The following is a 121896-nucleotide window of genomic DNA, read 5'->3' on the forward strand; positions in this document are numbered from 1 at the left end:
AAAGTAAGGATGAATGATAATAACTGACTCAAGATGATTCTGCAAAACTTCCTGGATAACAGATATTTGAACCCAATTTTTCCCAGGCCTAGGCTGACTTTCTGATCGCTATTTCAAATGTTGTGTATTGATATCGATTTGCATTGACTTCACTATGTCTCAGATAGACTTGCTTCTCTACCTGCTGTCTGCTGTAGAAACTACATTACCAGTGGTGCCTGTGAACTGGGGAGAGAGGTCAAAAAAGGCAAGATACAGCTGCAGCCTTTCAATGCAAAACCCACTGCTTTCGTTCATGTGGCAACATCAGATGCAGCTAGAACAGAAGCAGGGCTTGCATTATGATACCCACCTTCTTGCCTTTTCTGACACCTCCTCCCCATTGCCAGTATATATTACAATACTATATTATAGATAATAACATTTTTATGGATAACAATTTATTATTATTTATTTTATTTACTAGTCACATTTATATGGCCATCCATCTCACACAAAGCGACTCTGGGCGGCATACAACAATTAAATAAAACAGCAAATAGATTAAAAAAACAATCATCCTAAAAGGATAAAAAGTAATTATTAAAATAAAAAAATTATTACCAAAAATTTTAAAATATACAAACCCTACAGAGAGAGCAGAATATCAATCATAGTGGAGCCATCTAAGAATGTCTCTGGTTCCCAAAGACCCCCAGGCCTGATGACACAACCAGGTCTTGAGGGACTTCCTAAACAATATCAGGGAAGGATGGAGCCTAACTTCAGAGGGGAGAATGTTCCACAAGGAGGGAGCTGTGGCAGAGAAGGCCTGCCTCCTGGGATGCACCAAATGCAAGTCCCTGGCCCATGGAACCCATAACATACCTTCCCCGCTGTATCTAATGGAACAGGCTGATGTAATTGGGGCCCCATGCCATGAAGGGCTTTAAAGGTTAAAAACAGCAGATGTGATGGAATGTATCTATGAGGAGAAGAGTGATGTGGGAGATCAAGGCGATCAAGGGGGGGGGGTGCGTTACAGAAGTGGAAAGGAGATAAGAGACAATGCAGTCCTCAAGCGGAGCATGGGAAGCAAAAAGGCTCAGAACAGCCACTCCCTAGAATCTCCCAGGGTATATCTACTAGTTGCTGTAGTATATATTTAGTTTGGCAAGATTCTGTCTATAAAGTGTAAGCAGATAAAGGAACTATACTCAATGGGACTGTTTCATCATTGTTCTTGGGCTGGACCTGACAGCACCTCGAACTGGACCTGGAAGCAAACTGGCAGTCAAAGCAGCTTGCGAAGCAGAGGTGTAACATGTGCTCTTCTGGGAGCACACATAACTGCCCGTGCTGCTGCATTCTGCACCACTTGAAGCTTCCAGATACTCTTCAAGGGCAGCCCCACGTAGAGTGTATTACAGTAGTCCAATCTGGAGGTGACTAGGGCATGAGTGACTGTGAGCAGAGCCTCCTGATCCAGGAAGGGGTGCAGCTGGCACACAACATGAAGTGGTGCAAAGGGCCTCCTAGCCACAAACTACCACTTGCTCTTTGGACAGGCGTTGCAAGTCTAGGAGGACCCACAGCTTGCACACCGGGCTTGTCTGGGGCAGTGCCACCCCATCCAGCACCAAAGATGGCATAGTCCTAGAACCGGCAGGACCCAAAACCCAAAGCCACTCACTCTTACCAGGATTCAGTTGAAGCCTGTTGTTCTCTATCCAGATCCTCACAGCTTCCAGGCACCAGGATAAGGCATTCACAGCATCACTTAATTCACCAGGAGCAGATATGTACAGTTGGGTATCATCGGCAATGGATGAGCTCACCCAGTGGCCTCATGTAGATATTAAATAGGGGAGGAAAGAGCACTGAACCTTGCGCACTCCACATAGTAGAGGCCAACGGCGGAACCTCTCCTCCCCCATCATCACCAACTGGAACTGACCCCTGAGAAAGGAGGTGAACCAGCACAACACCATGCCGCCCGCTCCCAATCCTCTGAGTCGATCCAGAAGGATACTATGGTTGATGGCATCAAAAGCTGCAGAGAGGTCAAATAGAGCAACAATGGAAGCATGACCTCCATCCTGCCCACGCCAGAGATCATCCAAAAGTGTGACCAATGCTATTTCTGTCCCATACCTGGGTCTGAATCCTGACTGAACATGATCCAGATAATCTGCTTCATCCAAGGCCAGCAGACCAATGGGAACAACCTCCAGCTCCCTCTGAAACCCAGCCGGGTCCATCAGTCGCTGGGGGATCTAATGGATCCAGCTTCCCCGCAGTGGATAGTGGTGCTGGAGAATCTCATGGAAATCAGGGTGTGATTTTGAAAGAATTCTGAATCTGAAATTTTGTATATATATATTTGGGATCTTCCTGCATACAGGGAGGTACATTTAGAATAGAATATGTACCCATAGAAGTTTTTAATGGTCTTTAGCAAAGTCAGGAAACCTAGTGTTTCTGGATGTGTGGGTATTCAGCTGATAGTGGCTCCAGTTAGCATGGCAATGGCAATTCTGTTTTAAATTATTCTGATTACACTTTGTGATTCAAGGAGATAAAAACATTGGTGGAAATATCGAAGTAATTTTGTATTTTTCAGATTCTTTAATTAAAAAAATTTGAAAGATCATTGCCATATACGAACAGTATTGGACAAATATCTTACCATGAAGTTGGCATTTATGTTATCCTTTGTATGCTCAAATATTTATAACTAGGTTTGGCAGAACTCCGAAAGCAATAACAAATCTTCAGATAAAATAATCTTAGAGTATATCCTAATAACTAGAGATGCTAGTCAGTAAGGTCAAAAGTTTCTTCCACTCGATTTATTTCAAAGAGAATTAGTAGTGAACAGGGAAGACTAACAGGAATTTGTCAGTATAGTGCAACGAGAGGAAGAGATGAGTCTAAACAGAAAAAAGGCTATATATTCTGAGGGACTGAATGCTCAGCTCTGTGGAGTGCAAAGGTTATCTCCTGAATAGCTGTTGATTGTAAGGAGGGCCCTGAGAGTTGCTGATTCCCCATCATTATGTGATTGAGCGATTGCTTCCTGCTATGTAAGTGGAGCCTGTAGCACAGGTTGTAGAAAGAATATAAGGCAGATAGTTTCCAGGGAACAAATTCAAAGAGGTAATAGCAGTTTGCCAAGAGACTTCAAGAAAACAGTTGACAGGGTATATCTGGCTAATTCAACAAGAGAACAAGAAGAAATAAACACTTTTCCATCAATGATGCCAACGTAAGAAACAAAAGTGAAGATAAATGGATAGGAGTCTGCAGCATGACCAGTAATGCTTGTGGCACGCTTGCGTTCCTGCCTGAAAACAATTTGGCATATATCTGCAGCAAGTATCAGTTTTTAAGATGACTAAAGCACAGGTAGCTACATTTCAGTACACAAGAAAGGATGAAAATGATTAGACCAAACAAAGGAAACACTACAATAGAAGCAGATGGGTTCGTTAACTTAAATAAGATAATAATTAAAAAAAGGAACAGGCCAAGTGGATGAAAGTGACACTGAAAAACAGGCAGAGAAGATATTTTGCACTACTGGGATTGAAAAAAAAATTCAGACCTTTGCAGAATAAATAAGTCCTGGAGGCCTTTCCTCAGTGCTGAGTGCTTCCCATCATTCCTGAGTTGGCAGCAAACTATACAAACATGAAACTTGCTGATCCTCATTGCTGATCCCAATTCTGTTTTTACTCTCTCTGTTTCCAGCCTATATCAGTCCCCTAACTTCCCTCCAAGGTAATATATGAGAGAGCCTAACAGATCTGGCATATCTTGAGGCTTCCAGCAGTGGTGGAATAAAAAAGAGAACACTATAACACAGACCAGCTAAGAACAACATAATGCTGTTTCACTTATGGAAACAAGATGAAGGCAACACCATCCGAATAAAAATGTTGCCAGATGCATTTGTGACGTGGTTAGGTACATTTCCAAAGAAGAAATAGGAGACTAGACTGAACATAAGATGAGAGGGTGTTACTTCAAAGAGGAAAAGAGATGCAACTGTTACCTGTAAAAGGACACAGAAGAGAGTTGCAATAGTTTATGATTTCTCTAGAAGAAACAAAAACTAATGCATGTTGGCCAAAAGCGCTGGTGCACAAAAAATAAAAACTCCCAGGACCAGAGTCCAGGAATGTGACAGAGAAACTGCCAAGACTCATCAAGACCACTGATAAGTATCTCTTTCTGCTCATACACCTGGGGACAAGTAATATCACCAATTGCTGCTCAACTGTTTCACCTTGGACTTTGACATTCTTGGAAGGAACCTGAAGAACCTAGGAACACAGGTGGCATTCTGATCCTTACTTATGTCCATGAGAGAGGACTGAAAAAAGAAAGAGAAATGCTGCAAATGAATGACACACCATTTCTGTTGACAAAGAGACCTCATTTCTGAGAACATGGTCTGAATTGTATGCATGATGGATTGTTGGCACAAGATGGATTACACCTAACAAAGACTGGGAAGAATGTATTTGGTCAAGATACATTGAAATTGATCAGGAGAACTTTAAATTAAATTCTTTGAGGACTGGAAATGGAACTCTGGAATTAAGAATTTCAGAAAACTATTTGTACATTGCAGGAATAAGTGGGGAAATAATTAATCTATTAAACCACTCAGTGAAAAATCAGGAAAAACATGGGTTCAACATTTATGACTTTCAGTTTTTTATCTTAATGGTCAGAGTATGGAAAATAAACAAGATGAGCTAGAACTTTAATACAGAAAGGCAAATACAATTTAATAGATCTGAGAACTGGTGACATTATTTTCATGATTAGACTACATTAGTTAAAAGTTTCAAGTTATTCAGAAAGAACAGAAACAATTGAAATCACTTCCATACAAAATATGTATACATTCATGTTCCCATGAATAGAACTCTAATGTTACTATAAACATTCCTTACATTAAACACCCAAGGCGATGCTGAACTTCCTTATCTTAATCCCTGCTCACTTCCATTCATTTTCACACATGCTTAGCTTCCATCATATACTATTCCTATCACATTCAGAAACCAACCTTCAATTCCCTATTCATATAAAAGATTTTATAATTCAAGGTATTTACTTTATGCATGAATATATTCATGTTTAGACAACATATTTGAAATATGCTGACCATTTTCTAAGCAGATATTCATCAAACAATTAGCATTCTAATTCATTCAGGGTTTAGCATAATTATTCTCAACCTCATCCCTGGTTTTTGTGTTAGCATGGTTCACTGCAGCATAACACAGAATATTACTAATCTATGAATTCCTACATTTACACAATACAAATTGTGCAGCATCCTTGAATGGGGAAGTAGAATCCCATCCCAGGTCAAAGTTGGAATATCCCCAGATCTGGGCAGTCCAAACACCCACAGCCACAGGTCTTAGTAGGCTTGAGTTGGAGATGGTTCCTTCCTATCCAAACCTGCACAATGTCCAGGCACAGAACTTTGACAGCCTTACTTGGCCAGACTGGAGGTGAAAGATATAACTGAGTTTCATCAGCGTACTGATGATATCGAACCCCAAACCAGCGGATGACCTCACCCAGTGGTTTCATGTAGATGTTGAAAAGGAGGGGAAAGAGAATAGAACCCCGCGGTACCACACAAATGAGTGGCCTAGGGGATAATCTCTCCCCGCCAACCAACAGCAACTAGGACTGGCCCCAGAGAAAGGAAGAGAACCACTGTAAAATGGTGCCTCCAACCCCCAACCCATGGAGCCAGCTCAAAATTCCTCTTACATTACAAGTTGCAATCTTTTATATGCCCTGGTCATCACCAGGCAGTCAATAGATTTTGACTCCTACTACACATTACAACTTTGATCAGCACACGCTTTCACATATTTTTTAATATGATAAAGAGTAGAGTAGGTTAACAACCTTGGTAATACTCATGCCATATTCAATATTCCTTGCTAATAAGGGCGTCAGTTTTGGCACGTCACTGATACAACTGAAGCTCAATTTTACTTCAAGTAGCTCTACAATATTCTATGCAGGGTAGGATCTCTAATCAAAAGGCAGCCTTGCAAACCTACATGCTGTTAACTTTATCCCACCAATTAAGATTTATATACAAGATTCAGGACAGTGCTGCTTTTTCAAACATAATTCTAAGTCTTCAGGATTGCTGGTATCTTTTGCATTTCTAGGTTCTCTGAAGTACCTATATGCTTTAACAGTCATATGAAGCTAAGAGAATCTCTGCAACTGTCTCAACAGACCTGGGAAATAAGTCTAAATGTTCATTGAAGCCTGAAACTAACAGTAGCAATAGCTCCAGTTTATTAAAATTCCCAGAAATATTCTAAAGGTTTAATTTTCATAAAGAACAGATCTATAAAATGAATTTGGAGTTTATGACTATTTTCCCCCCTCAATTAGTTTTTGAGAAGATTTTTTTTCAAAAATGTATAAAATCCCCTTACATAGACAATCTAAACCACACATGTGTACAAAGAGAAGAAATTAATGCTGTTCAAACAACAGGGTTATTGCAAGCACTTCTGAGATACTAAATTTCAAGAATTTTAGATACTCTAAAACTAAAACCTATCATCCTATCTTTTAACCATGTTTATATATGTTTAACCATGATTTGTTAAATAATGTGTAATTGATGGTTTCACACAAGCTTTAAGACATAAACTAGACTAGGTTCACCCAGCATAGTAAGGTATGAACTCAGCCCTTACATCAGACTTCTCCAACTTACACCCTCCAGCTGTCAAGGCCAATATAGTTGAAGGGTACAAATTTTAATTGAAGAAAATTGCTATAATTCTTGTTTCTGTTAATCTCTGAGAACTACAGTTTCAACAACAGAGACTGAAAGAGAATCTGAAAGAGAATCTCAAAACATGTACAAAATGCCATTGCTTACTACAGTACAGCCACAGGCCCCTCCTATCCATCTGGATTATGAGAAGTATATCCAACCAAGTCAGAACATATGGTTTCCAAAGATCTTTATGAATTGTAATCCATCATGAGATCTTTTTGGCTATAAATATTGCAAATAATTACATTTTATTTAAAAATTGTGTCATTTGATAGCATTCCTATTAATTATATACTTAGACTTATATACACTACTTCATTTAGTAGCATTCTGATAATTAGTAGTAACAATAAAGAAATAAGCATCAAATATGTGAGATGGAAAGAAAAAAATGATATGACATTTCTAACACAAGAACTTGTCCTGAATCTAACAGATTTCCTTTTTGCTCTTTAATCAGCTTTTCTGCACTAAAGCTATGTTCCCACAATAAACTTAACTAAATCAAAGGGGAGGGGTGAGGCCTAGTAAGGTAGGAGAACACTAAGAAGGGATTAACTGATTCTTAATTCCAAGGATGCTAGGTAGGGTGGTGAGCATGGTCTCAAATCCCATTGTTAGGAACAAATCCAGACTGAACAGATTTCCAGACCCCTTGCATATCATCTAGATCTGCCAATGGGGTCTGTTTGGCCTGGAGAGTCAATGAACCAGACCCAAGTGAGTATAGTAAAGATTTATTCTCTTAGAGCAGTGTTTCTTAATCTTGGCAACTTGAAGATGTGTGGACTTCAACTCCCAGAATTCCCCAGCCAGCATGGTTGGCTGGGGAATTCTGAGAGTTGAAGTCCAGACATCTTCAAACCACCAAGGTTGAGAAATGCTGTCTTAGAGGAATGGCATTGTTTTAAGAACAAAAGAACAAAACAAAACAAAATCAAAAGGAAAATACATAATATATATGTAGTACATATGGTAACCAAAACTAACTAATTAAAAGTTAACATATTATATGTGTTGGCTCCAGACTCCTAGCAATCTTTTGGTCAAATATGATGCATTCCTTAAACATTTTTATCACTTCTTTAGCTTTCTCCTGGTGCATCCTTTCCCCACAACTGTTTCCCTGGCCATCTCTGCTTGTAAACAAAACATCTGTTGACTACAAATTCCAGGACAGTAACAGCTATTGTCTTGTTCCCTTCATTCCACTCATCCCTTACACCATGTAAGTTTAACCTCTCAAATTTGTAATAGGAGTTTTGTTTAAGGAACAGGAAGAACAGCAAATGTGGCTCCTTCCTCATTTTCACCATGCTGGTTTAAGGTCTGCAAAGCATTGGGGTTCCTGAGGTATTCTAAAGTTGGAGACGACTGTTGGAGTACTTCATCTTTGATGTTGGAATATTTTGCCTATGTCCTTGGACCAGCCACTATCTCTTGACCTAAAGTGGAAACAAGGAGGAAATGGAGTCAGGGATGGGAAGCTGTGAGCAAGGAGGATTCTGAAATGGAGCGGCAAGGTTATGGGGCGGGAGGGGGGAGAGAGACGTTCCTAGGAAAGCATCTCCTCAGCCCCCAGCTGGACTGAAGGTCAAGAGAATGGGACTGGCCCCTCCCTGAGGGCATAATAGTTATAGTTGCTGTTGTTGGGGGATTAGAGTTAGTCTGGTGAGATTTATTAGCTTAGGTGTAAGCTAATAAAGAAGCTGAGCTGATTTCTGGGCTGTCTTGTGTGATTCTTGGGCTGAACCTGACAGAAGCTTCATTATATAGACAGTCTTAAAGTCTTCAAAGGAAAAGAGAAATATAATAAAAGAAATGAAACAAGCAAAGTCTACTGCAGGCCAAATGGACTTCTATTATGTCTTGTAAAAGGAAAATTTGAGGCATGGCATCCTTATAAAAAATGTCACGTTGCTACTCTTCTGCTATATTTGCAAAATAAATTCATGCTAGCTTCTCTTAAATAAAAGGCGCCTTTGGAATTTCAATTTTTAAAAGACTGCTTGGTTTTCATCTAGACAGAATGTATGAATATCCATGCCTCTTTCATTCTACCTCAAAGCTATCTGAGTTATAGTATCTTCTGGTTGTTGTTTTCTTAAAAAAAATAAAGTATTTTCGTGACAAGCATTAAATTTTAAGTTGTAATCATTTCATAGCACTGCAGCTCAGACTGATAAGATGAAATTCTATTACCCTTTCAAAACATATGTGGCATCTTTCATTTTTTAAAAAAGCCATATATACTATAGAATAAATGCTAGCAATAATACTTTTAAAAATTATTGTATTTCTGAATTCCTAGGCTAACATTATTTTTACCTGCAAGAAACCTTTTTAATATTATGTAATTTTCATATGAAAATGAACATGAAACTGAGAAGATTTTTCATTTTCTTGACCAATTTTTTTTTAAAGAATTAAATAACATTATATTCAAAATGAAAGGGAAAAAAAGCTTTCACCAATGGTAAACAATGGTCCAATTGGAACTAAAGGTTTAGGTGTGCTCATATAGTGCTACAGTGTCAAACTACTAAAGGTGCATATCAGTCGAGAAGGCGGTGAGATCTTTATGAAGTTATTTGCTTCATAAAGGATATATGAAGGAATATTTAGGAATGTCAGGGCAGGACTTTGAGAGCAGAAGTCCAGATGCCTATTCAGCAGAATTAATAGGATAATCCTTGAACAAAGCAGGGGCTGAAGAGGGTGGGTGTATAAGTTCAATGAGTTATATTCAGTGGGGTTAGACTTCCATACAGGACATTATCTGAATTAGGCAACAATTGGTTCCAGTGATAGTTCAGTACATATCTCCTTAGCAGGGAACCATGAGATGCCATGGGATATACTAACAGGAACACATAGTGGGAACCGCAAGCTAAAAGTGGCTGCTTCTCCATCCTCAAGGGCAGAAGGTTCCCAGTTTGTCCTCACTGTGCTGTTCATTTATGGGGAAGCAATAGCCCAACAGGTGAACTGTTTATTAAGATATCAGCTTTGACTGAACTGAAATCTGAAACAAAATGAAATTTGCAAGGGACATATCATTACCTCCAATGACAAAGGTAAGAGTAACTACTAGCAAACACTATTTTCCTCACATCCACTTGATATCTAGACAGCAGGTGTCTCCCTCACTTCTCCTCTCCTCTCTTCTGCATGATGCCTGCAAATCTGACCTGCCGCTTCTTCCTCCCCATAGATACACCTTTCTGATCAACTCCCTAGCTCTCTTCTGGTCATCTCATCAGAAGACCAATTCCAATATAAATCTGTTCTATGGAGCACAGCAACAGAACAAGGGAACAGCAGGTAACCTACACTTGATTCCCATTTCAATGCCACCTCAAGTCCTATCTTCAAGGATTCATGATTACTCTAAGGACCTTAATATCAAGTGCTTTTGAAGGTGCCACACCAATTGAGAACTGGAAGAGTTGGTGTACCTTCAGGCCCATCTTTTCTAACTCCCTTCCCTTTTTTAACAACTGATTTGCAGAATCTGGATCAAACTGGCTAGATCTCACTCTTGCCAGCACAGAACAATCATGATTGGTGAGGAATGAAATCCCACTCTTCCTAAGATCCCCACATGCCATCCAAATCTGTTCTGGGGGTTAAAGGACACTCAGAAGTAGATTTGGGAACACTTGGGAAGAGTACATGGGATACTAGAGAAAAGAGATGAATCATTCAGGAAGTCAGTTCTTCTTTTAGTCCACCATTTAAATAACTGAAATGTTTCAGTAATAGATGCTATGGTGGCTATGTCAGGAATGCTGTTGACATTGTGCCAATTTGGGATTACTTATAGCAACTTGCACAGTACAGGTTCAAAACTGCGACAGCATGTTTCCTCTCTCCATTGTTCTTGATTGATATTTAGCTGGGATGACTATAAGTCTCCTCTTCCCAAGCAAGACACAATAATTATTACATGCTTTATGTTTAGAGTGTGTTCATGACATGCTAAACTAAATTTAATATTTAAATTTAAATATTCCATCCACCTTTGCAGGGAGTGGTCAGATGATGCTTCCTTCTTGGACTTTGTTTTTTATTATCTGTATTTAAAAAAGTAATTAAAAAATGCGGCTGCCAAGTCAGTCCAGGTTCAAATATCATATAGTGCTGTAGTTTAAGTAAGCAAGTAAAACTATGGCAGACTGGTACAGTTTAACTCACGGTCATGTTTAGGGCATCCTACCATGCTTGACCAGAACTTGACTTAGTATGCTATGTGAATGCATGCAGTTTTAGTCTTAAGAGTGTTTCCAGAAATTCAGTTGTAGCCAAAGCAAAATACCCCACTGAGCTAGAAAAGAGATTCAGCAAATATTTGCAACTAATCTCCTTTATGTCTTCAACTCATCTACATGTTGTCTGTTCCTGTAGAACTGTGATGGATCAGGATGGAGTTCAGTGGCATCCATAAAAGGGGGGGGGGAGTCAATATGGCTGTTGTGGCAATGCACTCAAAGCCACACCTCTTTGTATGTGCATGCAATGTTGACACACATACAAAAGGGGAAGAGTTTTGATCACACTACAGCAACCACTGTCTTAACTTTTTTCGGGACTCCCCCCCCCCAAAATGTTTATTGGTTTCAATTATTTGCCCTACAGAAGATACATGGGGTATCTCATTGGCACTAGATGCCTTATGAAAGAAGAGTTGTTAGAGATAAGGCACGGCTATGCCTCTGAAACCCAACTTTGTTTTGCATGAGAACAAGATAGTCAAGCAAGAACCAGCAAGAACAGAATTGCTGTGGCCTATTTATCATGCTTTAGCTGCAGCCAAAACATATTACTGGGATGACCTAACTTGGACATCAAGTAGCACAAGCCCTAAAAAGTCTGCACAGCTGTTCTAAATAGCTTAAGCATTTTCTTCCTTAAGGAAAAGATCTGTAGATATCAAGTTCTTTGTTTAGATTCATTTTCCCATTTGCATAGCATAGAGTAAAAAAAAATCAGAATATTTAGATTAATTTATCAAGAAGCAATTATCTTCATTTTTATATCCTTGCTGTTTTAAAAACTGACTTTTTTTTAATGTAGTTATTCAAATGAACCTATCTGTCCTCAGCAATTGTTTTTCAGAGTGCAAACATATAAAAAATGAAATCTGATTGTGGTCACAAGTTATGGCAATCTAAATAGTTTCAAAAGGTGATTAGACAGATTCCATGAAGGATAAGGGTACTAACGGCTATTAGTAGAAGGTGAATTCTGGCTCCAGGATAAAAGGCACTATTACAAAAGTTGCTGGGGAACAACAATGGAGACAATTAGTCCCCTCCAGACTTGCTTGTGGGTTTCCCCCAGCCATTCAATTGGCCACTACAGAAAGTAGGATTTTCTGTAGAAAGGTGTTTGGTGTTACCCAATATTAGCTCCTATTATGTTCTTATCTTGATCTCCTTATATGTCTCTATGATCCATACTATCTTCCTATGATTTAGAAGACACTCCCAGATTAATACAAAATCTAATTAGATTAAATCTGCCAACTAGATCAAGAACACTGTTGATCTTTACATATCCAAAACCAGTGTGCAAGATCAAGGCTAAAACATCATGGAAGAATTCTGTGGATGTGAGATAAGAATTTCTAAAATCACAGCCCAGAATCCATAAAATACTCCAAAGGAGACTCATTAATCAATAGACAAAAGGACAAGATTTACAGAGTTAAAACAAAGTTCAACAAACATAATGCATGGTGTAGTGAATGTGGGGAAATTCCAGGTCAAGAAGTCCAGACACTACAAAATATAAAGGAAAATTGGTGCCCTGCCTAGCTTCCAGGTAATAGGCAGACCAGAGATGTCCACAGGGTGGTCAAAAAACAACAGTGCAATCAAAGGTCTGACTGTGTTGCACATAAAAAACAGGTAGCACTTCAACCACACCATTGTGGCCACCATCATGACTTTTTTTTTTACCACACCCTGCAAATCCCCTGGGGCAGAGAAGAATGAAGCCCTGGAAAATCAAATGCTAAGGCACCAATCATGAATTTTTTTCTCCTCCAGCCCAACTTTTACAATGGGAAGGTCAGTCTCAATTTTCCTTTGTTTTTAGCAAATGTTTTCTCTTCCCTGAGTTTGTCTGAAAGCCAGGTGAGAGCAAATCCCAGGGCTTGTAGGGAGGGTGCAGCAGGGTTGTGGGAGGAGGCCTTTGGATCCAATAGGAGTCCAAATCACCCCATTCCATATGGGCATGCAGGAAAAGAAACAGGTTGCCACAATCATGCCAATTCAGGAGTTATTAACAAGTAACAGGACAAGAAACAGGTTTAGAATTCACCACCTTTTCCTTCAGGTGCAGCAACTGACTATTCTCAACAGTTTCAATAGCTGCTGAGGGTCAGCACTCACCCTCACTTTCCCTCATTTTATTTTGTTGAAGAACCACTACCCCCAGACAGCTCCTCAAATCCAGCTGCCAAACCTGCTACCCTCTGATTATTTTGCTCCAGTCTTGTTCACTACCTGAGAGCTTCTTAAACTGCAAGAAAAACCCAAGAGATTTCAGCAAAATATTTTAAATACTTGCCCCTGCCCACACTGCCCTTGTACACTGGCATTCCCTCATCTATATTTCAAAGACATATCGCCCATCATGGTGACGTCTTTATGCTGCTTTGTATTCTTTGCGCCGCTCTCCATTTATTGACAAGAAGCTACTGGCAGGTCTTTCTTTTCCAACTTCTGTCTAAGTTCATTCACTTCACCAAAAGGACTGTAAATCAATACCTGTGTAAATGGAGAACAGTGAGAAAAAATGCAATTGTGATCCATCCATGTTCACAAAAGAACAGAAAGCCCTTAGAGTGGCTTCTGTTTACATTGACAAAAGTGCAATTTGCAAGGGATTATCACCTCTGACCTTTGGAATATTGAAAAGAGAAACATCTCTACTGCTATAAATTTAGAAATATAGATTTAGCCACACACACCCCCACCCACCAAGATCATAATGGGGAAGGCAGATTCCCAGTCTCAGAAAGAGACCTTTGGCTTACCTCCACCAAAATCAGCCCTTTTCTCATCAGGATTATATCTTAGAAGACAAGGAAGAATGTTAGGTCTGGTAGAAAGGTAACATATCACAAATTAAGAGTTCTCCATAGCTGGCAGAAAAAGATAGGTAGATGAGTAAATAGGAAAGCTATGCTCCATTATCTGATTCCAGTTTACAGCTGTTCTTGTGTTGTCCTTCGGTCTCAAAATTTACCAACTCACCAACTGCATTCACACATCACACTAAACTAGAAAGCAGAGATTATCTGGGTATATACAATCATGCTAAGCCAGAAAGTAATATTTACATTCATAATGGCTGGATTCACAGGAAAACTAAGCCAGAACTAAAGCATCTATGGCAGTGTTTTTCAAACTTGGCAACTTTAAGATGTGTGGACTTCAACTCCCAGAATTCTTCAACCAGCATTGAGGAAAACACTGATCTATAGTGCACTATGAACCCATAACTGATGAGAAAGAGAGAGGCCAGAACTGAAAAAGTAGCTTGTTCATTGAACCAACCTATCAATTAAGGCTGCGTTTGACGTCCATTGAACTTACACTTCTCAAGTGGTAAGAGTTAGCATATCCTTCCCCTCCAGATGTGTTGGACTAGAACTTCCAGAATTTCCAGCCAAAATAACCACAGTTGAAGGAAAGCTAAACTACTGTTACTAAATTCACTACAAAAGTCTTTTACCTTTATTTCCTCTGCCCCAGAAAGGTTTCTTTTTTACATTGTTTGATATTTCAGCTGATTAAGGCCAATAATACAGAGTAATCTGTATTTAATTATAAAGGCCACTTGTGTCACAGCTAGAAATCAAGGTTGTCCTAGCAACAGTAAAACACACGCACAACTGAAAAATGGAAATGGAGTCTATTATCCTGTACAAGACTAGCTGGCCAGTTGATTTAGAAAACAGTTTTATATAGTGAAAACAATTAACACAATGCAATAATGATGTTTTTCTGGGTTTCTGATGTCAAGTCTGCTGATAACTTACCTCCTATCATAGCATATTCTTGTTTTGTTAGAAGTGCTTTTTTCAGTCCTATTATTACTTTATCAAGAGTTCTGTATGGCCATGACAAATGAGCATTCTAAATAAATTCATAAAAATATGTAAAGCATATACTGAAAAATCTAGGAACAATGCATACAGATCTGAATGATGCCTTAATGCAGAAGACATTGCAAGAGATTGTAAATGATGCCTCTAAGATACTTGGAATATACACTTCAAACCAGATTTGCTCTATAGCTGGGTTGAAACAACTCATTAATCTGGCAACTTCTGAGCTAATAGCTAAAGTTGACCTTTGAGTGCCATGCTGGGAGGGACTCTGAAAAGAATATTACAAGACTGGTTGTCCCAGGGCTAGAATTAATCTTAGCCTGATGTACAAATAAAGATGCAAATACTTTCCTCACTGGCTTCATATGGAAAAAGGAAGTATGACTTGCGTAGACTGTTAGGCAAGGGGTGGGATTAGTGGAAGTAAAACCTTGCCTTACAGCAGGGGCTTAAATGAATGGCAACTAGCATTCTTCCTCATCTTCACGTTATCTGCTGGAAGCTACAGCCTAGCAAAGCTCTTATCAATGGTGCTGAGAGGCAGCATGGTGGCTCAGCACCAACCTACTGGATAGGGAAGTCCTCCGAATAGCATCTTTCAAGTTACAGTATCCCACTGCCCTTTCAGGAAGCATTGTTATTCCTGCTCCCACCAATGGTTTCAAAATAGCTGTTCCTTGACTACAGGATAGGAAGTTTTTTGCTGGGCTGTGAAACAAGTAGGAACCCTCCAATATTGCACAATGAAAACTTGTGGATCTGACACCTGTGGTACTCTCCTCACTCCTCTAACAACCATGTACCTTTGCTCATAAGAACTCCCTGAATGAATTCAGCTAAATGCCACATTAAAGCTTTTGCCATGCTTGGAATGGTGGTTTGATATTTAAAGAAACTGCTTCTTTAACAGTAGTAAGATGTTATTTTTAAATTTGTAATTGTGAAATTGGTTTTTTTTAACACTAACCAGCTAGTAGAGGTTTTAAAACACCATGCCAATAAGGTTATAAAGCCAACTACAGTGATTACCTTTAATTTTTGCAGCTATTTCACAGCCTCATCATAGTGAGCCACTTACAATATTTCAAACTTCAAGTACTCTGATAAGTGCTATTTTTTTCAGCTAAGTGCAAACCTCTTGTAAGTAAGCAACTCCTTTAAAGCAAATGCTGCATCCTAGAGAGGACACACTGGTTCTCATTATGCTATGTTATAGTAGGGCTTCCAGATATTAAGTACGTTTTTAAAGTTGAGACTAACTCAGCAAAAGTTTTTCACGTTGATTGGATATTCCAGAGAATGCCTAAGAAAGGTTGATTATCAACTTCTCTATACTAGAAGTGTAGACAGAGGGAAACTAACATATATAATGTGAGCCTTCCCTACTGTGATCTCATTTTGAGTTAATACCGATACACTTGTTAATATGGTTTGGAACAAAATAATCAGGTTTAAAATGAGTATATACCAAAAATGTGGGATTTATCAATACATAAGGAACCATGGATTTATCAAGCACAGTACAAAGCAAAAAAAGATTCTTTTGTTACTGTACCAACTAAGATCTATAGTCTTGAAGTGATGATGTGTTCATTTTCAACTTCTGGAGTAGCTGTCTGTTGATAATATAGTCTGTGTGATCTCTATTCAATATTGTATTTAAAAATGGTGGTTTTTGTTATAAGTTGCACAGCTTTTTCTGCCTTCCCTTTCCTCTTTTTCTTTTGTTTTTCTTTTTGGGCATGGATTTTTTTTTATTTTTGTATATTAATAAAAAGAAAACAAATTTGGGCTGTAAAAATCCAGACAACTACTAAGTGTCAACCAGGAGCGGTTTTCCATCTCTCTTTGGTGCCATCTAGTACTCATATGGTTTTCTGCAAGACAGCTCTGGTAGCTTTAAACTATTTGCTATGATAAATTTAATTTACTTCAGTTTTATGGGTTTGCAGAGCACATTGAACTAATATAGGTTCATACAACATGCTAGATTGAAATGGGGCTGGCAAATTTGTGCCTCGATGTGTTCTGTAAGCTGAGCCATAACATAGTTTATTTTGGCTTAGTGTGATATGTGAACCCAGGTATATAATCCTCTCAGTCTATGACTTGAGTATTGTGATTACACAGATAAAAAATAGTCCAATATATGAATCTTTGGATTGCATTCATACAAAAACACCCTCAACTGGAAAAAGAAAGGGACAGAGAGAATCATTGAAAGCGGGGGGGAGGTATCTCTATGGGTTTGGAACTTGCTTCATCTATCATTAACGCACAAGCTACAGATTTTAGTGCAATTTGTCATGTGAGGCTCACAAAACTTGTACCTGCCAAAATCCATTTTTATACAAAGGTTACAAGGTATCTGAGATTGATTTCAGACTATCCCCCATTCTTAATTCCGCTGCTTGCTAGTTCTCAAACCTGTAGGTTGTGTTACATCAGATGCTAAATCTAAATGTCCATCTCTTGACCCAGAGTCTTCAGCTTCATGGGATGTCATCAAAGCAGCCACCTGTTTGGGTTTACCAAACCCAGAGTTTAAAATTTAATTTTAAATATAATTTAAATTAATACCATTTAATTTTGTAAAGACGTTCATACTTCTAAACTGCTCCCTGAGCAACCCCCAATTCACCCCAAACTATGGCAGCAAAACTGCTGGCTTTTAAGTCAAAAGATGAGATAATAGGTGCTTGACAATGCATCTCCTCTTTACCCTAGTAGCAAAAGGCGTTGTCCCCTGGTGACACAACACATCACAAGCCAGGCCCCTGGAGGCCAAAAATGGTCATCCACTCCTGCTATAAATCATGGTTTACAAACCACAATCACTGGGTTTGCACAACATGCAAAGGGAAAACCAAACAAAGGGCACGTCTTGGGACAGTCATTCTCATACTTCAATGAATTTGTGCATGAACAAAACAAATAGACACTGGGATTTGTAATACTCAAATGGACAAGCCTGACTACGATGCTTACTTGTGACCATGAGGGTGGGGGCTGACCTGCAGTTTGAAGTCTGGGCTTAGTGTAATACATGAACCCTGTTGAGGGTCAACCTCACACCCCCTAATTGCAGCATGAACATCCATGACTGTTGTTGGGTGTTCTCAGGGTGATACCTCCTTCTCATCACAGGCCACAGCTGAGTCAGCTTAAGATCATCTTCAGCTGTTTCAGTGTTAAACTACAACAGTGTTTTCTCTGCTGTTTGCTATGGACTTGACCTAGAGCACTTCACTGATGTGGTTGATGGGATCTGCCTGGTCTGTATTGGCCACTTTAGGCTACTGCAGGCATGGTCCCTTGCCTCCAGAGTTACCCTCCATGACAGGCAGACCAAACCCTGATGGCTTCCACAAAAATATCTTCCCTGCATTATGCCTGACTGGGACATTTCATAGTGCTTGTCAGGTCTTGTGCCAGCTCCTCATATACATGGGTTTTAGGACTATTTTGAAAGAGTTCTCACCTGTTTTTCAAAAGCATAAACATGCCTTTGAGACATCAGTAGTGGTGTCCTGCATGGAACTCACTTAAATCAGGAAAAGAGCACCAGGTCTGTTGCCCATTTGTTCACCAATAAGTGAACAATGGGCATCATGGGCAAGGGAGCAGTGACTACACCGCCATATTGTCCTGACAATTCACAGACTGGAGGAAAGCACTTTGATGTGGCCATCTGGCTGTGCCTTCAGAGAGAGTTAGGTACTGCCAGAGAAGAAAAGATGCATGGAGGCAGCCAATCAAATGGCCCATATATCCAGTTCTCCAGAGCAGATGGCCAGCATCTTTCTGGTCTTCACCATCCCACCAGTATATGATACAGCTGTGTAGGAAAGGAATGAGACTGATTAGAAGGCAAAACAAAAGTCAATCACTGTTTGAGGTTGTTTTTGTGGCTTGGCATATGGCAAGATGGCAGTTTGATAAGAGTAAATACAGTTCTGGAACCAACATTTCTGAGCGCATAGGCGTGATCCCTGCAAACCATACACATCTTCTGCACAACACACAGCGATTCCACCCCCACCTGCTTTCCAAGCACACGCACAGAGGAAATCAGGAGCTCTGCGCAGCATATGGAGGACACTGAAGAAGGCCAGCATCTTGGTTGTATCTTTGTATACATGCCCAAGACTGCAATACCCCCCCCCTTCTAAAAATTCTAGAGCAGACTTTTTAAGCCTGCTGGGGTAAAGCTCCCACAACTGAAGCCAACTTGATTTATCACGTTGGGTGTTCTAATTTACCACACCTGGAGTCTGCCAGTGCAGCAAAAACAGACTTTGTACTGAAAATTACTGAATGAGCTTTCACTCTGAACAGATTCCAGGGCTAATTCCAATATTACTACGGGAAAAGAAAGACTCGCTCAGTCTCAAACCTTTGTGGGCCACCTACCTGCTCCGAGTTAAAGTAGCGAGCAGGATCACTAACGTCTACGCCCCGTTGGCAGAGATGAAAAAGGGTACTCCCCCCCATCAGCCAATAATAGGCAGCGAAGGTGGGACAGCTTTGGCTGCTAGCCAATTAGAGCGCAGCATCAGGATTGCGCCTCCTCTGTCCCTCCAGCTCCCCTCCCCTCTATTTCAGCAGCTGCAAGCACCAAAAGCTTCGCAGAAGAGAAGGAGGAGTTTTAAGCTGTTGTTTTGGTGAGCGGCTCGCTCGCTCTTCGCGGGGTTGGTGCCGGCGTTCGCCTGCGAAAAGCGAGGAATCGTTTCGGGCGGGCGCGCGGGCGGCTGGGTTCGTCGTTCTGTGATGGAGGCTTTCCACCCCAGCAAGCTGGAGAAGCACCATCATCACCATCAGCCGGTGGAGTTTTTGCAAGGAGCCGGCAGGTACGCGAGTAAGAGCCACAGCGCCTATGGGAACGCGTTTAACTCGTGGAATGATTACCTGGGGCTGGCCACTCTGATTACCAAGGCGGTGAGCCAGGAGAAGGGCTTTAGGACCGGATCCCCCTCCGTGGTGGTGGCGGCGGCCGTGCAGCAGGTCCCGGCGACCGAGGAAGGCGAAGAGGAAGAGGAGGAGGAGGAGGAGGAGGAAGACGACGACGACGACGACGAAGTGGGAGCCCCTTATTTCGAGAGCTCCCTGGATTTGCACGATTTTGACTTGTGCAGCCATCACCACCTTAACCCTAGCGAAAGCCTGCTGGAGGAGCGTTTCGCCGATTTTAGCCCCTTCTCTGGCAGATCCAGCCCGGCCTCGGTTGTGTTCAACTGCTCCCCTGACCATCTGGAAAGAGATCGCTCGCCTCACGCTTGGGGCGGCCGCCTGGTGGTCGATGGTCGGCTCCAGGCTCCCCAGAAAAGCGCCTCCAGGCTGCTCAAGCCGGAATTGCAAGTCTGTGTTTTCTGCCGGAATAATAAGGAAGCCGTGGCCCTCTACACCACGCACATCCTTAAGGGACCCGACGGCAGAGTCCTATGCCCGGTGCTGAGGCGGTACACATGCCCTCTCTGCGGAGCCAGTGGGGACAACGCGCACACGATCAAGTATTGCCCCTTGTCCAAAATGCACGGCAGCGCCCCCAAACAACCGCTCAAAAACGCCCGGCACATTCTGGGCAAGAAGCTCCGCTAGGGGGCGCTTCTCAAGCCTCGGGCGCGTCGGTGTTTGTCGAGACGGGACTGCGGATCAAAAGCATCGGATCGAGGGGAAAAACCCGCTACGATTCGTTCTTCTCTTTCTGTTCTCTTGCGCGCGTGTGCCCTCTACAGGGATATAAAAAGGCATTCCCTTTGGTTTTTTTAAAACAATGATTGTACTCAAATGTTTCTTAATATATTTAAATATGAAGACGTAGAATGTACAGAGAGAGATGTTCTTGATTTATGTATCAAATAATTGAGTATAGTTTCTAGTTTGTATATGTAGTAGCCAGGGAGTCTGGCCTCTGAATTAACTCTAAGAATGATAACATACCGTTTAGAGGTACTGTATTTGTTTATTGTGAAACTTACCTAATTTTTAAATGGGACTAAGGATCTCTCGTAGGCATATGCTCTATTTGCTGTAGCTTTGTTAAATATTCTTGGCTGGAAAGGGAGCACTCTTGAATAAAGAAAAGACTATCTTTAAACATGTCTGAAAAAGGCAGCATAACACAACTTTCAGTGATAACATGTACCATTCAAATAATTTTTAAGGAGCTGTTTGGCTGGTCCTACAATGGTTACAAGGCAAGGTTGGAAAGGTCACTTATTAAATGTGTTGAATCGGCATTTGCTTCCTTTGCTGTCTTCATTGTCTTCAAGCAATGTTTTGATTATAAAAAGGGGCTCCACTGTTTGTATGCTTATAAGTTTTATAGTTTAGAAGTCACCTCTTAACCTCTGTTTCAAGCACCTGCATGCTTTGAGGTTTCATCCATTGCCTCATTCTTTTGTATTTTTTTTTCCAAATACCAGTTATCTCCAGTTGGCCCAATTGAGACAACCTGATTGATCTTTGTGACACCTTTACTTCTATTCTTTGTTCCTGACTTTTCTCCACCATCACTTCCACAGTACAGTTTTGCTCCCCCAAGACGGGCCTTGCTCTCATTCTCCACCCTCCCCCCACCCCCAGTGTGTTAGACTACAAATATGTGTACCTGGCCTGGGAGTTGTAAGCTGGATGGCAAAAAAATCAGTCTGGTAGTTTATGCCTTTTAATGATAGATTATGATAGTGCCTTTTCTAACAAATTTTATTAAAAGGTATAAGCTTTTATGAGCTGCATGCCACATAGACAGAGTTCTTATCCTACAGTGTAAGCTGGATAGTATCAGAATGGCAGCTTAAGTCAAAAAATTCATTCCATAAAAGCAAGGAATCAGCAAAAACATCCCTGTATAATTGGGGGGAAAGGGCAGATTAGTTGTCTCCCTAATCAATGCCTTTGCAACTAATTACCAAAAAAAATGTATTATTTGTAACTTGAGAAATGTGTAAATCAGATATAAATCCACAAATGGTACTTGTAGTGGTAAAGACGGTTACAACTGTTTCAAACTTTATACTCTTTTTCATTCCCCCCCTCAATGTAGTTTGATACTGGTTTCCACCATGAAAGCCAAAATGTTTCAAACCTTCCAAAGTTTTTTCCACAACAGGTATAGTTAATGCCTACTAATTATGCTATTTTATGTTTTAGTTTTTCACATACAGTAAGAGTAGCATACCATATTTTTAACAAGTTACATGTTGGTAATAAGGTTGAAACTAGTGCTGAAAAACTAACAGCAGCACTTGTTAGTTATTCAAACAAATTGTTTATTGCTTACTTTACATATATATAATCACACAGCACAGGAGGAGATTGGTACACTTCAAAAATATTTTAGCAGGTTTATATTAAGTGCTACCTGAAATCTCTGTAGGAGTTCCAAACTACAGAGAATTCCACTGAAGAGTACCAAGTAAAGGCTGATCTGTTTTCTGTGCTAACCATTCTATTTTTTTCCAAGTAATTAAAGATTGTATTAGTTTTTACGATTGTAATTATAAACTAAAAGAAAGATAGGAAAAATAGGAGTAAAAGGTGCAAAGGGGAAAAAATAGGAAAAGGCATATGGAATAAAAAGAATAGAAAAAGAATTTTAAAAAAAGCAATACATAAAGAACTCCCAACCCTCATCACAAGTAAAAACAATTTTAGTAACTTTTCATCTCCTAATTTACAACAAATGATCTCTTCTTCCCATATCTCATCTCTTATCTATAAACAAATCCTTAAAGCATCCTTGTTTAAGTTCTGGTGTCCACAAAAGTCCATTAAGGGTTACCAAAAATAACAAATTTATTTTAACCTTGATCAAATAAACCAACTTTATATTCCTTCCTTTTACTTCTAACAATCTTAAACTTTAGTCCATTCAAATACTGTTGTAGAACTTGAGTTGTTTTCATTTTTTCTTTCCCTTCTCACAAAATTCTTCAAAGCTGTAACATGTTTCTTTTGTAAATCCAATATAGAAAAATTATCCAGGTCACTCTTTTGGTTGTTTGTATGTCCCTTTTAATTATTAAACCATCAGCCAGTTTCTTTTGTATGTCCAGTGTAACATCTTTTTCCATGTCATGCTTGTAGCCTGTCATTTGTAAATCCGGTTTCAATTCAGTCTGTCTTGTCAGGTAAAGCTTGTTCCTCTTCCATAACATCTTTAGACAGTCTATACATAGAGGCAGACACTATTACTAATTTTTTAGTCCATTTTTTGAAAATATCCTTCAATATTTCTAGTGGTAAGAGTATTTTGCACCATTCTGTACTGTTGTAAAGTTTATATGTTGTTCTCCTTTAATTGAAATCTTTAGTTCCCTCTAGTGTCTAATTTTTAAAATCTTATTTAAAAAAAAATCAAAACAAAAGCATTTTCCCACAGGAAGGCTTCTTTATTATTAATTCCGAAATCTCACTTCAAATTTATCTGGACCCTTAGTCCATTTGTAGCTTTCTAAAATCATCAAGCTTTTGATGTTTATTTTTTTTTAAAAAAAATTTTTAGTTCTTAAGTTTTTAGTTACATTTTTCTTTCATAAAGGAATGATAACAGACTCACCTGTAATTTTCAGATTTGTCGCTCCAAAGGTTTCTAATAGCTGAAAAATAGTTAATAAGCAATTTCTCTCCCAGTCCTCAAAACCCACCAGAGACTGCTGTCTTGCAGTCTCCTCACGAGAAGCAACTGTCTGGAGCACTTGTGGGCAATCTCTAGTCCTCTCCTTTATCCAGAGAGGTTCAAAGAGCTAGTCTGCTCACCGGCTCTTCGCTGCAGTCGTCGGCTCCGCGAACTTCAGTCCGCCATTCTTCCTCTGGAAGTCCTGTGCTAACCATTTCAGAGTAGAGAGTTAGCTCATACAGGATAACGCTTTCTTGAAGATGAATGCTCTTTATAATCCTATGCAGCAACTGTTAGAACAATTTTGCAAGTTTCCCCCAACTATGTGTCCTACAATTCTCATTATCTTCAATTATTTTAAAGCAACTAAAAAATTACAGTCTGGTGCCCTCTAGATGTGTAGACATTGTCAAGAATTCTGGGCATTAAAGACCACACATGAAAGCACCAGCAGGGGAAGGCTAGTTTATTGATAGAATGTTTCTTTAAAATAAGAAAGCAGACTGGGGATAGGCTCTCAGAAAAACCTATGGCTAAATACTGCTTGCGAGTTAGCATGTTGTGTGAATCCAACCAGTTTTGGTCATTTAATAAGCAAAGTATATGCAAATAATGGCCTGGCAATTCTATGAATACAGCTGCATGTTTCTAAAACTGGGAATTTTTGAGTGAATGAGCATCTTTATGTTGAATTCAGTTGCATTATTTACAGAGATGGATTATTGTTGCTTTTCATTGTTTTTGTTTTCATGGAGACTTAGAAGATGGCATACAACCAAACTACAAGGGTGGTGAAGGCTTTGTATATTTCCTTGCAAAAGGAAGAGGGACCATATAACCTTTGTTTTAAATAGATGTTTCAAACTTTTCCTGCCTTACTTCCCTCCCCATGTATAATTTTAAGTTTTTAAGGTTTTTTTTAGAATGAATTCTCAGTCTATGTGTATGAAGGCACCTGCAGGCTCTTCAGTGGTATTCCTATTGCAAGCCTGCTTTGCATATTTGCCCTTCAATAATAAAACACTGAAAGATGTGCAGTACTTTTAAGAAGATAAGGTTTGTAAATATGAGTTTAGAACACTGGGAATAAAAACTTTGTTTAGGAACTTATTATCAGGTCCTTAAAATAAGACCTACTATATTTAATAGGCTTGATTCCCCTAATAGTGTTACAGAATTAGTAAAAGAGAAATCATTGGGAGTCTGCAGTCCTGACTTGTACAAATGAAATAATTAAACTGTCTTAAAACAATTTACAGCCAGGAGGAATCTGACAAAAAAGTGCATTCGATCTTCATACTTGGTTTTGTTGGAAGAGGCACTGATAGAATGCAAGCCAAGTTTGGGGACATGGTTAATAGGCCTTGGAAGCTGTTTTCTGGTTTAGGGGAAGATTGCTTTTATTTGTTTCAAAAATTTGACTTTAAATGAAACAAAGATATTAAGCCTTCCACAACAGTTAAGTTGTACTGACTTCTAGGTAGACATGTATGTAGAGCACATGTTTTTAAGGTTTGTGCAATATATTAAAGTTATAAAAGTTGATTGAGATGCATCTATTTCTGTAATGTAGCAAAACACATATTTCTATCCTACATCTGTAAAAATAAGCAATTTTTATCAAGTTGCAACTGACAATGTTTTTTTTTTTCTCAACTACTGAAATCTGTACATCAACTTAGTAATTGAAACATTACCCCAGAATGGAGATTTAGCATCTTATATTCTTAGCATAATTCCTTGAAAGTAATTTTTACTCAAATAAATGGGACTGTGCATTTAATATTTTAAGATTAAGGTTAAATTAGTTGAGAGAGAAATATCCATGTTAGTTTGTTCATGTGTTTGTCCCATTCATCTACTGAGCAAGTGGTATGGAAGCTCATTTTTGTAACACAAAGAATTTATCGATGAATAAAAGAGTTTAATTATGTTATACAACCCAAAGCCCAGTTCAAAATGCTTGAGTTTGCCAGGTGCACAATAAAATGCATATGAAAGTGGACTTGGGTGTGTGGGCATAAAATATGTTCCCTTAGAGTTTCCTATATAAGTCTCAGAAAAATGCTATTTGGATACTACATATTAACATGTATATCAGCTTTTTTGGATAACTTAAAAGCACACTCTTGGTGTCCTGTTATAAATTTGAGTGTAACAGAAACCATTAGAAATGGTCCTAAAATTGTCAGGACAAACCATTTTGTTTTCAGACCAGAGGCTTATAGGAATCATTTCTGAAAATAATTTTGCTCTCAGATACAAGAAGAATAGAAACAGACACCTCAAACTAAAATTGTTTACACAGTCTGAACAATAAAGTATGTGAACATTTGGTGAATCTAATTTTTGCATACTTGGGAGAATTCATAATCACCAATAAAGTTTATCATTGTGTTACAAGTAAGAAACAGTGTCATAGGGACAAATAAAGGCATTTTTCTGGAAGAAAGTGTCTTAAAATTCTTTGACCCACCTGAAGGAAGTTTGATGGTTGCTTGCCTAAGGATACAAAGAAACATCATTCCAGGTATATATTACACTCTGATAAGAAAACAGGCGGAATGTTTGATTGGCTTCATTTTGTATTTGCTCTATCATAATTGTTTTGCTACTGCAGGATTTTTATAACGTACTCCTGTACAGTCAGTAATTTTTTCAAAAACTAGGATGAAACGTCGCTAATTATGTTTTCAATAGTGAAGGGATTCCTTGTTATATGGAGGTGAGATGGGAGCTTTATAGCACTTCATGTTGTTAACCTATTTTTCTACCCATGGTAGGGAAGCTCAAAGAGCAGAAACAAGTAATGGGAGAGACTAAATACATTTATATCACTACACAGCACTAGAGTTATGTATGAAACATTTCAACAAGTAGATATAAAAAAAACTACTTGCTTACTCTAGACAAGTGTAAGTGACTGCCTTCTCAAAACATCATCAGCAATCATGGCAGCTTGTCAACATCTCCAAATATTCAAATAACTTTGCATCTGATTTGGTGCAGCAAAGACATAAAGGGTACAAGAACTATATTTAGAGTCTGTAAAATTCCCAAAAGCAAAACATAACATTTTGTTTTGCTCTCATCCTGTTTTGCTTCAGTATTACCAAAATGTTGGCAGCTTCATTTCATATCTACAGTTGTGGAATGAAAACTCTTCTATCTTGATGAAATAACATTTCACTTGCCAGGTGACAGCATTTGGCTAAACTTCTCTGGACTTAAAAGCTAAGCAGGATCAGGCTTCTCCAGTACTTGGATAAGAGCCCATCAGAGAAATCTAGGAAGAAAGCAGTAGTAAACTGCTTTTTACAGTTGCCAAGAAAACTCCATGGATGTACCCATGTGGTCACTGGAGTTAAGCTCAAGTAGGCAGGTTTTTATCTTTTTTTAAAGCTATTGTCAATGAATAAGGACATTAGATACCAAACAAATTGCTAAAACATCCATCATACATATATAGCAGTTTCATATTTCACTCTAATAATTCATTGTGTGGATTTATACACAGGTTGTCACTCAGTTACATATCTTTTGGTCACTTGAGCTAATTATCTCTTTACCAAGACTTCTGCATTCTGAATGCTTTAACTTTACTTTCACAAGGGAAGAGACAGCACTAATCACTTCTATGCCTGAAAACAAAATAACCACTAATATTTATAATCTAGGTAGGTACTGTTATTTCAGAGCAGGAACATTTTTCCAAGGTACTAGAATGTATGCCATCCCAGTTTATAGAGTATGATATATTACTTAAAAAGGATTGTTTTGAGTCATTATCAATTATTAAAATTCGGAAATAGTGGGTGAGCTTATTACCAAATCACCTCCAGTGTTTTTGTGATTCTTCCTATAGTGTTTTTATGTAAGCCATCCAGAATCTTATGATTAGGTGGCACAGAAATTCTGCTAAATAAATATAATATTGCTCATTAGCAGAAGACAACATCAGGATAACTTACTTATGACCTTTCTGTGACAGTTAGGTGCTAAACTCGACTGACAGATGAGAATTTGTCAGCAGTACTGCTTTTAGGAGAAAAAAACACAGCATTTCATTTATTGTTTCTAATGAGATTCAACATTTTGAGATTGCATGTAATAACTGACTTTTCTAATTGATTCAGTAGTTTTTAGCTCAATCAGGTCATGTTCAGTCAAAATTACATTTCACTGTATTTTGTTGTTTTATACCACTATTGTAATTGTTTCATATTTGTGCAAAACCATTTTTTTGTCCAAATGAACTCTTGTTTATCTTAAAAATCCAATATTCATCCAGATTGTTTCCGAATTCCCCAGAAAAGTGAGACATGCTCAAAAGGTAGCCATTTAACAAGATAGCATTTTTACAGGTTTTGTGCAATGAAGTGTAATATCTAACCAAGCATTTAACTGTTCTCTGTGATCCTCACTTGAGGATCTATTCTGGCTCTTTCTTCAGGCTTTTTTTCCCCGAGCTGGTTCACATTGGAGCTACAGTAGAATCCAAGCAGAAAAAATAACTCTAAAGATAGTAACTATCTTTATTAACTTGATTAAATTAAATTAATTTAGATTTTGTCCTGATTCTTGGAGTGTAATTCCAAATGTATCACTCAAACTCCTGGGATAAAACATAATGCTATTAGCAAACTGGACAAATGTTAACATTGCCAGTGGTCTATTTTTCAGGTAACAGTTTTCATTACTGAATCTTTCATCCAATCACCATGTTTACATAAAAGCCTACTATGTTTGTATTGACATAAGTGCAATGCAATTTACTGGCATTTAATTTACAAACACAAATTTATTCCTCCCAAAGGAAATTTGGAGTTTTTTTTTTACAAATGCAGGAGACATTGGGAACAAAAAGGAAAAAAGTTTCTTGATGTCTATCATAGCTATATAAGGTCCCTAAACTTATATCTAACAATGCAAAATGGCATTCCTGTCTCAAAACATAATACTTCAGTGATATAAATTAAGAGAAGGACAACCAAGAAGTCTACACTTATTTCAATTAAAATGAAATTGAGAATATGAAAAAGACACTTGCATTAATTTTTACTGAATTCTCAAGTTTTTGGTGTTTGAATTTATTTGCACTCTCTATCCAACAACCACTCAACTATTTAAAAAGGATATTTATTCACTGGGTAAAAGGCAGCTAGAAGAATAGATATATAACTTTCTACATCAGACTAGTTCCTCAAATATGTTAGAGGAAAGATTATGCAAATATGCAACATCAATTAAGAAGCCACAACAAAATACCAGGTTAGTTTTTTAAGTTTATTTATCATTGAAGTTAACACATAGCAGCAAGTCCTGTGTTGGCTTCAATTAAAAACAATCACTAACATTGCTACTTCAGCCCCAAATTGAAGTCAACCCACTCTTACTACAAAGCACTTGGTTTAAAGGTAAAGCACTTACCCTGAAGACAAGAAATTCAGAAGAAAAGGAGGAGTGAGTGGTTCCTCCAGATCATGTATATGAAATGACACTATATAAATGTTTCAAAAGGCAGAGATTACCAATACCAGAAAGAGCAGTGTCTATACACAGCAAGGAACAAAAATGCTCAGCAATAAGATTACTCAAATGCTTTCAATTTTAAAAGCCTGTTGTTTCGATACTACTGTGGCACTCATTGTGAAAGTAAAGACTGCAAAATGGCTTGATAAGACTGTGCATTCAAGTAGAATCTACCAAAAAAAAAAAAATCCCAGCATAGCTAAAAGACCCATGACATTTATTCTATATAAATCAAATTAAAACATACTGAATCCAATAATACCACCAGCAATAGCCTCTGCCATCAAAATACCAATTTTAGACTGTACAGCCTTACAAAGTCACTTGTTTATGGATCCAGAAACATTGTTTTAAACATATGCTTTGCAGGCCATATCCATTTTAAGGTGTAAGGTTAGTTAACATAAAAATCAGATTTGTTTTTGACTGAGATGTACATGCCACTCAAAGATACCTATAGAATTTGTGTTTTTTATTCTTACCACCAAGTGATCTGTGACATACAATTGAAATTTTAGATAACCAGTATTTAATTTCCAACTATTAGTTGTAAGTTCTGTGCATGATCAGTTTGCATACAAGTAAGAGTTTCATGCTTTCATATTCCTAGAAAACTTTGTTAAAGAATTCAAATTCAGACTCTTAAAGCACCAATATTATAATCTGTTATCAAATCAATGCAAAACACCAATTAAAACCATGTTTTGGTTTTGAACTTAGCGTCGTACAGTGGTCCAACCATCTTCATCAGTTTCATTTTTAGTGCGACGAAGGGATTCTCGGTCTTTTTCTGTTCTCCAAGGCCCCTTCTCTTTCTCACCATCTTTTTCTCGCTCTTTGGAAACAGAAGGACCAGGAGTAGGAGCAGCAGTAGGTGGCCTTCGAACTGTTTCACGTTCTTCACGTTCTTCCTTTCTGTCATCACCACGTCTCCATGAGCTCACTGAAAAATAAAAAGCAGTATTTCAGCTGTATTTCGTTCACTGGGCTATATAATGATCAAAATTCAAAACAAATAGTTTAATCTGATTAGAATTAACATCTTGGAGGAACTTATGGTGTAATGTTTCTATTACAGGAAGAAAGAGTAATGAAGCATGAACCACAGAACAAAATTAAGGAATACGAAGTAATCACTTTCAATTGTTAAGAGTAACTAATATACTCTACAATTTAAGACTATAAAATATTGTTTTACCAACAATGTTTCAGAATATACTGCAAATTCAAAATGTGGGTTATACATATTACAAAAACTGGAAATATTAATGTACTAACTGGAAGAAAATAATCATGGTGTGACAATTGAGATCATAAAGTTCAACCCATTATATATAGATTCTGTGCATGAATCCACATTTAAGTATTCCTGATGAACGTCTAAATTTGCCATTTTCAGCCTATTTCAATAACCCATCAAGATCATTTTGAATTTTTTGTCTTCTAACATGTTAATTATCCCACCCCATTTTGCATCATCTGAGTAGTTGTAAGTGTTCTTTCCATCTCTCCATCCAAAAATTAATAAAAATACTGAAGCAGGCCAGTTCTGAACATCATGTCATCCAACTGAATATTTCATTCCATTACAGTTTCATGAGGACCCACTTATGAGCACTCTATAATTTTGAATCAGCTATGTATCCACTTAAGTGTGATGGCATTCCTTCCAGACTTAAGTAACCTGTCAATCATAATGACAATGGATAATCTGTCAAATGCAATGTTGAAATCAAGGTATGTTTACTACAGCATTTAAATTCTGGAGTATACACACACACACACAGGGTTTTATATGTAGTACAGTACACAGATCTTCTGTGTACACATGGCTTTATTCTAGTCTACAATAAAGTAATTAAACTAGCTGATTGTGTCTGAAGGTTTGTGGTCAAGAAGCCAATTCCTGAATAAAGGTTGAGTATCTGGAGGACTGAGATTTCTAGCTGTGCCTGGGATAAGCCTGACCCAGACAATTCCTGAAACTACTGGCAAAACGTAGGTCTCCTCTTTGACTTACTCAATGAACTTATCCCCCTTGGCCTTATATTCTTCCTAACCATGGCTTACTCAGTAGAAAGGAATCAGCACTACCTCACAGGGTTGCTCTTGTGAGGAAAAATAGGAACAGGGAGTGTTATGCAGCCACCTTCAGCTCCTGAATGAAAGGCTACATCCTCAACAGTCAAACAGCAGCTCTTGGATCACCCCTAACCCTAACCCTTGCATTCAGCAGCTAGGCAAATGACCTTTTTAACCCCAACAACTGGGCACATAATTCCTCAGAATACAGAGATTCTCTGGTCTCTTCCCTTCTTCCTTATCTCCTTCTGTTGAACTGTACTAGCAAACTCCTGGGTTTTTTTCCTGGTCACTTATACAATATGGAATACTCAGTATTTGCAAAACAGCCAGCACTAGATTTTCTACTCCATAATGAAAGGGATTCCTGATGAAGTAATATCTTAATATATTTGTTTTACTTTTAAAAAGCATAAAGTGTAGTTTTAAACAGTGTCAATATCTCCAGTAATGATACCTGACAGATAAAATTGATTGGATTTGCACTATATAGACCTTATAGCAGGTCCTGTGGAGATGACTGGGGCACGGTCTGGCTTGGGAGGAGTTTCATCGTGTTGGGCCTGAGGAAGTAGACAGAGTTCTGTCAGCTGTTAGCTCAGACACCTCTGTATTAAATCCATGTCCCTCCTGATGGCCTCCCTGGAGGTGACATGTGGTTGCATCTTGGCAGTGATTAATTCCTCTTTGAGAGAGGGTGGTTCTACCATCTCTTAAGGAGGTGGCGGTTTGCCCCCTTCTTGAGAGGCTATCGCTGGATCTAATGGTACTGGACAATTTTCATCCAGTTTCCAACCTTCCCTTTCTGGAGAAGGTGCTTATGCAGCAGCTTCAAAGATCTAGAAGAAGTGGATCATCTGGACCCCTTTCAGGATTCAGGCCCAGGTATGGGACCAAGATGGCATTGATCGCACTTCTAGATAACCTCTGGGAAGAGTGGGATGGGGGTGGTGCATCCATCCTTGTTCTTCTTGACCTCTGAGCAGTTTTTGATACTGTTGATCATAGTATCCTTCAGGAATGGCTTTGGGTGTTGGGAGTGGATGGCACAGTGTTGTGCTGGTTCTCCTCCTTCCTCCAGGCCAGTTCCAGTTGGTGTTGATAGGGAAGGAGATGTTCAGCCCACAGCCCATTATGTGGAGTTCCACAGGTTTTGGTGATTTCTCCTCTCCTGTTTAACATCTACATAAAGTTACTGGTGAGGTCATCTGTCAGTTTGAGGTGAGGTATGATCTGTACACTCTGTTCACAGTCATTCATGCCATAGTCACCTCCTGTTTATTTTACTGCAGTTCTACATGGGGCTGCCCTTGAACAGTATTTGGAAGCTTCAGCTGGTGCAAAATGTGTTGGTATGGGCAGTTATGTGATACCTCTGCTCCATGAGCCACACTGGCTACCACTATGCTTCCTGGTATAATTCAAGGTGCTGGTAGTTACCTTTAAAGCCCTTCATGGCTTGGGGCCACCTTCAGGACCATCTCTCCCCATTGGTGTCTACCCATCCTGGGAGATCCAGGACAGGTATGCTCTGGGTCCCATCTATGAGAGAGTGCCATCTGGCAGAGCCCAGGAAGAAAGCCTTTTCTGCCATGACGCCTGCCCTCTGAAACATCATTCCCCCAGAGATTAGACTTGCCCTGACCCTGCTGGCCTTTTGCAAGGCATTGAAAACTTGGCTTTGTCATCAAGCCTGGTGCTCTGATAGTTATGGGTGAACCTATTTCTTGGTCTTGGCTAAGTTAGCTGAGTTTCTCAGCTGCTACGTTGTTTTATGTTACTTCTATTGTTTTTACACTTGCTGTTTTTTATTACATTTTTATTGCATTATTACATTTTAACTTGTTAGCCACCCGGAGTCATCCATGAGATGGGTGGCGATATAATTATTTTTTTGAAAATAAATAAATATATACCACCTGCATTTTTAATAATGGGAATGCCCTCCCTTACTATTTCTCTGATAGAATTTATATAAGAATAACAGAATTGGGGAGAATTAGTCTACCTTCATCCCGATCTGTTCTCGGTGGGGGTCCTCTTCTTTCTCTCTCTTCACCACGTCGATCTCGAAGATCACGACCACCTCGGTCATCTCTAGAGTCACGACCACCTCTGTCCCATTCATCACGACGTCCTGAATCCCTCCAGCTAGAGGGTTCCTCAGATGGTCCTCTTCTCCAGCCAGTGTCATCCCTTTAATTATAAAAAGTTATTTCAGTCCTAAAGAAAGGACCTTCAATTAATATTATCTGCAAGAGAATGACTTATATCATCAGTATTTTCATGTACATTGCAAATTATCACTGGGAAAAAAACAAGTTTTAAAAAAAGATAATGGGCATTTAAAATGCCTTTGAAAAAATAAAATATAGGTTGTCCTTGGTTAATAACCACTTGTTCAGCAATCCTTCAAAGTTACAATGGCACTGAACGAATGGTACTTAACAACTAATCCTTAAAGTTCCAGCCATCCCAGCACCCCAGCAATCATGTGATCGTGACCTGGGCACTTGGCAACCAGCTCTCACTTATGATGGTTGCAGCTTCCCACGGTCACATGATCAAAGTAGGTATGGTGGGAGAAGCCAGCAAAAGACTGACTGACTTTGAAATGGGCCAAATAAGGCCAGGGGACTGCAGGAGAAAATCCAAAAAGGCAGTAGGGCAGTCACGTAGGATATTGGTGACCGCTCTATTCTAAGCCCCCTTCCTTCTTGGTCACAATTCAAAGTAGAGTGCATGAAGCTTATTTCATGCTTCACAATGCACGTGCATATATACAAAAATATACGGATGCAACACAAAAAGGAAAACAGAACTACACGTACTTATATACATGCAGAGACAACACATACACACCACCCTGATTAGACTGTCACAGTACACACAAAGGCAAAACGTGCATACATCCTAATCAGTTCCTAGGGAGTAAGTGCAAACACATAGAGAGACATACCAAAGCAACATATTATTCTGTTACGTAGAACATATGGACACCTCCTACTGCTTATAAAGGGAGTGGAAAGAATTTAAGAAACCATGCTCTGCATGCTTTTCCTATATTGTTTAAAACTTACAGTATAACAAAATAATTTTTTTTAAAACGTGGCCATTTTTTATGGCCACCAAGCACACATTGCTCACATACTCTAATATATATTTCCTATATCCCAATATTTCTTGTCATAGAATACCAGACACAACACTAATCTATCAAAACTACCTCCTGGTTCATAAAGAAAAAAATAAATCAACGAACACTGTTAAAATGTAGTAAAGCCTAACCTAGGACGCCTAAAACCTTCCCGATCAAAGTCACGGTCTTTGTCAAATTCTCTTTCCTTTTCATTTTCATCATGGTCTTTATCTCTATCCCATTCACGATCTTCTGAAGGTCTGGAATCCCGTGGAGGTCCCCAGCTGTCTTCTCGAGCCTTTTCTCGTTCTCGCCATCCACCTAACAGCAGCAAAACATCAACTTTTTAAGGCTAATTTCAACAACACAGGAACATGGAATTTCCATTTGTGCAAGGTGTCTCTAGCTGAGTTCCCCATTTTCCCATCATCCCTGCAATGTCTTTTGCCACATCCCACAATCTTCCAAAAGAACTTGATTGACAGGATTAATTTTTGGGAGCTCACAAATCTGTAATAAGGAAAAACTAGAAAAAATTTATTCCAGAAGTATGTTCTAAGCCATTTTTTCCTACTCAGTGGTAAAGCAATGAATATAAGAAAGCAATGGAAGAGAGCTGAATTTAGGTAGTTATCTACAAGTTTAACAAGTAAGAAACCTTTCAAACAGATTAAAAACAAAAACCACATTTGTTTTCCACTTAACTACACTGGATAAAGTCTGTCTATAATAAGTAGCTGCCAGACACTGCCATCTGGTCTTAACCATAAAGATTTGAGAAAATCTCATTCCCAAGTTGCCCAGAACATTATGTTGACAGATGCAAATAGGACCTTTTCATAAAAAGCAGCAATTATTAAAGTGTTAATCGCAAAATCAATTTTAAAAATTTAAATACTCAAATGTTCAGATATGTCAGTATTCTTATACAGGTTTTATAAGATCCAGGATGGGTTCACCAAAGTTTTTTATGATTTTAAATATCTACAACAGAGACTCCTGAGTCAAACTCAAATCCTGCTGATTAATAGGCAAGTTCACTTACTTTTCTTTTTCATTTTCTTCACAACAATACAGAAGTGATTTGCCACTGGTATCTTGAAAAACTTTTTTTTTTTTCAATTTCTCAATGTAGCGCACAGATCTGGAATTTCTTACTGGTTTTTTCTCCTCATATCAATCTGGTTCAACCCCACTTAGCTTTTTAAAAGTCAGCCAAGATAAGGTAGGTGCTGCCACCTAATAGGGCAGATATCTATAGCAATATTTTATAATGGTCAGCACTGACTATCTGCCATTATATTTGTGCTCAATAATCAGATTACATATTAGAACTTCGACTGCCTCCATTTAATCATTCATTCACTCATTTACTAGTCAAAAAATAAAACTGCACAAAGGCAAAGGTTTTTAGCCTTTCATATCTTAAGTCCCACCAATCTATCAAAGAACTTTATTTTCACTATAATAGATGCAAAAAGCCTACTTTTTCCAAGAAAGATATTTATATAATTTACAATAATAAATGGTAATATGATTGTGGTAAGTTTTTACAATTTCATTAAAATTCAGTGACTTACCCTGTGCCCCACCTAGACTATTTCTTAGTCCCTCCTGTGAGAGGAATACCACCAGCTGAGAACTAGTGTATTATGGTAAATCTACTGGTTAGTAAAGGAATCAAGTTATTACAGTTAGGTGCCAAAATGTAAGGAGTGTAAAAAAAAAAAAAAAAGATGGACACACCTTACTCCACTTTTCAATATTTAGTATCTGTATCTCTCATTTTTATATTGCTAATACATTTCTGGAAATGGATGATTAATCCATATCTGACAGAAAAACTTTTAGAACAAAATGTTTATATTCTTCAGGCATTTATAATAAAAAGTTAACAATTTGCATGAATTCATTTACCTGGTTTACCAAACGGTCTCCAAGGTCCAGGCCTGGAATCATCTCCACGTCTAGGACCTCTGTCATCATCCAACCGTCTGGGTCCTCGATCATCATCTGTGTTACGCCAAGGTCCCCTATCCTCATCACGCCTTGAAATTCTATCATCATCCAGCCCGCGCCTGGGCCCCCGGTCATCATCCAGCCCGCGCCTGGGCCCTCGATCATCATCCAGCCCACGCCTGGGCCCTCGGTCGTCATCCAGCCCGCGCCTGGGCCCTCGATCATCATCTAGCCCACGCCTTGGCCCTCGGTCATCATCTGTGTTGCGCCAACTAGGTCGGTCATCATCCAACCCACGCCTGGGCCCTCGGTCATCATCCAGCCCGCGCCTGGGCCCTCTGTCATCATCCAGCCCACGCCTGGGCCCTCTGTCTTCATCCAGCCCACGCCTGGGCCCTCTGTCTTCATCCATGTTACGCCAACTTGGTCTGTCATCGTCCAAGCCACGCCTAGGTCCCCTGTCGTCGTCCAAGCCACGCCTGGGGCCCCTGTCGTCGTCCAAGCCACGCCTGGGGCCCCTGTCGTCGTCCAAGCCACGCCTGGGGCCCCTGTCGTCGTCCAAGCCACGCCTGGGGCCCCTGTCGTCGTCCAAGCCACGCCTGGGGCCCCTGTCGTCGTCCAAGCCACGCCTGGGGCCCCTGTCGTCGTCCAAGCCACGCCTGGGGCCCCTGTCGTCGTCCAAGCCACGCCTGGGGCCCCTGTCGTCGTCCAAGCCACGCCTGGGGCCCCTGTCGTCGTCCAAGCCACGCCTGGGGCCCCTGTCATCTCCAGTTGAACGCCAACTTGTTCTGTCATCATCTAGGACTTTCTTAGGACCCTTGTCTTCCTCATCAAGTTTCAATACGTTATCTTCTGGTGCTTCATTGGGAGTCTCTCCTGCCTCTTGTGGTGTAGTATGTTTAACCACATCGTCTTTTTGTAAAGTTTTTTCATCATCACGTACTTCCCCACGACGCCACTCTCTAATCAAACAAAACCAGAAATTTTGTTTTCAGATGTCCAAAACCCAATAACTACAAATTACACATGATTTCTCATCTCAAAGATACTCCTGTGAGCAACTAGCTCTTAACACATGCGTTCATATATTAGGAAGCCACAAATTCCTGTGGATGGGTATAAATAGCAAAATGCATCTTAAAAAATCATACTAGTCTTCTGAGACAATAAAAGTTATGGCTCACATGTTTTGCTGGTTTGTCAACAGAAACAATGCAAGTTATTTGTTCAATTTCATTATTGTGAAATGGGGTATTAACAAACCTACCCTCTGCAGTTTACAGGAACTTCTAAAACTAGGTACCATGAGACACTTACTATAGGCAAGCAACCACAAACAGACATCAATATCTATATGCAGGTTAAACAAAATTTCTTAGATAAAAGTGCCTTCTGTATAAAAAAAAAGTATATTACATGTAGTGTGAACTTAACAAAATAGCAAATATGACAATGAGCCACTCAATTTTAATTCCAACCGTGTGTATAAACTAGTTGATAGAAGAAAAAGGAATCACCCAGTGCATTCTAAATCAAGTATTCTAGAATATTCAAAGATGGGAACAGAAATTCTGTTATGCACATTGATTTGTTATGTATTTACCAGATGTGCACGGAACTACAGACTTGTAACTATATTTGTCTCAGATTCCAAGTAATCAGGTAATTTTGCCTTGGGTTTTATTCTACTCTGAAAATGCGTAACAGTTAGAAGCAAACATTCTACTATTTAAATTCCTGCCTAGCTCCCACTAAAGCCTGCTTTCGCTCTAAAAGACAGCAATAGATGAATACTAAAATGAGCTATAAAAAGGGAAATCATTCATATTAGGAGAATAACATACAGATACTAAAGTAAGACATACAACACTGCCAAAGCTGTAGTAGATTAGTGTTTCTCAAACAAAATTGCTGAGTTTGAGAAACACTGCTGTAGATGAAGGAAGAAAGTGGTCTATTTTTTCAATGAAATGAAGAGAAAGATAATGTGGAATGATTAGGGAAAAAGAAGAAAAAATATATGGCACTCAAAACAGAGGGATATGAAGTTAAATGCAGGACAATTGCTCTGGGGGCAGAGCAATATTCTTATAAGTACTACAATCTTCTGCTAATTGAATAGTTTTGTTTAATAATTTAAAAAATTGTAGGCTGCATACTTCAGTTTATCTTGTTCTTTTGTGCCCTCCTACTCTCTGGTTATTATTTCCTGCTGAGCAAACTAAACATTTCTCACAGATTACTTTCTTAGAATTTTAAGGATTTAGCTAGATGTGTCATTTAAGGAGATATGAAGTTTACAGAAAATGTGCATACCAGTTAATTTCAAGAACTGAACATCCAGTATTGCAAGTGTCATAAATCAGTGAGCTTGGCCTACTGATATACTTTATTCTGAATGTAGGATGAGGAGGATCCAAGACTAAATTTGCAACTCCAAAGGCAAAGAAGTACAAAAAGACAAAGCATGCAAATATGTGTGGTGATGGTGAGCACATAACCAACCAAATTAACTCATTTTATCCACAGACCTCATGGAAAGCGCTGCCCACCCACCCTCCTACCTGGCAGCAACATGTCTTTATTTTGGCTGCCTTGAACAGAAAAGAGGAAGGATATGTGATCAAAACTGGAACAAGCTTGTTTTGGGAATTCTTATCTGAAATGTATAAAATGACAAGGCTGCTCTGAGTACCCAATGCTGTTCTCAAGGAGCAAGACACAGGATGGTGAAAACTAGGGATGCCAGAGCACTTTTCTACTTTAAAACAAAGAAGGATAGCAGCTGGTGAACAGGTGAGGCATTCTTAGGTGGCTAGCATATACCAAAACAATGTCAAATGAATAGTCTGCCAGCACCTTATAGAAATCAGAGCAGTAAGAAAAACAAAGATAACCAACAGAGGCTGGAATGCAACTTCATTTGGAGAGGTTTTCTCAAATTGTTTTGTTACACAAAGGAAGGAAATAGGAATAACTGGCAAACAATCCTCGCAACTGTGCTACCCCAGAGGCAAAAGAAATTTTAATCAGGATAAATACAAACAAAAAGGAAAAAAAAATTACACAGCACTCATACACTGCCTACCCTGGGCAGGAACAAAAAAAAAAAAAAAAAAAAGGACCATGTCCAGCATCTTCAGTATGGGTCCCAATTCTTTTCCTTCTGGGTTCCAGGAAGGCCTTTCAGACTTATATTGACCCTACTGTCTACAGGCAATCTATCTCCAACCCCATTTCCTCTGGGGTCCTACTTACCTTCCCCACACAATTCTCTCTGAAATCGACTACAACAGAAAAATTGATGTGGGGGAGGAGATTTTAACTGGAAAGTCAACTGAAACCAACCCCATGTTGGAGAAAGTGAGTGCCATAAATCTCAACTCACTGATGCAAAATTCATGTTCAGTCCCATCTGGCTCGCCAAAATCCAAAACCCAATAAAGGCAATCAGAGAGAATCATAGCTGCAGCAAAATATTTTACTTAACTCATTACGGGTCAGAACAGGTTCCTACAATCACCCAGAGAGTTAAGACAAAGAGATTAAAAATGGCTTTCCTATTTATAGGCTATGGAATACCATATTTGTCCATCAATAAGACGCCCCCATGTACAAAACGACCCCCACTTTTCCAACCCAAAATTAAGAAATCAATATTTTAAAGATAGTGCAGAACACATTTTTATTTAGTAATTAGGTAACATTTACCTGATACACTTGGTGGGAGGAGGTCCAAACCGTCTCTCTGCAGCTCTATTTCCATGCTCTTTTGCATAACTGATTACATTCAATCACGAGTGAAATTGCCGATAGCTTGTCTCTGCAAACAGACTTCCTCCAATTGGTTTGTTCAGCATGAGCTGACATCAGTTACATAAGGCCCGTGATTGGAGGAAGTCTGTTTGCAGAGACAAGCTATTTCACTTGTGATTGGAGGCTAGCAATAGGAGGAAGCTTGTTTGCAGGCACGGTTCTCTCCTCGGCTTACTTCCTTGAATAAGACACCCTTCAATTTTTAGCGTAAGGATTTTAGAAAAAAGTATTGTCTTATAGTCGGAAAAATATGGTATATGCAGAAACCTAATACACAATATTTAGGGGATGGCTTTCATTAGGATAGGATAGGATAGGATAGGATAGGATAGGATAGGATAGGATAGGATAGGATAGGATAGGATAGGATAGGATAGGATAGGATAGGATAGGATACTTTATTGTCATTTCACCATACAGTACACACCAAGTGCATAATAAAATGAAATTCCGTCACAACCGACTCCCAATTTAACCTGACTAAATACAATTTAAAATACCATGGTAACTATACAATGTATATTTTACCATCTGGCAGCAGAATACATTTTGCATTCTATAAAAACAAAAAAACATTTAATGAGCATTCAAAAGTCTAATAGCCTGGGAAACAAAACTGTTACTCAATCTGGCTGTCCTACATCGAATACAGCGGAACATTACATTAAAGTGGGGAAACCATGTATTCCAGGTAGAGCAAAACTTAATATTCTTACTCATGCATAAATCACTCAAGGTCTATTCTAACAAATTGCACTCGTAAGTGCAATCGTCTATGTTCATTTATCTATTACTGACCTGAGGAAAAAAAATGGAAGTAGCTGTTCTGCTTATTTGTACAGACAGCTGTTTTCTTCAGACAAGAGAACTAGCTAAAACAGGCACATAAACTTTGGACTAGTAAAAGCAAGAATATTAAAGTTTTTATGAGGAAAAATATTTTCCCTCTACAATGGGAATTCAATTACCTATTCCTGAAAGAGCAGGGATTTCTTTTAATGAAACACTGAAATGAATGAATACATAAACGCATAAATAGAACATGAAAGAGAAAGGGGAAAATTAGGATTATAAAATGACAAGAAAGTAACTATTTTTTTAGGATCTTGAGAATTAAACACATTAAACTACATAAACAAAATATAAGGAACAGAGAGAAACTATAGAGGAAGGGGTGCAAATATAGCAATACATTTAGCAAAAATGATTCCAACCTACAACTAGGATAGAACAAGCCTATGTCAGATACGCCAATTTGTTTGAAATACTTATACAAAACTCAGTTTGGTTACTGAATATATTAATAGTTCCATGGTCTTATTTAGGTCACCAATTAACTATATAGAAAGTGAATCTTCACTAAGATGATCAGATTTCCAAGAATCTTTTGGAATCTTTAATGAATCATTGTAACATGGCATTAACTGCTATTGAAATTATTCCATATCCAGGCAATTGTCTTTGGATGACAATGTTCATTCTTGCACAGGACATCAGAATCAGAAAGGAAACGTTAACCTATTATAGATTGTTTAAACATTACTCTACGAGCTACCTTTCTGGTGGACGTCTCCATTCTGATTCCTGATCAGTACCTCTTCTCCAGGTATTTTCAGTTTCTCTATCACCCCAACGAGATTCCTATATTTAAACATAATGAAAAGCAACCTTAGGGTACAACCCAAAAAGATCAGGAATACTTCATATTTTAATTTCAATTATTACAAACAATTTTTAAAAAAACACAACCTATAAATTATTTTATCAGCACAATCTGCTTTTAACTAGTTTGCAAGTTTAAAGGACATGCTATGGCTGGAGTGGACAATCAATTTTCTATCAAGGCCTTCATCCCCCAGCCTTATCTGAAGAAGCCCACATAAAGAAGCAAAGAGTGGGTGCATCTAGAGTCAAAAGTGGAGGGAGGCATTTTCTATTATCTCCTCTTTTCAGCAATCTTTTTTCTCTTTCCTAAGCAGCAGTGTCCCCAGAGGGATCCATAACCTATTCCAGAGAGCTGAACTGATATATTATAGCAGCTGAGTACTGCAAATTGTTCTATGGTGTTACAGGTATCTTGAAAGAGCATGGGATAAATATATAATATTCAACATGGATAACCGCAAAGTGTTTCATATCTGGAAACTAGGTCTAAAAATTTAGTAACTTAATATGGGATCTTAATTATTAGTTATGACTTAACAATGAGGGGACACAGAGAACAGCAGTTCCGCATGGTAGCACATGCTTATCCCTCAGTAATGCGTACAATATTTGAAATTCATTTCTGAAAAGATATAAAATGTGCGTATAAGAGAACCCATCACTTCTGTAACAGGGCATTTCAAATGCAAAAGAAGTTCAGATTAGAAAATGCAGGAAGAACAAGGAAGAAATGATGGGATTCATTATGAATAAATGAATTTTTAGGTTCAAAATCTTTATCTTGGTTTCAGGATACAGAAGCTATTTTGTGAATGGGTTCCATGTGATGCTCAGTATATTTTCTCAAAAATCTAAATCAGCCCACTTACTCAGAACTTGCTTTAAAAAGATTGGTGCACCTTTTCCAACATTTCAATGCAATACTTTTTATTTAGCTTGTACCCATCTGACTCTCCAAACTATTATTTCCAATGTTTAAAATAATGTTACAAATCTACCAATTCTTACACCTGAAATATTTTATTACAATGTCAATTACATGCTGAAAAAAGTGACTTACAACTGGTCATCACACTTAGAACCATCACAGTGTCCTGCACTCATAAGATCGCCATTTGCGACCTTCCCAGCTGGCTTCCGACAAGCAAAGTCAATGTATCAATGTATAACATCTTTGTTTACATCAAGAACAGAAGACGCTAATGCAATATATATTATTTTTAATAATCTTTGCTTAAATTTAAATTGTAGCAATACATTTTTAAAATAAACTAATATTAAAATGGCACATAGAAACTGTATCTTAAGATGATTTCTAGCAGAATATTTGAACTGGCAATATTCCTTCATTATAAGATTTGTACGGTTGATGTCATGCTTTCCAGAAAAATCCACTTCATTAGAAATATTTACCTTCCTTGAAAGTGAATCTTCAAGATTCCGCCTCTCCTCTTCACGACGACGCTCCCGCTCTTCAATTTCCAATTCCCTTTGGCGTTTCTTTCTTTCTACCTCTTCTAATTTTTTAACACGTTCCTGATATTCACGCATTTCTTGTTCACGTTTTTCACGTTCAATACGTTCTTTTTCTTCTTGTTCTGTCCAAACAAATCAGAAAGATAATAAAACACCTTCCCATCTTGGCTTAAAAATGGGTATTTCATCTTCAAATGTATTGATTTGACCAGCATTTCACACTTACACAATTTGAGACTTAGCTTTAATAAATTCAATTTTATAAGTAACAGTTAAGGATGTGTGGATCAATCTAAATGTAGTTCATTTTAAATCATTTTTTATTTGTAGTTTTAAAAAAAAGGAAAAATGGAAGAAAATCTTTGTTGTCATATGCCACTTCCCCTAATATATTTTAATGGAACTTTTCTTGTTATAACAATTTTATATACATATTTCCCAAATATAAATAATTCTGTAGGAACATTTGAGCAAAATATGGTGCGCACTAGTATACATTTATGGTAATATATATGTGTTGTAATTCAGTAAATGTTACAGGTGGTCCTCACTTAATGACCCTAATTGGGACTGGCAACTCCTTCGCTAAATGAAGCAGTTGTTAAGGAGAACTTCACATGACTGCACCAACTTACAACAGCAGTTCCAGGAGTCCTGGTTGCAGTCATTAAGCGAATCACTCATGGTCATTAAGTGACACTTCATGTGACTGCAAATTGTGACCTCCTGCTGACTTCTCCATTGACTTTGCTTGTTGAAAACTGGCTGGGAAGGTCAGAAATGTACAATGGTTGCCAAATGCCTAAATTGCAATCACGTGACCATGGGGACACTGCAACAGTTGTTAAGTGTGAGGACTGGTTATAAGTCACTTTTTTCAGCACGATCATAACTTTGAACAGTCACTAAATGAATGTTTATTAAGTGAGGACTACCTGTATTTTGATTTGCAAGAGACGCAGAACAAATGTCTTTATTTCTAGTAGCAGCCATGACACACAACTATCCAGACATGCAAAATTACTATTAAGAAATAAGGCTATATAAATAAAAGATCAAGGCAGGGTGTTATTTTAGGAAGACCCTTTCAGCATTTACCTTTAAGCATCTTTTCCTCTTGCAATCTTTGTTCCTCCTCCTCTTTCTCACGGTAGTAAGTAATGCGTCTTTCCTCTTTGCGCTGTCTCTTACGTTCTTCTAACCGATTACATCTTTCCTCTGCTAATCTTTCTTGGAATTGCTTAAGTTTTTCCTGAAATAACAATACTTAACCTTGAACTACAGAAATGATAGAAGCAACATAGAGAAGGTCAAATATGGACGTATGCCAAATTACTTTTTAGCTTGGCAGATGGTGATAAAAACACACTAGGGCTCTATCCACTTGGAGAGCTAGTTACACAAAGCCATGTAGAAAGACAAATGCTGTTTATATTCTTGCCACAATATGAAGATATGGAGTAACAGATAGCAAAATGTAGCCAGACACACTGTGAACAACTGTCTATACAAAGCAAACATATGCTGATTTTATAAATAGTATGCCTCTTATTGTTACATGGCAGTGTATAAGATAGATTTTAAGTTAAGAGAGGCAGTACATAAGTGATATTAAGTTAAAAGGAACCTTTTACCAGGGCTAAATTGAAATTTTACAGACTAATAATTAACTCATAGGTGGTACAACCCAAGAGTTGAGTGTAGCTACCCAAGCCACCTCCCTACCCCGAGGAGCAGAGTCACAACTACAGGGTGGGAAAGTGGACTGAGGAACCATTCTATTAACCTTTCAAGGTAGACAAGGTCAAGAAAAGAATTCTTGGAATGTAGAGTATTGTTACAGAATTTTGAAAGTCTGTCAAAACCATACAATTTAACTCATACCTAACCTAATCAAGGCAGAGTTGTTTTGACTTTCTTTTTCACATTTTCTACTATTCTATTTTCCTGGGACTGAGATATCTTTTTTGTAACAACTCCACATTCTCCTGAATTCCATCCGACATACAGATAAACACTCAAATAAAAAATACAGGCAAGCAATGTTGGAGGCAACCCTAGCCAATTTTGGCTAAGCTAATACCCTTAATGTCAAGTGTCAGGGGCCCTGAGTTTTTTAGACACTGCCTGCCCATTCTAGAACATTCTAATTTACGACTGAACTAAAAGATCCCATACATAAGATTATAGATAGCAAAAAAATGAAATGTACCTCATAAACTGATCTCCTTGCAGCCTTGAGCCTAGTTATAAACAATTCACTGTCTTCTATCATCCGTGACAATCTATTCTTATGCTCAAGAGCCTTTTCACGTTCCTGTTGCATGGTTGTGATCTGTAACATATTCAAAATCAAATCAAAGTACTGTTGTATATGATGTTTGGATGCCAATGTCTAAAATTTAGCAGACAAGTTGCACACTGAAGAAAATATCAAATAGTCTGTTAAATAACATTATAGTAATTAATTACAGTAAAAACACTGCAGTCATGGTTTTGCAGTAAGTACAAAATTCTAGTGATTACACAACTGGAAAAACTTTTAGAGTAATGAAATGAATTTACTTATAGCTTGTATAATTTATTCTGGTGGAAGATATGCATTCTGTAGTGACAAAATTTGAAAGTCCAGAAGAGACTGGAATTCTCTAATACTTAATGTCTTAGGGCAATAATGACTTTGGCCATTAAATGTTGCTAGTGGGCAAGTAAATTAACCTGAATTTAAAATTTACTAGAAACATGTTACTACAAAAAATTGCTTGTCAAACCAGCAAGCTCTCCAGAACCTTACTCTTTCTTCTTCTTGTTGCTCCCAAAGGTCCATATCTCTGATTCTTTGTTCTTCATAGGCAGTCTTAATCAGTGGAATTTCTTCTAAACGTTTTGCTCTTTCAAAATAGTCAATCTAGATTTTAAAAAAAGCTGATTTATACTCTTAAAGTTAAAGAAAGAAAAATGTTTTTAGTTCAGCTATAAGTGCTGTTGTTTCTACCTACTCTTTAACTATTATCCATATTGGCTTTTTTTCTTTTACCTTTTTCTCCTGATTCTTCAGACGCTCTTGCAATTCCTTCTTTTCTTTTTCAAGCTGTTCAACCTGTTTTGCCATAATGAAGTCTGGATCCAATTCTTCAAGATCCTACAAATAATAAACATTAAAGCATAAAAAACAGATTTTTGAACTTGATGAAAACATTTTTGTAGTTCCCACAGTACATTATGTACTATGTTTTTCTTAGACATTTAGTGTATTTATCAATTATTTTAATATCATAGAAAGTAATACTTCATATATGTCAAATTGGGGAAAATGCATTAAAGTTAGGAAACCTAAGCCAGACAAGATGGAGGACAAGCCTGTGGGTGGTTTAACTGGGAATACACTCTTCAGGAAGAATCAGAACATGACTGCTGGAATAGCACAACTCTAGAATTCCAAACTGAAGTTGCTAGATCATCAACTTTACATTAGCATAGTGGGAACAGAAAACTTGCTTTGCTCTGAGTCATAATTCTTGCATCCCTAACTGAAAGGATTTCAGGCAGCATGACATAGACAGGGCTCTTGGACAATTTGCTATTAGTCCTTTAGGACAATGAGTCATTATTTTCATGTGTTCTGCCTTTAACAGGAAGCCAGGCCATAAATTAAAAATTAACACATTACCACACAAAAAAACACTCACTTCAATATCGATATCTTTGAAGGCCTTAGCTCCCAGCTCAGTCTTCTTAATCTGCTCCAAACGTTCACGAACAGTTTTCTTTTTAATTTGTTCATGTTCCTGCAGAATACGCTCTTTTTCACGCTCTTTTGCCTCCTGGCGCAGTCTCTCTTCTTCAGCTTTGCGAACTTTTTGGAGCTCAGCTTCACGCTGCTCCAGCTCTTCTTTTTCACGCTGAATGTTCAAACTCTCAAGACGTTCCTTCCTTTCTTCAATAGTTTGCCGGCGAGCAAGGATACGCTGATGTTCCTTCCTTGAATTTTTTAAGTAAGCTGTAACTGCCTGTTGATGTTGTTCTTCCTTTTCTAGCTGAATAAAAGTTAACATAACAAGATTATTTTTTGAGATTCAAATGCTATTAAGAGACCAGAACGTTACCAAAATTCCGCCTTACTTAGATCAGCAGAAGAGGCTGTTTTGAAGATATTCCTGTTATTACGATCTCAGCTTTCTGATACATGGGAAAGGGCAGTTTCCTATGCGGCTGCTAAGCTATGGAAAGCTCTCTCTAGAAAGGTATGTGTGGCTCCCACTTGCCCAGTATTTAGGAAAATAGCAAAAATGTATCTCTTTCACCAAGCGTTAGCTATTCACTGATTTTAATTGGATTAATTTAAATGTCATGTTTTATATTTATGTTTTCATTTTCATTGTTGTAAGCCATATGATATTTTTGCTACTGGGACGTAATTTATAGCAAGTGTTCAAATAGCTTTCAACAAAAAGAAAAAGAACTCTGGATGTTAAACAATAACCATTACTACCTGCTTGAAACTAAGAACAGCTGAAGTAGCATCCAAAGATCTTAAAACAATCCATTCCATCTCCTTTTTATTTCCCATGTGTGTGTTTTTATCCACTGGGAGTAGAATCATGGGAAGTACCCCAATTTACCAGAGGAACAAGAAATGTGTATTAGACAGAAAAGAAGAAACACTCCAATCATAATTGAGCATACCAAAGTTTTCCCAAAGAATACAATGTTTTTAAAAAGCAAACCAAAAAGTTATGATTTACCAATAGATGAGGTGGCTTAATTAATTCAAGAGCCTTTGCAAGAGCAGATGACATGGCTGTCAGCTGGTTCCTAATCTGCTCAGAGGGCATGCTTTGCAGCTGAGGTCCAAGAGGAGCATCTTCCCGGGTGCAATAGTTTAAATCTGACCCAAAACTTAATGTTCGGGTGGTATGATCAATGCGAACCTTTTAAAAAGTAAAATCAGTAAAAATCAGAAACTCAGTAGTACTGTAAGAGTTTAAGAGTTACTGCTCTTAAACACTTAGAACACTAACAGTTCATTTCAGAAACAGTAATAAACTGACATATTATTTAAACAAGCTAAGGTCTGTTCTAATTTTTAGTCACCCAAACCTGCATGTGAAAAACCAATTTTAAAATAAAATTGTATTTTGCTTTTAAATGATACATACTTTATCTCAACAGACATCTAAGATGATACATTCTACCTTCTCCAACAAACACATTTTGTAGGCAAAATTAATGTCTCTCTTTGCTTGATCAACTCACAGAATGTTATGCATGTTTATTCAGAAATAAGTTACCCTGAGTTCCATTGAATGAGAAGTACACCCACAAAAACATATATAGAATTATAGCCTAAACACTGCAACCCCACTGCTGCCAGAAATACGGACTTAAAAATAAAGAAATCAAAGTTTGTTCAGTTTATACTGTGATTATGTACATTTATACTTCTAAATATCAGTAGTTGGGAACAGAGCCTTTTGGATGATCCAGCAGAGTTTTTCACTACGTTAGTAGACAGAAAGTAATTCAGAGTGGTAACTTCTACTTTATACCTTCTTCCACTTAAGCGAAATGTACTGGAATTGCTTGTTTGGACTCCATAAGAAATATACCTGCTAGATCAGTTTTTAATATGAAAATTCAAATTTACAAAAAGACATAAATATACACAAATATTTGATACTTGTCATTACCACTTACTTGCAAATCACAGTGTCTGGCTGCATCAACAATGGCACGTTCTAACTGGAAAGCATCCACAAAAGGAACCAAAGTAGTCAGGCGAGAAAATTCAATACTTTGATAAATTTGAGCCACCTGCAAAAATATAGAAATATTCCAGTAAATCATACCAGTTTCCTAGCACTCAATATTTTTAAAGAAATCAATCAATCAATCAATCAGCAATATTATTCAAATTTAAATAACCCTTGATATTAGCAACTACCATTTATTAAAACCTCACTATTTTGAGCAGCAACAATGTATGAAGGAGACTGGCAGCAGTTACAAAATGAAGCAAAGCTGCTAATTAGCCTTCATAATCTCCCTTTAGCACACCAGAAATAACACTGCTTACCAGTGCAAAGGAAGCAGGTCAATGATATGTGCATTAGAATCAAAACATCTTTAAATAAAAATGCCTAACATAAAGATGCATGAATTAACAATCCAGATACGTTAAAAATGTGTAGTGAGAAAAAGTTTATAATTTCCTGTAATCCTGCAATATACTATGACCTACAATGTGATCTGAACTTCATCTAAATCTAATTAATAACAGATTGGGGTTAAAAAACAACAACATAGTGGTTAAAATGTTGGACTGGCACTGGAGAAATCAAAGTTCGAGTCCCCCCCAGCTATAGCAGCTCAGTGGATTCTGACTTTAGGCCCCTTATTCTTTCTCATCAAACCTATCTCCAGATTGTTGCTGGAACCTATTCCAGATGGTTACTGGAAGGAAAAATGGGACAAAGGAATACTATGTACACTGTCTTGAGCTCCTAAACAAAAAACAAGATATAAAAGAAATAAACAAGACAGCAGGCTTGCCATTCATGGAACATACTGAACTGTCTTTGTTGGAAGGTTTGACCTAGTAACTGGTATCACATCTTTTAACAGTAATTACTTCTAATATTTCCTTTGCTGTTTGAGCAATCCCGCTCATAAACCTGGAGGCATTTTGGCCCATTTCTCTTTATAGAACAGCTTTAACTCCCTGATAATTTTGGCCTTTTGTCTTGCATGAACTGCTTCCTTCAAGTCCTGCCACAACATTTCAATTGGGTTAAAGTTTTGGCCTTGACTTAGGCATTCTAAAATGTTGAATTTCTTCTATTTCAGCCATTCTGGTATAGATTTAATCATGTATCTAGAATCACTGCCACATGGAATGAATTACCCAAGTGCCTGGCAAATCTGAGATGGGTGGCAATGTACTTTCTGGACAGCAGTGGTTTTCTTCCTGGTACTGCCCATGCATATCGCTCTTGTTTAGTATTTTCCTTATGGTAGACTCATAAAAATGGACATCGGACAATGCAAGAGTGGCTTGTGCAACCTTTGCTGTTACCCTGTGCTTCTTTGCAACCTCCCAGAATATTGTATGTCTTGCTCTTGGGGTGAATTTTTGTAGATGACCAATCCTGAGAATAGGAGCACTTTCCTCCAAGTGCTCAATAAAGACATGGCATGATACACTATTTGGGATATTTAACCAGAATCTCTTTACCTATTAATATGACTTAGGTAAAACGGATCAAACTCCAGGTCACAATATCACAGGATTATAGATAGTTTTAACCCACTACTTACCCCTAAACTAGAAAATGCCTGAACATAATGCAATGAAAACAGCTACACGTAATTGTATTTTATATTAGACCAGCATAGAATGTATGCATTCTAGCACCTATGAGCATAACAAAAATGTGACTGATTCAGAAAGATTCTCCCCAACACTACTTCAATATTTTGAAGTGTTGTTTTGCAAGCATACCTGCTGAAGTAGTCTAAGGATCGTGTTGTTTTGCAGATGAGGGATATATAATTGCAATTCTGGTTCTTTCTCAGATTGATCTCTTACCCAGTTTAAAACCTGCACAGAATAATTTGAAAGTAAATGGTAGTACGATTTAGACAGTAAGTTTTTCTCACTAGATTGCTCAAACCATGATTTTTTTCCAATAATGCACTCATATTGTAACAAAGAAACCTGTAAATCCTGGCCAGCGTATCATTCATGTGTATCATTCTCTCTCTCTCTCTCACACACACACACACAAAATGCTTCTCACTTGACATGCTACAACTGCTCTCTCAGTAATACATAAGAACGCTCCCAGAAATGAAAATTAATGCAAATTAAGACAACCACTGAAATTGTACAACATATTTGCTAGGTAAATAAGCACTTAAGGCCACAAACATTAATTAGTTCAGTGCTAATATTCATTTCACTATTTCAACAAGTATGTATGTATCAAGTTAAAATGTTTTTGACTATGACTGGCAATGACTATATATGATACATTAATTTACTATCATCTATTATTTAATAAATCTTAAGAAAAAACACAAATATACTTTATTCTGTACATAGTGAACAAATTCTGGATATCAGAAGTGCACTACTGAATTAATAAACACTTCTAGTACTATGTATAATTTTAAAAAGATAATTCATTAGAATGAAAACTTATTGAAGAATTGGCAACAATAAAAACTCTTTCATTTACAGATTTTTTTTTTAAATCTATCAAGCAAGATAAATATAGAGGATCAATATGGCACTCAGCCCAGATTCACTGTTGTGAGATGGGAAGCTATATAAATTATTTAAGCAATTAGAGGAAAGTTTCACAGAATAGTCAAGGTCTAATAACCTTCTTTTTTCCAATCACAGTTCAACTTTTAAAAAAAAATTTTTTTTCTTAAAATAATAGAAAAAGAAAAAAAAAGAACAAAACAAACATAAACATGATAGAAATGTATACATTGGCAAGGAAGGGGAAAAAAGCACATAACAAGCACTTTAAAAAAAGTGAAAAAAACTAACAGGAAAAAGAAACAAAATACAGTGGAACCTCGGTTTACGAACTTAATCCGTTCCGTGACTCTGGTCGCACCCCGAATTGGTTGCAACCTGAAGGAAATTTCCCCATAAGGTTCAATGTAATTACCATTAATCCGTTCTGGCGTGGAGGACAGGGAGGCGGCTATTGCTTGGAGGGAGAGTCCCCCTCCCTACCACCACGTGTCAGGGGCGGAAAATGGCCGCGGAGCACGTGTCAGGGGTGGAAAAATGGCCACGGAGCACGTGTCGGGGCGGAAAAATGGCCGCGGACCATGTGTCAGGGGCGGAAAAATGGCCGCGGACGAGTCAGGGGCGGAAAAATGGCCACGGACCACGAGTCAGGGGCGGAAAATGGCCGCGGACCTCGTGTCGGGGCGGAAAAATGGCCGCAGACCACGTGTCAGGGGCAGAAAATGGCTGCGGACCACATGTCAGGGGCAGAAAAATGGCCGCGGACTGTGTCACGGGAGAGAAAATGGCCGCGTATCCTGTTTGTACCCCGAGGCGGAGTTCACAAACTGAGGTAAATTTTTGCGGCCGGAGCTGGTCGTAACCCGAAAGGTTCGTTAACAGAGGCGTTTGTAACGCGAGGTACCACTGTATATTGTAACAGTAAATAGTTTCAATTCTATATATGCTTACCTAATACAAATATTATGCAAGTATGAATATATTTATTTCTAATACACTTAAATAACTATTATGCTTTTTTTTAATCTATTGTATTTTGTATAAATGAGTCCCATATTTCATTATGCTTGTCCATCATGCTACATCTATAGGGAATCCGCTCACAGGTGGCAAGTATAATCAGGTCTTCGATCCATTGAGTGAATGGGGCCACAGTTCAACTTAACAGAATATCATTTGCTATAAACAATTTGTGCTGGCACCTGTTTCAAAATCAACATTTCTAATCTGAATAATTCAGCACTTACCTTGCATACACGACCACATAACTTCAGTGGATGAAAATCTACCTCAAGCCAGTTATAAAGTTCTTTTACTTCTGGGACAACATATTGCACTACATTAAATCTCACCTATGAGACATGAATTAAAAAAAAATAGTAATTTGTAAACTTATCTCAGATATGGTTTTATACACATGCAGGCACATTTTAAAACTTAAGATTACAATATACAGGTATCTATATTAAGCATATTCTAATTTACAAGTAATTTAACATCTTTATATGCCAGAAGGACGACAGTGTCACTTGGTGCAACTTCTCTTGACATTTTGATCTGAGACTGCAAAACAATTAAAGTCTGTATAATATAAACTAGCAATATAAACACGTTTATGGAAAGTAGTTTACCATGTCATTAATAAGAGAAATTCGAGTAGGTGGAGCCTGAAGTCCTAACAGTGTTGCCAATCGGCGTTGTTTTTCAATAATTATGCCATCCATGTCCAAAAGCCGAGCAATGTCAGTTCGTTCAGGGGTTATTGGAATTGACAGAGTAGCCAAAAGAACTCTTGTTGACATCCTACAGACAAAAAGATGCAAATAAGAAGATTTCGGACAGGCTATTGTTCATATTTAAACAGTTAAAACACCATCTTCCCACTCTCCCACCTCTAAATTCCAGCAACTAAAACAATGTACTCATTATGCTAATGGAATGGCACCTACCAGCACAATTATTTATCTCCTCCTGCCATACACCCTTTATCTGTTCTGACCTTGCAGAGCAAATTCAAGGTGTATGCAAGGAACAAAGTAGGAACATCCCATTGTTGTTTTATAAAGTCTACTGAAATAATATTAAACACAGCTAAATGGTAGTTCAAAACTGCTATTAATGTGATTCCAAAAAGAAAATTGCTCCAAGCCATAGATTTTCCCACCTCTGCATCTCCTCCTGTGTGAGATTCTTTCGCATTTCTCTTGAAAGATGATAAAGACGATGAAGTGTAGATGCATGAAAGAGTGCATTTCCTGATTTCCAGAATACAGTAGAAACTTTGTGGTAATAATTTGCCATCAGCTGGGGCTTTGGTGGCTTTTTGGATAAGGAGAATAGTCCATGTATATCTTCCACAGCTTTAAAAGCTTCCTGAAAAAAAAAATAACTGCATGTTAAATTACCACGAAAGAAGAATTTAAGGAATGCCACATGCTGAAATATAGTAGACCTATTTAATATACATGTGTTCATTATTCCTAGCTGTGAACCTAAGCACATTTACTTGGAAAACCTCCATTACAAATAAATTATACATCCAGTTACTTTTAGCACTGTGCTACCAAATCTGTTTTGCATCTATGGAAATTAATAGAATCCTTATTACTGCCTTATCCATTGATAAAGGCAAAACAAATTTCACTCAATATTGGTTAGGAAAGAATCACCAACCTCAAATTGGGAAATATACACTCTCTCACAGTATACAACTAAATGCAATTAGAGTTCAGAATATCTCCAGGCCCTGAGGTAAAAGTCCTGGAAGGAAGATGGCTGGAACACTATGACAGAATTGGAAATGTTTATTTTCATTTAGCTTTTCTTTGGCTTGTAAGTGTAAGCTAAGCAGGATCTAAGTATGTTCTGAAACATCAAACGCTCTTTAGTTTTGAGAGGGTAAGAACTGGTTTTAAAAATCCCAATGCTTCTAAACTCTGTATTTCAGCCTTTCAGATAATTTGGAAGGATCCTCTCCTGCCCACTGTCTAGGTTTTTTTCTTTCCTTACAGAAGTAACTCTGTCCCCACTCTGGAGTTTTCTGGTCAGTTATTTATTTTTTTAATAAACAAACTTATATGGTCACCCAACTCACACATGGTGACTCCGGGTGGCTTACAGAATTAAAACCCAAATACAAAACAAAACAAAACCACCACCCCCATCTCCCTGGTGGCAACAAAGATATTCAAATTAACCATGTGATTGGCTACCCTGGGGTCTTCAGGAATGCTGACAAAAACACCTCTTAAGGGCCTTCCAGTATATTATCAAGGTGGGAGCCAGTCTTATCTTCAGGGGAACGATATTCCACAGGGAGGGAGCCACTAGATGTACCTCCCTCCCACAACATGCCCTGCCTCCCCACTCTTGTGGCCCAGATAGATGTAACTGGGGAAAGGTGATCCTTCAAATAACTTGACCCCAAGCCATGTAGGGCTTTAAAGGCGATAACCAGTCCTTTGAATTGAACCTGAAAGCAAATTGGCAACCGATGCAGCTCCTGCAAAAGAGGCAGCATGTGCACAAATCTAGGTTTGCACAAAACAATGCAGGCCACCGCATTTTGAACCAACTGAAGCTTCCAGATACTCAAGGGCAGTCCCATGTAGAGCACATTACAATAGCCCAAATAGGACATGAGTAGGGCATGGCTGACTGTAGAATGGGCATAACTGGCACACAACTCACAGTTGCACAAAGGCTCTCCTGGCCACAACTGCCACCTGCTCCTTGAACAGGAGTTGCGAGTCCAGGAGAACCCCCAGATTACACACCGGGTGCATCTGGAGGAGTGCAACCCCATCCAAGAGCAAAGATGGTAATTCTCCAGAAACCAAAGAGTCCCTAATCTTGCCAGGGTTCCTTCCTAACTTCTGCAATGATTTTGCATCAATGACTGGGAGCCTGCGTACTGCTTTCCTTGTATTTTAGTTTCCATCACTGTGGTCTCTCCCCCAGTATCTTCCAGGTCCTCCTTCCCCTTCCTCTGAAATTTGTCTCTATCATCCTTTCTCTTCCCATTCCTTCCATAGCTGACTCTTTCCTTTCCTTTGCCCCAGAAGCCAGCTCTTTTTTATTTGCATCCTGGACAATTTAAACAATCCTTGTACTGAGAATGGCTCTGTTCCATTCCCATGATTTACTGATGGAGACAGGTGCACATGCTAAATCTGGATATCTATCTAAATCAGGCAGTTGAGCTTGTCTTAGATCAATCCTAATCATTAAGTAGAACAGAATTAAAGTGACTTCAATTGGTAACTAAAATGTCTTAAAGCATAAAATGGAATTTAAAGTTAAATGAAGATGGAAAGTAAAAACTGAAATATTACAATGCTTCAATGTTGTATTAAGTACATACCTGCCACAGTTCCATGCTGATAGCACTGTCTAGTTGTACGAGCCTAGTTTCCAAATGCATTGACTGACTTTCTGGATTATTGAGGTTGATTGCTGTACTTTGATTGTGATGACGCTGAATTTGACCCAAATGCATTCTTAAGTTGTCACAGAGTTTACGAAATTCAGCCTTACGAGTATATTGCAAACAGAACTTGAAAGCTGCAAGATTAAATTATTCCAAATGTATATTTTATCAGTTATGATCATGCTAAAAATATTACTGACATCAATCACCTGGAGGAGAGTTATTTCTTTCATGTATTTTCTTAATGAAAAGCCAGATTTTTCTTGAATTGTTAAAATGTTTATCAGAAAAAGTTTCTAATTCACTGTTTAAAAGGAGGAAATGGTGTTTCCATCAGAAGTTGACAATCACATTTATTTTAAAAAATTAACTACATTTTAGACAGAGACAGTGAAAAGTTTAAATGTTACCTTGTTGGGCAATATCATGATAGAGTCTCTCCACTCTGGAATTGTTTCTGAGAAGATCCAAACACTGCCTATATGATTCCCACAGAAACTTAACCCAAGGAGTCAAAAGTAACCGATCAGTACGATCTTGGGTATCTTCCCCACTTACAGCACTTAAGAGAACACTAAAAAACAAGGACACAGAGAGAACTTTAAATTGTATAATATTTTCTCACGTTACTCTTGCTTGTCACAACAGAACAATCAAGTGATAATCAAAAAAATTACAGTGCAGTTTAATACATCTTTCAAGAACTCATAATGCAATTTTTTGGGAGGACTGATGTAAAAATGCCATAACTTCAAACTAAAATACAATCTGACACACAGACTAATCCAGAAAAGATTCAGTTTGGTAAAGGCTTTCATGTGGGGGAACCAGATCTCTCTCTCTCTCTCAGATTTATATACCACCCATCTATCTATCTATTAGATTTATATGCCACCCATCTCCCCCAGAGGGTGACTCTGGGCAGCTCACAATTAAAATCAAACCTCAAAAACAGTTAAAAATATAAATATCCATATTAATGTAGTTAAAAAATCAAACTATATATAAAACACTATATACATAAAAAAACTAAAACATTCAAGATGACGGGGGGGTAGAATCAATTACCCTACAAACCACTTCCAATGGTGTGAGCCCCCATCAGGCCCCCAGGCCATTTGGCATAGCCAAGATTTCACACTCTTCCTGAAGGCCATGAGAGTGGGGCGCACCACACCTCAGGTGGTAAGTTGTTCCACAGAGCAGGGGCCATGGCAGAAAAGGCCCTCTTCCTAGACTTTGCCAGTCGAAATTCCTTGACTGGTGGGCTCCGCAACATGCCCCTTCTGCCGGACTGAGTGGGGCGGGATGATATAACAGGGATGAGACAGCTCCTCAGATAACCTGGTCCTGTGCCATGAAGGGCTTTAAAGGTAATAACCAACACCTTGAATTGGACTCAGAAGCAAACCATCAACCAATGCAGCTCACGTAACAGAGGTGTTATATGAGCCCCCCTGGGGGCATTCAGAACTGTCCGTGCTGCTGCATTTTGTGCCAGCTGTAGCTTCCAGATACTCTTCAAGGGTAGCCCCATGTAAAGCACATTGCAGTAATCCAACCAGGAGGTGACCAGGGCATGAGTGCCCATGCGGAGAGCCTCCCAATCCAGGAAGGGGAGTAACTGACACACAACACGAATTTGTGCAAAGGTCCTCCTAGCCTGCTCTTTGAACAGGAGTCGTGAGTCTAGGAGGACCCCCAGATTATTCACCGGGTCTGTCTGGGGTAGTGCAACTCCGTCAAGAACCAAAGATGATAAATTCCTAGATCTTGAGGCTCTCCATACCCGTAAATTAGTTGGATCATTTAAAAATAAATATATTTAACATGATCAAAATTAAATATAATCAAAAACAAGCATCACTTCTACCTTTCTGGAGTCTGAATATTATCCAGATCTTCTATATCTAGGACCATCTGTTGAGATTCTTCTTTAGCAGCTTCAGTTTTTTCTTCTGCTAGTTTTAAATAAGCTCGAACTACATCCTCCAAGGACTTGATATTCACCTGTATCAAAATCAAAAGAGCTAAAGGTGTTTTTCTTAATCAGGAGCAGACAAAATCTATGTAGGAAATTCAAATTTGAATAAAATATATTTTCATATAGTAATAAATGTGACAATCAAAGCTTGTTCTATTGTTCAGGTTTCAGAGGAACTTATAACTACCGGAATCCAATTATATAATATGAAGTGTATCTAACTAGATGAATCCTAACAAATTATTCTTCAAATAATTCTTACATGTAATAAGATACCAAGAAATATATGTTCCAGAACATCTATATACATTTGTTATTAAAATGCTGATACTTAAAACAATTAGTATGATTAAACTTCAAACTACCTGCTGGCATATATTCTTGTATTGATATAATCCTTCCTTTGCCAGGTGGCTCTTGCGGAGGTCCACGCAGAGTTCTAAGTATTTTAGCATAATTGGTTCGTGGATCTTTTGCCATGTTCGGTGTTTTTTACTTTTCATAACATCATAGAGAACATCAAGAGCAGGTTGCTTCTTCCCAACCTCAAGAAATTCTAGAACAATAAATAGTGGTTAATGCCCAATTCCATTAAAGGTTACTTTTGCATTAAAAAAAAAAAATTAAGCCACAAAGGAATGAACTGCTATGCATGATTGAGTTCTCTCTTATAAACAGCACCAGGCTGCTTGTAAAAAAATAAGAATCAGTTCTAAGTAATCAGGATAATTCTACTACATAATTATCCTGGTTATTTAGGATAATATATATATAAGGTATATATTATTTTTTCTTTAAGTTTAAAGATTGTTAATTGTGTTAATTACATACAATTAAAGATTGTAATTAATTGTATATAATTTTTATTTTACATTCTTAACGTACACTTGAAAGAAAGAAAAATGGAAAAAAGTAACCAGGATAAACAATTTTTAAAATTCAAGATCAAAATTATCCCAACATTTTCAGAAAAATTTAGAAGCTCCCAACTATTTATAGATATCTAAAGGCAGACAAGTGAAATAATGTTCATGACTGGATAAACAGGTTTGAGCTTAACTACAAATTCCAAGTTTCAAAGGGATTTCAAGAAGCTGATTCTGTAAACAGACATTTTTTTCAATGCTTTGGTTACATTAATTCTTCCCTCATTTAGTGCAGACCCCATTTTGAAACAGGGAGTCTGAATGCAAGCAAGTTGAATCTCTCTGCTATATTGGACGCAATACAATGAGTCCTGAATTTTCTTTTCAAAAATGTTTTATTAAAAATGTTTCGATTATTTTAAATATTGTATATCTAGTAACATGATAAATGGCCCTTTGTTTTTGTTTTGAAACTCATGACATATAATTTTAGGGAAGTTATAGAAGAAAGAATACAGTGGTACCTTGGCTCACGAACTTAATTCGTTCTGTGACTCCGGTCGCGACCCGAATTGGTCACGATCCGAATCAAATTTTCCCATAAGGTTCAATGTAATTACGGTTAATCCATTCTGAACCATGTTTTTTTTTTAAAACCACAAAAATATGACACAAAGTACAGTACGAAGAGAGAGAACGCTAACCTTGCTCGACGGGACTTCTGGCGTGGAGGACAGGAAGGCGGGTGGGGAGGCGGTTATTGCTTGGAGGGAGAGTCCCCCTCCCTACAGGAAGCCTTGACCACGTGTCACGGCAGGGAAAATGGCCGCGGGTCCTGTTTGTCACCCAATCCGGCGTTCACGAACAGAAGCAAAATTTTGCGAACGGTGCTGTTCGTGACCCAAGGTACCACTGTATCTTGCTAAGCATTACTCTTAATAATCTTTCTCTCTTGTTTTTGTCACACAATAAACCCTTCTAATCACTCTGGATTATTACTTCTGGGGACTGAGGGGAACGTACCTCTATTGTTCCTATTGGAGCTCTTATTGATGTTTGATACCAAAGTGTTTCTTAAAGTATGGTCCGAGGACACCTGGGATTCCCAAGACCCTCTCAGGAGTCCGCAAAATCAAAATTATTTGCCAGATATTAAATACATTTGCAAAAATTTTAAACGTCATTCTTCTCATTATTTTTTTGTTAAAAAATACAGGGTTTTTTTCATGAAAAATATTTTGCTATTATCTAATGGGTTTAATAGTTATTTTTACATTATTCAATAAATATTCTATGAATGCATCAATTTTAATTTTTAATATGGTAAATATTGATAAATATAGTCCATACAAATAAAAGTTCTTTTGGAGTCCTCCATAAATTTTAAAAGTGGGAAGGGATCCTGAGAGCAAAAAAGTTTAAGAAACACTGCCACAGACTGTTATATTCTTCTGGACTGCTGTGAGGTTTGGGGATGGGAGGCATCATATTATGGTACTTCCTTTTTTTCCTGACTGAATAAAACAGTTGGCATACATGAGGGAACAGTAATCAAGCCCCAGACTCCTCCAGTGTGTGGTACCCTAGAGCTTGTCTATCTTCTCTATGCTATTCATCATCTACATCAGTTTTTTTCAAACTTGGCAACTTTAAGATGTGTGGACTGGCTGGGGAATTCTGGGAGTTGAAGTTCACACTTCTTAAAGTTGCCATGTTTAAAAAGCACTGATCTACATGAAACCGTTGGGAGAAGTCTCCTTTTGGTTTGGGTAAGATAAAATCAGCATGCTGATATACTCATTATATAAGTGATGTATATGATGCACACATGTGTATGATCACATACATCAGATGTATATGATGATATACATCATCACATGGCCTACAGATACTATGGAGGTATTGTGCCTAAAGGCTGTGAGGGGCTGGATAGGTCAAAACAAACTCAAAGTAAATCCTTGCCAGGTAAGAAGTGTTGTTTATAGGCAATCAATCAGGCTTGATTTTGATCCAAAGCTGGCTCTAGACAGGTCATTGTCTCCTTGAAAGGGCTGGTAAGCGACTTGGGGTTCTCTTGGATTTGCAGCTATGGATCAAGTAGCAGGCAGATGTTATGATTTTGAGGGCCTTTGCCCAGCTTGGGCTAGAATCCCAGATGCTGCCCTTTCTGGATCAGGATGCTCACACAACGACTCATGCCCTCCTCACAAGGGAGCAGACTACTACAATGTGCTTTATACATGGCTGCCTTTGACAACAATCACAGTGGGAGTTGGCTGAGTAATATTTCACCTATGCTGACATTGCTGCACTGGTTACCAGTAAGTTTCTAGGCCTAATTCAAACTGGTTTTAGCCTTTAATGGGTTGGTAGTTGTGTACTTTAGGGTTATGTCTCCTGACCAGAATCAGATACCTACCTCTTGTGAGGTAAAAGGACTAGAGGTTTGAAGACATGCCACTTCAGTGACAGCCGCCACATTATGAGATACAAGGAGTTCCCATCTTACTTGTATCCTGCAAACCTGTTAAGATCGTCCTATCCTGATGACTTTTGATGTGGATACTGGAAGGGGCTGAATTTGTAATATAACTGCATTATATTGTTATGTTTTGAGTTTTATTTTTCTTCTATGTAAATCACCTTGAATTATCTTAAGTACAAATGCATAGCAGTGTTTTTATAAACAAATATAAATACATTTAAAACTCTTTCTTGCTCAGTAATTTACACAGCCAAATAATCATTGCAATTTAAGTTCAAGAATTTAAAAAATTAACCATTATTTCTAGGTGTCTTGCTTCTTTCTTTTTAGAAGAAAAAGCAAATGTTGGAGAATTAACTAAAGAACCTTTGACAAGCATTTTATGTATTTAAACATATTGTATTTGGGAGTTTTTATTTAACAAAATTCTGCAAATATTCTATTTTTTTTCAACTCTTGAACTCCATCAAAACCCATGAGATTTATTTTCCATATCTAGTTGAAGCATTGTTTTATGTATAACTATTCTCATTTCCCAAAATATTACAATGTCTATATTAAAGCATGATCCTATGAACGTTAACAAAACCATTAGTGAGGTTTCTGGCTTTTAAAATTGACTTGTCTGCTAAAAGCCGCCCAGAGTCACCCATTGGGGGAGATGGGCGGCATACAAATTTGAAAAAATAAATAAATAAATAAATAAAATGTCTTAAGTAGTAAGTGCCATGTTTATTTTTTATTGATATATTTTAATTTATTTTAACTATTTTACTTTGTATATTACTATCATAAGCAAATTAAAGCAGCTTAAAGTAATATTTATGATTCTATGTTCACATCTAACTGAAACTGGGAGAAACTAACCAAAGGATATGTAGCAAGCTTTACAGAACCTCTTCATAAGGAGAAATTTTAACCACTATCTCCAAAGTCCTACTCCAACATTCCTAATCACTGTACCATCCTTCTCTCAGTATCTTATACTGAATATATGATCTAGCTTACTAACAAAACAAGGTATCAGCTTCCTCTCTTGGTTAGAGAGGTTTCTGACTTGTTTTCTAAGCTGTGTATTCTTTGAAAAAAGTTAAGATTGTCAATAAAGTAGTAGGGACTGTTTCTATCTACACTGTTATTGGCCACCCTCAAGACAAAGGGAGAGAAGAAGGAGTGATAGGTGAGTTAAAAGCACTAGTTATTTAAGCACATGCTCAGAGACAGATGCTGCTGTTGGGTCATTAACTCACCTAGATCGGACAGTTGCTCCATCTGCATTCAGAAGCTGAACTGCTGAAGTCAAACTTAAAACTGATAAAAAGTTCCTGGTAGGTAATTTGACTGTTTTTTTTTTTAATTCTTTGCAAAGGAATTGTGTACATTCATTATTATGCTGTACTCTCTTTTGAAGTTGGGGCAGCCATTAAGCAAATGCAAAGTTGAGTATTACAGACTTTGCATATTACACTAATATTAACAAACGTTGATAAGGTTTTTGGTATAAAATGTAAATAAGTTGTTTTTATCAGCTTGTTGTGTTTTGGTGTGCATACTCTTATATTGAGCTTTAACATTCTACTAATATAAAATATTAGAAGTTAACATTCTACTAATATAAAATATTAGAAGAAAACAGAACGTTTATATTGCTAATATAAAAACTATGTCAGTTCCTTGCTGAAAAGGATGTAATCTAAAAAATTATTAAAATTTTTATTTTCCAAAACATAATCTTTTTTTATTGGTTAAGTAAAACATGCAAGCAAAAAAGGCAAAAACAAAAAACCAAAGATACATATACATACTTAAAGGATTTTGAAAAAAAAATTAAAAAGCAAAACAAGCAAAAAAGAATAAATAAAAAACATTATAAAAAGGCATCTTGCTTGCTCTTTTAGAAATAACCTCACTACATTTATGTTGTTGGAGATGCAGTGAAATTAATGCTTTATTTTTGACCAAAAAAAATGGACTTAAAATCAAAAGGCTTACTGTTCAGCATCAGAAAGACAAACATATGGCTCCAACTATTCAGTGGTTTGCAGAATTAATACAGATCAACTATAGATGACTATAATGAATCATGACATTAATTTATTGATGTATGTCTATAAATATATGTCTTGTATGTGTTTTGTTTGTTCAGCTTCCCCCCTATAACTTTGTGTATTCTTTTTCTTTGCTTTTTGCATTTAGTTAATTAAAAACAAGAAAAAATATGTCAGCTTAGCTTTTTTCAGCTTGAAATTGACTATTGCTGGCAGACTGCCAAATGTAGAAGCAGGTACTGTGCTTATATATTAGAAAACAGAAAAATTTCCAGTCAACTGTCAAAATGTATTTTTTGCTGCTGTTATTATTTGTAGATTGTTTTAACGTGGATAAAATTATATCTTATTTTTATAGGCTTCTCTGGTTGGAGGAAAATGCATTTAAACTGTTATTTTATTTCTTACAAGAATTGAAAAGAAAACTAAAGTCACCCCCTTGGCTTCTTTTTTTATAGACTGGATAAGTAGCAATAAGTGTATTTCCTATGTTTCCTATGTGCAGACATAGCATGAAAAACATGGAAGCAAGCTTTGTTTTGAATTCCTATTTTCCTTAAGCAGAATACCCAAAATGTTTTGACTTTTGTTCCATTCAGAATTTTCAATTATTCTTTTGAGTGTTGCATCAGAGGTTGATAATACAGTGGTACCTCTACTTACGAACGCCCCTACTTACGAATTTTTCTAGATATGACCAGCTCCGGCCCCAAAAATTTACCTCTACTTACGAACTCGCCTCGACTTACGAACTGGATCCACGGCCATTTTTCCACCCATGCCACGTGGTCCACGGCCATTTTCTGCCCGTCCCACGTGGTCCGTGGCCATTTCCCACCCATTCCACGTGGTCCACGGCCATTTTCCCGCCCGTTCGTGATCCGCGGCCATTTTCCGCCCGTTCCACGTGGTCCACGGCCATTTTTCCGCCCGACACGTGGTCCGCGGCCACTTTTCCGCCCTGCCGCGTGGTCAGTGGCCATTTTTCCGCCCCTGACACGTGGTCCGCGGACGCCGGAGCGGATTAACGGTAATTACATTGAACCTTATGGGAAAATTTACTTCGACTTGCGACCAACTCGACTTGCGATCAGAGTCACGGAACGGATTAAGTTCGTAAGTAGAGGTACCACTGTATATAATAATAATTTCACAATGCAGTTCCCTTCAGACAAGTTTGCCGTGCTGGCTGAAGATAATGGGACCTGTAGCCCAACTCATGCTGAGGGTATAAATTGGGAAGACTAGCTTAGATGCATACACAGGCACAGTAATTTTTCTCCATTTCATAAGAATGTAACTTAAGAGGAATAGCGGAACAATGCTATAAAATGCATAAAATAATACTCAGAAAATAAAGATTCTGTATATGCCATATAGACTACTGTTATAGTAAACTTAATATCCATGTATATTTGCTAGCCTTTAGAATTCCAGTGCTGTCTAATTACATGTGGTTACTACAAAAATTGTGTTATCCTTCCTCATATTTCTAAAATTTTATTATTTGCAATTCAACAACCTGACTTTTTGGAAGGGTTGCCATAGCATGCTAAACCATGGTTTACTGAACCATATTTTAACCAGACCACAACTGGGTAGATTCCACAGCATGCTAAATCTTAAATCATGACTTACACACCAGAATGGCTAGATACAGTTAATTCACAATGCCCAATCCAAACAAATTCTATTATAATTTAGAATGTCGTATGAACCAGGCCTCACTTTCTAGTACTGAACGTATTCATAAATTAACTTGTGTAAGGTTCCAATGTCATATTCAGTTACTTGAGAGCAATCTCTACTGAACCAACTAGAGCTGGTTTATCCTTTTGCACATGTACTGGGAATAAATTATACTAAACAGAGTGAATTTCCTTATGAATAAGGCACATTGAATTCTTAATAAAGACAGCCTAAAGAAATATTTAAACAAATAATATTGTTCTATAAATCCCTTGTGTAAGTGTAATTTATATGCTGTTATACCACTGTTACTATATTGAATGAATGTATAGTTCAATTTTCCCAAGCCTATAAAATTTTACATCTCAACAGCTGTTCAGAAATAATGCCAAACTATAGTTAAATGTTTGACAAATAACCTATTGTTCTAGTTACAGTCTCCATAGTTAGTATAATAAACTCTCAATTTAGCTGCCCTTGGTTTAGATGACTTAGATGCAATGGACAAAATCTGTCCATACACTGTATACATCTATACATGTGTAAAATCTTATTTGCCATTATTCACCTATGGCTTGTCATCAACGTATTTCACATTGTGTGGTATGATATGTCAAAGGTAAACAGGAAATATAGAAGTAAAGAACTTTTTAACACTAAACTGTAACATATTACATGTGAATGATGTATATTTACAAATGGAAAAAAATGAAAAAATGTAGATAACAGGACTGAGTAATATGAAATAGAACTACTCAAACATGTTTATGACATGAATTATTTTTACCAATCATTTCAACTGAAATTTCAAAATCTAACTGAATTTTGGTTTGTAAGAGATGCACAATAGATTTTGGCAAGGGACTACATATACTTCTGCCAAATTCAATGGATTCATACTTATTTTATAAACAATTTTTTTAACAAGTGGTTCTTCAATTAGTTTAAAAGTGTGTTTACATCCCTATACGTTAACACCATGAGTTGTTTTACTGGAATTTTCAGGCTGCCATGCGAAACACTCACAAAAGGGGGCTGGGGAAAGATGATGGATTTGAATTCTGTTTTAAGAGACTGTTAAATATATAAACATTTTGAAATAGTGCAATAAAATAAAGATGAGTACACTGAATAATTCTCCCTTTGAACCAGTCTTAAAATTTTCAGGTGGTTGCCCTACAAGTTTTTCTACTGGAAATCAATAATTGTTCTTAAATATCATTGTGTCTGCACCTTAGTTTCTTATAGCAACTATAATGAGAAGTGCTTTAAAAAAAAAACTCTTCCATATTATATCAAGCAGTCATTAATTTTCAGACTTAAAATATGAGAGAGAAGGAAAGGAAGACTTGCACCTTCTGAGTTTGTAACTTTTTACCCCTAACCAGGCAACGACTAAACCTAAACCTGAAAAAAAAAACCGTGCTCAATGTTTTCCAATATAAACCACATTCTAGAAAACAGGAACACGTTTTAGAAGCTATCAGAAACTGTCAAGTGAGCTGTAAATATATATAGGGAAAAAGCACATTTTAATAGATAGATCCGCTGGAACTTGCAGTACGTAACGAACCGTCAAAGGAAAAAAAAATCGACCTGGGCGAAGTGTGATCAGCATTACGCGGCAGTCATCAGAGACAGCCTTAGTTCGTGCTTGCTTTTATTGCGACTTATATGAAAAAAAAGATGTTCCCTGTCCCTATGGCCACACTCCTAAAGCAAACTTTGGCTAAAAGGGCAAGTGGCGCGATGCCAGAAGTACAAAAAGGCCTAATTTATGTTTAAAAAGCTCGTGGATAAATGGCCTCTTTCGCCCCTACTGATGGCTGGCAGGCAGTTCGCACTCCTCAAGCAAGGAAGCGGGGGAGTGGCTACAGTGTAAGTCTGGTGGCAGCCTAGGCCTCAGCCCCCGTCATTAAGCCCAGCCGGAGGCGATGCGAAGACGAAAAAGAAACGGGGGCGGCCTCGGTCCGAATATGAGCGGCCCCCAGAGGTTCACACTCACCATTCGCCCGCTTCAGGGCGTTCTCGGGCCGCTGGAAGTAGACCGGCATGATGGCGACGGCTTCTCCTCACGCGGCAACGAGCCCTAAGGAGCGCCCAGTCAGGCAGCAAGCGAGGACGGAAAGGGAGGGCATCACGTGACTCTCACGCAGGAACGTGCCCGGAAGAGAACCGATTAGGCGGCGCCTGTGGCCCCGAGTTAGGTGTACGCATGTGCAGGAAGTTCAGGCAGTCGGCAGGAGTGGAGACTACCTCGAAAGCACCAAAAAAAAAAAAACCAGGGGAGGGAGGAGGAGGAAAATGCGCGGGAAAGAATGGCGCATCGCTTGAGTTTTACCTTCATCTTCGGAAAGCGTTACTTCCTGTTTGGTGAATTTGGCTTCAGAATAACTGCCCTGGTGATTGTTTACTCGGAATTGTGTCTCTGCATTCCTTGGGCCCAGCCTTCTTAATAAAAGTTGCTTTGTGTTATCCAGAGACGACATGCCCGCCTTGGCCTAGGCCAGCGTCCATCTTCTGGGGCTACCATTTCCAGTTTTCCCCACCAGCATGGTCAGCGGTGAGGGCCGTGGTTCCTATTTAACAGACTGGAGCTTATTAGACCATGAAAAGCTGACTCAGAACTAGGAAGGCCCAAAGTGAAAGCTCTACTTCTCCATGAAAGTCACAAAGGCTGGATTCATACATTAAATCTGGTTTAGCCACTGAGGTGTGATGTATAAACGTAGCAATTATGGTTTGTAAAATAGGGTGATTGTTCAGTTAAACCATGGCTTTGTGTTATTTCTATAATAATTAAAGAAGGGTTGCTATTTTTAATTTACTTTTCTGTGTTAAGAGTTTCCTTTCCAGGACTGCACTCTACTACAAAAAAAGGGTCTTTCATCCATTACCATAATCTAATTTACAAGGTGGTTTAATGTATCTTGCTAAGCTACAATTTAACTACAGTCTATTGGCTAAATCCCAACTATCTGAATTTGCATAATACTAAATCAAAACAATCAGTTCATGGCTTACTGTGCTTGATGAACCCAGCCACAGTGTTATGAAAGGTATGGCTTATTTACCTTTGTGCTTGAATGTAAATAAAACTCTGAATAGGATTATAAATAAATCAGGGCCCTCAAATGTACAGAAAATACTCATATTCAACAAACGTAATCATGCCTCCTTCAAACTTGCCACTGAAAATCACAAATGCTGACGTACTTGGGCATGGGGGGGTGGAGTCAGATTACATGTGTATCATGGTTTTGTCCTACAAAGATAACATTTGTATCAAAAGCCACATCATTTGTGGCAATAGCATGATGGACATGTCATTTTGATTTGAGACCTGTAATGGATGCTTAAGACTAGATGCGAGGTCAATAACTATGTATTTTATGTTATATAAAATTTAAATATTCTGTTTAGCCTGAACACCTAAGCAGGGCTGTGACTATCTGGGTTTCTTGATCATGGATGCAATCCTGATAATGCAAAGGATTTTAAAGATAAATATTGTGAAGAAACAGTATTTTTTATTGGGACTTATGGACAATGAATTAGAAAAGACTCATGGCAGCTGATTTTGTATATGCAGTAAGATTATTGTATGCTCAATAATGGAAGAACAATTAAATTCCCACAATGGAGAAATGGATTGTGAAAATGTTAGATGGCAAAGCTGACCTGTTTGGCCAGAAAAAAAACAAAAACTTTTCTGAAAGACTAGAAACCTTACATGGACTTTTTGCTGAAAGAAGAAAAAATGATTTATGGGTTCAAAGATTAAAAAAGATATGGATTAAGTGAGGAGTTGAAGGGATTGCATAACATCTAGAGGGAGGAAGGATTATAAGATGATCTGTTGAAGAGAAGGTCGGAAGTCATATTTCATAACTTTAGTTTATTTTCTTTTTTTCTTGCACCTTTTTCTTTTTTCTTTTTTTCTTTTTCTTTAGATTTGCTTTTACTTTATGTATAATTCTCAATAAATATAAATATTAAAAAAAAAGATCATGGATGCCATCCTATTCTAAATGCCCCTAGTACACAAAACAGATTTACTGTAAGACATCTTGTGATGACAACAGGAGATAAAACAAGGATTTGTGTTTATAGAAATAAAATTAATGATAATGGAACTTTATCTGAAATACACAGTGTAGAAATGTTTGGGGGTTTTTAACATGTGACACACTAAAAACTTTGTTTTTCACACCTCTGTAATGCACATGAAAAAGCAATTCTGTTTATCTTAAAAACTTCTATACCACAGAGTTAAAACATCTAAAATCAATAAACAATTAAAATAATTGTTTTATTCAACTCAAAGATTCTTGCAACATAAACATCTATCTTTAGAAAGATAACAGGAAAGTAATATAAGCTGTGATTTATCTAGCAAAACAAAATAAGGTCTCTGAAAGTTAGAAACATGACAGAAAAAGGTCTACTTTTAGAAACCAATTTGGCTGCTTATGATGAAATTCAAGTAGGACCTTATTTGCAGAGATTATCCTCCCAAGATACCTAGATCCTAAGACATTAAGGGGTTTAAAATCAAGTTCATCCGACTAGGCTCAGAAATAAGCTGGCTGAAAGCATATGTGAATGCCAATTCAAACCATATAGATAAGTGGCATGGACAGAATTTTTAATGGTGACTGGGGCACTGTCTTACCATGTTATCTGGGACTCTTCCTGGTCTGTGATCTCTGAGGAAAAATATAGGGTGTAGTCTTAGTTGTTGGTTGTCTTCTGCTACTTGCTGATTGGATTCCTGCCCCTTTCAGCTTGTAAAAGAAGCAGGGGTGGTAATCACCACTTCAGTCTGGGAAATTGTCATTGCAGGACAGAATGCTGCTGGGAGACCAAAGGTGGCTGTAGTGTGATCTCTCCTGAAGAACCCATCCCTGGACAGATTGGTCTCCAACCTTCCCTTTTGGGAGAAGGTTGTTGAAATGGTGGTATCGGATCAACTTTACAGCACCCTGTAAACCTTAAACCTTTTCAGTCAGGATTCAGACCCGCTTTAGGGAAGGAGACAGCACTGGTCATTCTCCTGGAGATCCTGAGTAGGGAACTGGATGGGGGAAATGTACCTCTCCTGGTCTTGCTAAATTTCTTGATGGCTTTTGATATGATCAATCATGATATCCTTTTGGACTGCAGGATTGGGAGTCGGAGGTACTCTTTTGCAGTGGTTCTGCTCCTTCCTTAGCGGATGGTTCCAGTCTCTTGGTGGAAGAAATGTTGGCCTGGTGGCCACTGACTTGTGCCATAGGGGTTGGTCTTGTCTCCCCTCCTTTTCAACATTTATATGAAGCTGTTGGGAGGGGTTGACAATTTGGGGTGGTAAAAGTTACACCCCCCCCCCATACACATGTGAGCTGCATTCACTCCCAACCCAATAAGATGCTCCAGACTCATGGTTCCTGCTGGATCACTAGGTGGAAGCCATGGCCAGCCACTGGCCAGTGTGCCAATTGCAGCCTTAGCTGAGGCAGGAGGATGTGACAACAGTAACTCGTCCTCATCACTACCTGTATAGACTACTGTAATGCACTCTTCTTGTGACTGCCCTTGAAGAATATTGTAAACTGCAGTTCAAAATGCAGCGGCCCATGTACTTTCAGGCAGCCAATACTGGGAGGAAATAACACCAGGTTTCTGAGCCCTGCTTTGGTGGCCAATTGGTTCCTGGGTCTAATTAAGAGTTCTGCTTTTGACCCAGGAAGACCTTCATGGCTTTGCACTTGGATACCTTCAGGCCTTTCAATTAGATCTAGCAGGGAGAATCTGCTCCAAGTCCCACACTTTCAGGGGACTGAGGCAAGGACTCTGCTTTTCAGTGACAGCACTGATATTGTGGAAAAGCCTCCCTATGGGGATCAGGCTGGCTCCCTCTTTGCTGGTTTTCCACAAAGGTCTAAAAGACAGACCTTTTTGGGACAGCATTCCACTGATTTGAGTTGTTGCCAACTTTTATTCTCTATTTTTGTAGAGGAGTTGTATTTTTTATGTGAGCTGCCAAAATTCATTTTTTATTGTGGCAGCATACAAACATGAATAATAAATATATTAATTACTGCTAAGAAACAGCGTTTGCATAAATTGCAATGGCCAAACTGTTCCTAAAGATACATATTAGGGACATCATTTTGCTGTTAGATTAAATGAAAAAGAAGAAATACGAACTGCATTTGTAAGTATAAACCCCATCCCCCAGATGACTCCACCCAGAAGCTTCACCTAGAAGTTAAAAAATAAGAGAGTTTTGTATTGTGAGGAATCCCTGAGGTCCAATCTCATTACCAAGAACAAAAGATTTTTTAGAATCTCACTCTTGAACCTATTATTGAAATGAAACTAGGACACTCAGTTTTGCTCCAGCCCCTGACCCCCAGCATGGAAATACCAACTATGATCAGTAAAACCAAGGTATGTTGAGATCAAGAGCACTAAACCCATGTATACAATGTAATGCCTCTGTTGGAAGCCAGTATTCAGTCTGTCTGGCAATTCAAATCCCACTGGCAATGGATTTCAGCGTCTTAAGCTTCTTGGCAGAATGACCGATATAAAGGAAAAATAGTGCTTATAGTTACAGCTGTGCAAATACTCCTCAAAGATGGCTGGTGTGGGTCTTCCGGGCTCCTCAAAGAGTTGGGGGGGAAGGCTCCCAACCATTCGGTATGATCGCACGAGGGCGTCCCCAGATCCTGCAGCTAAATAAATAGTCTCTGTTGCTCTGGGGAGCAGAACCGAACCAAGAGACCGACATTTCACGGAAGCAAAATCTGGATAAGCCGGATAGGACAGTAAGCAGTAAGGACTTTTTGGCAACAATCACCAGAAATGTTTAACTGGACTGGATCGTCTAATACGAATTCTCCATTAAGCAGAAAGGTGGACTAGTCGCATTGAATTTTCTTTCTACACGCCCCTCTGCTCCTAGGAGAAACAAACTTCGCTTAACTGCCAGCGGCTTTACAATCAACGTGGAAAAACTCCGCGTAGACACTTCACGCTCCACCACCCCGCACACGGACGCGTCGCGCTGATCTCGGGTAAGCCGAAGACCCAAATCGAGCCGGAAGCCAGGAGGCGTGTTACTCAATTATTCTCCCGCTATGAGGCCCATGATGGGTCTCTCAGGAAACAGAGGAGGGATCCTGGCGCTGGGAGGAGAAAGATGGCAGAGACGGAGGCTCAGCTGCTTATGGGTGTAGGTCTGATTGGTAAGCGCGTTTCCGTTCCTCGCTGCCCGCGGTGGGAATGTCAGGGGTGGGGGGAGAGCGGGTTAGCCCCCCTCGTTTCCCCTCCCCATTTCCATTAGGAAGCGGAAAGATGGATTGTGTGCTGAAGAAGCCGTGGGGGAAGGGAGATGGGGAGAGAGCGTCTTCCTTTTCGCCCCTTCCTATCGGCCTGGATAGATCGCCTTAAGCGCTCTGCCTTTCGCTATGCTGTGCCGTTCGAGCCAACAGGGTCGGATCGTGGCGCTCTTTCGGGTCCGTCTGTGCCCGTGCACAAACAGGAGAGGAGAAGGCTAGGGGGGAAGAAATCCGACTTGGCATGTTCCCTTACCCTACCCAGGAATAAGCGAGCGGAGTATTCACCCATTCTGCTAAGGTAGTTCTTTTTACTATCACTCGTAATACCGCCTGCCTTTTGACAAGCCCAGCTGGCGGACGGCACCGAAGCCACCATGGGGAAACTGAAAAAGCAAAGCCGGGTCAGGTTCAAACCTGGTTGATGCTGACGGAGGAAATCCAGAGAAATCCCGGGACTATGAACTGGAAAAGGAAACACCCTGGAGGAAGGCAGTGGCAAATGGCTTGGGTGTTAATGGCCAGTGTAGCCATCAGAAGTTGAACTTGACTCAAAGGAGGCTTTACAGGCTTGTTTGCTGCATTTCACATAATATACAAAGTTAGAATAAACTCAGCCGCTTTATAGTTTAGTGCAGTGTTTCTCAACCTCAGCCACTTGAAGATGTGTGGACTTCAACTCCCAGAATTCCCCAGGCTGGGGAATTCTGGGAGTTGAAGTCCACACATCTTCAAGTGGCTGAGGTTGAGAAACTCTGCTTTAGTGTGTTCTGTGAATCTAGCTGTAGTTTATTGTAGTATGTTTAATAGTCACTCTGAATGTTGGGTGAACATAGCCGCCACCTCCCATCTCCCACTAATTTACAGAAAGGCCTTAGATAGCCTCTAATTTAGAAAAAGCCCCTATGCAGTCATCTAAAACTGCAACCCTTTTCTGAATGGAGAGTGGAAAAGTAATAGAATGCAATTAATAAATAGCACAGGAAAGATATAAATAAATGTCACTTTACCAATATAATGCTGGTTGTAAATAGCGAAAAAAATGCTCAGGACAGATGTCCAAGCTTGTCAGCAGTGCAAAGTTACCAAGTCTTCCTTAATGTGGAAGCATTTCTGAATCAGGACCCCCACAACTTAGAAAACCTTCTTTGCTACCACCCACCTCACTTCACTTGGCAGAGAGACCCATAGCGGGAGGACTTAAAAAGAAACAAATAGTTGTTATTATTTGGCACATTCAGTGTATGTGGTGTTTTACAAATTCTACTAGAGCAGGTTCTTGCTACAAGAAGAGTACAATGTAAAGTTTAATACAAGGGAAGCAGCAGAAGAAAGGGAGGGAGGTCTATATAAGGAAATACAGTTTATGATAGTTTTAAATGAAATGTGCTTTTAGCTAAAATATAGAATTTGCTGCTCTGGCTGCAGGCCAGAGAGATTTTTTTTAATAATATTGTCCCAGATTAATATCTCATTGCAGATTAGAATATGTGTATATATTGTACTGCCATAAATATGAGTTAATTTCCCTAACTATTAAGGCTTATATAATATATGCAAGCAGAGCCTATAAGAAGGGAAATATGCGAACCTGTGTCATTTTTAAAGGTGCTGAACTGCAGCTTGGGCTACAATGGCATTCCCTTGTCTCCCAGTGCTCTAAACACGCCAGAGACTGCTCTTATGTGGTCTCCGTACGAGGAGCAGCCGTCTGGAGCCCTTGTGAGCGATCCCAGTCCTCTCCTGAGTCCAGAAAGGAATTGCAAAGAGTCAGCTTTTTACTCCAGCTCTTCATTCTGCTGTAGTCGACGGCTCCACTCTCAGCAGAGCCGCCTTCAGTTTCCCATTTCTTCCCCAAAAGTGTCAGAGCCTAGTATTTTTGAAGTGTGTAAAAAGTGGGTGTTAAGTTGACTGCATAACTGGATCTGATTAACTGATCAATTTACTCCCTTGCTGCTGTTGGCATTCTCACAGTGAACATCTTTCCACCATAGAAAAAGATACCAATGGAGATGCTCTGTGGGTTTGGTGTTACCCTTCTACAACGACTGGATTCAGGGACCTCTTATTGAGAAAATGCTGCCTTACAGATGAGAGCAAACAGCTTCACACATTCCTATTTGGCCAGTACAAACTAACATGGTTTTATATTACAACCATGGAAATTCCAGAGGCTTCTGTCTTGAAAAAGGTAAGATTGAAATTTGGATCTTTGATAGAAAGATCTCATCTTGCACATTCTTTATCCTAATAAGAGATGAATCGGATTTCTGAAAGAAGGCTTATTTATATGTCTGCTGATTTCATAAGATAACAGAGACCATATAAATACGCTGTATAATATATGTACCATACATATGATAACAAAAGCTATGTTAAACATTGGTGGGAGAGAAAAAAATAACTTACTATTCCATTTGCGTCAACTGACAGTTAAACTGGATGTTTGAACAAAATTCAAGATGTACTGGACTGTGGTGAAGAACATTAGATTTTCAGTAATGTAATAGACTTAAAGGGGCCGAGAATGCACTCGACTGATTGATTGATTGATTGATTTAAACTTAGAGGCTGCCTAGCTCCTGATGAAACTGGGTGGCTCAAAAACAAAAACAAAAAATCATGAAAAGTCCTGAGGATCCAGAAGGAACACACACAACACCCCCAAAATACCCCAAAGAAAAACTGACGGGCTCAGCAGCCATCCTACCCCTAGGCCTAGAAGCAAAGCCAAGTTTTCAGTGACTTCTGGAACTCAATCAGGGTGGGAGCCATATGGATCCCCAGGAGAATGCTATTGCAGAGGCCGGCGTGACAACAGAGAAGACACACTTCCTAGATCCCAATAGATGATATTGGCCATGCTCCTATATCAATTAAACAATCTGCCTGATCTTACTGGGTGGGCAGGAACTATTGGAGATAGGCAGTCCCTTAACTAAGCAGGTCCTATGGCACAAGAAGTTTTATAAGTGATAACCAGCCCCTTGAATTGTACCCAGAAATCAATTGGCAACCAGTGCAGCTCGTGGAACAATGATCATACATGGACATATCATGGTATACCCATCATTGCCTGTACTGTTGCATTCTGGACCAGCTGTAGTTTCCAAGTGGCCTTCAAGGGCAGTCTCGTGTAGACTGTATTGCAGTTGTTCATTCATGAGGGGGACTAGGGCATGAGTGATTGTTTGAAGGGCCTTTAACTCTAGGAATGGGTAAAAATAGTGCACTAGATGGACCTGGGCAAAGGCCTAAACTCTGACTGAAACAGGTCCAGATAATTTACTTCCTCCAAGATTGTCTGCAGCTGTTGTCTGACCACTTTCTAACAACTTTCTCCACAAGACTCTGCCCCAAGCATCTCAAATGGACCTGCCCAGTCAAAGTCCAACTCTTGAGCATATCTGAGCAACTTTATCTGCCAAATTATCTCTCATTTCCAGTTGTTTACACTATTATTTTATAATGAAGTATTTGGGCATAAACTTTTTTTTTCTATATGTTGCATAGGTGACCCATTTTTCCATTGTTCTGACAACCAAAGACTTTAACCCAGAGAAATATGCAGCCTTCTCTAGGATCCTCTGTAGGTGTGTATTGCTGATACGTTTTCTATAACACCTGCATGGTTTATTAGCTAAGTTAAAACCTTTTGCATAGTGATGTACTCCCAATTAATAGGTGAAAACATTTTTGAAAGGATTATTAATTACCATTATAATTATACATATAATTACTATGTATTTCAAGTTAGTAAAAGGTTTACCAAAACAACAAAAAATGACACATAATAGTATCTCCTACTAGTTCTCACAGAACATCATGGATGAAGGGAACAGATTGAAGTGAATCCCTTTCTTCTAAAATGTGGTTCTGTTGTAAGCACATTAGTCACAATAAATCTAATAAGATTTGTTTTCCTGCATGAGTCAGATCATGTTCCAGTTGCATCTCTACCTGAAGAAAAACCCATTTAACCATAGTCATTCATGCCCTTGTTACATCCATAGCTACATTGCTAATATTGATAATACTACATATGAAAAGCATTTATTTGGCTCAGAATACAGACACTAGACTCTTCTTTGGAAGACCTTGATTATATTTCTCTTATTGTATCAGCTGTACTGACTACTTGTTTTCTTGTTGAATCTGACGTGTCCTTAACATTTTAATGGCCTTTTTGGTTCAGGGACAGGAAATCTTAACGAAGGGTGGGTGACAGGTTGAGATCTACTGATAGATCTCTGAATTATTTGCAGTAGAACAGATGTCTGACTCCCAGTTACTGAACATTAGCAACAACATTTGTTGTTGATACTTTTAACAAGTTATGGCTCAGTTATACTGCTAAAATGAAGAAAAACCTGGCAAGGGAGACGGGAAAGAAAATAATTAGGGATTTTTGTATATAAGTATACATATTTTTATCAGGCTCCAGTCGAATTATTTCAAGGTTCTAGTTTTTTAAACAGTTAAACAACCAAGTACATCCTGGAATCCTGAACTTTATCCACTTTTATCGAAGGCATCTTCTCCACACCCAGTTTGTGCCAGTCTAGAAACACTGCCATGCCTCTTTGTGTTTTGGCTATCCAAACGTATTGGCAACCCTTCTGAAGTTGAGTGGATTAACTTTCACCTGAGCTGCGCTATAAGAGGAAATGTGCAATGATCGTTCTGCTGCTGCCCATTTTTCTCTTTTTTGTTTCCCGGAAATTTCTGGGCCTTTGAGTTTGTAATTTTGAAATCCAAGAATGGATGGAAAACCTTGTGATCTTCAGATATTGCTGGGCCCCAACTCCCAACATGTTAAATGGTGAGAGATGCTTGGAGTCCATGTGTGTGTAAATCTCAAAATGCTTTAATTGTAACACATGTAATCTTACAGCAGATTTATCTCAGGACACTTACTCTAAAGTAATGGCTTGAGTTTGTTTAGATTTGGTTTTTTTGGCAGAGATGTAAATATTGAAGCTCAATTTATTTTTCAGAATATACCTGAAATATGGGAGCCCTGTAAAAATGATGGAGAGTTACATTTCTGTCCTTACAAAGGGGATTTGTCAGAGTGAAGAAAATGGTTCTTTCCTAAGCAAAGATTTTGATGTCAGAAAAGCTTACCTTGCAGGCTCAGTCAAAGGTGAGATTTTTTTAAAAAAATCAGTAATACAGTTCTAGTTGAAACTATGCATTCTTGAAAATAAGCTCCCTTTCTTTCAATGAAATTTATTTCCAAGTAAGCTGACCCTGAGGGGCTCAGCACAACAACCACTGCTTTTGAAATGATGGTTGTGATTAGTTGCATCACCAGCTTTTTCCTCAGGGCTGACGTTGGCATAAGAGAATCTTGGCCATGTAAGAGGATCCCAAGAGTTTTCCAGGGCCTGCTTTGGGTTTCCCTTTCGTGTCCTCCCCTTACAGATGGTGAGAAAAATAACACCCTGGCATGAATTGAAATGGTAGAATGGTTTTTAATAATTTATTTCCTCAACTGGTTTGCAAAACGATGTAAAAGATACAAAGTGTTTGTATTCTTTAAAAAGTAGGATAAATGCCAGGTTCAGATGGTGCATTAAGCTGTCATGTGGTTGGTTTGGTCATTGTGGCTTGTAAATCATGGCTTGGCATGTTAGGTGAATCTAGCCAATGGTGACTTTAACAACAGACAGTGATTAATCAAGCCATGACATAGATGTGACTACCAGACTATAGCCTGATGGATCTAAAAAGTGTTCTGTGAGTAAAAGCTGAGTAAATTTGGTCTCCTTATAAAAGTGAATTCAAGTGAATTACAGTAGTTCATATAGTTATGTCGTTAATTGTGCAGAATTCTGCTATTATATTGTATTAACAATCTGTTTCACTTCTGATTGTTCTAGATATAGTATTTCAATTTGGAATGGAAACAGTCATCCTATATACTGCACTCATGTTAAAGAAAAGAATTGTAGTATATCATCCCAGAATAGAAACTATCCTCGAATTTACAAGGTAAAACACATTGATGAAATAAGAAGTTTTCCTTCACTTAATTTCATTTTCACGTCTCTTGGCCATGGGCCTGAATTCCTTATCTTCTTTATTTCTAACACAAGTTAATATATCTATAACATTCAACTGTAATGTGTTTGAGTCCTTGTGCTTGAACTTTGAGGGTGTGGGTGGCCTGCTTTGCATGTCAACACTTAACAGTGGTTTAAGTTTATATTGTTTTCAAAAGGTCACATGGGTTCTTTCATTCCACCATTCCCTTAACTTCACATTCATGGTAGCCATAGTGTTTACTGCACTGCTAACTCATGGCCTCTGTTAATCATGTAGTCAGTAGACTTGATTCACAATGTCAAACTTTTCGTAACACATTGAAGGGGGTACCTTCGTTGTATAAAAGAGTGCCTGAAGAAACTAGTGTCAGTTGCTCAGGAAATCTGTGAAGGGTTGTACGTATGACTTTGCAGATGAGAAGAGACTTGTAAATGTGCAGCATCCTTTTCCTTGGCACACAAGACATTGACACATTCATTCTGTTTTGCCCATTGGCTGTTTGTGACAATTGCAGTATATTGCAGATCAGAGCAAAAGTTTATCTAGTTTGCAATACTCCTTCAACGATGTCCAGCTAGCTACTTAGGATAAGCCCTCAAGTAGGATATGAATGTAAAAGTGCCATCCCATGTTTATTCTGCAGAAACTACCCTTGAGAGGCATACTGTAATTTACTGTGGTATACGGCCTTTGGAACTAATAACCAAAGGTAGCCTTAGTTGCCATGGTTATCTTTGGTCTGCCTTTAAAGGCATCTGACCCAGCCCCTAGAACCAGTGAACAAGAGAAGCCCCAACAAATGGGTGCCATTGGAACTTAGAGATCATGTCATTGATGTTCGCACACCATGGCTGCCATGTTGGGTGTGGCCAGTCACAAAATACTCATTTAAAAAGAAGCAGATTGGTGAGGATGCCCACTGTTATCCCCTTTATCCTCCCAGAATGTTCCCAAACAATGTCTGATCTATAAAGTATCCAGAAAAGCCTCTAATTAGAAAAGATTCCCTTCTGGCTTGCTAAAGGGCCTGTTGATTTACTCTTCACTTGTACCATATGTAGATTTGGGGTTGCCAGATAGCATGATTTACCCACTTGGTTTCTGAGACAAGTATGATATGATAACCTGCAGTCAAAGCAAACATGAATGTATAAGCCAGCAACAAACTATAGCTTCGTGGTGTGTTGCTAGAATCAGATTTTGACTGATAACTGTAATCATAAACCATCATTATAAATTGGTTAAGTATTAATCGTGAATGCAGCTATTGAATACAAAGTGGAGATTATGATTTATAACAAATCCTAATTTGACAAAACTGATAATCCATTGTTTGAAATGGGCTTGTTTTGATATAGATTAAAGTCTGTTATGGTATCTGGTTCTATCGATTAGTGTCAAAGTAATCTCTTGTTGCTTATCCACTATCCTGTTTAATCATTTTGTAAAATAAGTCATGGTTTATACACAGATGACGGATTCTGTAAAAGCAACACTTAACAGCGTTGAAGTTGTCCTCAAAACATTTCTTAACATTTAACGTATTTGTTTTTGTAAAATTCCAATTTCAAAAGGGGTCAAGAGTATGCCTGCTAGCCATGCATCCATCCATACCTTATATTATACAGTAATATCATTCATCTTTTGGAAGACTTAATCTCTATGGCTGAAATTATGTAGATTGCCCATATGATTTAGGATCCTGATCCTCTTATAGGCCAAATGAAGGGGACAAGACCAGCTAGTGCATCCTTTGAGAAGAGGTTCTTGAAAAGAGCTACTGTATTAAAATAATATAACTTTCTTTTAGGACATTACCAGCCTTAGTGTGGCACCGACAAGATTGGTCAATTCTTCATTCATACGTACATCTGAATGATGATGAATTAGAAGCATTAAAAATGTGTCCAGGTATTACTGATAATGGGTAAAAATCAGCCTCACAAAACAGATTGACTAAATTATATTTTGTGGTAATAGAAAAAATAGTTTGTTTATTATGTATTTATTAAATTGATTTATATGGCCACCCATCTCACAAATGTGACTATGGCCAGCTAACAACATATGCAAACATTAAAACAATATTAGCAAAGGGTAAAAACCTACAATAGTCACTGAGAACGAACCCAGACAAAACAATTGACAACGACTTCTCACCAGGCCATCTAGCCTCCCAATCCCCAGGCCCTGGAGCACATGCAGGTCTTCAGTGCTTTACAAAAGGCCAGCAGAGTTGGGGCCAATGTAATCTCAGGATGGTATGGTGTTCCAGAGGGCAGATGCTGCGACAGAAAAGGCAGGCTTCCAGGGTCCCGTAAGATGACATTCATTAACTGAAGGGACCAGGATTGTGCCTCTCTAGTGCTTATATTATAAAAGTTATTAACATCCTAATCCATAGAAGTGTTCACAGTAGTAGTATATAATTTGAATTTTTGTAAGATTTTGAGCATCAGCTTAATATCACAAGATGATGGTCAAAGCCCAGAAGAGGTACTATTCATTATATGTCTTCATTCAAGGGCACATTAATAATCTTATGATCCATTTGGGGGTCTCAGATGTCTGGAAATTGCAGTACTGGACAGTTTCTATTTATCCGTTGTAAAAAGTAGCTGCTTGGAGTTTCTTGTAGAATAGTGGAATGCTAAATATAGAATTCTATATCTATTTTTTACTAGGTAGATTCCCATGATACTGGTAGATGTCCAACATTAGCATGCATGTTTAAGACTACAGAAAAGAACAAAAATCATTATAAGCTTTTAAATTAATATTAAAGTACTTCTAGTGAGAATGCTTTTATTGAACTGAAATAGCAAAATCTTTCCTTATCAGGATACATTGCTGGATGTATAGATTCAGAGGTGAACAACAGGCTAGACCTTTATGATGTATACGTGAATCTGGCTGAAAGTGAAATCACCATTTCACATCAAGCAAAAGGTTTGTAGGTTATGTCATCTACTTTTCTCATATGTAGACATGTAGATGTATTTGTTTGCATGTTGATGAAGGCAAATTTTAGTTGGGCATAAGCACAACTTTTTTATTTATACTAAAAATCATGTGCTAGTGCAATGTTTCTCAACCTTGTCAACTTTAAGATGTATGGACTTGAACTATTAGAATTCCTCAATTAGCCAGGGAACTGAAGTCCACACATCTTAAAGTTGACAAGGCTGAGAAACACTGCGCTAGCCTCTATGAGGGGTATACAATTCTGGGTGGCTCACTGCATTATAAACATGTGAAAAATGTTGATTAAAATATCTTCCAAAATCATTTAAAATTTATCCAAAATGCTAAAATTAAAACCCAGAGCCCAACAGACAGTAACCCAATACACTGTACCTTAAAAGCTCTATGAAAAATAACCATTTGAACAGCCTTTTTGAATGTTAGCAAGGAGGCAGCTATCTAACTTTGGAGGGTGAACTATTCCAGAGCAAGAGAACTGCCACCAAAAAGGTCTGCTTTTGGACCCCAATTCATTACCATGCCCTCTCAGCTTATGCACAGCAGATGGGCAGAATGAACTTGAAGAAGACAGTCCCATAGGTAACAAACACTCAAGGGTTTTATAAGTCATCAGCAGCCCTTTGAATAGTTTTCAGAAACCAGTTAGCCAATGAAGTACCCACAGGATAGATCTAATCCTGCTATATCCTCTCTCATCAACAGGCAATGACAGACTTCACCAACTGTAGTTTCTGAATAGCCTTTAAAAGCAGCTCCCCACAGAGCTCATTGCAGGAGTTGCCAGGCATCCTGCTCTGAAAAGGGCTGCAATTCATGCAAAACTGGACAAAAGCTCTCCTGGACATGGCCTCCACCTGCTAATCCAGCAGGAGCCATGAATCCAGAAAAACCTCCAGACTGCGGACCTGCTTCTTCAGGGATAATTAAGCCCCATCCGGAACCAGTGCAGGAGTTGCTATGGAGCCAGATTGTTTCTGGACAAACAGCATCTTCATTATCCTGAGACTGTGCCTGAGTCTCTTCTGGCCCATCCAATTGTTCAGTCTTCAGATACCAAATTGGATCTGGCCCATCTGGCCCAGGTTGAAGATTTACAACTGTGTGTCATAATCATATATATAATAACTCACCTCCTTTCATTCAGATGTTGAAAAGAATGGGGAAATGGTTAAGCCGTAAGGCATTCCATACTAGAATCACCAAGGAGTCAGCCTCTCATCCCCATCAATACCAACTAGAGCTGACTACTCAGGAAAGAAAGGAACCAGTGTAGTAAAGTACCCCCAACCCATTCCAAGTGAGTTATCTAGAAGGTTATATTCTTTCTATCTGGGGCCCACTGTGGGTTATCCACAAGAGTGATCAATGCTGTTTCCATGCCAGGTTTGAAACTAGACTTTGAGGGGTCCTGATAATCCATTTTATCCAAGAGTCTCTGCAATTGCTGCCCTAGTACCTTCTCCAAAGCTTTCCCCCCAAATGGGAGGTTGCAGTCAGGGTAGAAGTTGTCAAGTGGGGATGGATCAAAGGATGGTTCCTGAAGGACGGGATGCACTATCATTTCTTTCAAGGCTGCTGGTATCACGTATGTTCTCAAAAAAGCATTTACCATGCCCAAATCCAAACCCTCATCTCCTCTCTGGCTGCCCAAATATATAGGAGAGGCAAGGCTCCAACTCACAGGTAGCATATACTTTAAAGTACCCAATCCTATCCTCAAACTTCATAGAAATAAACATATCACCGGTGGTTTAACAAAATGTTGTCCCAGTCAACTCAAGAGACTCTGTCCAAGTGGTGTCTAATTCCAACCAGATAAAAGAATATTTATCTACAAAATGCTTAGCAAGCAGAATTCCTACTGTGTCACTCAAAATAATGTGATCTCATATCCAGTCATGCAGCAGACATCTGGTCACCACAAAGATCTCTGAAAGGATCATTGCAAATCAGTTTCCAAACTTTGCAGTTATAACTGCTAAGGTATTTGAGGCCTGGAAGAGCAAATGCTTAATAAGGAAACATCTATGTCTTAACCCAACCAGGCTTTAGTTATTCACACCGGGTTCCACCTTGTACCTAAGTCATGGAGGAGTATGTTCTTATTACAGACAGACCTGGCATTAGCAGCCTGAAGCCAATTTGGCATCCAGGACCCCAGGATAAGGCTGAAAGGCTAGAAGAAAGGATTAAAACCCTTCCTGTGTACCGTTCTATAATGTCTTCCTCTGTCCATTGCTGTACTAATTCTCCTCCTACCCTCAAGCCCCCAGTCACCTTCCAAACTTGGAGTGGGGTGTGGAAAATGTCAAAATCCAAGGATCAAAGGATGGTGGAGTGCATTCCTCTATTCCAATATTCAGAAAACTCTGTTACCGTAAGATGAAACTAAGAACTAAGAGGTTCTTAGTGCCAATGCTAATTTCCTGGTGCTTAGGAAAGGATACAAAAAATGATTATGAAAAGGAATGGGTTGGAAGAATTAAACTAAAAGTTATTCTGCTAATAGTAGGATTTTCACTTAGTTGTCTAATTGGATCAAAGTGATGCCACCACAGAGTGTCCTTTTCTGATTGGGAGAAATTGTGCTAATGTACAGAAACTGAAATATGGACCCTGAAAGATAGCAGCATGGGGAGTTCTATCAGTTCAGTTCTATTGTTAAACAAACTACAAAGGAGCAAAATTGTAGCATTATACAAAGAATAAGGAATGATAGTTGAATGCTGGTATGAAGAAATCCTGATCTGGAAATGTGTACCTTTTCTATGGCAATGTGGTCTTTTGACCCAAATTCTGATGATGTGATTACAGTTCTGTTTTGGGGCTATATATTTATTTTCATTGATTTGTACAAAGGAAATGAGTGGTGTTGTATTTCTCTTTCTCCTCAGAGGCAATGACAATGGGAAAATTGCATAAAGAAATTGGTCAACTAATTGTTCAATCTGCAGAAGATCCAGAGAAATCTAACAGTCAAGTTATAAAGGTTAAGCTTCTGGATTATTTCAGTCTTTAACCCACTTTTGTTAACTAAAATACCATGCTTCTAGTTTAGAATAGTTATTAGTGGTTAAGACAGGGATCCACAGTGGTTTAGATGACTGACAGTAAGCTCTGGAAAAACTTTGGTCTCCATGTCTTCTATGGAAGGTAGAGAAGAAACCAAGCTTTCATTTTGAGATAAGCTAAACAATTCCGTCTAAACAAAGCTGGATAACAAATCTGAAACTGAAATTAATTTGATTTAAAGCAAGCCATTGTTCTTGAATCCATATATAATGTAAAACTGTAAGTCATTCTAAAATTAAATTGGAAATATTCACCATCTTAATTTATTTTAATAAATACGTGAGTCAAAGGTTGACCAGAGCTCGTTACCACTCAATAGTTTGAGACAGGAATGGGTCATCTGTGGCCTCAAAGTTATTGTTTTTCCAGTCATTGAAATCTCCTTTGACCACTTTTGAGTCCCCCTTTTTTTTGAGACAAGAAGCACAAAATATGTAACATAAACCTTAAATAATCTTATAATTGGTTTTAGAAAAAGACAAAGAAAACTCAAACCCCAGGAAAAAAGCAAATCCTAGTCCTGCCATGTGTATCATACAGCCTCACTCCCTTTGCATTATTTTCCTGCTTACCATGGCCCTTGACTTCCCAGCTTCTTTGATCACACACACACACACGTGTATTTGAAAATCTAAATTTTCTTTCTGTACAGATAGTCCTTGGCTTATAATGGCAATTGGGACCGGAATTGCTGTCACTAAGCAACACAGTCAAAGTACATTTGTGTTGCTTAGCGATGGCAATTCTGGCAGTCCTGATTGCCATTGTTAAGTGAGGACCGTGTGGGTCATTAAGCAAAGACCTCACATGGCCATGACTTCCAACTTCCTGCTGGCTTCCCCATTGACTTTGCTTGTGGGAAACATTGAAAATTATGATCACGTGACCGTGGGGATGCTGCGACAGCCGGAACTCCAAACACCTGGCATAAGTACCATTCGTTCAGTGCCGTTGGAACTTTGAGCAGTTGCTAAACAAATGGTCATAACCCAAGGACTACCTGTATACATTACTTGAGGCATCTTACCCCATTTCATGATAAAACAATGAAATACACTGCAAAACAAAAAAAGGCTTAGCAGAATAGGTTTTAAAGTTTTAATAAGCATATATATTTGTAGTAGTTCAGTCCATGGCATCTCCAAATAGCACTGGAAAAGATCCTTGTCAGAAAGCTGCTTCCAATCCGTATTTTGTTTCCTTGCCTACTTTAATTATTTGTATGTTGTATTTTAGGGGAAAGCTCTCAAGGAAGCACGTGTAGAATATCAGGAAGGAATATATAGATAATCTGGATTCATACCTCACTCTCAGCTATGATTTGTTTAAACATGTTTATTTTGATAAGCCACAATTGGCAGGGTACATGCAGCATTCTAAAACTAATTTAAAAATCATAGTGGTTGAGTTTGTGCAACATACCATCTAATCACATTTCAAATGATATGCATAAGCCTAGTCATTATGTGTGTGTGAATCCACTAGATTCAGATACTGACAATATTCAGAACAGTAGCAGTAATCTGAGATGGCAGATATCGGAAATCACATAAACCTAGCTCATTCCATCTCAGAAAATAATTTCTATAGCAGTTTTGCTTATCAAACTTTTACAATGAATTAACATAAGCTAGTGCAAGAGGAGCTTTTCTTTTTACCAACTTTTTTGATGTTTGCTCTCTTTGTTTTAAAAATGTGTCTGCAGGATGTTTCATTGAAGACAAAGGAAATCTTGACAAATCTGGCTTCATTCACAGAGGTCATTCATGATGGTGAGAAGCCATCACTTAACTTAGAAGCACTGAAACAAAAGCGATTTCCACCAGCAACAGAAAATTTCTTTTATCATTTGGCAGCTGCTGAACAAATGCTTAAGATCTGATGTTGTATATAAATCTCAGTGGAGTACTTAATAAATTCTTCTTTACTATAATGCTTATGTAAAGAATTCTGTGGAAGAAAGAGTAGGGTTTTTTTTAATATATATATTTCTGGAGAGGATAAGCAATGATACAGGCTTGAAAATCCATCAGTGTGTCATAAAACGTTCTTGACTACAGTATAGAACTGTACTTCCTACAAAGGACCCGAAGACATGATGGTTTGAGCTGTGCATTAAGGTGAAATAGTAATTGTCAACCCCAATCAGCACCTTAGTGGAAATCAATAATCGAATTGTTAATGCCATGAACACTGTTAAAATACACAAATTAAATAAGCCTTCCTCAATTTGGCACACTCCAAGTATGTTGGGACTGCAACTCCCATGATTCCTAACATACTGCCTCTACTGCAGTCTCAGTACATCCATAACTTGCAAGAGAGGCTGAAAGTTAGATGTTCACAGTAAGTCAGCTGATACTTTGAACCCAAGAGCTGCATACACAATTTGACTTCCCTCAAGCAATCTGTGAATGTTTGACAGATTACATCGATTGGCTACACTGCCAAATACTCAATGTGCCTGCTAACTACACCTCTCAGAGATGCACTTTGGGTTTTTAGAGCAAAAATATATACAACTTTTTGTGATGATGAATCCTACTAGAGCTTGGAGCTGTTTTACTTAAAAACAATCCTACTGAATAGGGCAAATATGTGCATTAATATATCCAGTAGCAGCTGCTGTTAGAGAAAACAGCTGTAAGATTTTTTTCCCCTCTCTTGAGGCATCAGGAGGTTTAATTCCTTCCTCCTCCTGCTTTTCTGAAGCTACTGTCCTCATGGAATGCAAGATGTCAGCATGTATCTGGAATTCTGCAGAATGAATATAGGGCTGGGCCTTTTATTTGCTTGACTTTGCCCTTCCCTTGAATAGCCATTGAAGTTTGGCTGCACACGTTTTTGTGAGAAAGTTTAGCTTGTTAATTCAAAACTGTAGCAATTATAAAACTAAGAGGTTTGTAAAAAAATAAAATAAAACTAAAAAATCTGTTAACAGTTGAGCCTATGCAGTAGCACTTTGCTTTTTAAAAATGCCATTTATGATTCTTGCCTTCACAAATATATACCTTTGCATGTAATAATTATATACTTTTTAAAATTAATCACACTTATTTCTACCAATATTTTATGAAATGCTGTTTAACAATGATCAATGATGTATACTAGCAATATTGAGAATCTTGTTTTTGACTTATGAGTTGCATATTGTAATACAAGAGATAAAAAAGGAAATGGGAGACTATTGTAAAAGAAATCTAAATTAGTATATGAATATGACTAGAGCACCCCGTATTTTCAGGGGTGTGTCATTCACTTTTGTACAGAAATATATGTTGATTTAAACTTTAAAAGCCAACTTAATACATTTAATTTTATATGACTGATTTTTCCTTGACAGTATATCTTTGTCAATTGTTAATATGGATGAAATACGGAATATTTCCCCCATCAATCGGTATTTAAAATCAATTTATCCTTGTATTTATTTTTTCCTGTTAACTATAAGAAACACAACATTCATTCTGGCAACCAGGTAGCTCTCAGAAAGATGGAGAAGGCTGCTGTAATAGAAACCGTAATCCCTATTCTATCCCCTCAAACAGGAGAAGAGCTAACCAATTCAATTTTTTAAAATGCTGATTTATGCATTTAAAAGTTGGTTCCAATTTAAAAGCAGTTCTGGGTATGCAAGAAAAAGATTTCTTTGTAAGAAATTATGGTTCTATGCCATAGAGAGTAGCGCCTAGCTAACATTTGCTGACCTCAAGCAGGGTTACACCTGGTTGGTCCTTGCATGGGTAACTCCCAAGAATGACAGGGTTATGGTTAGGGTTAACAGCAATCCTGTCAAACAGGTTACAGACTGTAAGAAGGACTACATCATCAGTTAAATTAAGGGTTACACATTAGAAGGGCAAGAATATAATAGAGCAGAGGAAGCTTTGTTCTACGTGATTTCTTAGATTCATTTCCTGCCTTTTCTCCAGAAGTCCTAAGCACTATACTGAGCATTTCTTTCTCCAAAAGGAATATGTTGGGCTGAAAGAGAGTAGGGCAAAGCCACAGAGTGATCTTCCATGGCTGAGGAGGGGCTTGAGGATCTCCAGCCCTAATCCAACATCTCACTATAGCACATAGGCTCTCACTTCCTCCATTAAAAAAAAGCTGTAGAAGGCAGATCACAATGCAAGGGTTTTTGCATTTATAGGTAAGAAATCTATTTCTTGCATAATGGCCTTTTTATTGTTGGACATAGGTAGATCATAAAATCCAATACTTTCTGTACAGAGAGCTATCAATAAGAGCATGCTTATTCTTCCCCCAATTAGCTTCAGTTTTCATACACAATTGACTCAAAATACTGGCAACTATTCAGACCAACTTCCACCTCACTACCAGAGATCCTCTTTTATGCATAAAAGCAAGCTTCATGATAACAAGAATGGCATTCCTGGAAAATCATCAAGGTCTCCCATTATTAAACTCCCCTATAATAAAAAAATGTTTCTTTAGTGGAAGAGACCAGATCAGGCTCAAGTTCATGTCGCTTTATCTGAAAAATAAGAGAGAGACAGCAGTTTAAATTTCTTACTGGATTATTTTAATCACTTGGATCCACTTCTGTACAAAGAGATGGCTTACAAAAATATAGGATACTGAAGCATTACCATTTACACAAAAAGATCAGTATCGCTGAAGGAATGACACAAAAACCAAGAAGACAATTGAGTAGGCAATAAATAATAACAATCTTGTTATTATTTATTGCCTACTCAATACCTCTCAAATCCTCAAATCAACAAACGTTTAGGAAAATATAATATGCTGCACGCTGCAGTTATATTCTAAGGCTGTCTAAGGATTTTCCCCCTTTTTGAAGGAATCGTATTGTGTCAACCCTTGGCACCCCCTGTGTAAAATTTCCATATCTAGGGGTGTTAAAATTTGGAAGTTGTGAACTTCTCTATATTCCAACTCCAATTCTGGAAGACAACAGTTGCTGGGAGCTGCCTGCTTGCATCGCAAGTAAACCCACGGCTCTCTTTCACTTGGAAACCCAGCTCAGCTATATTTAATCCTCCTGATGTTTACCTGTCTGTCTGTTGTTTTTTTTATTTTGGTTATTGTTTGCACTGCCATTTACCCTTACAGCGATCATCAAAAGTTGAAAAGAAAATGAAACATGACGATTACCTCTCTCAGTTGTGGAATCCAACTCAGGGAAACAGGTAGTATTAACCAGCAGAAAAAATACGTCAGTATCACTCTCAGTAACACTGACCTTTGTGGGAAGACTCTTCTGCTGCAAGAAGTTGCAAGGGCAAGTTATTACATAGCATGGCACTGATAAACCCGCAAGCTGTTCGGAAATACCGACTTAGCAGCATGGAAAGAGATTTTGGAGCTGCTACCCCAAGACCAGAGAGCAATGGTTACCTGGCCTCTTGGATGGACATAAGGAAGCTTTCTGCAACTAGGGGCTACGCTTGCTTCTTTTACAATAATATTTTATTGAAATTTTAAAATTACAAGGTTAAAAGTCAGAAATGAAAAAGAAAATGAAAAATACAAATTATAAGAAAAAGGAAGCGAAAACATGAGATAAAATAAAGGAAAAGAAGAAAGGCATGAAAAATAGATAGCTTCCAATCTATCTCTGGTCTTGAGAATAGTAAGAGTGTCATAGGTGCTAGTTTTTAATGCATTAAATAGGAATGATTCTTTGTCAAAACATATCCCATTACATTTATAATCTAATCTTCAAATCCCCATGTAAGCTTCGCCCCGCCTGCATTTTGCAAATAGTCCATCAATGGTTTCCATTCCTTAAGGTAATAATTATTTGATTTTTCTTTTAATAAACAAGTCAGTTTATCATTTTCTGCCATTTCCATCAGTTTTAGCAACCATTCTTGTATTGTTGGTAGTGTCTGGGTTTTCCAAAATTGTGCATACAAAAGTCTTGCTGCGGTAATCATGTATTGGGGGCTACGCTTGCTTGTTATTTTGGCTGCCAAGGAGCCTAGGGGAGGATGGTGATAATAAGTTCTAATTGGAAGGAAAGGCATGGAATTTTCAACTCCTTGGGATTGGGGTATTTTTCAAAAAATAATAAATTGTAGCCTAACATTACATTTGATGGTTTGCTGCCAAATGTTGGCAATTTGATTTTGGGGATTGCAAAAAACTCTTCTGGATTCAGAGTCCAATATGACATCCTAAAGGCATGAAATACAGAAACCATTCTAGGAGAGCAAAGATTTTTGTCTCCTCTGAATTTACCATAAAGAATCTCTCATTTTAGGCTGTAATCATTCCAATTATAGCCCCAAGATACTTGCACAGAGTGAGAAAATCCCCTTTATTTTTTTTTATCCCTCTTGGAGGAGCCTACAGCAAATCACACTAACAATTAAAAAAACACCATAATAAAACCAACAACCCTTGAAAATAAGTACAGGAATTAAAATAATTAAAATACAGTAACAAAATTAAGAGGGAGTTTGACCCCGAAATATATTGTGACCCTCCAAATGGCTAGGTGATCAGACTTGTCTTCAGTTGTCTAGTGAAGGCAGCGTGAATCTAGTTGTACTTTCCTTGGGAGAGAATTTCATAAAGGCCAATGTTGCCTATTAGAAGGCTTACTCCAGACCATTCTAGGATGTGCTGAAGGGCCTTTTCTGTTGATTTTACTGCTCTGGATGGAACATTGACAGAAGTGATATTTCAAATGCTTCTTAAATGGTTTAGGGCCACATATAAGAATGCTGGCACAGAAATTACACCCAGTAGCTGGGAAATCAGAGTTCTCAGGAGTGATAATGTTAACAACGCTTCTCATCACATCAATCCAAAAGGAGATCACAATCTTAATAGAATTAAAAGCCACGGCTCCTGAAAAGTCTCCCAGAACATTCAGGGATACTTCAGATTCTGTAAGCTTCAAAGGGTAGGCTACCTTAATTCTTCTAAGCAAGATGAACCAGCAGCCAGCTCAAATCTCACTAAGAAGTAACTGGCCCATGTTCAACACATGGATATAGTTCCCCTGTGACATTATTTCATTATTGATAATAGATAACATCTTCTATTTGTTTTTTTCGTGCTTGTTTGATTGAGGAAATCTATATATCTTACCGATTTATGAGATACACAGTAGTTTCAGAAATAATCATTGGCACGCCAAAGAGCATACCTCTGGATAATGCTGTTTCTCTTAAAGCCTGTGCAGAAGGGAAAGACACACATATGCATACAATAGGAAAGTTAGCATCACAATATATTCAAGACTCTCTTATGAGCTTGGATTTTCATGAATCTGGGTGCCACATTTTTAAAGTTTTTGGCTCCAGAAGCCACAACAAGCATGTCCAATGAATGTGATATAAGAGGATGGACAGGGTTGAGTATTTTGGGCCATTTCTTGGAGCTGCTAGGTGGCTGGTGGAATTGAAAGTCAAAATAGATGTATCACAAAAACTTAACACATCGATTTGTTCAGCAAAAAAAAAGTTAAAAATTACACCAATTGGTCATTTGCTGATGGATTTTGGCAACACAATCAGAGGGTAGTCCAAGAGTTGTAAAAGAGAGCTGGGAGCTTCATGTCAACTAAGAGCTGCCCACCTCAATCTTAATTAAGCAGCTTTATCCTAAGTACAAATCTACTAAAATGCTGTTGAGGCCGTCTTTGTCATAATGAGAGCTACCAGAATGGATTCCATCTGTGTTTCCATTATATGAGCTCTATATCATGTAGTATAAGGAAAAGATGAATTTTCCTTATTATTTATTTAGTCCTTATTCCTTATTATGTTATTTTTAAATTAACAGTACAGTACGGTCAATTACAAACAAAGCAATTATACTTCCATATTATAATTATGAAGCCTGGGAAATCCCACAAGACAAAGGGCCAAACCAAAAATTTCCCCTTTTTTGGGCAAAGGCACCAAATGCATGTTCATAAGGAAATGCTGGTAAATAAGTAATGGGGAGAGTGCTACTAAATGTGACTGATGATCAAACTATAGAAATTGAGAACAAAAAAAATTAACCTTGCTGGATCAGATCAAAATAATTGATCTGTCTAATCCAATAGCAATCAAGATCCACAAACAGGACACAAGCATAATCACATCCTTTCACTTCTGTTTCCAGTAACTCAACTCATCTATTGCCTCCATTAATTGAAGTAATGCATAGCTGTCATGGTTAGTAGTTTTTGATAGGCTTTCCTTCTAAATTTTCAAGTGACTAATATCACTCTAATTAGGGATGCTTTAATTTAATTGGTATGGGAGCCTGTTTCAAACAGAATAGGATGGGGGAATTCAAGCTAGTAGAAACATATTCCTTTGCTTACTTTTTTTCCCGCCACACGAGACATTCCAATGACTTCACCTGTGCTATCCATGACCTTAATCCCTTTCTCACGTTCAAAGTTTCTCATTGCGAACACATTAAATGCACAGAGAGTAGCTACAAAGAACAGGGGAAGAGATCAGGCTTGGTGAGAAACATAAATAAGCATTATTAGCCTTAAATGAAATCCTTCACGCTTAAGTACATGTTGTGTCAGTTATTCAATAATTTATTTTGCTGCCAACTCCCAATTCTTGTGATAACATTTATATTAGTAAAGCAGAAGAGTGACTTGACTTGAGAACTTCTAGCAGAGGTTGTAGAAGTGGAAAAACAAAAAGGAATGCATTGTCGGGCTTAAATTCTGCTGCAACTGCTGGGGGCTCTACCAGAGATTCTGATTATGATAATCAGCTGGCTTATGCAGAAACTGCTGAAGGCTTAGTTTCCAGTGTTTACTTGGCTCATACTGAAACTTCAGCCAAATTGGCAGAATTTTCCAGTATTCTTTATTGTTCTTTATAATTTTCTGCATAAGTTTTAGAAGAAATCCATGGATATACACACTGAGACCTGGAGGAAGCATGTGCTCAGCCACAATCATGTATGAATGAAGAGATACTGACTATTGGAAATGCTGTTATGCTTGCAAGTTGACCTCCTGAATTAAATGAAAGGCCCCCTTCTTTATGAGTAAAAAACTGGGAATTCAAACAATTGTGGGTCTCAGGCTTGCAGATGTGTGATCAATCTGTAACTTCAGAGTACATTTCAAGGGGAATGGGTTAAATTTATTCCAAGGATTTGGGGTAACTATGGGAATGGGAAATTGGAGGCAGTGTCTATAAAATTATGTTGCCAATTCCACATAAAATTTCTTGTCCCTGAACCTCAAGAAGAGGTCAGAGAAGTTTGGATAGAAGAAGGCAATCTTTGGGTAGGGTGGTCAAATGAGCGCTCTCCCATGAAATGTGTTAACCCCCTGTCTAAACATGCTTGGCTCACTATTAATGATAAAAGAATTTGGACTGAGAGTACTATCTTACATTTTACCAACCAACAGGATTTTATACCTCAAAGGCTGCAAAAATTGATAAAAAACTGATAAAGACCACATGGAACCCTTTTATCAGCAAGAATCAAGATTCAGAGGTAAACCCAAGAATCTCAGGAGTCAGAACATTAACTCATGTGGTTTGGTCTTAACCTACTATTGTTGCATTTAGGGATGACAGCAACAAAATTGTTAATATGACTCTGGATTTATTGCTGTGTGTTAAAAGAACATATGTTCCTCTTGGAAATATGCCCAGTATTTAGAATCTATTAAAAATAAAAAATTGTGATTTTTTTTTCTAGCATGGGGCTTGTTAAATAATAATAATAAAACATTAGAATGAGAGCTCCATTCTTGATTTCCAGCAATAAATTATTCATATGCAATGTTTGTGAACATTTGAATTAGGGTTTTTTCAATAAGGACAATTTTTAAACAACATGGTTAGGTTTCAGAGTTGTTAACTCTGATACCCTGTTGGAACAAAGCAAAAGTTACATAAGACAAGCCTGTTGAGAGCTGGATGCATAGAACCTGTAAATAAATGTTTTAAGGAGCCTTAACACTTTTCATTTACTCACCCATAAGACCACTTGCCATGACCTTGCTGAAGAAATGCGCTGGAGTATTCAGTGATTTCTTACGTTCTATAATGTAGTTAGGGAGAGCCTAGAAACAACAAGTTGTCTTAGTGTGTGTGTTTGTGTGTGTGTGTGTGTTAACAGATTGTCCATGACATTAAGTTATTTTGTACTCAGCTTTATTTCATGAAAGAAAAAGTTGTTGACTATAAGCTTTCTTCCCCTAAATGTTAGTAAGTCTATCCTCAACAAGCTCACATTTTATGCCTGGATGCAGCCCACATCATTTTTTGTGGCTCCCATGTCACCAAATAGCTCACCACTGAGCTTCAATGTCAAATCACTAATTTTCAGCTATCCAAGTGTTTACTTTTCCCCCCTCAAAAATAAGATCTAAAATAGTATATTAGCCTTATATTAAGTTTAGTGTGCCTCTTTTGCCCTTCAATCTCCAGCCCTCCAAAACAGAAAACACAACAGAGTCAAAATAGCATTGCCTTTTTTAGTGACATCATGCCTCCTATGACCCCCAAAACAGGGGTCGGCAACCTTCTTCCACACAGGGGCCACAGATCACATCTGTGAGCAGATGGCAGTTCACCCACTCCCTCTCTCTTGGGCAAATATACTGGCACTGGGAGGACTCTTCATGGTGAACCTTAAAGACATATTTCTTAGAAGAAAGGGAAGTGTGGCCAAAGGGGAATATGAAAGCACCTTCAGCAGTTTTGGGGCACATCTTGTGACTGGGGAAAGAAATGTTTATGGAGGGAGGAGGAAGAGAACTCAGTAACCCATAAACACACGTGTATATTTATACATGGGCTCGTAGTGCAATTCTACATCAGGTCTGAGATAGAATTACAAACTTTTTTAGAACTGTGGGCCAAGTGGATATGATATTTCTTTTTGGGACAATGGGCTGGTTGATTTCTGTTGGTGGTCCATATCCAGCCTGTGGGCCATATATTGCTGACCCCTACCGTAGAGGCTGGGGGGAAAAGTGCAATCTCAGTCCACAAACAGGTTGCCTGTGCTAGTAATCTAAGAAAATCAAATCAAAATCTAGAGGGATTCTAATCAGGTAAGACTCTTGGTGTATGTGTGCATGTGTATCCTTAATATTTTAATTATAAATCCTGAACCCCCACAAAAACAGTAAACCCTGCAGATTGTCTTTCTCCTTCATAGTACATGCTCTCTGTTGTGTTTTGCTGCTTATCAATCTAGACATGGTAGAAACAAACAGCTGCACAAGAAATCTGGCAACAAGAGATTGGGAATATCAACCTCTGAAGAACAGGGACACCTACAGGTAGTACTACAAAACCTATGGAAAGCCACAAAGACAGCAAGCATACACATAAGCAGCACTAAGTTTAGCTCACATCCCACTGAATAGGCATGATTTAAGTTAAATTTAGGCAATAAATTTAGGCATTTAGAATTGGAACATATGGTTGGAGGCAGTTTTAAGCAAGGATGGCTGAAAACAAATTTCCTTCTCATTTTAAAAAAAATGCTGGAAACCATTAGGCTATCACACTGCCAAGCCCTTCTATAAATTAACAAAGAGTTCACAGCATGAATCCATGCCTCTCCATATACAACCTTCCCTTGAAACAAAGGCATAATCAGAAAACAAAAAACAGACAGAAATTGGCAATACATACTCCTATTAAGGCCAAACCTGGGATGCTCCCAACAGGAAGAAGTGCCTGCTTCCATGAAAACTCCTGAAAACAAAAAATGTTAAACATATGAAAGCACGTCTATTCACCACACTGCATAAAAAGATTGTTGCAGTCTGCCACATACACTTACCTTTCCCTCACCATTCTCCAATTGTCTTTTTACAGAGTTCCTGTTTACCAAACTGAATCCACCAACATACGCATGGAAAACAAACTGCAAAATTTGAGATTACAAATGCACAATATCAACATGAGTTAATAAATTAACCTAAACACATTAATACAAAATGAATGGCTTGGCCAGTACCTGCCGGGAAAATGATGACCAAAACCTTTTGTACGGTAATGAAGCAACTGCAACCTGTGAATCAAAGTTTATATGAGAAACACATCTGGACAATATTGCAAAGATACATATCTTCACTATCAATTCAGACTGTGGAAGTGATCATTTTATATTTTGCTACAGCGCTATCCTATAGTTCCAGAAGTAAACGTCCATTTTTTCTCAGGCCCAAATCCAGAGTTGCCACTAGCATCACGGGCACCACTATGAGGTGGCTGTTCCCAAGTCACTTCAGCAGCATCTGAAGAAGCATCTGGATTCAATGAATAGCTTGAACATACCATAACTTCTGTTGCTAGCACCACTTTACTCTGCCACCCGTATTACTTACCCACTGCCTTTAAAAACATTCAAAGAGTACTTTGGCCTCCGTACTTTTTCGGATAACTTAAATTGGGCCATAGTTATGGCACCTCACACATCACAATAATTTTCATAACATTTTGTTCATGCACCTCTTCTTTCATCCTCCTTGTCTATTTGATCTTCCCTCCCACCGAATGTTATTCCTTGTCTGTCTATTTCGTGAGCTTCTCCCAAGCAGTCATGTTTTCTCCTCCTCTTTCCACCTATCAACATTTTGTGCCATTTGGTTATCACTGGGCTGCTTAGGAGGAAATAGAATCTTTTCTTAAGTTCTGTGTTCTGTGAATCCAAGGTGATTCAGAGTTTGATGGTTCCTCCCTCTTGGATGTGGCCAATTTGGGCTATACTGGTGCAAAGACAGGAAAGACACATACCAGTTTGCTCTCCGGAAATTGTCAGCAGTATGTTTTATCTCTACATATGATGGAGCATTGCAGCTGCAGATTAAACTGAGTAACTTATTGAGTTCAATTAAGGAATAGAACAATTAGTACAATGGTATCAAGATTTATATATTTATTCATTTTAAAACTGCAATACAGACATTCTGAAAACTTCCATTATTACTCACCAGTGAGGCAGCAATACACACAAAAGCTTTGAAAAAGAGAGAGAAAGAAAACTATCCAGTTACTTAGCAATTGTTGCCCAGTCCATCCTGGGGGAGTGATAGAAAAATAAACAAATAACATAAAATAAAATTATGTCAACATATACAGTAATGTTAAATTAAGAGGCACTATGTGGAATAAAATCATGAATTATGGAACCGTATGGACTCTTTGTAGTTTTATACCTCATTACATTAGGAAATTACTGGTGCTAAATAAGCAATGTTTGTTTTACAGGTTGTCAGTTATTTAAAATAAGGTAAAATTGTGCTCATCTAGGAATTAATCACTTCAATAATGCAACAGATGTTCAATTAATGTTCTCCATGCTCCTACATGCTGGAAGCAAGTCCTAACAAGACAAATATTGCTAAGTCCAAAGATTTAAAAAGTGATGATGAAGCCTTAAAAGTCTTGGGATGGGCTATGTTTTTAATTATGATATTGTCTTATGCACAATAATAACCATTATGGCATTTAAGAAGGCATATTTGCTTGCTTACTTTAGATATTCTGTTAAGCCATGCTTTGTTCAACCAAGGTTTACTAAATAAACCACAACCATCAGAGTCCACACAACAAGCTAAGCCACAACCTACTGTATGTTTATCAACTACAGTGGCTGGGTGCATATAACACACTAAGCCAAAACCAAATAAACTACATTATGACTTAGTGTGATGTGTAAGGCCAGTCTGTGTCTTTCTTTTGGAATACATTCACTTCACATACTTATCAAACCACAATCACCAATAAGAACAAGAAGTGTGTAAATTAATACTGAGATCATGTTCTAGCATGCATTCCACAATTACAAGAAAACGGATGAAGGCTGTGGATAATCCACGTTAATAACAATACTATTAACCTTTTATACTGAAATTAACTTTCGTTCCAGTTATGTTATTCATCAGTTTATCAGTACTAACAACAATGTGGGGAAGTGGTTAAGCTGTTCGACCATGAGCGGGAAGACCCAGATTCAAATCCACCATCAGCCACTGAAGCTCCTGGCTGTCGCTGGACCAATCACTTTCCCTCAACCCAACCTACTGCCCAGGGTGGTGGTTGTGGGATAAAATAGGAGGAAGGCACTTATGTACAGTACAGTGCTCCTGAATGAAAGGAGGGCTATAAATCAAATAAACAAACACTGTAAAAACCCAAGTCCAAATTTCAATAAAATGATATTTGAAACTAACCTCCTCCTCTAAAGAAGAATGGAATTGTATCCCCAGTGCTGGGATTCACACAGGTCTGGGGAAAGAAAAATAAATACATAACCCCAAAGGATTAGGAAACCTCTACTAAAAGATTAAAAGAATCAAGTTAAAATAATTCCTAAATATAATAGCAAAACTCACCAGACTTATTTTCCAGGCATCTTTTATCTAAAACATTGGAAAGCAGTATTTTAGAAATAGGTCAGAATCCATTTTATAGCTGAATATATATTCTGGAATGGATCTTAGCTTTTCAAGAACCACTGATAGGGATTATTTAAAATGTGTTGGGTTTTTTATCCATAGCTAATGCTTTCCCACATCATTTGCCATATCATAACTGATATCCTAGATCACTTTCCTTAACATGACAGCCTTCATTTATGTTGGACTTCAACTCATCTAAAGAAATTGCGACATTTAAATCATAGGCCCACTAGATATAGACATACATGATATATAGATGTAATAACATATGTACAGTTGAAGTAGCCTCTGGCTGGAATATTTGGGTAGCTCCTATATAAAAAGAGTGGGAAGCAATTTTGGCAATGTTGCCAACAAACAATAGATATTCCATTAGATACAAACTTGTCCCAGGCTAGTAAGTTAAAGAATGACTTGCCCAAACTATGAACACAAGGATGATTTGACTACTCCACATAGAGCAAGTTGAAAGGCTTTGAACCAGCCATCGAATGGGAAGGAGCTCCAAAATTCAAGATGAAAGCCACAACCATGTAACCAAAGATCTGCTCCTTTATATATGTGTTGCTATATATTTTTTGCTATAGAATACGGCCAGGATCTGAGCTCAGCTTGAAAACTTCACCTAAACCATGACTGTACAAATACCCCTCTGTAAAATGCACAATTCAGCTCCTAGGCCAGCATCCAAAGAAGATAAAAATCAGTAACATTTCCTATATTACTACAAAACCAAATTAAGTAAATTGACATTTTATTTTGCTTCTACTAGTGAGCAAGAGAGAAAAGAATTGTGTGGACCTCTAAAACCAACCTTCAGTATGACTATACAGTATTTGCATTTAATAAAGCCAGGAGAACTAACTAAAATTGGCTTGCCATGAATGAACCCTGTGCTGGTATTCACGGTTTGTTCACTCCACTTGCTAGTTCGATTAGATACATTTCTTGTGGTTTAAACCTAAGATCCATACTCATTGGTCCCTATAAACTAGGAGCAAGCTAGAATATATTGGCTGAGAACATCAAGTCAGGCTTCCAGGTTCAACACAATATAAAAAACATTATTTCGGATTTGTTGATCCACTTGTTTATTAGGGGCAAATAAGCCTACATTAGCCAGCGCTCCTGACTTGCTGACTTGCCATGATTGCAGCCATTCTTTTTTATGGCATTCTTTTAAAACTAACAAACAAGAGCTTTTTAGGAGTACTGCATTCTGTAGCTAGCACGGATTTCTAATCTTGTGTTAGTAGTCCTACGAGACGCATTGTTGTTCTGGCAAAATTTATGGCTCACCCAAACTTTATATACTTCTATTTCCTTTTCAGCATGCATTTGATCTTTATACATTAGGACAGTGTTTCTCAATCTCAGCAACTTTAAGATGTGTGGACTTCAACTCCCAGAATTCCCCAGCCAGCTTGAATTCTGGGAGTTGAAGTCCACACATCTTAAAGTTGCCGAGGTCGAGAAACACAGCATTAGGATATACATATTCATACCCACAGACTTCTGTGATTGGAAAAGGATTAATCTCTATATAAAATACAGTAGGAATTCTACACGTTACTTCTGCTGCATCAGTGAACTAGGTTCTGTTGTCCACACTTTGACAGACTATGCACAACTGAGATGCTTGGTTGTACAGGCATCCAAATAATATAGAACTACTACATACAAAAACTGTTCACACTTACAGGCTTCTTTTCAGATCATCATGTTCAAAGTGTGGATGTCACAGGACAGGGGTAATCCACTGATGTCGCACCAGAGATGTGTTCAGCAGTATCAGTGCATGACTATCTTACAAACAGTATCATATGAACAGAGCTGGTGTTTAGCATCACTTGGGGAGAGCTGGGATCAAAATGAAGTCAGTTATAAAGTCAGTTCCTGTCTCCATGCCTCAAGCTTCAGCTTAGATATCAGGGCTGGGCAAAAAGAAACCTAATCATTTTTGCACACTAGAATGTAAAATACAAACGTATTCAAAACATCACTGTAGTGAGAAGAGATACCTTTTTATCCTGCAAAGATGTTGCATTTTCTCCACTATTCCGTAAAAGATCCCTGGATGTATTAATGTCCGCCTGTATTTACAAGGAAAACTGCAATAAACTCATTTTTTTTCTATAAACAACCATTCATCTTCTTGTGATGGAACCAGTTTCCCCCTGAGTCTTTTGTGACACAAAATACAGTCAACCAGTATTTGGCATGGGTTTCCTCCACTCTACCCCCAGAAGCGGAGGGTGAAATGAGAAACTCAGAGCAGCTTCTAGGACACAAAGTGATCCAGAAGAGAGCATTGGGGGAAAGGTATTCATGCAGAGAATCTGTTTCAACCTTCTCTAAACACGTTCACTGGCTATTAAATGAACAACACTACTTCTTTCCCACTGGTGACTGGATGCTTTCAGATGAGCACAAAAATATATTAAATAGAAAAAGCGGAAGCAGCTATACCTTAGGTTTTGATTGAGAAGTGCAAGGTGCCTCAGTGCTAAAAGCCACAGATTTGCTCTTTTTTGGTGACAGCCTGAATTGGGTACAATGCAGTGGTTCCCTCTATGTGTATTGCAGGCCAAATCACATGGATTAATTCTTTCTTCAAAGTATTTGTTGTTACACACATCATAACGCTTTGAAATTATTTTTTTCCTTAAAATAGTCTTATAATGACTGAAAAGTTGTAGAAAAGTAATACATACTACATTAATGATCATTTATGTCCAAGCTGCCTGATTTTATTCTTCCATTTGCATGGCCCTTGTGGCTGCATTTTGTATGTTATCTGAATCAGGAAATTGTTACAAATTATTCAGGTTGTCTTAATGATATAATCTGAAACTATGGTTTGGGTTTGACTTATCTAGCTTTTGCTTAGTATGACATCCATTGTCAAACTAATGCCTAGCTTATGGTCCTTGGCGCTCCAGGGAAATGAAACAGGTTGCAGGAATAGCTAGGAATTGCTCCAAAAGCCATATTTACACTGCTCCACTTCAAAGTTTACTTCTCCTTTTCCATTTGCCTGGGCATGAAAGGATTTTTTTTAAAAAAGGGTTAGGAGAAGCATTAGTTTCCCCACATCCTATGCGTAGCGGCTCTGACTCCAAACAGAATATTAATCGCCTTGGTTTGATTTTGGAAAAAAAAAAGCAAACAGACCAGGTAATGTTGCTCAGTCAAGCTACTGTAAAATAGCCAAGGAGAGAAGACCAGCAGGCTGCAGCTGATGCAGCATCTATAGGTAGTCCTCGCTGAGTGGCCACAATTGGAACTGACAACTCCATTGCTAAGCGCCGCAGTCACTAAGCAGGAAACCACGCAACAGTGATGGGCTTACGACCTCACTTCCCATTCAGTTGTTAAGCGAAACATCACATGACTGTGATTTACATTTTACTTCTGCTTGTCGCAAGCCAGTTGCAAAGCACACAAATGGTGATCACGTGACCTTGGGATGCTGCGACAGTCATAAATGCGAGGATTGGTCACAAAGCTGTTTTTAGCACTGTCAAAACTTTGAACTGTCACTAAACAAGGCAGTCAGTAAGCAAGGACTACCTGTATATTCTTAGTAGGTCATACGGACATGCCCACAGAAATGCTTTGCTCTTCCTAGCCTGCTTTCAAGTTTCAAGTCAATGTCCAAAGCTTAATTAAATACAGAGGTTCCTTACCTCACGTACAAATACAACCAGGGGGTCCAAAATTTCTATCCAGTGCCTCAGCCTTTGGGAAAAAGTCTAAAGAGAGAGATTTAAAAGATACCTGAGCTTGAATATATTTTTGCAGTGACACTTTCTGAAATTATTCAAAATTGGAGCAACATAAGCCCTAGCAGTTTTAGCCATATCTCAAAGCCAAAGTTGTTCTCCATTACATTGAGCCTCTGCCTCTTTGATTAAGCAACATACCCAGCATAGGTAAGTCACCCATGAAAAGCACACCCCCACAGCCCTCTGAAACTTCATGCTTGATCTTTCTGGCATTTGGTTCATGGAAACCCAATAAATCAAATAAAGGATCACACTCTTTTGACAGGAAAAGCCAACTGAGAAGGGGGGTGTATTTTGACATAAGGGGGTGACATGGTGGGGAAGATGGGGCTAAAATATCCATTCATTTGTGAGTTTGGGGAAATGCTGGGAGGGTTATTTTTAATAGAAACATTAAGCTTATCCACTCTTACTACAGTGTTATTTGCAAAAACAAATTCAAATAAAAGTCATTTCTACTAAGCCACACACCTACTCTGTGATCCTACTAGACTTATTGAAAAACAACTGGGCAAGAAGTACAGCCCCAAATGTTGGGCTGTGATCCAGAGGGCAACCCAGAGGTTAAAATACAAATATCTCACACAATTGAGGGCATTCAGCCTGCCACTTCTTTCTCCTCTCAATTTTCTCGATAGCTGGCAACACAGAAACCCTGAGTACATTTCAGGAGACCCACAGTACAGCTGAAAGGGATATTTCTTTTGTTTTTTCACCCACCCTTAATGCATGGTGTATTGGTTGCACTTAAGAGCACACACATCCAGAAATTATCCCCCTTCCTTCTGCTTCCAAACATTATTTGCAGCAGATACCAAGAACTCTGCAAAGCAGTCTAAGATAAATTGCATGGCTTTCAGGACCAAATTTTCAGATAAAATCAAAGAGCATTCCTTCTCTTTAGAGAGCTGCGAGATTATGCCCTTCCAAGAGAGGGGCCAGTTGAAAGGCTCCGTGGTTGCAAAGTCAGAGGGATCCCATTTAATCCTGATAATAACCAGATACGCAGGGTGTCATACTATACCCATTAAGAAGAACGCATGGCCTATTGAAATCAGGGTAAAGTTTAATATATCTAGCGAGCAACTTTGAAGAAGGTCTCATTTATTACACTGTGTTCTAATCACGCTGGATTTAATCATCGCTTAACGTTCTACAATGGGATTTTCGTCCTTCTTGTTGTGCGGCTTTTCCTTCCTAGTTTTACATCGTTTGCTTGGGTTACGGCGCATTTTGCCGGATCAAAGAAATAACGCCTTCCACCCCACGCGCCAACTTTCCCTGCATCTGAATTTCCACGCTTCCTCGGCGGAATGGCTGTGGGCGAGGGCGAGGGCGAGGGCGAGCGCTCCCCAGGCGACCATGTAGTCCTACGATCGCCCTTTGGAGGTCGAATTTTTTTTCCGCGCGAGCAAAGCCTTTCTTCCGCGGAATCCCGCCCCATTCATCTTTCAACCTCCGGGCTGCAGTAGAAAGCTTGTCCCACCCCTTTCCGACCACGGCGTAACGCTTTACAATGTAGCCATACTTGGCCCTCGTTTCTCCAGAACTGCAAATTCAAATCCATGATGTTCCGACGGCCGCGCCGGAAAGCGTCTCTTCCGGAAAACGTCGCCAAAGACACCCACCCGGGGAGATCTCTCCGCGACGCGGGATCAACCCCTCGCCTTTGACGTCATTCACACTCACCGCTGCTCGCTTCCTCCTGGGGCGCCGATTCGTTCTTTGCAAGGGCTCTCCAAAAACGCTCCCATTTTTACCGGACAAGCTCGTAACCCCGTGGAGCGAGTCAACCCGTTTCCCGGACTCCGGAAAAGGGGGAATAGCCAGTGCAGACCCGCAGGACGGAAGGAGAGGAATGACAGTCCTTTATAACTTCAAGGCTGGGAGTAATTACAGGAGTACCCTAACCCAGGGTTCCTCAACCTCAGCAACTTTAAGATGGGTGGACTTCTATGCTGGCTGGGGAATTCTGGGAGTTGAAGTCCACCCATCTTAAAGTTGCTGAGGTTGAGGAACCCTGCCCTAACACATTACTCTTGCATTTATTTTTGAAACCAACCACGACCATATCAAGACTGCAGTTTTTCTGGGTTCGCATAACTTAGAGAATCGGCAGTTGGTCTAATGCATGTGCTGGGTGAATCTCGCATGTGATGATGACTGAGTGCGGTGCAAAGTGAACATTTCTGGTTCGGATCAGGCTGCGCGCTTGCTACTTATTGGACCACAGCACGGCATGTACAGTACATTTGCATCACACTTTAACCCATGATTAATTGAACCACGGTTGGCGCAATACACTGAATTAGAATAGAACAAAGGGATTGGATTTCCACAATCTAGCCAAAGGGCTGTTGTGCCATCCCAGCCGAGAAACAAAATATTTTTTTTTTAAAAAGGTCCTGCTTTTAAAATGAAAGAATATCTAATTTTTACAAACTGAATAATTAACTGTACCTGACACACATATATCTGGACATTTTGTACTGAGTTGATTCAGTAAAATCAAGGTCTTTTAGCTCAATGTTACCTAAATGCAAATAGCGTTCTCTTAGTTCAGTCACCATCATCTTTGTTAAAATTTGTATGCTGCTAAATCATCCAAGCTCATTTATGTTCTATTTTATGTATCTAGAATGTACTGATAGGAATACTGTCAGAATCCTCGCAAGATTTTATAATAGATTATTAGATGGCTAGTTTAAAAAATGGTTTTTTATATGCTGCGGTTCTGCCATTGTAAAAGTGGGGTGGGGGAGTAGGAATGAGAAACCGTTTAAAGCAGATGGCTCCTTATCACAAGCTCTGGCATGCTCAAGGTCATACCAGCAAGAGAATCAGAGAGCCAAGAACTAAGGGTGATGTAGCGGGGGGAAAGTAAGAAAAACAGCTTTTGGCGCGCTTTTGATCAGTCTTAGCAATGCTTTGGATCTGTACACTTATTCTCAATAAATGAACTTTCTTTTGAATCAATATTGGTTGCAAGGGAAGTTACTGGATTTGGGATCAACAGGTGGCAGCTCGTTACAAATACAGTATAATGCTGAAACCTAGTTACCAAAAAAAAAAAGACCTACATTTTGGAGAATGTCATCTTACAGAATGAGAAATATCACCCAGTTCTTCTTCCTCCAGGATATTCAACAATGTCAGAAAATTTCTTATGCAGCTTCATAGCTATTTGGAAATAGATTACAGTACTGTACATCAGGTCAAATGGAACTTAGTTTCAGTTACATCTGCATACTGAATAAGTATGTGGTCTTTCCAGGCAAAGTCTTTCTTATGCAATATTGACAGCACAGAAGCATTTTCAAGAGTACGGCTAAGTAATTCAGTCGAGGAATAAACAGAATGAAATGGAATGTACATTACTGGTTGAAATACAACTTTGAATGGACCACATATTGCCACTACACAATTGTGCACATAAGCACTTTCCCAAATTGATGTGTTCAGAAACAGATGTGACCAAACATGCAATTGTATTTATTCCTCTTCTAAGATGTCCATGCGCTGAGGTTTATAACTCAGCCCCTATCAGGCTACCAATCACCCAGAGAAAAATGCAGGGTCTGGTTCCCTAATATAGTGACCCTGAGGTCTATGACACCCATAGACCCTTCCATTAGTGCCTATCAGATTTCATGCCCCATGTTTAAAAAATGCTTTTCATCTTAAAAAAAGGGGGGGGGGACTCTAAAAACAAAATTACAAACTAACAGAAGATGATGCTAGGCTCAAACATAATTTCCAAGAATACTTTTAAATTCCAGAAGTATTCCAATACTCCTTTTCTTCTTGGGGGAAAAAAATTAATCTACTGCTGTGTTTGGACACATGCTTGCTTAGACCTAAAATGGTGAGACGGTAGAAAGCATTCTGAGATCCTAGAATGGGTGGTAGAAGAATTTTACCAGTTTGCCTTCTGATATATTGGGGGGGTCACACCATCCCAGCACCCCAACCACCCACATTGTGGAAAAAAGACACAATAGGCTTTTAATTCAAAATACATGGGAAATTCCAATTTAAATCTCAGCTGGACCACAGCCCTCACTGGATACAGTGGGCAAGGTACCAACCTATTACACAGGGTTGATGGGGTGGGAATAAAATTAGGGGAGATATTTGCTTAAACTATCCTGACCTCCCAGAGAAAAGATGGAATTTAAATTGAATAAATGTAACTAAATAAATTGGGGATAATTACAAGCTCATGAATTGTAGCTTACATGGAAGTACCAATGGTCAGAAACAAGCATTTTGAGATGGCATTGATACTGATTTAGCTAGCTTCATGTGGCTGCAACATCCTCTTCTTGAACTGCTGTCTGTACAAAGCAGCTATTCAAAGACCCAGTGATGCAACATCCGTTCATAAACATAGTGCTATAGAGAGCATACACCTGAGGCAGGGGAAAACTAATTTAAAATATATTATGGGATATATGAGATTATGTGTAATTATAGCAAAATCCAAAGTTTTCTTTTTGGAGTTCTTTCAATTCATAGCTAAGCAAGTTTAACTCTGATGTCCAAAATCTTTTTAGAAATAAACTCTAACAATTCCTTCACTCATTAATAAATCCTTTACATAATTAATACCCTATCAGTATAGTGTTTGAAAATCTGTACCCAAGTGCTACAAAATATTCACAGCAACATTTCCAAAACACATGATGCTTTAGTGATGGTATTAAGAGACTTTGGTTCACAGCTTCATCTTGCATTTATTCATAAAATAATAGCATAAATTCTTCATTTTTTCATTTCAGTATTCTAATATATTTAATAGCCTATTTGTTATGCTGAATAATCACGACTAGATGTTTTATTATTAGTTCCCACAGATAATTCCCAAAGCAGCATCTTGTGTTGGTTAGTTTGCCAAGGGAGTGAAGGAATGTGGCATGAAGATTCCTGTGTCTACACAACCCTTTATTGAATGTGTGTGTATTAAATTAGAATTAAAGTTTATGAAGATAGGACATCTCAATATACTGCACCAAATAGCATCAGTATTTTCCACACTGAACACAGAATCCAGATATTTTTTTTATTTCGAGCAATCAAGGTTTTTTAAATGAGAATTATTTTCTAGCATTATGAGTAGGAAGTGTGTGCTGTTTAAATTAGTTTGGGATTAGATTCATTCATCTCCTGTGGAAGAGGGCTAAAACCCTGTGAACACTTAGACATTCATCACAGCAAAGTAGAAAATATTCTGTGGTTTTTATTGTAATCACGGCTAGTCTCACAGGATTTTTGATTCTGGCTTCAGGAAACAGATTCAATCACTAATCCCTTATTGCTCATCATTCTATTTATTTACTTTTGCAAAATATTCCTTTGAGGCTTCTGGGCTTGGCTTAATCTGCAAAACAAAGAGTTAAAAGGTAAGTATTGAATTATGCATTCAATCAAGGAAGCAATTAAATGTCATACAAACAGAGTCTCTGTGCACATAAATATCCAACATCCCTTCACTGTAAGAGCACATGTACTTCCAAGTAGGAAAAAAAGGAAATGGTCCATATTGTTTAATCAAACTGAAGGAAGAAAGAAGTCTGAAAGTGCAACAAATGCCTACTGAATCCTCTCCCTATGACTCTTGAAAAGGGCCAAAAGACTCAATGCTGGTTTATGAGTAGTTGCTACTTCCCTAGCCCAGCTACACCTCAACCTACCAGGCCCCAGATGGTGCTGCTGCCACTGGCAAGTTCTACCGGAGTCTACTCCCTACCCCCCAAAAAATGATACAGGTGGTCCTCGTTTAATGACAACTCGTTCAGCAACTGTTCAAACTTACGATGGCATTGAACAAGTGGCATTTACAACCGTTCCTCGTACTTATGGCCATCACAGCATCCACATGGTCATTTGATTGTCATTTGCAACCTTCCTTGCTGGCTTCCTACAAGCAAAGCCAACAGGGAAGCCAGCAGAAGGCTGAAAACCACGTGATATCCTCATTTAATGACCTGCAGTGATTTGCTTAACGACAGCAGCCAAAAGTGCCAGAATTTCTGTCACTGAGCGGCACAGTCATGTAACGTCACACTTTATGACCATGTCACTTAGCGATGGAAATTCCAGTTACAATTGCTATCATTAAGTGAGGACTACCTGTATAAGTAATTTCTTCCCCCATGCTGGCATCCAATCATAAGGAAGACAGCAAGTCTAAACAACATGGCACAGACTAGCAGTGCATGGGAGAGCTCTAGATACAGAGAAAAAAAGGAAGCTTCACAGAGCCAAATTTTTTATTTGAGATCATTCATGGGCATGCAAGAAAAACTTAGAGAGTACACATACTTCATTAGAGACCTTCAGCTAACAAATGGGATTTAATTTCTGAGCCAAAAATGATTAAAATTAGGATCATCAACTATTTTTCATTCCTTAGCCAACAATCTAAGCCTGCTCAACTCTTTTCTGCTCAATATCCTTACAGGCTACAGAAGACATTTCTCCAACTTAATAGATCTAGTACACCTACAAATTAGTCAATTGATGGTTTGCAGAATAAAAGTGCTGTCATTTCTATACATATTACCACTTTACTGGCATGAGAACTTCCAACCCTATCTCAAAAGTAAGCAGCAACTAGTTTAGTCAGTATTCATATTTAAGAAAGCAACTTTCTTAAATTCTATAATCTTTACAGATTACAGAAGAACCTCAAATGAAATTGCACTTGAATTATTTCTACATGATTGTTAATTTCATTTTCAACTTTGCTGAAATCAGAAATAATTTTCTATAATTAAAACAACGGCCTTACCAGCATTAAGTTTCACAAATTAGCTTTAACAACATACCGTGGGAGAGTCTGGAATCCAGTTTGCTGGGCAGACTTCTCCATGTGTTTCTACATACTGGAATGCCTTCACCAAGCGAAGAGTTTCTTCTACACTGCGACCAACTGGGAGATCATTGACACTTAAATGCTTGATGATTCCATTAGGATCTATGATAAAAAGCCCCCTTAAAAAGAAAGCAAATGCATTTTTTGAATTAAAAATATACTTCCTACAGAAATGCTTTTACAATGTAAAATACCCATTGACATCATACATCTATCCCCTTCCTCTTGCTCTACTGGATAGCAGTAAAAAAGGCAGCTGAATTTATATAATTTGTTTGCTTATGAAAGAGCCAGTTCTAATTCTATTGGGAGATTAATATAACTTCCACTGTATTTTCCACTAGACTTTTAAAGTTGTTGTTTATACCTAATGAATACTCTGAGCTCTTAACAGACTGTCAGAGTTTAAATTCAGGAATAAATACAGCAAGAAGAAATACTGCACATCAGTGATAGAGGTTACATTTACCTTTTTATATTATGAAATTTACCAAAATGAAAATATTTGAAAAGATCCTTAACTAACCAACTGTAATCAAGATAGATGGATGGATTGGAGGGGGGGGATTCCATCTCTTAGATTTGCACAGCCGGAGAGGTCTAACATATTCCCAGTCTTAAACTCTATTAGCAGAGATTCCAGCAAAAACATGTAGTATTTTATTCTGTATTAGATTCTATAAATGCAGTATTTTTTTTTTAATTAAAACTTGTAGACAATTAAGAAAATTCCATTTACTGATGCACTATTTATATACCATACTGTTTCTGTAAGATTAATCTCTTTCTTTTCTCATGCATGGACATGCATCACCCACCCCCAAGGAAGGAAGGGCTTAGGGCTAAAATAACTAACACTGTAAGAATTCTCCAAATTGATTATATTGGGCTGTATCCTGTATTTCCCCAGCCAGGATGTGCAATTACTACATGGCAAAGAGATAATGACAATTATAGTGCAATGTATATGGAGACAATTAAGTTGGGTAAGACTGGTTAAGTGGCATTTTAAAAATCTGCTGAAAATATTATTTGACACAACCTTTCCTGGCTCTTCTGCCAGGAAGTTAAGCAGTTCATATTGTTAAGCTTCAGGAAGAGACAGACTTAGTTCACACATTGCGTTAAACCAGGAACTAGGGTTTACAAACTGCAACAGCTGAGTTCACACAATATATTAAGCTAAAATGAATCAGATTATTTTATGGCATCATATGTTAATCCCAACCCTATCTTATTAGAGATGTTCAAGGTAAGTAATAAAAGATTCCTCACCTTAATGCTAGCCCAGACCCTTCTATGAGAACACCATAGTCTCGGGAGATCTGTTTTGTTAAATCTGATAGAAGGGGGATATTCATATGACCCAAACCACCACTCTAAGGAAAAAGACAGACATTTTAGCTTTTCTTTAGCCTTCCAGATTTTTACTATTAATAGAAAGTTGCTGAATGAAAAGTTTAATGAGCATATATCTTCCACGAACGTTAAAAGCTGGAGAAAGAAAAATCCAGCATGAATAGAAGACAGATTTTCATAGCTGATTATTATTTTTTAAGCAATGTATATAAATTTCAAAAAAAGAGAAAAATGTTGAGTACAGAAATAACACACATTCCGTCTTTGTTCAATTTTGTTTCCACCCAGCACACTATATTAATCCTACTATATTTGTGATATTATCTAACTTATTTCTACAGATAATAATACTCAAAATTGCTACAAAATTCTTACTAAATGTATTAACACTATAATAAATATTATTATATTATGTTGTGGGCATGATATATCTCATAAATTTATAGTATATTAATATTTATTGTCATGTTAAATATTACAAATATACAAATTAAAATTGGCCAAAATGAGATGAGATCACACAGCATTTTAGCCATTTTCAAAAAAAAAAACACGCTGAAGGTCTTTGGCTACCATCCAGTGATGTCATGGGCACTACCCTAAGTTATGGTATTGGCTGGGCAACTATAATAAATTTAATGAAATGAATTTAGATTACTTTAAAGAGGATTAAATTGTTCAGAAAAAAGAGGCTATCAAAGCCTGCATGACACTAACAATGTATGTTGCCACTAAAGGCAAATCGCTAGATTGCCAGAATGGGAACATTCACTTACATCTTCCTAGATCTACTTGACTATGTTCATAAACAAGACTCCAAATTTTGGTCTAATCCAGAACAATTTATCGTTGTTTGATAAATAACCTAGATGAAGAATATCTGTACTAGTTTCCCTTGGCCAGAAGCTTCTGAGGTTGCTTTGTGGGCTGGGATGGAAATAATATTTTATTCTGGGATAGAATAAAATAGATAACTAAGATAACTATGAAAGGACATAAGTCATACTGGAGTTTATAACACACTGCCAGAAGAACCTAAAGCTATACTAACTTATATTAAGTCTCATACTTGCTGAAGCCCTGCTAGGGTTTGTTGAGATTAAGACAGTTATGGTCCAACCAATTATAACAAACAAATGGCAGAATAAAATATAGAATGGTATGAGTATATCTAAAAGGAAAGGGAGAAACGGGGGAGGGGGGAGGGGAGGGGAGGAAAGAAAGGGAAAAAAGAGAAAATATACTGAGTTATGGAAGTCTAGTTAAGACTCAGCATCATCTCACTTGGAGGAGTTGTTTACGTTTAATTATAGCTCTGACACAGAACTGGGCTACACTGTCTGAAATCCCTGCCACCTGGTCAGCTAGCAAGAGACTAAGCTAATCAGCCTCTGGCCTACCCAGGTATTGTTATATATGTATATTGGGGAAATATACACAACACACAACCCACAGTTTCAATTTCCCCCTCATCATAAGGACAGAGTCACAGATCTTTTGGTACATTGTAGATCCTTCCCTCCAAGAGTAAAAGCTCTTCTGGTGCTTTGGGGAACAATATTATAGAGGTAATGTGTGGGAGAAACACTTTTTTGTGGGTTCACTGAATTAATATGTAGTGGAGCCTGGCTAAGATCATTTTGCAGGGCCATATCTCTGGCACGTTGCTTGAAAGATACTTTGGCCTGATCAAATCCCATTGGAGTCAATACATTGGGGGCAATTCACAACGGCTTAGGGTGGTGTCAAGTAATTTTCAACAAGAAGTCTGGAATTTGTCCTGAAGAGTCAAAGAAGCCAGACAACCTGGGTTAAAAATTAATTTGAGCCAGTAACTAATACATGCTATTGGGCATGAGTTTTAATTGCAATCAGTTCAGCTTCAGCCTGAAGAGTTGAGTTAGGACACAATGAGGAACCAAAAACAGGTTCCTTAGGAAGCTTGATTGTACAGATTCTAATAGTTCTAGATTCTTGTATGCAAATATTTGGAAGCTGTAGGACAGCTGTGATTACTTTGGCCTCAGATACTTTCAGTTCACCAAGTACATAATTACCTCCTATTGTGCGAAAAAATCTTAGTATGGCAGCTCTGCTTCTGACCTTCTCTATTAGGGACTGAATGTGGGGTCTCCATGAGCCGATGGCATGAAAAACAATTCCAAGGTATTTGAAGTCCTGAACTTGTTTAACATGATTCCCATTTATTTGCTACCTATGATTGTGTCTAGAAGGCTTCCTTGAAAAGACCATAATTTTTGTTTTTTCATAATGAATAATTAAATTGTTCCCTATGCAGTAGAAGACAATTGATTTTTAGGGCTGGGACCTGTAGTTTTCACACATCAAAAGGACACAATGGGGTAGGCTGGCCTATATAAAACTAATTTGCCTTTTTCATATGAAAGGACATAGATCCAATTATGTTGAGGCCATAGCAGTTTTTTCATTAAAATAAACAGAAATAAAAAGCTTTTATTTATTAATTGTTTTGTATTGTGGGCATCAAATATCACCACCAATAGAGGTAAAAATTCTGCCATCTGATTTTATACCTTAAGGCTGTAATCTTGATATCAGTAAGAGACATGCAAACATGCACAGCTGCTTTTACACAGGACTCCTAGTTAATAATAAGGCATGCATATCTATTCAATTTAACTATATCACAGGGCCAGGGAGATAAATGACCAGTCCTTGAAGCAAGGCCAGCAAGTTTCATCAGTGTTCAGGGGCCATCCTAGGGCCATCTCCAGACAACTGTGTGTGGTCATCACTTGCATTTCAGTTGTGCAAACCCTGTCACACAGTCATAAATCTACCTAGATGACTAGTCAGGTTTCAAGGCTATAGCATATGCAAGCAAGTAAAACTATTTTTTTTAAAAAACATTGACCCATTTCCCATTTATACTAGAGAGACTTGTGGCCGCAGTGGATATGAATACAATCAAAGATTTTAAAGTATAAGCCAATGTTCAAACACAGAATTAATCCAGTACTCTGAAAATTTGCAGGTTCAATTAATATAGTGGCATAAGAAATGTTGGCACAAGATTATCTAACAGGTCTTCTAGAGAAAAAGTAACAGATCTCATTATAGAAAAGCTCAGGAAACAGGAAACAGCAAGATCCAATTTGTTCAGGCCTTCCAAATTCTTCCAGGAGTTGTTAAATGTAAACAACTCCTCCAAGTAGATAGATGATGCTGATAAATTGATTCTTTTAAGTTGGCAAGAAAGAACAACTATTTAAATCAACAGTCCCACTTAAGAGATGTTCTAAGCGATGATTAAAATATGACCACTAAGCCACATTAATTTACAACAGAATGTTATATACACTATTTTTCTTTGTTGCATATTATATATTTTTCTTTATTTTACTTATAAAGGATATTATAATTATCCTTTTTTAGAATTTTATAAGTAGACTTACAATAGTACCAACTTTTGTAGCTATCAAAGAGTTACAGGTAATCCTTGATTTACAACTACAATTGGCACCGGAATGTCTGTCACTAAGCGATGCAGTTGTAAAGTGAGATGCCACGTGACCTCATCACTTAGTGACAGCAATCCCGCAAATTGCTTTTACAATTTCCTTCCACATTCAATACCCCATTGATTCTGTCAGTCAAATTTGCCAGTGTCTGTGGTGCTGTATAAATAGACATAAATTGATGGTAAAGCAAGAATAAATGAAAAGTAGTATAATTGTCCAATTTCTACCTTTCGTGGCGTATTTATCCAGGCCAGGTGACAGAAATGAGAATCCACTGATACAGCAAGAACGTCACAATTCACATCATGGAATTCATTTGCTTTGTCGCTAAAAGCAATAATTTCGGTTGGGCATACGAAAGTGCTAATGGGGAAAAAATACAGACAGAAAATGAAAAAGAATGGCCCAGGCCTCTAAAAATCCTTATTTCCACTGTATGTTGTACAAAGCATGAGCAAAATAAATATTTGTCCATTTTGGGCATCTTGCTTATCCAAATAATCCTTTGGGACATAAACTCAAAGGACAAAGCTCAGAAGAATAATGGCATATTACCAAGACAGGATGCCAAGAAATGTTGCTTCAAAATTGGATCCCCAATTTCTACCAAATGTTGGTAGCTTTTATCAGATCCCTATTTATCATTCCCTTATCATTTTTAGTTGCCAAGATGATCCAAAGATAAGCTGCAGTCTGTATTCCATATAAAACTGCTGAAACCCACAAATGCTCCGTCCTCTGTTTTAGTGCAATTCTTTTTTTAGGGGACAGGCCACAGCATGATCACTAAACGAACATAGTGGCCCCTTCTCTTTGGGATCACAAGATTACCAAATTATAATTTACACAGTTTTAGTAATCATACAACATCAAATGCACAGGCAGGTGTTTTACAAATACTTTCAGATATACTGAACTCTGCATGATAATGTTCATTTGGACGACTGTATGCAGAAATCCAGATAAAAGGCAAAATGTGATTTGGAGTACATGTAAGTCCAGAAGTAACACTTGTCAGCAACAATTGTGTCTTTTCTTGCATACTTGCACAGCTACTTTAAGATGCTGGGAAAGGATGCCTTTGGTGTAAGGAATCTTCAAACAGATACTGTGTGTACAGTACTTGGAATCACGTTTGCCCTTTCAGTTAGGATCACTGCACAGCCATTTTCATGCTCCTAGCAGGTTATTACTCTGTATCTACTTTACACTGTCCACATTATGGCATCTGGTTAATTAAAACTGAGACAATAAATTTCTCACATCTGCAACATAAATTAGTGAAGAATGAAGTGCATGTATTTGTTTTAACACAATAAACTTCTCCCTAAACGATATCATTCACTTGCTTGTTTCCTCTTCAATGCACGTGCCACTCTATCTAGGTAAATAAGCAATTAATACACCAAGTCATTTTAATGTTTTTGTCTCTCTCTGAATATGAGAGCCAGTGTGGTGTGGTAGTTAAAAGGCTGAACTTGAAATGGGGAGACCTGGGTTTTTAGTCCAGCTGGGTGACTTTGGGCTGGTCACTTTCTCTTAACTCTAGACTGGGAAGTTGACCAACCCACAATGGACCAATGTAGTAGAATATAGTCCATCACAATGAAAAGGACTTTATCCTTCTGCGGATTAGTTTGGGATGATGATAATAGTAATATCAACAACACACACACATACCCTCCTAAGCCTGGAAAGACATTGATAAGAGTACTTTTGGACAGTTTCTTATCACTTAAATTTTAAACCAAGAAAGCCACCACCACACTATACAATGACAAGCAGAATGCAAGTGAAGGTGAATTAACAAATAAGATTCTTTATCTTCCCAAAACATGAGGGCCGAGTCTATTTAAGAGATACAACATAGGACAATACTTACAAATCCAAAGGATAGAAGAAAAGAACCAGGTATTTCCCTTTAAAGTCATCTAAGCTGAGTTCTTTGAAATCTCCATCCACCACAGCTGTCCCCTTAAAATATGGAGCATGCTGAGTGACAGCAGGAACAAACCTTGAGGCACCTAGTAACCATTAGGTACAGCATGTGATACAACGCAGATACTGTGTTTGGATTAGAAACAAGTAAAACTCTAACATGCAATTTCATATGAAGGAAAAAGCAACGATCTCATATCTACACATTTTAAGGTATTCAACATTCTACCTACTTGTTTAGATTCCATAAATAAGTCTTCGTTTCAAATCACACAGAAACCCTAGGTATGTACCACTACAGACATTCATCCCAGATGGGTGAAGTCAAAAGTAGGTGCTGGCAACCCAGCTCTCCACCAATGAGGAGAGCTGGGTTGTCAGTCACCTACATTTGCCAAAATAGAGCTAAAATCTTACTGCGTTAAATGTTCCTGTCCAAGATTGCTGCCATCTGCACATTCTTTTATAACAGCAGATGCCCCACATCTGGTGAAGATGATATTCTTTGCCCACTGAGTACGTACAGTCTTCACTGATCCACTTTAGGGTCTCTCGCTTAAAAATGTTTCTTCTCTTTTTTTCTGTGCTTCTAATTCCCACAATTTATGCACTCAGACAACACACTAAGTCAAAACCCAACAAGTCATATTTAAGCTGAACAACTAGGCGCCCAAAATGGTGCATTCACGTGTCTCTCTTGGCACCCACTAGGTTTCATGTTCCATCTATTATCTGCTGTTATTTTAGGTTTTTAATTACAAGATATGAGAAGCTAGCATAGTATAAAGTAAAATACTAACATCAATAATCTTTACTTGCAAGAATACTTCTGAGCATCAAATATACTCCATTAGCATTTTTAGAAAATAAAATTAATAGTGGGCAACCACACACTATTTTGCTTTGAAGTGTATTTTCCTTTGAAAAAAATGGTATTTTATGACTGGCTATGCCCACCCCAAGGCAGCCATTTTGTGAGAGTGCCATTACATGTTCTCAAAATTCCCCCAAAGATTCGAGACCTCTGGCTTGGTATGATGTGAATCCAGTCATTATAGTCTGTAAACCATGGTCAATATCTAGTTCATGTTATGACTGAATATATTGTGTGCCAGTATCCCCTCCTCGGTGTGGATGGGATAATTTCAGCCACTAAAGGAACTATGATTGGGAAAAGACCTTTAAATGCATCAGCCAGGCTAAAGGAGGAAGAAGTCCAGCATATCTGAAAGATACCCAGTTGGAGAAGATTGATGTTCAGGATGTTTATTTTTCTTGAAGCCATCACTGCTCCAGACCAAGGGCAACGTTCATACAAATATGCAGTGATAGCCCTGAGCCTTAATTAAATTGGAGGAAAAGCATTCTTGCCTACATCAAGGCTCGTTCAACAAATCTGGAAAAAAAAAAGTGTACTAATACCTGAATGTTTAACATCGTTTTAAAATCAAATTATGCACATTCCTCTTTACAGAAGAGAACATACAAACTTAATTGCATATACAGATATACCCACACACCAGAGTTCTGTTTGCAAACTACTAGAAACATTTAGCAGCACAGTTGTATGCATTTTGTATATCTCCGTGTAACAAATACAGTTTTTACGCCCTGATCCTCTTTCCATTAAATGGCTATCCCCATTTGTATCCATCTGAAATAATGTAAAAGCTTTCTCTTAAATACTTTTAGAACAATTAGCAAGATTGCCACTGTGCAACCCCCCCTCCCTCAAGTATACTGTGAAGCGGGGCTGAATATGCCCTACTTAATAAATGTACATGCCTGAACATTAAGCCACTGCAGAGCACATAATCTGTCATAACTCACAGTTCTGCCGTTATAAAAACATGTTGAACCCCACACCCACTAAGCCTCTGTTTACTTAATTGATGTAACAGAAAACCAGAACAGATAATGGATAGTTATAAGAACAGTAATGTAGTTTACAGCATTGTGCCAACGTTTGAACATACTCCAGGAAAACTGCAAAGTAACAGAATCATAGAGTTGAAGAGACCTTAGAGGTCACCTAGTCCAATCCCCAGAGTGCAGGATGTACTAGAGCAGTGACTTACGATCTTGGCAACCTTGAGAGGTGTGGATTTTACCTCCCAGAATTCCCCAGACACCATACTGCCAAGTTGCCAAGTTTGAAAAACACTGTACTAGAGCATCTGACAGATGACTATCCAGTCCCTATCTGAAGACCTCCAGCAAAGGAAAACTCACCACATCGTGTGGCAGCCTATGCCAGTGGCTGATAGTTCCTACAGCCAGAAGTTCTTCCTGATATCTAGCCTGAACTTCCTTGTAGTTTTAGCCCGCTAGTTTTGGTCTTTCCTTGTGGGACAACAGCAAGAGTTCCCCCCCCCCCCTTTGCAAACCATAGCCCAGTTCTTCTATTCAACATTTCCTCCGCTTTTTAGGTCACTACGGATGCAATTCGATTACGGACTAAATCAATCCATCACGTATGCACGTAGGGAACACCCTTCGCCCAAAGCACAGGCTCAGGGGAGAAGAGTTTTAAGCGAGGATTAAGAGCTCATCCGTGAACGGTCGGAGAGTATCGTTGGAGGCGCACTGTTCGCGATTTCATTCACTATCAGTCCCGGCAACTTACTAGTACTGAAATGGAATCGAGGGACCAGCGGCGTCGCGTCGGCCGCACACTTCCGTCCACTTGCGGCTCCTGATAAACACCTTCCGGCAACCGCGCCTGCCCTCCATAAGGTGGCACCGGTCCAACCACTCTAGGGAAAGAGGGCACGGGCTCGGTATCAAAAGGAAGATCGGCAGCAGGGACCGAGAGGCAAAAAGCTAGCGGAAGATTGCAAGCAGCGGAACAGAAGCAGCCTGGAACGATCGGGAAAGGCCTTTGCAAAGCGCGCGAAGATCGAGCTCCAACTCCTCTCCTGCTCCAAGGATCCAAACGCGGCGGCGGCTTGGAGGAGGATTTCCCAAGATCTGGATGAGTAAAGGAGCGGGGGAGGGGGGAGGCACTCGACTCTCATTTAAATAAAATATATTGCGTAAAAGAGAAAGACAGGGAAGGCTGAGAGAATGAACCCATTCTGCAAAAAGCAACAAAAGGTTAAGGACGGGGGGAGCGGCGGCGGGGACTCGACAAAGGGAACTAGTCCTCGCCCCTAAGCAAGCGAGTCGACCCTGCAGGGGCTTTTCGGCTACTCTCGCGCACAGAGCGCGCCGGACTTGCAAGAGGAGATTGGGAAGGAGGCGCGATGGGGCCTTCACGCTGTCACGGAGAGCCGCCCTGACCAAGCGAAGCCAAGCCCAAGGGTCAGGAAAGGTCACTTTTCGGGGACGGTGCAGCAAAGAGGGGGTCGCACTTACCGAGGGTTTCAGTAACCTTCGGAGCACTCCTGTGAGGGCAGCCATTTTCAGCTCGAGCGAATGAAGGGGGTGGATCACCTTCCGAGTTTGGCAGATGGCGATGCTGGGGCGGAGTCGCGAAATACCCTTAGCCCCAAGGTGCGGGTTTTGATAGGCAGGCAGAGCTGTGGGTGGGATCTGCCCACTCTCGCAGAATGTGGGTTTTACCTAATGTGATGGGTCCGGTTAAAGGTTGCGGGAGAGTCCAACCCTCTTTTAAAATTGGGACTGAATTTGCAGCTGGCTGTGCTGGAAAACGAGAGGGGTCTGTTGATTCGAAGCGTTGCGCTTACAGTCGATTGAGCTCAGAACCGGCGGTCACAGGATGCCCAGAATTACAAAGTAGCAAGCCACATTTTAACTTAAAATGTGTGAACCCAGCCTTGTGGTTAGCTAAGGGTTCAGTTTTTCGTACAGATCCCCATTAAATAATTAAGTAATTGTTTAATAGAGTAAACTGCTGTTAGTTATGTCCTGCAAATCTTTGCCTGGGCTCTCAGTAATCCTGCTGTCGTTCTGGGGCTCTTGATAAATAAGTAAAATAAAGGATTATACCGTGCATTCCTATGTAGCCTATTGAAAACCCCCACTGACCTTCATGGGCCATACAGCATACAGTATGTACCTCTATGATCACAGACCATCTTTTCCTACTAGTCAGTCTGAATCCAGAGTTGGCCAAACTCAAGGGCCTAAACCAGTGTTTTCAAACTTGGCCACTTTAGGAGGTGTGGACTTCAACTCCCACAATTCCCCAGCCAGTATGCTGGCTGGGGAATTCTGGGAGTTGAAGTCCACACGTCTTAAAGTTGCCAAGTTTGAAAAACACTGGCCTAAACACAAGTGTTGGACTTCTGTGTCTACTGTCCATGCCCAGTTGTAACAAAACAAATCACAACATGCAAGAATTGTTTGAAGACAGTAAGTCATAATGGGATTATACTTAACACTCTTAGGTACAAGATCCAAAGAGAGGGAAAAAGAAACAAGTAGAGATATCTGCAGAGAGAAATGGGTTTGAGCTCACAGACTTCAACAGTAGCTTGTAGACCCAATTTATTCATAATGTCTGCAATAATCTGCGGTCCAAATCCTTTATGTGTCCGAAAACACAAAAATCCCCTTTTTGAATTCATGTGAACAGAGTTGCATGACAGTGACGCTGTGTGGCCAAAGAAGAACTCCCAACCCACGCCTATTCTTAAGAAAGCACTGTTTTATTGTATTGGTATATTGTGGTAACTGGGGCATGAAAAATGATCAAAAAAAGTGTACTGGGCATCATCATAACTGTCTTTAAGGCAACCTATCTGCTTTCATATATTGCATTTTTATCTGATGCTGCTTGTTTTTATTTGCCTTTTTTATTGCCAACCTAGACTGACATTAACCAACCTAGACATTAACAGGAGCATATAAATACTTTGAATAAACTGTCAAAAATCAACATCAGTTGTTACTCAGAGATGTACCATGTTCAGGCCTGTTCTGGAATTTATGATAGTAGATCCAGGATAAATATTTACCATCATAAATGTTTCACGTGATCTACCCTTATTGTATAGGACTATCTACATATGTCTGTATGCCAGTATGGCAACACTACACGCATAAACTTTAATTACTGTACAATTGCATGGAAAAATCTAGCCATTCTGATTAACTTTATGTTTCAGTGAATGCCTAAGAGAACAGAACACAACTTCTACATGGTTTAGAGTTGAAGACTGTACAAATCTGAATGCAGTTACTCTTTATATGTACAGGTGGTCCTCACTTAACAACCACAGTGGGGATTGAGAACTCTGTTGCTATGCACTGCAGTCATTAAGCAAGACATCATGGACCATGACAGACTTACGACCCCACTTCCACCATCGGTGAATCACCTGTGGTCATTAAGCAAAACTTCACATGACCACAACTTGTGATTTTACTGCTGGCTTTTCCATTGATTTTGCTTGTCGGAAGCCAGCTGTGAAGCATGCAAATGGCAATCATGTGAGTGCAGGACACTGTGACAGTCATAAAAGCCCACCAGTTGTGAAATGCCCAAATCTTGATTACGTGACCATGGGGATGTTGTGACGGTCGTAAATGAAAGGACCAATTGTAAAGTTACTTTTTCAGCACCATTGTAACTTCGAATGGCCAGTTAACAAGGCAGTCATTAAGCAAGGACTACCTGTAGTTG

At 38.5% G+C, this 121896-nt stretch overlaps 5 protein-coding genes and 1 non-coding gene across 7 annotated transcripts; 2 read left to right on the top strand and 4 right to left on the bottom strand.

The window, feature by feature from the left end:
* Nucleotides 1–19555: 19555 nt before the first annotated feature.
* On the top strand, nt 19556–28563 carry NANOS1 (nanos C2HC-type zinc finger 1). The gene has a single exon (XM_088132288.1). The coding sequence runs from the start codon at nt 19722–19724 to the stop codon at nt 20547–20549; it is 828 nt and encodes a 275-aa protein (XP_087988414.1). The 5' UTR covers nt 19556–19721; the 3' UTR covers nt 20550–28563.
* A 275-nt stretch (nt 28564–28838) lies between these two features.
* On the bottom strand, nt 28839–67168 carry EIF3A (eukaryotic translation initiation factor 3 subunit A). Its single transcript, XM_007429136.4, has 22 exons — nt 67016–67168; nt 58288–58478; nt 57812–57948; nt 56349–56512; nt 55873–56072; nt 53674–53882; nt 53141–53312; nt 52757–52861; nt 50742–50840; nt 48938–49054; nt 47986–48171; nt 46930–47277; nt 46278–46382; nt 46035–46148; nt 45453–45575; nt 44339–44492; nt 43178–43362; nt 41655–41740; nt 36242–37245; nt 34474–34645; nt 33194–33381; nt 28839–30046 (listed from the first exon to the last, which is right to left on the bottom strand). The coding sequence occupies exons 1-22, from the start codon at nt 67062–67064 to the stop codon at nt 29820–29822; spliced, it is 4335 nt and encodes a 1444-aa protein (XP_007429198.2). The 5' UTR covers nt 67065–67168; the 3' UTR covers nt 28839–29819.
* On the bottom strand, nt 49218–49350 carry LOC112540730 (small nucleolar RNA SNORA19). The gene has a single exon (XR_003084814.1). It is a non-coding gene; the product is annotated as a small nucleolar RNA SNORA19 (small nucleolar RNA).
* A 4616-nt stretch (nt 67169–71784) lies between the features above and the next one.
* Nucleotides 71785–86325, top strand: DENND10 (DENN domain containing 10). Of its 2 annotated transcripts, none has more exons than XM_007429138.4 (9): nt 71785–72245; nt 74330–74526; nt 75849–75928; nt 77333–77481; nt 78221–78332; nt 80197–80297; nt 81228–81335; nt 84266–84360; nt 86149–86325. In XM_007429138.4, exons 1-9 carry the CDS (start codon nt 72200–72202, stop codon nt 86323–86325), a joined length of 1065 nt encoding a protein of 354 aa, XP_007429200.1. In that variant the 5' UTR covers nt 71785–72199. The 2 variants fall into 2 exon arrangements, with proteins under 2 accessions (XP_007429200.1, XP_087988773.1); XM_088132647.1 differs by having other exon boundaries at nt 71786–72245; nt 74310–74526.
* A 1535-nt stretch (nt 86326–87860) lies between these two features.
* On the bottom strand, nt 87861–104301 carry SFXN4 (sideroflexin 4). The gene is made up of 14 exons (XM_007429140.4): nt 104158–104301; nt 102531–102596; nt 100863–100934; nt 98776–98802; nt 98614–98668; nt 97372–97397; nt 96396–96449; nt 96219–96302; nt 96068–96130; nt 94395–94482; nt 92758–92873; nt 91530–91615; nt 89583–89691; nt 87861–88941 (listed from the first exon to the last, which is right to left on the bottom strand). Exons 1-14 carry the CDS (start codon nt 104194–104196, stop codon nt 88867–88869), a joined length of 960 nt encoding a protein of 319 aa, XP_007429202.1. The 5' UTR covers nt 104197–104301; the 3' UTR covers nt 87861–88866.
* A 3376-nt stretch (nt 104302–107677) lies between these two features.
* PRDX3 (peroxiredoxin 3) lies at nt 107678–119790 on the bottom strand. The gene is made up of 7 exons (XM_007429142.3): nt 119664–119790; nt 118933–119062; nt 116251–116392; nt 114596–114731; nt 110782–110885; nt 109460–109625; nt 107678–108009 (listed from the first exon to the last, which is right to left on the bottom strand). Exons 1-7 carry the CDS (start codon nt 119706–119708, stop codon nt 107956–107958), a joined length of 777 nt encoding a protein of 258 aa, XP_007429204.1. The 5' UTR covers nt 119709–119790; the 3' UTR covers nt 107678–107955.
* Between the last annotated feature and the right edge of the window lie 2106 nt (nt 119791–121896).

Source organism: Python bivittatus, unplaced genomic scaffold (genome assembly GCF_059951505.1).
Source record: "Python bivittatus isolate LINGU-HERP-01145 unplaced genomic scaffold, Pbiv_v1 ctg000980_np1212, whole genome shotgun sequence".
In the NCBI taxonomy this organism is placed as follows: Eukaryota; Metazoa; Chordata; class Lepidosauria; order Squamata; family Pythonidae; genus Python; species Python bivittatus.

Excerpts from the sequence above, each read along its gene's own strand:
- NANOS1 (XM_088132288.1), top strand. The coding sequence starts at position 19,722 with ATGGAGGCTTTCCACCCCAGCAAGCTGGAGAAGCACCATCATCACCAT.
- EIF3A (XM_007429136.4), bottom strand. The coding sequence starts at position 67,064 with ATGCCGGTCTACTTCCAGCGGCCCGAGAACGCCCTGAAGCGGGCGAAT. Across the intron at positions 57,949-58,287 it reads ACAAGAATATATGCCAGCAG|GTGAATATCAAGTCCTTGGA; the intron begins GTAGTTTGAAGT and ends ATTTTGATACAG. Across the intron at positions 49,055-50,741 it reads TCCTTAGACTACTTCAGCAG|GTGGCTCAAATTTATCAAAG; the intron begins GTATGCTTGCAA and ends ATATTTTTGCAG.
- DENND10 (XM_007429138.4), top strand. The coding sequence starts at position 72,200 with ATGGCAGAGACGGAGGCTCAGCTGCTTATGGGTGTAGGTCTGATTG. Across the intron at positions 72,246-74,329 it reads TATGGGTGTAGGTCTGATTG|AAAAAGATACCAATGGAGAT; the intron begins GTAAGCGCGTTT and ends TTTCCACCATAG. Across the intron at positions 78,333-80,196 it reads ACTATCCTCGAATTTACAAG|GACATTACCAGCCTTAGTGT; the intron begins GTAAAACACATT and ends ACTTTCTTTTAG.
- SFXN4 (XM_007429140.4), bottom strand. The coding sequence starts at position 104,196 with ATGGATTTGAATTTGCAGTTCTGGAGAAACGAGGGCCAA. Across the intron at positions 100,935-102,530 it reads TGGTTGTATTTGTACGTGAG|GCGGACATTAATACATCCAG; the intron begins GTAAGGAACCTC and ends TTGTAAATACAG. Across the intron at positions 96,303-96,395 it reads GGTCATCATTTTCCCGGCAG|TTTGTTTTCCATGCGTATGT; the intron begins GTACTGGCCAAG and ends CAAATTTTGCAG.
- PRDX3 (XM_007429142.3), bottom strand. The coding sequence starts at position 119,708 with ATGGCTGCCCTCACAGGAGTGCTCCGAAGGTTACTGAAACCCTCG. Across the intron at positions 119,063-119,663 it reads GAAGGTTACTGAAACCCTCG|AGTGGTTGGACCGGTGCCAC; the intron begins GTAAGTGCGACC and ends CTCTTTCCCTAG. Across the intron at positions 116,393-118,932 it reads TCGATTCCATTTCAGTACTA|GTGCCTCAAGGTTTGTTCCT; the intron begins GTAAGTTGCCGG and ends AATGGTTACTAG.